Below are 144,179 nucleotides of genomic sequence, written 5' to 3'. Positions count from 1 at the left end.
AAAAAGAAGATGATTGAGGCATCCCCTTTAAAGGGCATGCCCCAGTGATTTAAGATCTCCCACCAGGCTACATACCTCTTAAAGTTTTTACCATCTCCCAACAGCACCGCCCTGAGACAAAGCTTTTAACACTCTGGGTGACAATCCAGATCCAAACTATAGCAATGGTCAATTAATGGTCAACAAAGGCAGTTCAACGGAGAAAGCATAATCTTTTTTTAAGAAATAGCCATATACAAAACAATTTGAGCCTAACCTTTACTTCTCACCATTTCCAAAAATTAACGTGAAATAGGTCACATATGTAAGTTGGAGAACTAAAAGCATAAAACTGCTGGAAGAAGTAAAAAATTCTGGAAGAAAAGATAATAGGGAAACTTAGCAACTGTATGGTCCACAAATTTTAAAGGGACACTCCTCCCTTCAAGAGGTGGAGCTTAGCCAGGCCTGGTGGCACACGCCTGTAAATCCCAGCATTGAGCTCAGGTGGTTGAGGCAGGAGGATAGTGAGTTGAAAGGCAGCCTCAGCAACTTAGCAAGGCGCTAAGCAACTCAGTGAGACTCTGTCTCTAAATAAATACAAAATAGGGCTGGAGATGTAGCTCAGTAGTTGAGTGTCCCCTGAGTTCAATCCCTGGTACCAAATTCTCTTCTAGCAAAGAGAATATAGCAGATGTGGTGGGACATCGGTTTTGAGATTAGTGTATAAAAAGACTGCAGTTTTCACTGTGGGTTCTCTGTCTGTCTCTGTTTGTTATTTACTTTGCAGGGGACACCGATTGCCATAGCATGAAACTCCCACAGAAGAGAGCAATCAGCTGCTTTGCTATTGGAAGAGGCCCTTGTGGTGAGGAGCAGGAGGGTTACCATCGATCTCACACATGAGCTTGGCAGCAGATAGTCCCCTCACCAACCTGAAGATGACCACTACCCCCACAAACAAGGGACAGCTGATTGCAACCTCATGAAAGATTGGGTGGCCAGAACTACCTAGCTAAGCTGCTCCCACATTCCTGATGCATGGAAACTGTGAAGTAATAAAAGCGTTTATTGTTTAAAGATGCTAATCTTGCGCATAATTTATTATATGGTAACTAACTCAGTGACAATGAGTTTGGCAAAAAGTTCTTAAAATATGACACAAAATATGACATAAAGTATAATAGAAAAAATTCATAAATCAGATTTTTAAAATACTTTTATTTATTTATTTTTTATGTGGTGCTGAGGATTGAACCCAGGGCCTCACATAAATCAGATTTTTAATCAAAATTTAAAAATTAATTTTTTGATAAAAACCACAGCAGAAGCCAGGTGCAGCGGCACTGCCACACCTACTTGGGAGGCTGAGGCAAGTAGATCACAATTTGAGGCCAGCCTCAGCAATTTCATGAGACCCTCTGTCAAAATAAAAAGATCTGTGGCTAAGTGGTAGTCTGCCTCTGGGTTTAATCCCCAGAACTAGAAAAAAAAAAAGAGAAGAAGAAGGAGAAGGAGAAGGAGAAGAAGAAGAGGTGGAGGAGGAGAAGGAGGAGGAGTTAACTGCATCGGAGTTTCAGAGAAGATGCTACAGACCCATTTCTCCCTGCTCCTTCCACGAAGGACAACAAAGACCCTCAAAACGGACTATGAAAGATGCAAAGAGGAAAGCAGGCTGACTCTAGACAATAGCAGGCAGCACAAGCAGCCTAGAGACAGCACTTTATTGCCCTGGCAACATGCCATTCATAGAAAATGAGTCGGGAGACTTCCCTCCAGCCAGCAGAGGCAATCAGCAAAGGATGTGATATATTCCTCTCCCACAGGCCTGGTGCCCCCAGATACCAGGTGGGCATTCAGGATTGCAGCCACCCCACCCAGTGGAAGCAGATGGGCTATGGCAGGACAGGGACAGCAGATGATACAGGTGGCACTTTCTCCCCTACCTCTACCAGCTGCATTAGCCAGGTGAGGAGTCTGCACTTCCATCCACCGCCCAGCAGCATCATAGTGTCCAAAGTAGTGCTTCCTTCCCAAGGACGGCACCAGTGGAAACCAAGTGGGAAGCCTGTGCTTGTACTTCCCACCCAACCATGGCAGGCAGAGCTACTTGTCACCCCCCCCCCAACGAGGGAATGACAGGAGGATTATAGAAACAAGAAAATTTGGGAAAGGGATTCTCTAAATCTGCACAGGATATCCTGAGCTGATGGCTGACCAATGCACACAAGAAACTGACCACAGTGAATTTGCTGAGAGATTGGAGATACAGGTTTTCAGAGCAACCGTTAGCTATCACACCAAGAAAGCAGACTAGAAGAGCATGCAAGGACATGGAAACCAAACTGTCACTGGAACTGGGTGTCATGGTGCACACCTGTAATTCCAATGACTTGGGAGGCTGAGGCAGAAGTATTGCAAATTCAAGACCAGCCTCAGCAACCTAGCCAGACCCTCAGAAACTGAGCAAGAACCTGGCTCAAAAAATAAAAAGGGGGACTGGGGTTGTAGCTCCGTGGTAGAGCATTGGCCTGGCAGGTGTGAGGCACTGGGCTTGATCCTCAGCACCACATAAAAATAAATAAATAAAGGTATTGGGACCGTCTAAAATATAAAATAAATAAATAAATAATACAGGGCTGGGAATGTAACTCAGTGTTAAAGCACCCCTGGGTTCAATCCCCAGTACCAAAAATCAGTAACAACAAAAAATTGTAACAGGAAGCTACAGCCTTCAAAAAGTAGACCAGAATCAACATACTAACCTGTGGGTGGATCACTGCTTGCTAAAATAAAATGTTGAATAAATATAGCATATAAATATACATAAATAGTATAAAATAAAGTATTTCTAAAATAAATATTTAAATAAACCCCAGGGTCACAGAGTATAGTAGCTATAATGTCTGGAATACAATTTTTAAAATTACTTGCAATACCAAAGGCCAAGGAAATTGCGACTGAAAGGAGAAAAGACAAACAAATCCCATCCCTGAGATGTCTCAGATGTTGAAATTATGTGACAAGGATTTTGAAACAGATCCCATAACAATGCTTCAGTGAACAATTTCAATACTCTTGAAACAAATCAAAAGAAAATAGAAAATCTCAGTAAAGCAATGGAAAATATAAGAAGAACCAAGTGGATACTATAAAAAATTCAATAAAAAATTCAATAACCAAAATTTAAAACACACTGATTGGACCTGACAATTAATTAGTTGAAACATAGGCTGGGGTTGTGGCTCAGCAGTAGAGCTCTCACCTAGCATGTGTGAGGCCCTGGGTTCGATCCTCAGCACCACATGAAATAAAGATATTGTGTCCATCTACAACTAAAAAATAAATATTAAAAAAAAATTCTGAAAACAAACCAATAGGATTTACCTCATCTGACCAAGATAGAGAAAATAAATGAGAAAGAAATGTACAGAGCCTCAGAAATCTGTGGGAAAATAAAACAAGATCTAATATTTTTGTCATTGAAGGAGAGCATAAAGTGTAGGACAGGAAAAATATCTGAAAAAAGTAATGGCTGAAAATTCCCCAAATTTGATAAAAGGCATAAACCTAGTAAGAAGATGAATGAATCCCAAACAGGAGAAACATAAAGAAACCCACTCAAGACATATCATAATTAAACTTCTGAAAACTAAAAGCTAAGAAAAATTTCTGAGACAGGTAGAAAAAATAATGCATTACCCATAAAAGAACAATTCAAGTGATAGCAGATTTCTTATCTGAAACCATGGAGGATGGAAGAAAATAGCTCAATATTTCCCAAATGTTGAAAAGAATTGTCAATGCCAAACTCTGCACTGAATGAAAATATCATTTGAAAAATGAAGAAAAATGAAGTCATTCCCAGACAGAGGAACGCTGGGAGAACTTGTTAGCAGCTGACCTGCTCTGAAAGAAGGCTTTACAGACATTCTCTGTACTGAAAGGAAACAATAACGGAAGGAATCTTGGAACTTCAAAAAGAAAAGCAAGAAAAATGTTAAAGAAAGAAGAGTGGGGGTGGTGCTGGGTTTGTGGCTCAGTGATAGAGCGCTCACCTCGCACATGCGAGACCCTGGGTTCAATCCTCAGCACCACATAAAAATAAATAAATAAAATAAAGCATTGTGTCCAACTACAACTAAAAAATTTTACAACTAATTTTTTTTTAAATTTTAAAAAAATAATAATAAGCGAAATAAGGGTGTTGTGTTCGAATACAACTAAAAAATAATTTTTTTTAAAAAAAAAGAAGAAGAATGGAATGGGCAGATGTAACAAACCATATTCCTTATAGTTTTTTTTTAAAAATCATATTTGGTATCTGAAACAAAAATTAAAACATGATCTGATGTTTAATATATGTAAAAGAAATACTTTAGACAATTATATTTTAAAGTAAGGAGGGTAAAATAACTAAATGAGAGGACTATTTCTACATTTTATGTAGTAAAACATAAGTACTAGTAGTCTGTGAGAAGTTCTATATGTATATTTTCATACCTAGAGTAACCACACACACAAATAAAAGTATACATAGAGATAAGTTTCACAAAAATCTATAGAGAAATAGTAATGGAAGCCCCCCTGCAAGATCTAAGTAATCCAGAGGCAAAAAACAGAGGAACAAGAAACATAAAGAACAACAGAGCAATATTAGAAATATTTGAAATACTGATGAACTCTAATACTCTTATTTGGATACGTACACCTCTTTGGGGCCATGTCCCTGGAGCACTTAGGTTTAGATGGACTATTCTACCTGTGTTAGTCTGTTTTCTACTGATGATAATAAAATACTAGAGAGTGGGTAGGTTCCAAAGAAACTGATGACTCCTTTGGCTTACAAATCTGACCCACGGTCAGTGGGCTGCATCTGGTGCTGGCTTTCTTTCTGGCAGATTTCCAAGGTGACATAGGACTTCACCTGGTGAGAGACAGGGTGGGTCATGGTTTGAACAAGAGGTGTCTTCCAAAAGCCCCTGCTAATGCAGGAATATTCAGAGGTAAAATGATCAGACTGTGAGAGCTGAAACCTAATCAGGCCATCCTGGTATGAATGGGCTCACTGGGTGGTAACAGAGGGTTGTTCTTCCTGTGTCCCCTCCTCTCCCTCTTTCTCTCTGCTTCCTGACTCCACCACAAGCTGAGAAGTTTTCCTCTGCTGGACCATTCCACAATGACTGTGCTGTCTCACCTGGGGCCCAGAACAATAGAATTGGCCAGCTATGGACTGAAACCTCTGAAACCATGAGCCTCAAATAAACTTTTCCTCCTATAAGTTGTTCTTGTTGGGTATTTTGGTCATAGGATTGCAAATGCTAACTGAAACAAATTGGTACTGAGAAGTGGGATCATGGCTGTGGCTAACCTGACCCTGTGGTTCAGAAGCCATTGGAGCTGGCTGGCAGCCTAAGTTCTGGAAATTTATGAGATGCAAACTGGAAAAGCTTTAGAATGTGGTTAGCAAAACTTAATGGGCCATTCTGATGGAAGCTCAGAAGACCAGAATGCCAATGAGAAAGTGAACCACGCTCGCGAGGTTTCAGAAAGAATCAAGGACCCTATTAGGAATTGGACTAGAAACCATTCATTTATATTCCAGAAAAGACCTTGGCTGTGTTTTGCCCATGTCTGGAGACTTTGTGTGAGGTTGAATTTAAAGGTGATGGGTTGATTAATCTGGCAGAGGAAATTTCAAGGCAGCACAGCATTTAGTTAGTGGCCTGGATATTGCTGGCTGCTTTTAGCTAGGTTTACTATGAGCATCAGGAGCAAGAAACAGAATTAAAAGTTTTTTGTTTTTGTTTTTGTTTTTTTGTCTTTTGGGGTTTTTTTAGGGCTGGGGATATAGCTCAGTGGGTAGAAGGTCCTGGGTTCAATCCCCAGCAACAATTAAAAAAAAAAAAGATTTTCTAAAATTGTAGTTTGACCAAAAAAGTTCATTTAAAGCTGGGACCAAGTAAGGCACAGTTGTTAAAGAGATTATAACCCCTAAAGAGACACTTAGTATTTTGCACATAGACAGTAGGAAAAATGGTTTAAGGGCATCTCCAGAATTTATATGACCACATCCATTGTGGACTCAAGAGTCTAAAAGGGAAAATTCCTTTGAGATTAGATCATGGGGGCACTCTGTTTGCATGAGGGGAGAGGCTAGGAAGTTGTTTTACCATGCTGAGCCATAGGATCCCTCAGAGACCACTGTAGCCATGATTCCAGGGTGCCCAGTATTGCAAGAGCTGGTAGCAGACCATGGTGTCATCCACATGGTGCTGGTTATGGAGGAAGGCAGGATGGGAAAGTTAAGGGGTCATGGAGGCTTCCACCCGAGATTTCAAAGGAAGGCCTGGGAGGTCAGGCAAAGAGTAGCAGGGCCAGAGTCCCTGGGCTGCTCCCCCCCCCCCCCCAGGGCAATGCATGAAGCTGTAAAAGTGAGCAAAAGCAAGAATGGAGACCCCAGGAATTATGGGGTCTGCTGCTGGGAAAAGCTGCTGACAGTGTTTTTGGAAAAGCCAGGCTAAAAGAAAGCCCATCTGCACTGCAACAGGCATAGCCAAAGGGGGTCTGTTCGACCCCTTTGGAGAATAGATCTCACAGCTGTAGTAGAGTTGTACGCAGAGTTCCTGTACCTGTTTGCCTAGCTGGGTTTGATCTTGCTTTGGCCCTTCCCTTCTTTCTTTGCCCACATTCCTCTCTTTTGGAATGGGAATGCCACTCTGTTCCACTGTGTATTGGATTTATGTAACGTCCTTTTGATTTTTACAGAGACTCACAGCAAAGAGTTTGCCTTAAATCTCAGAAGAAACTTTAAACTTGGACTATGGGACTCTCGATGGGTATGTTGCTACACACCTGTAATCCCAGGGACACAGGAGTCTGAGGCAGGAGGATTGCAAGTTTGAGTATAGCCTCAGAAACTTAGTGAGACCCTCAGCAACTTAACAAGACCCTGTCTCAAAACAAAAATAAAAAGGCCTGGGGATGTGGCTCAGTGGAGGAGGGCTGGGTTTAATCCCTTTCCTCCACCCCCCCACCCCACGTCCCAACAGCAAAAAGTACTCTGGGACTCCTGGAGACAGGTTAAATGCATTTTGGATTATGAGATGGACATACTTTGGAAGGCTAGAGGTGGGATGTTATGGTTTGGATATGAAGTGTTCCCTCTTACCTCTTGTGTTAATGCAGGCATATTCAGAAGTGAAGTGATTAGATTCTGTAACCCAATCAGTCATCCTAGTTTGGATGGACTAACTATAAGAAGATTGGCATGGCTAGAAGTGGGTCACAGTGGGTATGCCAAGGAGAAGATGTTCTTCCCCTCCCCCGCCTTCCTGGCCCCATAATGAACTGAGCACTTTTCCTTAGCTGGGCCCTTCCCCAGTGATGTGCTACCTCACTTTGGACCCAGAGTAATGGAGTCAGGATCTATAGACTGAGACCTCACAAGCCCCAAATAAACTTATCCTCCTCTGAGTTGCTCTTGTTGGATATTTTGGTCACAGCAATGCAAAACCTGACTAAAACAGGGTGCATATGTCTCTTCAGAGAGTCTCTCTCTTATTATAAAGCCACTAGGATTCAATTTCAGGAATCCCATCCTGACAATCCTATCTAATCCGAATTACCTCCCCCAAACCCCACCTCTAAATAATATAATTGAATTTAGTTTCTACCTTCCTAATACCTTACAATAGATTTAATATGCATTTCAGAGGAGACAAATTGTACTCAAACCACAGCATTAACTGAGCTTTAAAACTATATTTATATAAATAAGTCAAGATGAATTTCTAAAAAAAAAAAAAAAAAACAAAAAAAAAAACAAGAAGTTCAGTTAATCCACAGGAAGGGGGGAAAAAAGAAACAGAAGAATGAGAAATAGGAAACAAAAACAACACCTCTAATAACATGGTAGCTTAAACCCTAACATATCAGTGATTAAGTCTACAGTATTTAAATTACCACTTAACACAGAAATGGGCCAGGCTCAGTAACACATGCTTGTAATCCCAGCAGCTTGGGAGGTTGAGGCAGGAGGATCATTAGTTTAAAGGCAGCCTTAGCAACTGAGTGAGGCCCTAAGCAACTCAATGAGACCCTGTCTCTAAATCAAATCCATGAAAGGGCTGGGGATGTGGCTCAGTGATTAAGTGCCCCTGGGTTCAATCACTGGTACCAAAAAAAAAAAAAAAAAGACAGAAATAGGCAGAGTAAATAGAAAAGCTACAATCTAACTGCATACTATCTACAAATCTACAAGACACCTATTTTAAACAACAACATAGGTAAGTTGAAAGTTAAAGGATGGAAAACGATAAACAACGAAAGCATTTTTTTTTAAAGTCAGGTTAGTTCTATTCATATTATGTAAAGTAGATTACAGGGAGAACATTACTGGAGACAAATTATAATTTTACACAAGGATAAAAAGATCAACCTCAACAATCAACAATAAAAATTAAAAAAAAAAAAAAGATCAACCTACCAGGAAGACATGACAATCCTAATATGTAAACACCCAACAAAGGAGCCTGAAAACACATGAAACAAAAAATGAAAGAAGTAGACAAACCTATGGTCATAGCTGAGGGCTTCAACATCTCACTTTCAGAAGCTGATAGAACAATCCTACAGAAAACCTGTAAGGACATGCAAGAACAGAGCAAAACTGTCAAACAAGGTTAGACTGGCATTTATGAAATATCCCAGCCAATAACAGAACATTCTTTTGTTCTTATGATGTGCCCATGAAATATTCACCAAGACAGATCATATTCTAGGTCATAAAGCAAGTTATTACAAAGTAAGTAATGTAATTAAACTAAAAAGATCACTTATAAAAAGAGGGAAAATCTCCACACAGTTGGGAACTAAACAATACATTTCTAAGTGATATTTGAGTAAAAAAAATGAAAACTTCAAATAAAATAAAAAATATATAGAATGAAACCTAAAATACAAAATATCAAAATTGTTGAGATAAATCAGAAGCAATGTTGAGAGAGAAATGTACAGCAATAAAAGCTTACATCACAAAGGAGAAAGGATTTTATGTCCTTAATATAAGTTCCCATTTCAAGAAATTAGGAAAAGAATAGCAAAACCAATTCAAGGTTAGAAGAAAGAAGGGATATAAATAAGAGCATGGCACACACCTGTAATCCCAGAGGCTCAGGAGGCTGACGCAGGAGGATCATGAGTTCAAAGCCAGCCTCAGCAAAAGCGAGGTACTAAGCAACTCAGTGAGACCCTGTCTCTAAATAAAATACAAAATAGGGCTGGGGATGTGGCTCAGTGGTTGAGTGTCGTTGAGTTCAATCCCTGGTACCAAAAATAAATAAATACATAAATAAAAGCAGATTTCAATGAAATTGAAAATGAGAAAAAAGTGGAGAAAATCAATAAAACAAATACTGGTTCTTGAAATGATCAAGCACTTGATAAATTTTGAACAAACCTGACAAACAGCAAAAGAGAAACGATATAGTTTCCAATATCACAAATGGAAAAGGGGTTATCAGTACAAACCCTGTAGCTATTAAGAAGATTATCAAGGGAACATTATTAAAATACTATATATGACAGAAATCCAATCACTTAGATTAATTGTACCAAATCCCAGGAAACCAGAAACTATCAAAATATTCCCAAGATGAAATAGATAACCTGAATACATCCTATAATTATTAAATAAGTTGAATCTATAATTTAAAAGCCTCCATAAATCTCCATGCCCAGATAGTTTCACTAGAGAGTTCTACCAAACATTTAAAGAATTAACACCAAATCTATATAATCTCTTCCAGAAAAATAGAAGAGTAAGGAACACTTCCCATCTCATTTTATGAGACCCTGAAACCAAAACCAGAGAAAGGTCATACTTAAAATTATAGACCAATATTCATGAACTTAGACATAAATATCCTCAGAAGGGCTTGAGGTTGTTCTACGGGACCTTTGGGTTATTCTCCCAAGAAAGTTGCTTTGGAAGGAGCAAGTATGGCCCTTACCTCTCTCTCAGGCTTCCTGTCTAGTCCTGTGATCTTTTTCTTCTACACACACCCCTGCCCATGCTCCATTGTGACACCATCTGTCACTCCAGAACTGTGAGCTAAATAAACCTCTTTACTTTTTAAAGTTAGCCTATCTCAGGTATTCCATTATGGAAACAAAACAGATTAATATAGACCATAACAGGATATCACTACACATTTTTAGCATAGTTAAAATAAAAAGTCATAACAATACCAAATGTTGGTAAGGGAATAAATAAATGGGATGTCTCATGTTTCTGATTAGAATGGAAAATGGTACAGTTGGATGGAAAACAGTTGGATGGTTTCTTATAACCTAACCATGTACTTGTAAAACAACTGGAAATCACACTCTTGGACCTTTATCCCAAAGAAATGAAAACTTATTTTTACCCCAAAACCTGTACACAAATGTTCATCCAATTTTATTAATAGTATTAAAAGCTGAAAATAACTAAAACTTCCCTCAATAAGCAAATGGCTTAAAAAATCTTTATTATATCCACACAGTGGAATACTACACAGCATTAATAAGCAACAAAATATTGATACACACCATTTAAATGGATCTAAGGGGAATTATGCTTAGTGAGAAAAAAGTCAATATCAAAAGTCACATATTCTATGATTCCATTTTCTGTCTGATAGTGTTTGGGAAATGACCACACTATAGAAATTAAGTACAGATTTGCCATAGGGGTAGAGATGTGGGAGCTGAGAGCAGCTGTAAAGGGTGTCCCAACGGAATTTCTTCTTGGTGAGGGAACATTTCTATGTCTTTACTGTGGTGGTGGCAACATAAATCTGTACACGAGGTCAAATTGCAAACTAGGCTCATGTATTAGATGTAAGTACGTATCAAAATTGATTAACCAGGTGTGTTGGCACATGCTTTTAATCCCAGCTACTGGGCAGGCTAAGGCAGAAGGATTGTGCGTTTCGGGCCAGCCTCAACAATTTAGCAAGACTCTGCTGAAGATAATCAATCCATAAAACAGCTGGGACATAGCTCAGTAGTAGAACAGCCGTGTGTTTAATCCCCAGTACTACAAAAACAGACTGACTAAAGCTGACTGGGTCTGTATTCTAATTACCAAGATTGTACCATATCATATTCCTGATTTCAATGTTACACTTTAGTTGTATGAGGTGTCACCATTGGGAGAAAATGAAACAAGGTAAATGGGACTCATAGGTTTTTCAATTTTGAGTCCATAGTTATTTTAAAATAAAAATTTCCATGAGGACTGAACCCAGGACCTTGTGTATGCTAAGCAAGTGCTCTACCACTGAGCTACAGCGGTCAGCCCCAAATTAAAGTTATTTAAATGCATATATGGAGACTTGGGTTCAATCCCCAGCACCACACACACACACACATACACACACGTTACAAAAATGAAAAAGCAAGTCATAAGTTGGGAGAAAATATTTCAAAAAAATATATTTAACAGAGGGATTGTATCTAGAATACATAAATAATTCTTACAACAGAAGAAGACAAAAAGCTCTAAAAAAAGAATAGAACAAAATATTTGAACAGATGCCTCATCAGAGGTAGTATACAGACAGCCAACAAGCCCACATGAAAAACATTCACTATCACCAGTATTAGGGAAATGCAGATTAAAACCTTAATCACTGTGGACTAGTTGTATAACTTCCTAGGGCAGCTACGATTTTAAAAGACTGGTCACTCCAGGTACTGGCAAAGATGTGGTGAAACTGGAAATCTTTTGGTGGTACTAGGGATTGAAATCAGGGCCTCAAACATACTAGGAAACTGTTCTACCACTGAGCTACATCCCCAGCCCTTTTTAAAAATTTTACTTTGAGACAATATCCCTCTAATTTGCCATGTCTGGCCTTGAACTTGTGATTCTCTGGCCCACCATGCCTGGCTAAACGGGAAATCTTATCCTCTGCTGGTAGAAATGAAAAATGGTAAAAAATTATTTGGGCAGTCTCTTCCAAAAGCGAAACACACACCTTCCTGAGAATAAAATCAACCTAGTCATGAAGGAAGAAAATTACATTTATCTGGGGGCTAATTAGGGTTGCAATCTGGGAAAACACCAACAGTCCTGAAAATGTATTTGCGCTTCTGCAAAATGGTGGCTCTATTTCTGCTTTAAGCTGTAAGGGGGCCGGAAGTTACATTCCTTGTTATATTTGTGCTCTAAGAATTAAGCTGTTGGCAAGAAAGGAATTCTGTGTGGTCTCAGGCTCTGAATAGTTTGGGAGAAGGGGTCCCTTAGTACAGAAGGTCAGCAGATGTAAATAAACAGTGCTTCAGGAATCTGTAGCTTGACCTAGACCTCGAGTCAGCTGGCATAGGGGGTGGAGTGCATATCTGTAGTCCAGTTCAAAGGTTCAGATGCACCATGTCTAAAATGGGATTAACAATGGCTTCTGGCTCCATTTTAAGTGCTTCCTAACCAATGCTACTCCATTGGTTTTGCTTTGTTTTGTTGTTGTTTTTTTTCTTTCCTTCTCATAATCTCAACTCTCCATTCCTTGATATGTACCCTGAAGAAATTAAAACATGTCCCCCCAAAGGCTTATACATCAATGTTCACAGCATCTTCATTTATAAGAGCCAGCTACCATGACCCATCCAGGATCCCACAGGCAAGGACGGGTTAGAGGGTACATTAAAACACTGGAACTCCCTTTTAAGTCATGTTTAGAGCTCAATTAGATTCTCGTTTTTTTAATATTTATTTTTTAGTTGTAGTTGGACATAATACCTTTATTTTACTTATTTATTTTTATGTGGTGCTGAGGATCGAACCCAGGGTCTCACACGTGCTAGGCGAGTGCTCTACTGCTGAGCCAAAACCCCAGCCTCAGATTCTCATATTTATATGGATATTTATAGCTGCACAAATGGTTGTGAACAGGAAGGGTTAGGGACAGACCTGGGAAAAAGAGTTTGCCTCTTGTCAGCCCCAAACAAGTCCAGGGAGTGCTACAGACTCGACTGGTCCACGCCCTTGGACTGGAAAAGCTCATGCAACCTTACCCAGCAACTTCAGCCTTCACAGGCTATAACTGGTTCCCATGTGGGCAAAGAAGGTGGAAGGAGGCCCAGCATCTTGCATGGGCATGTCTGTCTGTCTGTCTGTCTGTCTGTGTGTATATCTGTCTGTCTCTCTCACACATACACACTCCCATCCCTACTCCTACCCACTCTACAGGCACCAGAGGCAGCTCTCTAATACATCATTTTCTTAATTAAACTAGAAAAACGTTTTTTTTTTTTTTTTTAGAATGTTGACATCCATGGCTGATGAAAATACAAAAAATAGGCATATACCGCTGGTTCTCTAAGCATTTTGCAACCGATGTTATTCTTAAACCTTAAAATGTGTAAATACTTTGGCCATTTTAGAAATGTATCCTAGAGAAATAGGTTAGCTCCTTTATAAAAAAAAATTAGCACTCAATGCAGTATTCATAATATAAAAAAAAATGGAAACAATTGAAAGTGTTGAAAGATAATGTAGGAAAATTATTCCCAATCTTAAATTCCATTTTCAACCAATGCTATCATATGTCAGGATAGAATTAAAATATCTTCAGGCTGGGTACGGTGATGTACGGCCGTAATTCCAGAGACTTAGGAGGCTGAGGCAGGAAGATGGCAAGTTTGAGGACAGCCTTGACTACCTGGTGATTCCCTGTCTCAAAGTATAAAGTGAAAAGGGCTGGGAGTGGAGCTCAATGGCAGAGCACCCGAGTTTAATCCCCAGGATGGCAAACAGACAAAACCTTCAGGCATGAGTGGCTTCAAGTCTACTCACATGCACTCTCGCTTAGGAATAACGTCATTCATCCAAACAGGTGTGAATTCCAGAGACAGGAAGTCAAGGAATCCCAAACACAGGCCTTTGGGAGGAGAGAGGCAAAGGGAGGCCCCTGTGGTGTAGACTAGTGGGAGAACCTGTGGCCTGGAGCCCACTCAGACAGGGCAGAGGCAGACTCCAAGATAGCTCCCAGGAGGGCAAATACACACCTCCGGATGCTTGGGGTGTGCACATTCAGGAAGATGTGACCCATTCTTTTTTAATGGGTCACTTGGGGAAAAATATAGATGTATAGAGAACTACATAAGTCTGGCCTATACCTGCCTCTGTAACTGGGTGATAAAGATTAGTCCAAAGCACATGGATGGATGTGTGAACAACTTGCAGTCTAACATCAGAGTAAATCATTGTAACTAAGGAGCTGAGTCGCAGCCAATCGTAGCAAGTTCAGCTGAACTTCCAGCCAATCTGACACTGGAAGCTGCCAAAACCTGATTAAATACGGCAAGTGCTGACTACCACCAATCTGGTCCTGTGTGTAACTTTTCTTTCTATAAATATAACCTGTACCTGTGGTGGTGAGGAGCATCCTGGACCATCTTTGGTTCAGAGTGATGCCAGGTTCCTTGCTCAAGGAAACTTTGTTACATTGAACTGGCTTCAGCTTTTCTTTTAATAAACAGACGGATGGATAAGAAAGAAAAAAAAAAAAAACAGGTGGGCAGACTCTGTGGTTAAAACAAGATCATATATTCCAGAAAGTAAAAAAGTTATCATACAAAGCATGTTTCCCCGGCATTTACATTATTACAACAATTAAATCACTACTGATCTGGTACCCTGTTAGTCTGGTACTCTATTAGTCTTCTAATTAGTAATCACCAATACTGTGTTGTCTACACAGCAAAATAGCACAGACTGAGTGGGCTGAAGCAGCAGAAATGTGGTTCTTTCCCCCTACATTTCTTGAGGCTGGAAGTCCAACATTAGGGAGCTGCAGGGTCAGTTCCTTCTGAGGCCTCTCTCATTGAGCACAGCTGCCCTTTCATGTGTCCTCACGTGGTCTTTCTCCTGAGCATGCACATCTGTGACATCTCTTTCTCTTCTTGTGAGGACACCAGTCCTGTTGGACTAGGGCCCCACCTTTGCGAATGCTTTGAACATTAATTACCTCTTTAAAGGCCTTATCTCTGCATACAGTCATTTTAGGAGATTAGGACTTCAACATATTTGGGGGAAACACAGTTACAGTCCATGATAGCTACTTCGCTTAATGACATAGGAGGAGAAAGGGGAAGGCAAAAGATGTTGCTGTAGGGGAGCAAAATCCTCAGTTTTCATACTAGATATGTTGACAATGACAATATAGAAGTATGTTCTTGAAAATTTTGAGAATACTGGAAAAAATTGGCATAAAGAGTTGAAAAAGAACAGGATGTGGTGGTGCACACCGATAGTTTCAGCTACTTAAGAGGCTGAGCTGAGAGGATTGCTTGAGCCCATGAATTTTGCAGCCTACCTGGGAAACACTGGAAGAGCCCACCGCAAACAAACAAACAAACAAACAAAAAGTCGAAATATATTTGCCTTTGGATGAAGCAGAGTTGAATTGTCAACCCTCTGATTTATTTTATTTTTTCTTTCTTTCTTTTTTTTTTTTTTTTTTTGTACTGGGGACTTAACAAGAGGCACTCTACCACTAAGCCACACTTTCAATCCTTATTTATTTATTTGTTCGTTTGTTTGTTTTGGTAATGGGGATTGAACCCAGAGGCACTCAACCACTGAGCCTCATCCCCAGCCCTTTTTGTATTTTATTTAGAGACAGGGTCTCACTGAGTTGCTTAGGGTCTTGTGAAGTTGCTAAGGCTGTCTCTGAACTCGAGATCCTCCTGCCTCAGCCTCCCAAGCCCCCAGGATTGCCACTGGGATTACAAAGTCCGCCACCACGTCTGACCTTTATTTTTATTTTGAGTCAGGGTCTCACTAAGTTGCCAAGGCTGGCCTCAAACTCAAAGTCCTCCTGCCTCAGCCTCCTGAGTCACTGGAATCACAGATGTGTACAGTGATCTCAGCAATCTGCTGGTTTTCATGTTTTTTAAGCACTGTTTGGTTTTTTTAAGTTTTCACGGTGGACATTGTGATGGACTTGCTAATAATCCACTCCTCTCTACCTGGGCTCCTGTGACACAGCAGCAAAGACACTGAGGGAATTGATCTCAGATCCAGAGGTGAGCTGGACTGGTACCTAGTGACTGGCTGAAGAATAGAAGACGCTTGCCCAGTCTTCTGGAAAGACCCCTCCTAACACTGAATAGCAAGTGGTCTCTGTGGGAAGCCAGGTTCTCCCACCATGTGGCAAGGAAACCTGTATGGTCACATGCTTTGGGCAGCCACCCTAGTACAAAGCTGATGGTATGAATGGGCAGATGGCAGGAAGAGCCTGGGACCTTCATGACATCTGTGAACACCTGAGTCACTCATCCAGGAGACTGTCTCTACTCTAGCTTCTGCTGTGGAAGCATCATCGTATTTTCTGATTAGGTATGCCAGCCTGCAGGGGGTTTCCTCCCCTCTGCCACTGAAAGCATCCAACCCCATTCATGCATAAAATTGCTAAAAGTAAAACTGTATTTTTAAAAATGGTACACACAACAGGGTCCTACTTCTGAAATGCATATGCATATGTGAATGTATGTGAAAATGTTGATCTCTCCAAGTGGAATCTTTATTTTTATTTTCTGTATGTAAATATAGTCGATTTCCTGCATATCAAATTTAGTCGTGGGATCAGATCATTTTATCATTTTCTTCCCCTGTTTTGCTGATTGTCAACCTTTTCAAATTTTATTTAAAAAGTGGAGAGGCCGGGGATGAAGCTCACAGGGAGGGCTTGTGTTTAGTATATTCAAGACCCTGGATTAAATCTCCAGAACATTATTTAAATACAATAGTATAGTATAGTATATTTTCTAGTATTGGTTAAGGGTGTTGATAACATCCTTACAAATAAATTCGTATTTATAATGTGGATATATTTACTCAAATATTACTAAGTCCCATTCAATATGAAGCTAAAAGCAAACAAAATTAAACAGAGACATCACAAGACAAAACTAAGACCAATCTCTTCTGCATGTAGATGAAAAATTCCTCAATGAAATTCTAGCAAGCAAAATACAGCAACATATTAAAAGGATGGTAGGGGCTAGGCTGGGGCTCAGAAGTAGCGCACTTGCCTGGCATGTGTGAGGCACTGGGTTCGATTCTCAGCACCACATAGAAATAAATAAAATAAAGGTCTATCAACAACTAAAAAATATTTTTAAAAAAAGGATTGTATTTCATGACCAATTGGATTTATCTCAGAAATACAAGTTTGGTTGAATGTTGAAAGAGCAATTAATGCAACTCACCATATCAAGAGTATAGAGAAATAGCATCATTTTTATGTCTCAATAGGCATAGAAAAAAGCATATGACAAATTCAAGAGCTTTCATGATTAAAAAAAAAATAAACTAGGAATATAAGGGATCTTCCTCAATAGGAATAGTTAACATCATCCCTTTTTTGGGGGGGCAGGGTACTGAGCATTGGACCCAGGAATTCTCTACCACTGAACTATATCCCAGTTCCCCCACCTTTTTTTAAAAGGAGGACACAATGTCTTTATTTTATTTTTATGTGGTGCTGAGGATCAAACCCAGTGCCTCATGCATGCTAGGCAAGTGCTCTACCACTGAGCCACAACCCCAGCCCCCCTTTTTGTTTTTTAAACTGAGACACAATCTCACTAGGCCTGAGCCTGGCCTGGATCCTGTGATCCTCCTATTGTTGGGATTCCAGGTATGCACCACTTCCCCTGGCAAGGGTTAACATCATTGTTAATGGTTCAAGAGTATTTTCCCAGGCAGAAGACAAGGATATCTGCTCCAATTCCTTCTTTTCAAAATTGTATTGGACATTCTAGCCAGAAAAATTACAAAATAAAAATAAATAAAAAGCATTTAGATTGGAAGGAGAAAGTCACCCTGTGTTTATTCACAAATGATATTATCCTGTGCAAAGAAAATCCAAAAGGAATCCACCAAAAAAAGAAATTAGGCCAGCAAAGTTACACAATGCAAAGCTCAATATACAAAAATCAATTGTAGCCAGGCATGATGGTGCATGCCTGTAATCCCAGTGGCTGGGGAGGCTGAGGCAGGAGGATCACAGGATAAAGCCAGCCTCATCAACATAGCAAGGCCCTAAGTAATTCAGTGAGACCCTGTCTAAATAAAAATATACAAAAGGGCTGGGGATGTGGCTCAGTGGTAAAGCATCCCTGGGTTCAATCCCTGTTACCAAAAAAAAAAAATCAATAGTATTCATACATAATTACAATGAATGATCTGCACATGAAATTAAGAAAACAATTTGATTTACAACAGCAACTAGAGGATAAAACATTTACAATAAATGTAACAAAATAAATGTTAAATTTACACTTAAAGACTATAACACATTGTTCAAATAAATTAAAGATCTAAATAAATAAGTAGAAAAATAGTCCATGTTCACGGACTGGAAGAATTGGAATTATTAAGATGGCACTCTCACCCTGTTATGGTTTGGATGAGAGGTGTCCCCCAAAGCTCTCGTGTGCAACAATGCAAGAAGACTCAGAGCAGAAATGATTGGGTCATGAGACCCTTAACCCAATCAGTGAATTAATCACCTGATGGGACTGAGTGTTAACTGAAGGCAGGTGGGGTGTGGCTAGAGGAGGTGAGGCTTTGGGGTGTGGCTTTGAGGTATCTGTATCTGGCAAGTGGAATCAATCTTTCTCCCTCTCCCTCTCCCTCTCTCCTTCTCTCCCTCTCTCCCTCTCCCTCTCCCTCTCTCCTTCTCTCCCTCTCTCCCTCTCCCTCTCTCCTTCTCTCCCTCTCTCCCTCTCCCTCTCTCCTTCTCTCCCTCTCCCTCTCCCTCTCTCTCTCCCTCTCTCCCTTTCTCCCTCTCTCCCTCTCTCCCTCATTCTGCTTCCTGATCATCATGTGAGCTGCTTCCCTCTGCCACACTCTGCTGGCCATGATGATCTCCCTTGCCTTGAGCCCTGAGGAATGGAGCCTGCTGTCCATGGATTAAAACTGTGAGCCCCAAAATAAACTTTTCCTTCTCTGCAGTTGTTCTGGTCAGGTCTTTAAATCACAGCAGTGAAAAAACTGACTAAAACACACCCAAATTGATGTACAGGTTCAACCACAATTCCTATCAGAATCTCAGATCTATTTTTGCAGAAATTGAAGGGCTAATCCTAAAATTAAAATAGAATATCAGAAGATACAGAGTATTCAAAGCCAACTGAAAAAGAACAAAGTAGAAACACTAACACCTCCCAGTTGCAAATCTTAATAAAGCAATAGGGTTTTAGTCAACTCTTTCTTGCTGTAACCAAAATACCTGACATGAACCACTTAGAGAAGGGAAAGTTTATTGGCTCACAGTTTTTAGAGGTGTAGTCCATGGTGGGCCAATGCCATTACTTTGAGCCCAGGGTGAGGCACAACATTATGGTGGAAGTTCATGGTGGCAGAATACTTCTCCATATTTGGTGGCCAGGAAACAGGAAGAGAAAGGGTAAGGGGCTGTAGGGAAGATGAATACTTCTAGGGCATGCCCCAAGTGACCCACCTCCTCCAGCCACGCCCCACTTGCCTACAGTTACCATCAAGTTCATTTAAACGAGGACGCACTGATTAGGCTACATATCTCACAATTTAAACATTCACCTCCTGCACTAATCATGTCCATCTCACAATACAAAGTTCATCTCCAAGAGTCCTGAACAGTTCCAGCATTACACAAAAGTCCAAGTCCAAAGTCTCATCTGAGACTGAAGGTAGAATCTTGACAGGGATCTCCTGTCAAAATCAAAAGCAAGTTGCATATATTCCATATACAATGAATGGCACAGAGTAAACATTCCCATTCCAAAAGGGAGGAAGAGAACACACAAAGAAGGAATGGGATCCATGCATGGCTGAAACCCAGACAGGCAAACCGTTCCTATGAGTCTGTGTATAGCATCTAGGACTTAGGGTGTTGAGATGTGCTCTCCAAAGGGCTCAAGCAGTACTGTTTAGCCTTGTCTGTGGCAGCTTTCATGGTATATTTCAATCTGGATTTATCTGAAGTCAGCAGTTTCAGCAGACTGTCCATGTATCTCCTAATTCCTGGAATCTTCATTTCAGCTTCACATATCGCCCTCTCAGGGGCAGTCCACAGGGATGTGGACCCTGCTACACTTTCTACAGGCCTTCTTTTAAAATCTTAGTGGAAGCCTCCATGAGCCTTTAACTCCAGCATCCTGCATTCCTGCAGAATCAGCACTATGTGGATGGCACCAGGATCAACCACCAACTCAGGTAGTAGCTGGACCCCCCTTGGATCATAGCTGCAGTGGCCTCTGAGGGCTCGGGTGATTGAGCATGATGAAACTTCCTAGACCCCTAATGAATAACTCCATGATCTCTTCTCAAATGAATTTTCCATTCTGCATCCTTGAACCTGCAGTGGGTGTGGTCCTTACAAATTCCTGATATGCTTTTAAGCCATTTTTTTTCTATCTGTGCAAAATACTTAGCATCTTTTTTGGGGCTGTAATCTCTTCAACAACCACATCTTTTTGGTCCCAGTTTTACCCAGACTTTTCTGGTCAAATTGCAAGTTTTCAAACCCTATTTCAGTTCTGTTTTTCAATTCCTGATTGTCACAGTAAACCTGGCTGAAAGATGCCAGAAATATTCATGTCACTGCCTGAATGCTGGGCTGCCTTGAAATTGATTCTGCCAGATTAGTTAGTTCATCATCTCTAGATTCAGCCTTACACAAAGTTTCAGTACATGGACAAAACGTAGAGAAGTTCTTTGGCCGAATATGAGTGGCTTCTAGTCCAATTCTCCATAGAATCCTCATTCCACTCTGAAACTCCATGAGCACAGTCTTTACTGTCTGCATTCTGGTCTTTTGAGCTCTTACCAGAACCATCCATGGAGTTCCACTTACAACATTCTAAGGCTTATGCAACCTTCATCTCCAGACTTTTCCAAATCCTTCCTGCTAATCAGCTCCCAAGGATTCTGAACCATATGGTTAGACTAGTCACAACAATGCACCCACTTCTTGGTACCAATTCCTGTGCTAGGCAGCTTTTTGTCACTGTGACCAAAATACCTGACACAAACAATGGTAAAGAACGAAAAGTATTTGGGCTCCTGGTTTTCAGAGGTTTAGTCCAAGGTGGGCCAACTCCATTGCTTTGTGCCTGAGGTGAGGCAGAATATCATGGCAGTAGAACTGTTTCTGGTGGTAGAGGAGCACGGCTCCATTCATGGTGGCTAAGAAACAGAAGTATCACAAAAAAAGATAAATTCTTTCAGGGCATGGCCCAAGGTCATGCTCCTCCAGCTGTGTCCAAGCTGTGGACTGATTAGGTTACATATCTCAAAAGCTAATAATTTAATCTCTGAATATTCCTGTACTGACACAGGAACTTTGGGGGAACCCCTCATACCCAAACAATAACATTGGCTGAGTTTATTTCTAAGTATTTTATGCTCTTTCATGCAATATAAGTGGAATTTCTTTGGGGATTATTCACCAGTAACATACAACAATACAATTGACTTATGTTGACTTTATATCCAATAACATTACTGAATTCATTATTTTGTTGTAATATTTTTTGGATTCATTGTGATTTTTCTACATATAACATGATCTGTGAAAAGAGATTACTTTTTTAAAAATTTTTCCATTTGGACACTTTTTATTTCTTTTTTCTGCCTCATTTTCCTGGCCAGAACTCCCAGTACCACGTTGAATAGAGGTGATAAAGTGGACATCCTTGTCTTGTTCCTAATCTTAAGCTTTTAGGTTTTTATTATAGAGTATGAAGTCAGCTGTGGATTTTCACATATGGCCTTTATCATGTAGAGAACATTCCTTTCTATTCCCTGTGTGAATATTTTCATCATAGATTTTATCAATTACTTTAATTCAATCGAGATGAGCACATAATATTTTTCCTTCATCCTACTAATGTGAAATGTTTATTAAAATGAATTATTTTTGTATGTTAAACTTCCCTGGTTCTGGAAAGAAACAGCTCTTGCTCATGGTATATAATAGGAGTTCGTATGCTTCAGAATTTGGCTTGATAGTGTTTTGTTGAGAATTTTTCATCTTCCAAGGTACATTGGCCTCCAGTTTTCTAGTAGAAGTCTTGTCCAGCTTTGGTATCAGTGCAACGTCAGCCTCATTGGTATAGGTGGAAGTTAAATGTCACCCAGAGGCCCATGTGTTACACACTTTTCCCCCAGAGTGGTACTATTGGAGGTAGAACATTCCAGAAGTGGGGCCTATTTAAAGGTTTTTTAGGTCATTGGGGGAATGCCCTTGAGAGGGATCCAGGTCCCTTCCTCTTCCTCTTTTTTACTTTCTGGTTGTGAAGTAATTTTCTCCATCATGTGCAATCTGTCATTGCCATCCAGAGAGAAACACCAGAGACCTAAAACTATGAACCAAAATAACCTTTTATCAGGCATTTGTCATAGTAACAGAAAGCTGACCAACACTCATAGATGAATTAGAAAGTGTTCCCTCCTCTTTTTTAGGTATTTAAGGATTGGTGTAGGTTCATCTTTAAATATTTGGTATAGTTTACCAGTGAAGCCATCTAGTCTTGGGATTTTCTTTGTTGATAAGATTTTTTAAATTATTTTATTTTATGGTATAGGGGATTGAACTAAGAAGCACTCTACTACTGAACTATATACCCAACCCTTTAATTTTTTATTTTGAGACATGGTTTTGCTAAGTTACCAAGACTGGCCTTGAACTTGTGATCCTCCTTCCTCATCCTTCTGAGTTGCTGGGATTGAGCTGCTGCCAGATTATGTGTCACCATGACTGGCCAGGAGGCTTTTAGTTACTAGTTTAACCTCCTTACTTATTATAGGTCTGGTCTGATTTTTCTATTCCTTCTAGTGTCAATTTTAGTGACTAGTATAATTATAGGAATTTCTCTTTCAATGCTGATTACCCAACTTAATGGCATAAATTGTTCATAGCATTCTCTTATAATACAGTTTATTTCTACAAAACAGGTGGTAATGTTCCATTACCACTTCCATTTTTTCATTTTGATTATTTGAGTTCTGTTTGGCAACCTTCTCAATATTGTTGATGTTTTCAAAGAACCAACTTTTGGTTTCACTGATGGTCTCTGTTGTCTTTATTATTCTCTATTTAATTTATCTCTGCTCTAATAAGCATGATTCCTTTCAATTTTCTAGTTGTATTTAATGTACTCTTCTTTTTCTAGTTCTTTAAAATGTACAGTTAGATTATTAGAATGTTAATTTTCACTTTTTTGGTGAAAGTTCCAGTTCTCCTTCTAATAGTGATTGAAAGATACTTTGCATGATTTCAATTTTTAAATGTATCAAGATTTATTTTAGAGCCTAACACATGGTGTGCCCTGGAAAATGTTCTATATGAGCTTGAAAAAGAACACATGTATTCTGCTGCTGTGTTGGGTGCTCTGTAGGTATCTTTTAGGTCTAATTGGTTTAAATGGTTGTTCAATTCTTCTATTACACCTTTATTGATTTTCTGTCTGGATATCCTATCAATTTTGAAAATGGGATATTGAAGTATCCAACTATTATTGTACAACTGTTTCTCCCATCAATTCTGTATATTTTGGGGTCACATGTTTTAGGTCTCTGTTGTTAGATGTGTGCATAATTTTTCCTAGATTGACCTCTTTTTTTTTAGAGTTTTATGTTTAGTATATAATATTCTTTTTTTGGTTGAGAGGATTTTTTTTCTTTCAGGACACAAATATATGATTGCACTGCCTTCAGATCTCCAAGATTTCTGATGAATATTCAGTTGTTAAATTATTTGTATGTGAGGAGTGTCTCTCAACACTTTCAAACTTCTTTGAGTCTCAACAGTTTGGCCATGTGTCTTAATGTAGATCTCTTTCAATTTGTGTTTTGAATTCATTGAGCTTCTTGGATATATAGATTCACGTCCCCCATCAGATTTGGAGAGTTTTGGGCTATTATTTCTTCAAATAGTTTTTCTGTTCTTCTGTCACTGTCTCCTCTTTTACAACTCCTATGATGCACGTGACTTGGTGGTGTCCCATAAGTCCCTCAGACTCTGCTCATTTTTCTTTATTCATCTTCTGTTCTGCTTTCCAGACTGGATAATTTCAATTATCTTGTTTTCAGGTTCTCTGATCCTTTTTGTTCTGCTTGCCCAAATCTGCTGTTGGAATAAATATTTCATGTCAGTTATTATACTTTTCAGTTCTGGATTTTCTGTTTGGTTCCTTGTTGTAACTTCTTTTATATCTTCACTTGTTCATACATCATTATTCTGCTTTATGTTAATTCTTTGTGTTTTCTTTTATTTCACTGAATACATTTAATGCAGTTGATTTAATTTCTTTTTCTAATAATTTCCATGTCTGGACTTTTTCAGAAATGGCTCAAATTATTTTTTTTCCTGTAATGGTGCCATACTCTTCTGTTTTCTAGTATGTTTTGTAATTTTTTATTGAAAAAATGGACATCCGGGTATTATTGTATGTCAACTCCGGAAACCTGATTCTCCCAGAATTTTTTGCTTATTGAGGGTAGAGCCAAATAAGCATAACTTTTCCAAACTACTTTTTTTTTTTTTGCAAAGTATGTATTTCTTGTTATGTGTGGTAGTCTTGAAGTTTCTGTTTTGTTAGCTCTATAGTCAGTCAGCAACCTGAGGACAATTTCCCCAAATGCCTGGCTCCAACATGAAAAAAAAAAAAATGGTGTAGAGGGTGGGGGTCATACCTCTTTAAAATCTTATGATAGATAGCACCAAGTAGCCCATTGCCACCACTGCCAAGAGGAAACAAACAAATGTCCATGTCAGTTTCTCAGGGTAGCCAAAATGCACAAACCTAAAATTTTGGAGATCACCACTGCCTACCCTGGTATCAGACAGGTGCTCCAAGAATGCAGGCTGCTATCCCTGTACAAGGAGGCACCCAGGAAAGGGGGTGGTAGTTAATTCATGCCTCTTCCTTCATGAAGCACCCCCTACAGGTTCTAAGTGTCTGAAGAGGTTCCAGTGTTCCCAAACAGTTGATTCCAATTGATCTTGCCAGATCAGTAGATGATTCAGAGCAGTGATCACCGTAGACTTTTGTGGAATTTTGCAAGCCATCATTCCTGCTTCATATATTCTTAAGTTATATAACTAGGTACATACCCACAAGCACATCATAAAGGCATTTTAGTCCATGACAGACTGCATGTGATGGAGGTTGCATATTCTACTACCCAGGGATGTCTGTCTGTCTTAGATGTGTAAGTATGCTTTCTGATGTTCACACAATGATGAAATTACCTAATGACACATTTCTCACAATGCATCCTTAATGTAAAGCAACACAGAACTGCTTAGGTTATGATTTATTGATTAATTGACTTTTATCATTAAAGGATGCCCTTCTTTTTCCTCTCGTAATATTGTCTTGAAGTTCATTTCATCTGATATTTAACACAGTTACACCAACTTTCTTATTGATAGTATTAGAGTCATGTATTTCTTGATTTCAACCTATTTCCACTTAATATGCATCTCTGGTAAACTGCTTCTTGAATGTCAATCTGAAAATCTTAGTCTTTTATTTAATTTATGATGTAATCATTGATATCTTTCAATCTAATGGCTACTAGTTAGCTATTTGTTTTTTCTATTTATCTTCTCTAAACTTCTTTGTTCTTTTTCTCTTTCTGCCTTGAGTTGATTGAGCTTTATGTTTTGGGTTTATTGTTGTTGTTACTTTAAAATTAGCATTGCATTCTACCTTTTCTGCTTTGGGGTAACTATTGTGTGTGTGTGCATTATGATTTAAACGTTCACACATAATTTAAGTATCTTACAATTCAAATTCCTTTATGCAATTGTCATATATTTGTTATAAACCCCACAATATACATATCATTTTTGCTTTATGTAATCAATGGTCTCTTTAAGAACTGAAGAAAAGAATAGCATATTTACCCATATATCTACTATTTCTTTCCCTCCTGTAGATCTGAATTTAATTTTGGCATCAATTTCTTTTTATCCTAAAGAACATTTTGCATTTTTTTGTAGTGTCCATCTCCTGCAATGAATTCTGTAAGTATTTACTTGCCCCTGAAACAGTTTTATTTCACCTTCATATTTGAAGAATACTTTTCCTGCATATGGAAAATGATTAGCTTTTCTTTTTTCAGCATTTTAAAGATGCTATTACACTGTCATCTGTTCTTCATTTTTCTTAATGAAATGTCAATTATCGTTCTCATTGTTGTATCAGGTATTTTTTGTTTCCCCAGCTCCCACTTTTTAAGGCTGCCCGCCAGCACACCCCGCCACCTGCTGTACTGGGGATTGAACCCAGGGGCCCTCTACCACTGAGTTATGTCCCCAGTCCTTTTTTTATTTTGAGGCAGGGTCTAGCTAAGTTGCTTGCTTTCTTCTTGGTTTTGTGTCATACTGGTCTCAAACTTGCAATCCTCCTGCCTCAGGTTCATGAAGAGCTGGGGTCACAGGTGTGTGCCACCATGCCCAACCTTTTAAAGATGTTCTTTCTCTTTCAGCGTTTGGCTACAATGTGACTAGGTGTTTCTTCTTTATACTCATGCATATCCTGCTTTAAGTAGAAGGGGATGCTGGAGGTGTAATTCAGTGGTAGAAAAGATGGTTACATGGTTGAGGCCCTAATTTAATCCTAGTGCCCGCAACAAGGCCTGCGCACGCGTGCACGCACGCATACACACACACACACACACACACACACACACACACACACACACACACAAAGAGGTGTTAATAAAGGCGAAGCGAAACAATTTTACAACTTTGTTATGCTCACAGTCCTCCGGGGAGAAACAGCATGCCAATGCAGGGCCACTCAGGGGAAGTGAGGGAATTGGCTGGGCATAGAGGAAATGTGTGCAGGATCCTTTTTTCCCCAGGAGGGAACGGTCTCTGATCGTCTACACCTGGCCATGTGGATGGCAGGGTGAGCACCCAGTATAGGAGATGGCTGGGTGTGAACTTAACTGGTCCTCTGGCCTCTAGCCAGGGCCTCAAAACTGGGTCAAGACAGCATTAAAAAATACAAACTATTACAGGGAGTTACCGAGATGCTTGGATTCCTAAGTTTGATATTTTAAATCTTAACTTTAAAAAAAAATGGCCATATTTCTCTAAATACATTTTTTTCTTCTGCCACATTTTCCCTCCTTTCCTGGGACTCTAGTTACATATTTGTTATATTTTCTCACAAGTTATTGAATCCCTGCTCATTAATTATTTTTAATCTTTTTAAAAAATTCTTTGCTCTTCAATTTGGATAATTTCTATTAAACTGCCATCAAGTTTATCCATCTTTTTTTCTGTAGTATTTTTTTTTTGTTGTTGTTGTTGTTTTGAGTTAGAGTGGGTCTATTTATTTTGTCTCCAGTCCTAGGGCCTTAGAACCCAAGTTCTAAGATACGGTATTTAAGAATAAGTACACAGGAATAAAACAGAATATGCTGAAGGTTCACATCTGAGTTTTCAGTAAAAAGCCTGCCTGAAATATTTATCAAGTCCCTCTAACTTAATGGGATACAAATTCCCAACTTTTCCTCCCCAGTGCCCAGCACTTACTGGAATCTTGACTTGGTTGTTCCAGCCTTCCCAGTATTGCTTTCCACTGGACCTTTTAGAATCCTGCTGTTTATGCCCAGTGAAGGCAGCTGAGGGCTCCAGGGGAACATGTAAGGCAAATTCTGGGAGTCTGGGGCTTCTCCTTCTGGGATTTCCCCCTTCAGCTTCTAGCTACTCAGCCAGCCCTGACCTACCTTGGTCCCTCATTTTATGTCCTATTTCCTGTGGGCCACAGGAGGTACATTACTTTAAACGGAAATTTTGCCCAATGTATTTCTCTTCTTTTGATAGTTGAAAATTCAAATGTTGTCTTTAGGATAGCCAGGCACAGTGGCACATGCCTGTAATCCTAGCAGCTTGGGAGGCTGAGGCAGGAGAATGGCGAGTTTAAAGCCAGTCCCAGCAAAAGTGAGACACTAAGCAACTAAATAAAATACAAAAAAAAAGGGCTAGGGGCTGGGAATCAGTGGTCAAGTGCCCCTGAATTCAATCCCTGGTACACTGCCGCCCCCACCTCCGAAAATTTTTCTTTTAAATTTTTTTCTTAGTTGTAGTTGGATAAAATACCTTTTTTTTTTTTTTTTTAAATGTGGAACTGAGGATCGAACCCTGCGCCTTGCCCGTGCTATGCGCTCTACCGCTAAGCCATAACCCCAGCCCCAAATATTCTTGTGGACCTATACAAAGTAGGAGCTCAGAGAACTGGTAGAATAAACAAAGACCATGCCACCCTCTGAAGAACTCAGCAAGAAGGCAAGGCCCAGCTATTTCTGATGCCACCTTGTCTTAAGGTTTGGCTCCCTCTCTACCAAAGTTGGAGCTGTCAGGGCTGCCTGCCTGCTAGATTCTGCCTGGGGCAGCTCCTAGAGGTTTGGGGCCTGGAGGGGACCTAGGTGCTACCCAGAGAATCCATAGCATTGGCTGCAACCAGAACCCAGCTCCGAAGTGAGACAAGACTTCAGGTAGAGTCCTCCATCCCGTCACTTCCTGTGCAACTTCTGAAGCAGTTTGACTTTATAGATTTGCCCTTCCTGGACATAAAAACTGAATGACTGGCCAAACAGTTTGAAAGAAGAGAGGAAAAAGTTTATTGTGTTGAGCAGACCTTATTTTCATTACAGTATCAGGAAATTCTTTCTCAATTCCCTTTGGATGCAGAGATTCTGCAGACATTTAAAACCCCAATGCTGTTCCCAAGCAAGGGGCAGGCAGCACCTGAGCATGATGTTGCATTTAAAGGAACAGGATTACAGCAAAGTAGCATGATTTATAAAGATTTTTAAAAACTACATGATTTCTTTAAAAATTCTAAGCTTTACCTCCATTTTCCCTGTTTACCTTATTTCCATGGATAATTGGTGGGAAAACATGGTAGTTGATACTCTTTTGTTCCAAATTGTCAACCTTGGTAATTTGCCTTTTTGTTTTTGTTAAGAGGAATTGTGCCCATTTCTTTGGAAAATCTAAATTGTGACAAGTAAGGCAATGCATAAATACAGTTAAACCTTCCCCCATCTGGCCTCAGCACTGCTAAGGAATGGGAAAGGCTCAGGAGAGGGCCTCTTGCTTGCAAAACATCACTGCAGAGTTTAAACTTTATGGACTTCTTCTGGGAAACATGCAACTGCTTGAAGCTAATTTTGTGGTTTGTTCTGGCAAGTTCTTAGCATTCAGTGACACCACGGGGGAGAGAAATCCTGTACTCAACTCACTGACTCACTACCACTATATGATACACAAGTGCTGTTTCTGTACTATGTGGAGGAATCACAAACCAAATAATGAGAAATGTGTATCCACCAGATACTTTGAAATACCAGTAACAGCCTGAGCTAATGATGTCTAATTCGCCTGAATTAAATCAGATAATTACCAAAGTCCTCATTAAGATCTTTTTCTCACTACATTAAGGCAGAAAAATATGAATTTAAATAAAAAACCATTACCCTACCAAAGTAGGCATATGACAAGCTATATTTCAGTTGATTACCTCAGATTGTCCCCAAAATTCCCTCTAAAATCAAGTACTGAAAACACTAATTATTAAAATTACATAACAATGGAATATATATTTAAATAACTTTGCACATAATACAGCCTCCATTTTTTGTTATCAAGACAAAGTTCATCAGGTGGCTGGACATTTCCACTTCTATTTCCATGAAATTCTATCTAGAAAAATGGACCAGCTCTCATAACTCCTAAATTGAACTATTTTTTAACTTACGTCAAATTAGGAAGAGCAATGAACAGCAATCTTAGAAAAGGACTGCTTTCATGTAAGTAAAAATTTATTCATGGGGGAGATGGGAGTTAGGGAGTCACTTTTTTTGTGGGTAGAATTCAGGTAGTGTCCAAATTAAGGTGTCAGAGAAGTATACTTCTTACCTAAATTAGGAATTCTTTCCTCCCTATCACCTGGGCCAGTCTTTCAATAACTGATTTCCATCCCCAGCCCTCAGCCTTCATTCAGGAGCCCAGTCCCCCAAACCAGGTAAAAGTTATTCAAGCAGAGTTTTAACAAAACTCAGAACAGGACAGGATGTAAGAACAGAAGAGATTAAGCTCCATTTATGCAAATTGTTTCTTAATATACATAATTCATGTAATCTGCGTCTCCCAGGAATCAAACACAATGCATAGGCCTATCAGATAGCTTAGATATGCACACATCAGTATGTTCAACTTGAAATGCAACATTCTGACAGACTCACAGTCAATCTTATAGAAAACCAACATGCTATCACTGTCCATGTGGGTAAGTATTCAGCATATTTTTAACCAAACCCAGGAGTCCAGAGACTCTGATGGTGGCATGCCCCCCAGCCCAGAAGTAGGCAGTGATGTCAATCACATATCACTGTTCACAGAACATAAAAACAGGCTCACAGTCCTGCATGTCACATTATTTCATATTACTCTGCCAACTGATTCATAAAGGAAACTCTCTACTATGGCATGATGAAAAAGAAAGAAAGAAAAAAAACATTACATACAAATGTTTTCTAAGAACAATGTGCTGTGATCAGTTCCCTGAAGCTAGAACATTCTGCACAATCAGCTCTTGCTTCTTGGAAAATAAAATTTCTTATCTGTTTTTTTAGTCACAGGATGCTTTCTCACAGTAGAGACAACAGCAAAGCTGATTAGGATCCCATTTTAGTGGCAACATCCTTTCCTGGAGCATTTGTTTAATTTGGAGAAGTGATTATGCCACATGCAGCCAGGAAAGAAACTGGCAGAAGGAAGGTCTAGACCACTCTAGAAGCTGGGCCTCACATAATCAGCATCAGCTATTAATAAGACAGATGTCAGGATGGTGACAAAAGAGAGGCAATGAATGACATTAGGACACACACCCTACAAAGAATACATTTTACTCTGTATATCTTTCTTCCATGCAGAATAAGCATAAGACCAGAGAGCCGGGAGAAGGATGGCTGGTGGGAACAGCATTTAAAAGCATGTCCTAGTGACTCAAGCATTTCCTGCTCGACCTCCCAGACGACACAATGGGAAAATGCACATTTCTTCCCACAGTTGTAGACAGCAGCTGCAGCAGTCTCTCTGAAAGCTTAACTAAATGTGAAGATGAAGCCTCGACAAATGTTTCTTGATTCCACTGATCCTATTCCTTCAGCTGCTTGGACCAGGCAAGAGGTGGGGTGGGGCAGGGTGAAATCATGCCACAGCCTTCGTCACAGCAGCCACTCTGAGTGACCTTTCCAGTCTCAGACAAACTTATCTATTGAATTCTCTTCTGAGTTTTCCCCTACCCAACTTTTAATGAAATAATGAAACCAGAGTCAAAAAAGCTCCTCCAGACTGACTAGGAGGCTCCTAAGCTAACTTCTGCATTTGAAAACAGAAAAAATCAAGTTACTTGTATTTGTGATAAGATTGTGATTTTTTAAAAAGACTGCCCGTCAGCGTGTTACCTGGCTCAGAAGGGTGAGGATGTGGCTATGCACTTGTGCCAGCTCATTTTTAAAATTTCTTGGTGATGCTGGGGCCTTGCTCATGTTAGGCCAACACTCTACCACTGAGTTCCTTAGCCTTTTTCATATTTTAAAAAAGCAGGCAAAAGAGGAAAGAATAAGCCTGTGTGAACGGGTAGGCAGATGTGGTGCCCATCAGTGCACAAACTGCTGAACTCCATGCGCCTGGGCAGAGATGGCATCTCACACCTGCACAGGCCAACACCACATCCAGGAACCTAACAGCCCATCGGTTAGGAAAGGCTGCTCCCATGGGGCGACACTGAGCCACTGCAGTGAAGACACACAAAATAGACTAAAGGGCTGACAGTGCTTTGTGATGCAGTCAAATTGTGTCAGAACTAGTGTGGACTCAGTCATTTTCTGGAAGTTGAAGGTAACCAACAGATCTAAAGTAAAAGGGATATGGGACAGTATAGAGAAAAATACAAGTTCTGAAGTCAGAATCCTTCCTGGACTTAGAAGCAGGAGCATTTTGGTAAGAAAAGTCCAAGCCAAATGTCCCCTGGGTCTGAGAGAAGAGTAAGCAGGAAAGGGCAAACAATACGGTGATCATCCTGAGGGAGCCCAAGCCCTCAGAGATGGATCACTAGAGGGACTTACTATGGCTGTGTCCAGTCAGGAAACTGATAACAGATGTTCTTTTAAGAAAGTGGGAGGAAAAAGTAAGGATTTTCAAAAGTACAAAAACTGTTTACAAAATAATTACCTAGAAAGTTCACTGGGACTGGGTAGAGAACAGGAATAATGTTTTCATTTCAAATTAGCCACAATACTACTGATGGTTTATAAAAGAGGATGGCCAATTTCTAGTCTTCCTCCCCCAACACACAGAGCCCTTCTACTGTGCTATCTTCCGTACCATCTCCCCAACCCACACCCATCCAGCTCCCAGATTAATTTGCTTAGCCACTGCACCAAGCCAACCTTAAAGATACATGATTGTTGGATGGGTTTCAATTAAACAACGATGCTAACACTTGGGAAAACAATGTGGGGTTGGTAAGGGGTGGGGAGAAGGGGGCTAGGAAGAAACATGTTGGCATAAACCTCCAGGTGTGTAGACCTTGGATAAGGCTTCTGCTGGCCTGAACCAGAACAGGTGGGCATCTGCAGTGCAGCCTGAGCTACAGGTAAGCTGAGGTAAGGAAGAACATGGCATCTCTGCTGGTCTCCTTCCCATGACAGTACAGCATGTATGTGATCATTTTGGTAAAAAAAGGACTTGTTTTCTTCCAGTTGCTGCTGCCATTTCTTCTTCTAGTAAGAAGACTGCTCTTTACAGAGTCCCAAAAGATCAGCCACTTGTCTTCCTCTGAGGTACATATCCAATAGAGCCTTAACCCCCCAAATCCAGCATCCACTGGAAGTCAAAGTCAAATGCTCAGAATCAAAAGGTGTGGCACACCTGCCCAGTCAATTACCAGCAGTTGTATAGACAGATCAGAAAAAACTAGCATTTAGTATAAAACTGTTTTTCAAATGGTGTCATTTCTTATCTTCTCCAGAGATCATAATTCTTCATGTTTCTGATATTCTATAGAGAAGGAAAACAATGGAAAATAAAACAAATTATCCTCTAGTTATAAAAGAGTGGGCATCTTTTATAACCTATGATTTGTACCCCCACCTCCACTGTATCACTTTTTCTTTAATTTTAGGAGCTTTAGTTTGATGTTTTTGAAAGCAAAAATAAAATAAAGGACACTTTTATTTTTAAAAACATTGAAACTACCTGCAAACCCCATTCCAAATGAATTGTCTTCACCGTGCAGCGTTAACTTTCACTACATGAGCAGTGTTTTCAGTCAGCGATCTTCTTTTCCCACTTATTATCATATAAATATTTCTCTACATATCAGCGTAGCTCACTTTTGGACGTTTAAACAGTTTTTATTGCTTTTGGTTTACAAATAATAATAAATTTCTTTATGTACATAATTTTTTTCTTGTGCTGAATTATTTCTTTAAGATAGATTCTCAATCAAGAATCTGAGGGCATAGCACTTTAAAGCCTGGTGATAAATACACTGCTTTTTAACAAGGGTGTCCTAATACACAAAGCCTCGGGAAAGCACACACACAGTTCATCACCATCTTCCCCAACAAATGTGTCAATATGTCTACTTTTACTAATGACAGACTACTTTAACTTGATTACTGTTTGCTAAAATCCACTTAGTATTTGTGTTCTTCTCTTATTGGAACAGTGTATTCACATTCTTTTTCCATTTGTCTTATGGAAATCCTTCAGGTTTTATAAATGAATTTGAATTATTTTTATAATGACTATGTAACATTTCAGCATCATAGTACAGTCTTCAGGATGTACAGGCAAATCATTCAGGTCCATGTTCTGCATTTGCTTTTATATATTAGTTTAAAGCAGAATAAATCTTAACTTCCCAAGCCTGGTTTATTAATAGTTTTTTTTTTAAGTCACTTTTGTATTCAAATGAATATTTTTCAAGTGACTACCATTCAATATAACAGGGAGAACATAGTATAAAGACTTAAGTCCTTTTTATCCTTAGCTTGAATTAAATAGAAACATTTCATCCCCACCTCCGAGAACTATTTTAAAAAATCCATTTCCATATGCCTATTTTAAATAAATAATATATTTTTCAAATCAATACAATATTTTGTCTTGACCTAAGTTTGTTCATTCACTAGTGCCTAAACTAAAAAAATTGGGAATCTGAGAAGAGCTTCCCAAAATATCAGGCTTGGCTTCAATGGCACAAAACTCCTAAAGCTAAATAATAATCATGATTAAAGCATCCTTTTCCCCTCTCAACCAAAAGAAAGGAAAGAAAGGAGGAAGGAAGACAGGCAGGGAGGTGAGCAAATGAATTAATAAACATTGCTTAGAAGGCAAAATGAAAAATAGACATTGATTGATGGAAGGATTAAAGGGAGATTTATCTTTTCCTTTCATTCATCATTCTGTCATTTTTGCATCAAATCAGAAACACAGAAGAGCACTTACCCAAAGCCAAATGTCTGCACTTACCTTCTTGGCTCTGATTTTTTGTCTTCCCCTTATATAGTATTCCTATTTCTTTCTCTTTCTGAAAACGGTTCTGTAGCTGTTTGATCTCTTGATCATAGTCCTGCCACTCTGGGACAATCCGCACAGCAGCCTCCAGCTTGGGCTCTTTGGTCATTGGATTATTACACTGTAAAAACCAATAAACACAATTCAGCTGAGTTGAAGAAAGGGTGCATTAATATACAGAATCCAAATAAGTCTCTATTCTTGGGTTAAAAGTCCTAACTGGACAAAATGAACAATACTGAGAATCTCAATGATATAGTCAGAAGAAGCAATATGGGAGTGGGCTATATAAAGCTGTAGTTACTTCTTCTATGAAGAAGTTGTGGAGAGCTGCCAGAAGGCAACAAAAGCAAAAGTCCAATAGGAAAATTAAAAGGCACAGAAATAAGCCAGAAGACAAGAGTGACTCAGCAGTAGGTAAGTCCCGAAAACAGTCCCATCTGATGCTAGGGGAGTTAGCTTCCTGGGCGGGTGAAGAAGAACATCATAGACAGCTCACCAGATCAATGGTTTTTGCCCTTTTCTTAGAAGCATCATCACACCATGTTTCACACCAAAGCCATTCTTGAGGGAGGGATTTGATTGGCACCTGATGGATCATGTTATTGGGCAAATCCTGTTTGGTAAAGAAAATAAAACACAAGAATCTAAAGTTCTGGAGGAAATTTAAATAAATGCATTGCAAAGCAGTGATGTTAGATGTTCACTATGCATCACATACCAAACATAAATGTTTAGAACTAAAGGGGTCCTCACCAAAAGACTAAGAGAAATTAAGGAATTTATTTATGGCATTTTTGAAATTTCAAAATCTAGAGAATCCATGAGCAACTGAAAACTCTACCCATAATAAACAAGAGAAAAATGCTGGCTTATAACCACACTTCCTTCTAAGGTGATAATAAGAAAAATATTCCTGCTTACTTTTGAAAGTGAGTATAGAGAGGTGGTTCTTAAAATTTATAGTTTTCAAAAAAGAGAAGCTCTGAATCCTTCATGTGTTGAGCTCAGCTCCCAAAAAGACGAGGTCCACATTTTTCAAGTTTGTCACAATAAAAATGTTCCATTGCCCTAAGACTTACACAGAACAAAACACTGATGGAATAAAGTAAGGCTCTGGGTTCAATCTTTAGCAGAAATGAAAAGAAAGGAAGAAGAAGGCACTTGAAGGCATGGGAGAGCTAAAGGGACACTAAGAATTATGGGGACACAGGAGAAAAGAGACCCACAGAGATTACTCTAGAACCTGGGGTTTTCAGGGCTACATAGTTTAATAAGGTTCCCTGAGGCTTTTAATAGCAACTCAGGCCTAAGGTAACAAATATTTGTATATAAGGCCTGTGGTGGCTGAGGGGAGTTCTGGTGAGACCAGCTTTGGACTGGTGTACTAAAGGAACACACCCTATGATTAGAGACAGAATCAGCTCCACTAGAGACTGTCTAACTTCAAATCATCAAAATCCTAAACCTGGATTAAAATCATTCTGGACAACTATGCCCCCAAGTTTCTGACAGAATAAAACATAAATTCTGTTGAATGATACCATTAATCTAGACCTCAAATTATCTCCATAAATAATTGGGCAAAAACAATGACTGACACACTAAAAAAAAGAAAAGATATATGAGAAATGAGAACAGGAATGGCAGACAAGAAAATAAGATCCATGGTAACTCCATAATTGATACACACCAGATATCACACAAAGACTTTAAAGATATTCACTATTTAAAAATTTAAATTTAAAAATTTTTAAATGAGAATTTCAGCACAGAACTGAAAACAAAGATATCTAAATGAGAACACACAGCCAAAATATCATAACCAAAATAACAAAAAACAAAGACAAAGTTAAATAAAGTAGACAGCAAATAACAAAAATGAAGCACAGAAAGAAAATAAGGGAATAGAAAAAAGGATGTTAGAGAAATTCAGAGTTCAATAACAGAAGTTTAGCTTACGTGTAACTAGAATGTTAGAAAGTAGAGAACAGGACAGGAGCATTACAAGGATATCACAGGGAATTTTCCAAATCCACTCAAGAGACTTAAGAAACCCTAAGACCATGTAAGAAAAATCAAAGTGAAAAAGTAGGTATATATTGTAAGGAAATCTGCTGAAAGCCAATACAAATGTTAAACAGAGCCAGAAGAAAAACAAATAATCTCCAAAGGAAAAACAATTAGAGCAGTAAATAATACAGAAACATTTGAAAAAGATAATAGAAAGGTAAATTGTATTTAAAGTTCTGAAATACTAAATAACTGCCAAGCTGCAATTTTAAAGTCAGTGAAAATGTTCTTCAAGAATAATTGCAGGGCTGGGGATTTAACTCAGTTGGTAGAGTGCTTGCCTTGCATGCACAAGACTTGGGTTCAATCCCCAGCACCACAAAAAAAAAAAAAAAAAAAAAAAGAAAAGAAAGAAAGAAAGAATAAGTGAAAAAGAATGAAGCTGGATGGACCCTTACCTTGTATGATATATAAAATTAACCAAAAGATGTTTAAAAGACCTAACTGTAAGAACTAAAACCAAAAAAATCTTAGAAGAAAACACAGGGGAAATCTTCACGACACTGGATTTGGCAAGATTTTTTTAGATGTGACAACAAAAGAACAGTGGGGTTGGAGGTGGTAGGGATTAAACTAGGACTTAGCGTATACTAAGCACTACCACTGAGCTACTCCCCTAGCCATGCAACTCACAATTGATAATGGGTTAATATACAGAACATAAAGAACTCCAACTCAACAATAGCAAAATCAAGTAAAAATGGGCAAGATACTTCAACAGATATTTCTCCAAAGATCATAAACAAATGGCTAACATAAATGGCACATAAAAAGACACCCAATATTTTTACCTCTGGAGAAATAAAAATCAAAACTACAGTAAGATCTCATTTTAGGATGATTTTGTTCACTGAAAACTTTAAAGAAAAAAATGCTTTCAAAGACAATTAAATTCATTCAATGAATGAAAACAGACTTTGGGTGTTCAGGTAAAGTAAGCATTTTTCTACAGAAATTTTTATAATTTTAAAAGAAAAAGGTAATTGGATCATCAGAGTACAGCTTTGGCCCAAATATTTGATATTTGGGTGAAAAATCAGTGAATATTCCTTTGAAAGTTTGAATACTTCTCAGGAAAAGATAAAATACCTTTCTCTAAATTATTATAAACTGCTCTTATTACAGAAAAGTCAGTAATGTAATAGAAAATAATTTGTTTTTTATTTGTTTGTTTGGTTTTGGTTCTGTTCCTAGCAAAACAATATAAGGCCTCTCACTAGACCCTGGACATGTATGGCTTGTTGTATAAGAAAATCAAACAAACAAACAAACAAACAAAGATCTCATTTTATACCCAATAGGATGGCAATTATTTTTTAAAAAAAACTGGGTGGGGAAAGGGGTGGAGAATAAGAAGTTTTGGCAACTGTATGGAGAAAATGGAACATTTATTTGTACATTTCTGGTAAGAATGTAAAATAATGCGGCTACTGTAGAAAACATTTTGGCAGTTCCTCAAGAATTTAAACAGAGAACTACCAAATGATTCAGCAATTACACTTCTTGGTATATTCCCCAAATTGAAAGCAGAAATTCAAATAGATATTTGCATACCAATGTTCATATAGCCTTGTAGACAATATTCAGAGGTAGAAATAAGTCAATTATCTATGAATAGATGAATAAATAAACAAAATGTATACACATATACCAAAGAATATTATTCAGACTAAATAGAAAGGAAATTCTGACATGCTACACAACACGGATGGACCTTGAGGACATTTTGCTAAGCAAAATAATCCAGACAAAAAAAGACAAATGTTACATGATTCCACTCATATGAGGGACACAGAAGTAAGCAAATTCATAGAGACATAAAGTAGAAAAGAATTTACAGTGGCAGAGGGTTACAGACAAGAGGATTATTTAATGGCCACAGAATTTTAGTTTGGGAATATGAAAAAGTTCTAAAGATGAATGATAGTGATGGTTGCATTACTATGAATGTACCTGATGTTACTGAATTGTACTTCCAAAAGTGGAAAAGATGGCATTTTATGTATATTTTCCCATGATTAAAAATAATATTAGGGCTGGGGTTGTGGCTCAGCGATAGAGTCCTCACCTCGCATGTGCGAGACCCAGGTTTCAATCCTCAGCACCACATAAAAATATATGAATAAAATAAAGGTATTGTGTCCAACTATAACTAAAAAATAAACATCAAAAGATAATAATAATATTAAAGGTAAAATAAAGACACATAGACAACAAAACTAAAAAAAAATTGATACTAGTTGAACAGACACAAAGAAAAATTTAAAAATATTTTTCATCAAGTCTACTGGCATACAAATAATGGGAGTCCTAGAAGAAGGAGGAACTAGAGGGAGGAAGGAAGAAGGAAGAAGGGAAGAGGAGAAGAAGAACAAGGTGTAAAAAGAATAGAAGAAATAATGAAAACTTCCCAGATGTAATGAAAAAAAATCTACACATATCCAAGAAGTTCAACATACTCCAAGTAGGACAGATTGAAATAGACTCACACCTCAACATATTAAACGATCAATAGAGAGACATAGAGAGAGGGTATCTTGAAACCATCATTAGAAATGCAACATGTCATGTACAAGGGATCTCACTAAGACTACATCTAATTTCTTATCAAAACCCACGGAGGCCAGAAGTCTTTAGAGGCCAAGATATTCAAGGGGTTCAAAGAAATAAAAACTGTCAAGCAAAAATTCTATTCCCAGCAAAACTCATCAAAAATAAAGGAGAAACTTCCACGCCCTATGAAAGTTTGCAAATAGTGAATTCACGCTGTCAGAAATACTAAAGAGGGTCCTTAAGGATGAAATGGAATGACACTCGAGAGTAACTGGGATCCACATGAAGAAATAAAAAGAGCACACCAGTAAATATTAGAGATAGTACCAATGCATTTCTTATTTGGAACTTTTCCCCCTCCTATCTGGTTTAAAAAACAACTATGAAAAGAAATAATTATAAATCTGTTGATGGGCGCATAATACATATAGACTATATAAAAATACAAAGGGTTAGCTCCCCCTGCCCCCAGTGGGTTGGGGGTGGGTACAGGGATTAAACCCAGAGGCACTTTATCACTGAGCAAGATTGCCAGTCTTTTTTATTTTTTAAAGTTGCTTAGGGCCTCACTAAATTGCTGAGACTAACCTCAAACTTGCGATCCTCCTGCCTCAGTCTCCCAAATCACTGGGATTACTAAATGAGGTTGTTGTTTATGCTTTGAAATAATTCTTTGGTGTATTTGAATATGCATATTTTTGTTTTGTACACTCCATGGACACTGCATAGCACAATAAAGGTTAGAATTTTTTTTTTCTTTTTTTATACTGGGGATTGAACCAGAGGTACTTAACCACTGAACAATATTCTAGCCTTTTTAAATATTTTGTTTAGAGACAGGGTCTTGCTCCATTGTTTAGGGACTCACTAAGATGCTGAGGCTGGCTTTGAACCCATGATCCTCCTGCCTCAGCCTCCCAAGCCTCTGGGATTATAGGCATGTTCCACAGTGCCCAGCCAAGGTTAAAAAAAAAAAATGGGAGGGTTGGTAGGGGGTGGTTACTGAGAATTGAACTCAGGGGCACTCAACCACTGAGCCACATCCCAGCCCTGTTTTATATTTTATTTAGAGATAGGGTCTCACTGAGTTGCTTAGCACCACACTTTTGCTGAGGATGGCTTTAAACTAGAGATCCTTCTGCCTCAGGTGTGTGCCACCATACCTGGCAAAATTTTTAAGGCAACTTAAGCAAAACAAGTATATGAAACTATGTATTTAAAACACAGCTTTTGGGACTGGGGTTGTGGCTCAGCGGCACAGCACTCGCTTCTCACGTGTGAGACCCTGGGTTTGATCCTCAGCACCACATAAAAATAAGTAAACAAAATAAAGATATTGTGCCCATGTATGTATAAATAAATAAATAAGTCACAGCTTTTTAAAACTCCAATATCAACTCTGAAAAATGCTTAGCATTAATAAACAATAATTCAGCTAACTTTCTTGCAACATATCATGGTTTCTAACAGAAAAAAGGGAAACTGCAATACTACACTTAATTATGTGAATCCTGAGCTATTTAGTTCCTAAACTGGGGCGGGAGGGTGGATTGACCCTACAGGAAGAGAAACAAATTTATCAGATGAGGTTAAATACAAAATTAAAAGATAAGGTAATGGTTCCGAAAGACAACTCCCTCCTTCCATGTCATCGACATCAGGTCTGTGACATTTTTTACTCTTGCTATGCCTTCTCTTGAGGTCAGATGTAAATGTCATACACACACATACACACACCTTTTCACGAAGAAATAAGACACAGCTCTGAGAGTAGAGATTTGAGACACAAATAATACTTTGTTTTTCTGACACAACACACTATACCCATCACTGAAACTATTAACCATAAAAAAATGGCCACTTACTTGGTCAAGATTTGAAAGGCTGTTAGGATCTTGACTCAGACCTTGGTACTGTCCCCTGAGTCTGTCACCAGCTGCTATTTTCCTAAATTTCTTCAGATCCACAACATAGAGTGCACTAAACAGAGAAGACCTCTTTTGTTAAAACCAACCATGGATTTATGGCAGAAAAAGAAACCCCACTGAATAATGGAATAGCCAAACATTCTGGTTTCTCTGTGAAAAGGTGGATTACAGCCCTATAGTAGAGTTAAATGTCAGTATATGATAACATGAAGATGAATAAGAAAGTCACTGCAAAGTTCCTACTCTGTCCCAGTAGCTCATCTTGGTCACTCTTCCTTATTTTTCTTCCAAGGAAATAATCTCTGGCAAAAGACTTCTACAAATACAGCATATTTGGAATAAAGCTACAACAACTGATAAAGAACCTTTAGTCAAAGATATCCTAATGATTCCCATATGTACAAAGGAAAATACCTACAGTATTATAGTGTTTTTGGACCAGGACCTAAAGACTGAAACTAGTCACCACATTGCATCAATCACCTGTAGGTGCCACTTCCTACAGGTAGGTCCCCTGCCCTCCAAATAGTCTAAATCACACTTTTCCCAGAGAAAACAATGAAGAATTTATTAGAAATGCAATGAATGTATACAATGATTAAATTAAGAAGTCTCCTTCTAGCAATCTATCCTATAAATATATCTGAAATATGCAAAATAATATATTTAAGAGATTATTCATTGCATTATGGTATGTCATAGGAAGAGACTACAAATAACACACATATGCGAATAATATACAGCTTAAAAAGGGGGAAAAAGGTCCCTCCCTATATAGTGACACAGGATCTACAGGTAAGGTATTTAGTTTTTTTAAAAAAAGTAACAAAATAGTATTAAAAAAGACGGTATATTTTGTATAAAAAAAGGACATACATTCATAGCTATTCATATAAAAATTAGCCTCCAGAAGAACAGATAGTAAATTTAGGGGAGGTTATCTGTTGTGGGGGTGGGAACTCGGTAAAAGAGAGAAATAGGAAGGTTTTTTCCATTGGTTTTTCCCCCCACAATTTTCATTTTTTAACCATATTAATGTATCACCTATTTGCAATTTTAAATACACATAATTAAGTTTAAAGAACAAAAACTACAAAACATTATTAGGCATTTTCTTTTTTCAGTACCTGATATGATACTTTCGCCCAGCTAAGTGACTAGCCCAGTACCCTGACTTCCAGAATCTGTAGCCATCCATTTCTCTTCGGCTATCACAGAAAGGAGTATAACCATAAGGGGCACCATCCAAATTGAAATCTCTTAACTCTTTCAGATCTGTTCGTACAATCTGGAGAAAAAAGTATCAAAAGTCATTTGTTAAGCCACCATGCAGACACCTCTAATGCAGTTTCCTTAGAATACAGAGTGCCTCACATAGGCGACAGGGAGGGCAGTTAGGTGAGTGATGGCACAGGCTCTAACAGACACACTTCAAGCCTAGATTCCTCCACTTCGTAGCAGGATGCTCTCACTAACATGGAAGACACTTAGCCTAGTATGTGGCAAATAATATTTTAACTATTCAAAAGAAGTAGAATAAACTTAAAATGCTTAGGTTTACTGTGTGTCCGTTTCCTCATCTATAAACTGGAGATGATGACAGTCCCAATCTCACAGTGTTGTTGGGGGAATGACATGAGTTAACATACGGAAAGCTATGGAACAATGCCTTCTCCAATGTAAGTGCTCACAAGGACAGAATACGGCCATATTACAATCAGGAAAACATATTTCAGGTTGAGCCACCTGAGACAAGAGGTGCCAAAGAGGTAGTGAAACTTTTTTGTCCACATGACTTTTGCACACATTATATCACTTTCATTCAGGTAACTTGGGTTTCAAGCTGAGGGTAAGACAGAAGGCTGGAGGGCATAAGTACATTTATGCAATTTGAGTTTGTATGCTTTAAAATGTGTTCCTTGTGATTAAGTAAAATCCTGAAAACTGGAAGAATATCTGTAGCAGTCCTAATTATCAAGGCCAAGCATCCACTTGAGCTTTTTCTATCACCCAGACCAATAACACCTTATCTTTGGGGCAGAATAATGAAGATGGGGCAAATACTGTTAAAACTTTATTTCCTAATTTTTCATTTTTTTTTGTTAAATGAATTACAATATAAGACTGCATTCATGATGTTATCACAATTACTGTTAAAAAGACACAGAAAAATTAAAAGGACATATAATAAATGCAAATTAAAGTTAAAAATTGATCACACCTGGGTGATACCTTCTATATTTTCTTAATAGTGTAAACATAAGCAGGCACTTTTTCATACCTGGAAAATAACATTTTAAAAACAGAAAGAAGTCTGTTGCCTTTAAGACAAATTATTACAATCTGGACTTTCAGAGCTTACCTGATCAGCATCCACAAACAGAAATTTGTCAACAACTAATGGGAAAAGTACATCCAGGAAAAGAATCTTGTAGCCCCAGATGATACGCTGTTTTTCAGTCTGTTGATGAAGCCACCGAGGCCATTTGTACTGAACAAGTTCATACTGGAAATTGTATTCATTTGCCATGTAAGGTATAAACTCCTTTTTTTAGACAAAGGGAACAACAATCATTCATTATGATTAAGAAAATTGACTTCATAATATAAGTCAACCACTGTGATTATGGTACAAGTAAAACACATTTACCAAAACAGCAGTCTAACAAAAAAATTGGAAACCAACTGACTTGAGATTACGTTAAAGAATATATGTAAACCTCCTGTCAAAACCCTTTCTTTTTGACTTTTAGTTACCCCATGAAATGACAGAATCTTCAGGTGAAGGCTTTAGATCTAAAACCACGCAGGCGCGCGCATGCATACATACATGCACACACTTAAAGACATATGAACTTCAAGTTCATTTGTCTAAATCTGATTTCAGTAAAAATATTTTTTTAAAATAAAAATATTTGTTTTTTGATGATGCTAGGGATTGAACCCAGGCCCTTGGGCATTCCAGGCAAGCATTCTGCCTCTGAGCTATACTCCCAGCTCCCAGTTAAATATTTTTTGAGCTTGATTATGAGCTTTTCTCAAGGTTAGTTCTAACCAGGGAATAAGATGGCAAAGCCAAAACCACACATAAATTTATTGTCATTAATAAATAAAACTTTTAGATTCTAAATACAAATACGTTTAGGGGACCAGAATTATTTCTTTATAAGTGATGTTACTGAATATATTAAAAGATGCTTAGTGTGATAAAGGGGGAAAAATTAATTTAGGTGACAAATCCTAACTGATACAAATAAAGCAGAAAACTTCCCAGGTGTGTTTTTGTTTTGCATAGATGAAGCATCACTCCACACATCATCTGGCAGTGGTTCAGGAGAAAACTAATCCTTCTCCTCCACATAAACCATCACTGACTTTTCTAATTAAAGTCAGACATGCATGTTTCAGAGGAAGGGAATGCTATTTCATTAAAACACTGCTTCTTAAAAAGATTAGACTCTCCTATATTATCTAAGTTTCAAACAGGTCATAGTTTTATAACACATGTTCATCCCACAGAACAATCTGTAAGGAAAATCAACATAGACATGCACAACTAAATTAGGGTAGTCAAATAAAAGGGAAAATTTTAAAATATAAAGATAAAACAAAAGCAGTAAAAAAAAATATTGTAAATATCTCCCTAATAAGAATAGTTTTCTTTTCCCTATGAAACAAACCTTAAATGTGGGGGACAAATAATTCTTCAAGAACCAGAACTTCACAGGAGTCTTAGTATTCTTTAGCACTGATAGCATCATTATGCTGCCAAACAAAAACAAATAATAATAATAATGATGATGTTTCAATGCTTTTTAACTCAATAACATTAAGCAAAATCAATAACAAGGCAGCACAGCAAACAGAGACCCTTAGTAATGGAAAATGTACTTATTCTTATTTATAAAGTTATCACTGAATGGGAGAGAAGGGGCATTTCTCTATAAAAATATACCTAGCTAACTGAGGAAAATGTCAATTCTGCTGTACCTTTAAGTAAACTGCTTCATGAATTGATATATCAATTATAGTACAAGTAAACACTAGAGGTTATGGTAACTGAATATATCATTCCTCAACACCCCTGTCAAGGCACAGCAGCATTGGTCCTGAGAACATGTACATACATGCATTGCCTCCCTCAGACTGGACAGAGAGCCCTGCCAAGGAGAACAAGGAAGATCAAGGGGAGGACAGTGGGTACAGACTCAAGATTCCTCAATCAAGGCATTTAATTAAATAAATCATTACCATTGTCATTATTTTAGGTCAGAGGTTTTTTAGAAACTAAAGGATAAAAATGACATTTTGATTATTTTCTATATTAGATTTGCAGTGAAAATAAGAAAAAAGAGACCTGATTATCAGGCAAAGGGATATCTTCAGAACCGAGTCTCTCAAGTGCCTTCCTCTCTGGTGGCCTCAATGTCAACAAGTCAAAACCTATAGTCCCTCTTGTCTCTGGTTATGTGACCTAGGCAAGTCCTTTCCAGCTCTAGGTCTTAGTTTGTATAAAACAGAAGTTTTCTTACCTATGAACTAAGATTTCTCTTGACTCTGTAGAAGGTGAAGTGTTCATGGTCCTGTTCTATTCTCTATGTCCATCTCCTAACATTTAGTAGCCAAGTAAACAATACTATCTATAAAGTGTGCACATGATATTCAAAATCCATAGTCTTACAATATCCATAGAGGTGTTCACTACTAGGCTTCATGGAGCTGACCAGATCAAAAAAAGAGGACTGCATATAGTAAGCTACTCAAAGTCCTCAGAGTGCTCTAAATACACTTAAATACAACAGGCAGAATCCCAAAAAACCTCTAAATAGGAATACCATGATAAATTCACTTACAGACACCAAAATAATCAACAAGACTAACCGAAGAAATCTTTCATAGAGATGACCAGATGCAACAGAGAAAATGTTAATTATGTCATCTTTATCTTGTTTCACTTCTTCTGCCTTCTGGCCTCCTGAAAAGCCCCTGTAACAAGAGATAAAAACAGGATTCCATTATTCTACTGTTATGTATATCTAAAAAGAACAAATAAAATAATTATTAAAAACAGAACAACAACAACAAAACAAGACTCCATGAGATGCTGGAAAGACAGTGCCTTCCCATTCCTATTCTTGCCCAAGAGGGTAAGAAGGGGCAGAGGTGTCACAAAGCACCCAGCACTCTGGGAACAGGAACAAGGCTGAGAAGTCCACCCACAGGCTAACAAGGAGGATGCTCATGTTAACAAGGCATTATGTTGCTTTAGGAATAAGTGGCACACGGGCTCCACAGACACAGTCTGTACAATCAGAAGTAAACTAAGCAATTATCAATCACTTCTCCAAAGAGCAGGCACAGCCCAACAAAAGTTAAGAAGCATGGAACAGAAGTAAGTCCATCAGGAGACACTAACCTCCTTTGGTTAATTAACTGGAAAATACTCATCTATTCCAAAGTAAGAATACTCACCTATTCCAAATCTGGCTACGAGAAGCAGAATGGAAAGTCCCAGATACTAACTCAAAAGGAGGGATGGATGGTGCTTATATCTGTTTTTCCTTAAAAACATTATTTTATGATGCCAATTTACCATTTGAATGAGTCCCAAAATCCAGATTCATTCTCATTTGTCCCGTCACTCAGCAAGTCTTCGTTCACCATGTCTGCCTTCTTCTGAACCTGCAATTTACATGGCAGATTATATTCCTCCTAGTATGTCCAAGAGACGTAAAACTAACTTACACTGGATGTATGCTGTGAATTCTCTCATAAGCAGTTACAGCCCCAGATGGAGCCTATCAGAATTCAACATAAATGCCTTCATCTGATGTTCACATTAGAGCCTTAAGTGAGAAGACAGTCATCTCTTTTAATGAAATAACCATTTTTAATTTGTATAATGAGCAAAGAACCTCAAATTCAGATGCATTGAAAATGTAGTCTAAATAAAACTAGAGGCACAAGTCACCAAGCTAACAGTGGATTCTAGGAAAGAGACATTTAGGTCATGACCTGTTTTCAGGTTTTACTAACACAAACACAGGGTGAATTTTCTCAATAGCATGCTTTTCTGCTCAACCATGCAGGCTGACTCTATGTTTTCCTGTGTGTAATGATTATTTATTCCAAAATACATTTTACTTTAATTGAAGGCACAAAGAACTTCAAAATGTTGAGGAAGAACTACCATTTCATTGTTCAATTTTCACTGTCATTTTCCCCGAATATTCTGAGAATGAAAACATGAATAATACTATAAATTGTGACTACATAGCAACACTTCTCTACTGAAAACATTTTATATAACATGGGAATGATTGCTCACTGAGACTACCCAAAAGGTACGATCTCTTGGTAAAAGAAAATCACCAGTTCACATTTACAAAGACATTGTGGCTTAAAGCAACATTCCTAATATTGCTACAGTAAATTCCAAAGAGAATCCTTGGGCTGGTTTCAGCACTCATTCCTCCCCCACATCTATGGGAGACATATTCAATGACTCAAGTCTCTCTGTGGAGCCTGAAACCTCAAGCCCTGTATATACTATCTTTTTCCCTATACACACCCACCTGTGATAAAGTTTAATTTATAAGTAAGGCACAGTAAGAGATTCACAATTAAAAAAAAAGAACAATTACAGAGATACATTATAATGAAACTAAAGTGAATGTGGTCTCAGTCGGTCGGTCTCTCTCTCTCTCTCTCTCTCTCTCTCTCTCTCTCGAAAATCAAGAAAAACAGTAGTATTTTCAGACCATGGCTGACCATGGGTGACTGAATCCTAGCGTAAAGGAGGAACTGCTGTCCGTATTTTTACATGTTATCATCTGAACACAGAGTACTACTACTTTGACCAACTATAAAGAGGGCTGTCTTTCATACAGCAAACTCACCTTCACTTTAATAATTTTGCTTTTGAAGTTGTTGAGGACGACAACCACCTCATCAGCATCAGGAGGAGAATCTGTACCGTCGTGGCTTAGAGAGAAAAGCAATACAGACATTACAAACCATAATTCTCAAAATGCAGTAGATGGTCAGCCAACAATATGCCCTATTTTTTCATCACCTTTATCATAAAGGAGTTTTTCAGAACCAGTAATTTCCTCACAACCTGAAGGAAACCCCTTCAAGCTGCATAGAAGCACCTGTTGAGCTCTCTATATGGTGAGTACCCAAACTTCCTTCAAAAGTTCTCCTCCGAATCACTTGTCATAGACTGAGAGGTTCCCAGGCATGGAACACGCACGTGGTGAGCACTGAACAAGAGCATGTGCTCACAGGTCTGACCCACGCAAGGCACTCTGAGTAAAGAACCACAAAGGGGTTGGCTACTTTGAACCATCATGAGAACTACCTCACTTCTACTTTTTAATTGGAACAGCTTTATAAAGAATTCTACTCTCCCTCTGTCTGGAGGTATATAAACTGCCAAGTCAAGGCCCTGAACTCAATTTGGTGCCTCCAGTAAAAAGAACTATGATCAGGAAGAACTACAATTAATTTGTAGGCAGACACAACAGTGGAAGAAAAAATTTACATAAGGTTTTCCTACCAACCAATTGTAATGCTTAAAACTTCGAAACACCAAATTTCAAGGTGCAGAGGTCACAATAATAATGTGAATGCACTACATTTGCTGCCATACAGCACAGAACAGAGTTATCTGACAAAAATAAGGTTTTGACAGGGAAAAACCTGAAGTATGAAACACTCCAGCATCAGAGAATATCTACCCAGAGGCAAATGCTAGACAGCCAGGAAGAAAGGGGACCCCATAACCCTAAGGAAGAGGGAAGACAGGAAAGTCACACACAGAAGGGAGAGAATTTAGAAACACAATTAAAATTCTCTAAGACCATTATCTGGAGAAAACATTATTTGGAGAAAAACCCACTATTTAAAATAAAATGTTATTATAATACAAATTTCTATTTCCCGGGTAAGAAATATGAACTAATCTACATTGCTTTCATGTGTGTTAGTAATGCTATGGAGCCAAGGCAACACACAAGGGAGTATTTCAAATAAACTCTAATGAAAACCATTCTCTAAATAAATCGGTAGGAAATTTTTTCATAATCTAAAACTAATTTAAATCATTTTAAGCTGAATTTAGACCAAACTTATTTAAAGGCAGTATAATATTTTTTAACTAATAGATATGAGACATAAACCTTAAAGGCAAAAACCCAGCTACTGACAAAATGTTCTAGAACAGTTACTTCTTCCACACCACCACAGGGAAAAAATGGAGCAGACAGAATGGGCTGAGGTCATATGGCCTATGTATTTGCAAATCTCTCAGGTCGGATATACTCTCCAGGTAGAAAAGTTTGAATTTCTTTTTTTCTCCCTTCTTCAAATGACTAAATTTCTCATCTGCCTATAGAGTGCATCATAGTGATAAAATGATTTGATCCTGAGATAGTGCTGGCACAAAGGAATCACTGAAGCATAATACCTGACTATTACTCTCTACACCTCTTATTATTCAATTCTCTCTTAATAATTATAGCACATTTACTTTCCTGGAAAAGTATCACACATATGACTATAGATTAAATTGGTGATGCCTGGCAAAATGCCAGGGTAGTATCCAATTAGAGCTGATTCTCATTTCAAAATGCTTAGGAAAAATGTACCTGCATCACATAATCCTACCTGTAGATTCTATAAATATCTTCGGACCGTCCCTTTCTAAGTCTGAGAAGCCAAGCTCCTGGGTTGGCTTTTAGCTGAAAGTAGCCCTAGGAGAAGAAAAACAAAAGCCAAATTTTAGTTCCTTTTTAAAAACATCAAAATGCTGTTTCTTAGGAACAGTTACTCCTTTGGGTGTCTAAAATATGATATTTATCTTATAAATAAGATAGTTAACAAATTGGGCAATGCAAAAAAACAAAAACAAACCAAATAATTCAACTACACATTAGAAACTCTAGAAAATAGAGTTCAGTCAAGCCAAGAAGTCTGCCCTTAGCTGTGCTTCAGGGAAGAGTCAATGTTCGATGACTAAATAAGCTGTAAACTTCCTAAAGAAAAGAACAAGGTTGACAGCTCATGAATAATGCATTTCCAGGATCCAAATCAGCTAGAGCTTTGTATTGCAGCATGTTGATTTTTTGCTTTATTTTAAAAACTTGACATGTAATTCTATTTTCCAAATTTAACCAAACTAATGATATTTATGTTGCTTGTTTTGTTTTGTTTTCCTTTCAGTGCTGGGGATTAAGCCCAGGAAGGCCTTACACGTGCTAGATAAACATTCTACCACTGAGCTACCTCCCATCTCCAACCCTTAGCAATGTTGTATTTTAATATTTTATTTTTAAATTTCTATTTATTTATTTTTGCAATGGGGGATTGAACCCAAGACTTTGTGGCAAACTAATGATTTTTATATTAACCAAATTCTGTCAATTATGAATCGCATTCTCACTTTATGGTTCAGAATGCTGATTGTTCCATCGTAAATGACAGTACCCAACTCAATGTGACTGCTATCTCACCACCTGATTCTCTGATTATTTACCAGATTGGCCATAACAATGGTGTCCACAATAACTGGGTCAGCTGAAGTTCCCAATGTAAACTGCAGGCCTCGTGGGGGTTGGCCTGTGGTGATGTCATAGCAGTGGCCTTCTAGTAACAGATACTCCAGCTCATACTCAGCAGCCACTATGCTGTCCACCTGCAATATCAAAATCAAATTACCTGAGTCTATTCAGCAACAACACGGATGAGTCCAAAATGCATTTTTACAAAGTAATGAAGAAGTCAAAAAGACTTACATATTACATGATCATATTGAATGAAATTCAAGAAAAGGCAAAACTGCAGTGACAGAAAGCAAATCAGTATTGCCTGAGGCCAAGGTGGGGGACTGCCTGCAAAGGGGAATAAGGCCCTTTTGGCAATGAAGAAAGGTTCTGTATCTTGATCGTGGTGATTACTGATTGTGTATAATTATAAAAATTGGGTTGAAAGGAGAAAAAATAACATGGAAGTCATTCCAAAAATAGAATAATACTCCTAACATTATAGAAAAAATTTAAAAACCTAAATAAATGGAAAGGCATCCTACAGCCATGGATTAGTAAAAAACTTGTACATAACATTCACAGCAACATTACCCATAATAGCTCAAAGTAGAAACAACCCAAATGCCCATCTGTGAATGAATAGAGTGTGGTATACATATACAAAAGAATATTATCTGGTAATATAAAAGAATGAAGTACCAACACATGTGATAACATGGATGAATCTTTGAAGCCATTTTTTAGAGAAAGAAGCCAGTCACAAAAAGCCCTGTGTTACATGACTCTATATAGACAAAATGTCAGAATAGGCACATGCACAGTAATAGAAAATAGATTAATAGTTGCCTGGACCAAGGGAACAGGGATTGACTGCTAATGAGTATGGAGCTTCTTCTGTGGGTGATAAAACATATCTGGAATTAGTGGTAACGGCTGCACAGTTGTGTGAAACCTTTGGCCTGTACTCTTCAAAGGGTAAATTTGAGGGCATAAGAATACATCTGAATAAAGCTATGACTTTTTTTGTTTTTTTAATACTTATTTTTTAGTTTTAGGTGGACACAATATCTTTATTTTACATTTATGTGGTTCTGAGGATCAAACCCAGTGCCCTGTGAATGCTAGGCGAGCACTCTACCACTGAGCCACAATCCCCAGCCAAGCTATGGCTTTTTAAAAAATACATTTTACTCAGATACTAATTTCTCAAAGGTCCCTTGATTCATTTTATTCAGTCAACCACCACTAGTAACATCATAAATGGGTTTCATACATAATTAAATATTTGGAAGCAATGACATTCTTACCTCTTCTAAGTAAATGTTATCAAGGTCATATGGTGTTCTGACAGATTCTACCATCCAACTCTCAGGTGTGTTCAAGTTCAGAGTGAACAGTGGAGACTGTGGCATATCCAAAAACTTTGCTATTGGACCCTTAGCAAAGCTATTATCTGAAGTGAAAGAAATCTCTGGTTCTAAGACATAACGGTAAAAGCTGAAATTGAAAAAAAGAGTGTTAGATTTTTTTTCTAGGCAACCATAGTCCTTGAGTCTGCAAGCATCAATACAAGTAAACACAGCTTAAAACAAAGTAGATTTGGAGGAATATCCTTCCAGATTGGGAGAAGTACTTCCCAAACTATCGTTTAAGTTAATGATGCTTCCAGTTATAGATGCAGAAGAAGGGAAGGAGAAGTAGGATTGAGGAAGGAGCCATTCCTTCATATGGGTGACTGCAGTCAAGGTCACAAGCATTTCCTGAGCACTTTTTTTCCCTTGGGAAGAATCCAGTTTCCCCTTAAAAACTAAGTTCTGAACTAGGTGTGGTGGCACACATGCCTATAATCCCAGCAGCTTAGGAGACTGAGGCAGAGGATTGTGAGTTCAAAGCCAGCCTCAGAAACTCAGTGAAATCCTGTCTCTAAATAAAATACAAAAAAAGGGCTGTGCATGTGGCTCAGTGGTTGGGAGTCCCTGAGTTCAATCCCTGGTACACAAAGAAACAAACAAGTTCTAAATGGTGATTGAGTTCTCAGGCTAGTCCTAAAAAAACACTACCTATAATAATTTAAACATTTCTTTATGGGAGGACAATGGTGAAAGCTGGGAACCCTTTGGTCACTTGCTAAGACTCTTTCAAAAGGCTCAGAATTTAACCTATAGAACATAGCACATTTGCAATTGAGGAATGTATGCTACACTATTAACTTCTTTTTATATTACTTTTTCCATAAATAACCGTTCCAAAGCCTTTGACAATAGAGAGCTAAGCCTGTTCTCTTTTTCAAGATACATGTAAACTAACCTAAGCAAGTTTTCTCTAATATATCCATTGCAACCCGAAGTGACCACTCCTTCAAGATGAAAAGCAAGTACAAGTAACCTGGTTTTTCACTAGCACCTAAATACTCCCAAGCCCACACTATGTTCTTAGAAGTTCAGATTAGAGCTAAGATTTGGCACAACTGAACATTTATTAAATGACCCTTTCAAGCATGAAGTCTACCTAAAATCCACTAAACTTCTTATTATTTAATCCTCCTATTGGATTTGGTTCCATTTTTCCAATTGTTGCCTTAAACAGTATGTTTTACCTTTTTAAAGGCATGTCCGAAAGTTTCGATTGGCAGTTCATAAATATCCTTAGGTTCATGTTTATAAGCTGAGTTAAAACCTAAAAGACCAAATCAAATGACAAAATGTTAAAATTTTCTCTTCAGAGATTTTGTTCTTCAAGAACATTTCTTAATATCTCAAGAAAAAATATAAAGCTGGGTGCAGTGGTGCATGCCTGTAATCCTAGCAACTTGAGAGGCTGAGACAGGAGGATTGTGAGTTCAAAGCCAGCCTCAGCAAGTTAACGAGGACCTAAGCAATTCAGCAAGATTCTGTCTCAAAATAAAAAGTAAAAAGGGTTGGGAATATGGCTCAGCTGTTAAGTGACCCTGAGTTCAATCCCTCATACCAAAGGGGGAAAAAAAAAAAAAAGATAACTGACATAATGTGTGTAGTGAGGAAATTTCTGGAAATCACAACTCCTGCACAAAATTTACATCACATATACATATGACTTGGGTAGGGGGGGAAATAAGCTATCACATATCACTGCTCCTTTTATAAAGAAGTTTAACACAAAGTCATAGGGAAGCAACAGATACATGACAAATATCTATCTACACAAGGAAAACGTAAGGGCTAGGTGATAGCTGGGCACAGTGACACACACCTATAATCCCAATGGCTCAGGAGGCTGAGGCAAGAGGATTGTGAGTTCAAAGCCAGCCTCAGCAACTTAGCAAGGCTAAGTTTTATTCATCTCTAAATAAAATACTAAAAAGGCTGGGGATATGATTCAGTAGTTAAGTATCCCTGGGTTCAATCCCCAACATCCCCGACACACACACACACACACACACACACACACACACACACACACACACACGGTTAGGTAATTATACTTCAAAAAAATTATTACCTTAAAAAAATCCAAACAAATAAAATGTTGAAGTGTTTTGGTTAGCGCCTTCAAAACGTATTTAAAATTATAACATCTTTATAATAAAAGCTAAAAGATAGCTACAACAAAAATTCCATGGTAATAATAAAAAAGGACAGTGAAAAGCAAAATTCTTTTACCTTATTTATGATTTTGCTACTAGAAATTAAAATATAGCATAAATTAATTTAAAAATAGTTTGCTCTGAATGAGGATGCTACTAATTTTTTTAATTATATGAAATAGCCAACAAAACTTGTACCAACTTCCTAAAGTTATAAAGTTGTTTTCCAAGCCATTACAAACTTTATGATGAATACTCTGCTGAAGATGCCTGTAGCATTTTCCAATTCCCCTTGAAGATGACAAAGGGATAAAGGAAGTTTTCAGACAATTCAAGAGTACAAGACTACTTCAGATAAAAATGATATGAACTGATGAAAGTGGTCCTTACCAAGAGCAATGGGGCAAGCCTCTGTGCTTCTCTGGTGACAGGGTCAACGACAGCCATAACATCAAAGTACGTCTCCCCTTCCTTTGGCCTCAGTTTAATTGCACTATGAAACATACAAATGATAAAACATTAACATGGAGGAAACAGGAAACAACTTTAAGTTATTGTGATGTTTTTGTTTTGGTTCAACATAACCTATTACCCTTCCAACATTTCAAAAAACTTTAGATCTGGAACAACTATACTACGATGCTGGCCAACCATAAGATTAATCTATTACTAAAGTTTATAAAACCCTGATAACTCAGGCTTACTCAAAATATTTTAAAGATGTATATGAAGAGAAGAAAACCAGCTTGAAACAGTATTTTTCCCCAAACTGCTAAAAGCTACTTTTGTTAGGTTCTACAACTATTGGAACATCACGCTGATTTTTACTTCCTGGCAAAAAGAGTATGAGGAAAGAAGAAATAAATCATTTTTAAAAGTAATAGAACTGGGGATGCAGTTCAGTGGTAAAGTACTTGCCTAACATATGTGAGGCCCTGGGTTCCATCCCTACTATCACAAAAATAAATTAACTAAAAAGAACATAAGAAGATTCCAAAAATCTGCAAAACCGAGAAAAAGAAAAAAATGCAATCACAAAAACCTCATTATCCCAATGACTAGCTGCATTTCTATGTAATCCTTTTTAGATACTTATATGAAAATTAGTTCTAAGTATAGACTTAGGAAATTTAAAATAATTTCCTCCAACCCCAACCACTTCAACATAAATATTTCCACATATTGTTACACACCAAGCATCCTGAATAAGAAATGATATTTTATTTACCAAGTGAAACTGCCACAGTTTATTACTCTTCAATGCTGAAAATTTAGACAGCTTTCAACCTATAAACAGTCTGTATAGACAGCTTCTCCATATCTGCAAAGTTCTTTAGAATCAAAGAAGATCTAGACAGAAGATTATGGGGTCATGGGATACAAATATCTTTGTGACTAGTGTTAAACTGCTTTTCCTGAAGATCTATAGTAATATGCAAGGCAAAACAATGAATCACACCACATCTTTGTTAGAATTAAGTTATACATATTTTGTCTGTTCTTATAGCTGGTCACTCTTTGGTTTTCTAGAAAGAATATACATTTATTCACATAAAGCTTCCTGTTACAACGTTTCCCTCTGAAGTCACACTGACTTAGGTGACTCAAGAGAAGCAGGGCCCTCTAATGAAGTTTAAAAATTTGAATAGATTTAAACTTCACCCAATTTTTCAAAATGACTGGTTTGGTTTTGTTTAACCTGGTAAGTATATTCTTGTGGTTCAATGCTGATCTCTACTCTTATATGCAAGAGCATTTACTCAGTGGGATGAAAACAAAAGTATAACACAAAGCAGAACATAATTATTACAATTGGGTAATAATTAGATGCTGATGAAGTTATTTCAAATTTTAAGTGATTTGGAAATAATAATCACTTTAGAATAGCTTGTCATGCAGCAGACGCTTGCAATCTCATAATATTAACAACTTCAGATTCAATCACTTACAATGATTATTCCAATACAACAAAACATTTTTACCTTAATGTAGTTATTCTCAAAATGTGGCTCCAAACCAGTCGCATCAGCCCCACCTGGACATTTGCTAGAATCAAACTTTCTGGCTCCCACCCAGATTTATTCAGTTAGAAACTCTGGGGGCAGGTCTAACAATCAGCATTTTTAAAAGCTTCTGAATAAAAGCCAAAATTTGAGTGCTACTGCACTAATATAATTTGCAATTCTGTGCTACTTTGTAATCCTAGCAGAAAAGCTCATTAGAAAATAGCATTATAAGGCTGAGATTGTGGCTCAGTGGCAGAGTGCTTGCCTCGAATGTGTGAGGCATTGGATTCAGGGTCTCACCAGCACAATGATCTGCAACAGGCATGCCCAGCCAATGATCCTGTGAGGGCCTTTAGGCACCCCCACACTATACAACAAGAAAAGGGCAAGAGAAAACGAAAGAAGAGAGGAATGTTGGTGTGCAAATGGGAACAATATAAACTAATAATATTAAATTTAAATATACTTGCAGTATTAGTAAGAGAAAAGCCAGGAAAAAAGCCAAACATGATAGAGGAACAAGATTTCGAGATTTTATATATATATTTACTTAGAGTGAGTAAAGCAAATATCCAAGAATACTGTGTTTCACTAATGATGATATTCACAAGCATGGACCACACTGTGACAGTAAGGGTATACAAACTTATGGTCCAGACCTTTTCATTCTAGCATAAATGAGAAATTTCTGATTTAAATATGAAAAACATTCATTTAGCTAAGACAACCCCAATAAGAATTTCTCTATTATAATTTGTATTGTAATAAAATTTGTAATTAGGGCACTTTAATTATATAAAACTCATGGAGAAAAGGATATAGATAATATATTATTATCAAGAAGTATGCAGTGTTGAAAAGATGGGTGCAAAGTGGGTGCAATCTGGCTGCTAGTGGCAAAATTCCATGAGGGTTAGATGGGAGGTGCAGAAGTCTCCACCCACAATTAGGAGGCACATCCAATGCAAGCAGAGAGGGGATCAGTCCCAACCTGCCATCATCAGACAATCTAATCCCCACCAGAATTGGCTGTGAGAAATCACAAGTGACTACACCAACCAATCCATGCCAGGTAAATCAGGTCAGAATCACACAAGAGAAGCACACATAGAGTCATATTTAAAGCCTTCCTGGGATTCTAAGATGCAACCACATTACATACTTTCCAGGCAATTGTACAGTTCTCCCCAAAAACAATTTAGTCTAAGTGGAATCACAAGGGAACAACCAGACTCTAGAACATTCCACAAAACAAAAGACTTGGATTCTTAAAAAATGTCAATGTTGGGGCTGGGGTTGCGGGTCAGCAGAAGAGTGCTCATCTAGCACACGTGGGACACTGGGTTCGATCCTCAGCATCACATATAATAAAATGAAGGTACTATGTCCACTTATAACTAATATGAAAAAAAAAAAGCCAATGTCATAAAAGACAATAGTCCCCCCTCCCCCCCCAAAAAAAGGGGGAGGGGGACTCTTCTGGACTAAAAGAGACTAAAAGGAGAACTAACTGCAACGTGTGTAATTAAGATCAAAACAACAACAAAAGCACTTGTGAAAGGTCATTACTGAGACACTATAGAAATGTAAATAAGGATTGTGTATTAACATTACTGCATCAAAGTTAAATTTCTGAGGTAGCTATCAGTACTGTGGAAGACATTCCTGTATTCAGGAGATTCATGCACACACACATATGCCTATATGTACAAAAAAATAACATGGTCACAAATATATATATATAGGTGTTCACATGAATTTGTTTATATGAAAACTGTACACCAAATCTTCCATTTTTATAACAACTTTTACACAAACCTGATATAGAAAAATAAAGGTAAAGGTAAGCCTAAGAGTTTAATATGCAAGAACATGTACAAATTCAACATTAATTCTATACCTGTGTCTGTCTTCAAAAAACCGGTACTCAATTCTTGCATCTCCTTTGGGTTGAGCTGACAGGAGAGCATCCACCTTCATTACCAAGTCACTTGCCCTGAAAGAAGAGATTAAGGAAATCTTACCATTAGTTTAACCATAGGTTTTCTAATCATTGTTAAACACATCACCAGCCCAAATACTGAATGCTGACCAGGATGGTTTAAAGAAGACATGAGGGGCTGGGGTTGTGGCTCAGAGGTAGAGCACTCGCCTAGCATGCGTGAGGCACTGGGTTCAATCCTCAGCACCACATAAAAATAAAATAAAGGTATTGTGTCCATCTACAACAAAAAATTAAGAAGGCATGAACTCACACCAACATGCATTAAAAAACAGTACTGATTTTGTAAGTGATTAGGTGGATGGCCTTGAGGACATTACTTATTTTTTGCATATATGAAGTACAGAGCCCAACTCTGCAGGACTCTTGTAAATACTGTGCTGACTAAACATATCAAGCACTTTGCACAGTGCCTGATTCATGACAGGTTGTCAATATTATTTACAAAACAAAAAAAAAGTTCCTTCACTGGCTTTTAAATGATGTTATTACTTTCTGTGAATATTAGAGTAATAATTCACTAGAAAAACATTGAGAGAAATACAAAGGAGAACATGAGATTACACATAATAATCACCATCAAAAAATTAGTTATGATACTGTAACTCATAATTCTTTTTAAATATATATGAACAAAAGTGGGATTATATTTGATAACCTAACTTTTCCTTAAAAATACATCATAAAACCTTTTTATTAGTTAATAAATACAAGGATATATTTTTATTTCAAAAACTGTATTATAATATACTATACATATATCATAATCTATTAAACCAAGCAGCTATTAAACATGTATGTTGTTGCAATCAACACTATAGTGAACAATTTAGAAAAGTATTTGTTTTCCCTACTTCTTCTAAAGTTGACTTCTTTATTTTTGTGGTACTGGTGGATGAACCCACGGCCTTCAGTATGCTAGGCAAGCACTCTACTACTGAGCTACACCTCCATCCCTAAACTTGATTTCTAACCAAGAAAGATCTTGAACTACATCAGGAGCCTAAATAATCTTTTATTTAAGACTTTCTTTTTTTTTTTTTAAAAAAAAAAAAGCACTTGTGACTATATTTCTACTGTAAACAAGTTTATATATTTTTATTTGAACAAAAGAACTATATCAGATTAGCTTTTTTGGTTTAATTTTTCAATACTAATTCTGAATACAGATAGAACAGGCTATTTTCTGCCTGTGATACTTTAACATGGTCACAAAACAGGGCAAGGGACACCCAGTTATGTGGGATGGTGTGAGAAGGTTAACAAGTAATTCCCTAAAGGTTCACAAAGTACCACAGATAAAGAGTACACAGTCAAGCTTCAGAAGGCTCAGAATAGCCTTATGGCTTTAGGTTTGGGTTATGAATGCAAGCTGTGGCTGTAACAGAGCAGCCACTCCAAAATGAAACTGCTTTGGTGCTAATAAAAACCCTACACCGGCAAGGGAATTCTGAGACTCTGAGTTTTAGTATCAATTTCCTAGAAGCTCCATGACTACCTTATTTCTCTAAATAGGGATGACCAGACCCAGGGTCATTTCCTTTTGGCAAAAGGTGAGTCTTATAGGAAGAGTCTGGCAATGATACAGTCTACAAAGACATAAGGAGCTCCCCAGAAAGCAGCCACAGAGAGAGGGATTGCTCCAAAGGCATGCCAAACCAAGTCTAGGTGTGACACGGTTGCTTTAATGCATGAGGTATCTCCTGGTTTGCATAAGGGAAGCATTTCATAGCCTGGGACAAGAGGCATCACTCAAGAGCCACTGAGGTAGGAGGCAGGAGGGAACTTCTTTCTCTATAGCCCTGGTATTGGTCAAGATGAAAAAAACATTTATTTCCAGGGTTGGGGATGCGGCTCAGTGGAACAGCAATTTGTCCGGCATGCATTAGGCCCTGTGTTTGATCCTAGGTATCATTTTTAAAAAAGATATCTAGAAGATATCATGTAATCTAGAAGATTACATGAGACTTGAAAAATAGACTACTCTGGCAGTTATCAAAGTCAAATGTCACTAAAATGTGAATCTTGAACTCTGCAGCAAGATGGTACATGAAAAAGATGAAGGAAAAATAAGACAACTTTAAAATCTTATATCATCCAACTATGATTCAAAGAATACTACCAAAAGAGTGAAAAAGCAACCCATAAAATGGAGAGAAGGGCTGGAGATGTGGCTCAAGCGGTAGCGCTTTCACCTGGCATGCCTGCGGCCCGGGTTCAATCCTCAGCACCACATACAAAGATGTTGTGTCCGCCGAAAACTAAAAAAATAAATATTATTAAAAAAAATAAAAGGGCTGGGGGTGTGGCTCAGTGGTCGAATGCCCCTGAATTCACTCCCTGGTACAAAAAAAAATAAATTAAAATCGAGAGAAAATATCTGCAATACATGTACCTAATAAGGAACTGACATCAGAATATATCAAGAATTCCTACAACTAAACAATAACAAAAAACCAAACAGCCCAATTAAATATAAGCAAAGAATTTAAGTGACACTTTCCCAAAGATATTCAAATGATCAATCTGCATGTGAAAAGACATCAAACATCATTAAAGATTACAGAAATGCAACTCAAACTGCTAGGAAATACCACTTCAAACCTATTAAGATGGCTATTAAAACCACACACATACACACACACATTTAAAAAAAAAAAAGGGACTAACAAGTGTTGATGAGGATTCGGAGAAACCCTTATGTGTAGGAATATAAAATGGTGCAGCCACTGAGGAAAAAGGTAGCTGAGGATATAGCTCAGTTGGTTGAGTGCTTGCCTTGCATGCATAAGGCCCTGGGTTCAATCCCAAGCAATACACACACAGACACACACACACACAGACACACACAAATAATAATAATAATAAATATAAAACTTATATTAAAACAATTAAATATAGAGCTACATCCTCAAAATACACATACATGTGATATTTAGTGTAGAAATCAGGTTTGTATGACAACAAGCTCCAGTTATATAGCAGGAACATGGTCCTTTCAAATACTTTTTTTCTTTCATTAAGAGAAATAACTCACTAAAATACATTAGTTAATAAGCATTAAAATAATTAAAATAAAAAGCCAACAATAACCAACATCACTTTTGGAGAATGCAAGAGCAACAACTCTGTATTCTGTACTGGGGGTGGGGGGAGGAGAGGAAAAGAAGTATTTAACCTGCCTTTCCTCACCTGAACAAAATAAAACTGAAGGAAAATAAAATAAGATTAAATAAGAAAGTCTCTCTTTCTGTAGATATTCCAAGAATAAATAAGCTATGTCTACATATCAAAAGTTTGACAACATACCAGAATCAAAAATAAATAAAACTGGGAGAATTCAGTTCTTTAAATAGCAGCCTGTGAAATAAATTAGCTGTTTTAACAGAAAGATAAATTAAAACATGAGGATTATTACAATTTAAAGCCAGAAATAAAACATCTTGGACTAGGTAGTGAACAATATATAGTGAGAAAAGTCTAATTAATATAAACTCTATATCATGAACTAATTTCTCTATGACTAAACTTACACATCTTCTTCTACTCGAAGCTGCTGAATATGAGATTTTATTTTCTGCCCAGAAGTTTTCAAAATGATATTTTCTAGGAGGTGGAAATCATCTTGGTTAAAAAGCTCATTGTCCTCCAGAGGCCCAATGATCTATGAGGAAAAGAAGAGTAGGTGGTCAGAGCAGACAAGCCATTCATCATCAGCAGCTAAGAAGCCCCTCTACTGTCCTCAGGCTATCTCATACACCAAATGCCTTAGACCCAAGGCAGGTACAAACCAAAAAAAACTGAAAAAATAAAAAGAAAAGCATGAATCATGAATCAACTCATAGTTTTGTGTTTACTTATTAATGTCTCAGGCACATAGATTATACATGGATGTGTTTCACATTATTTTACAGTAAGCAAATTCCAGAGTAAAGTAGTAATGTAATGTAGTCTTCACCCATTCTCACCAAATATCAGTAATAAAGCCTACTTCTGTGTATCAAAGTTGTACTGAGTTGGGTTCTGAGAGCCACCACACTCTCACTACTTCCCACAGTCAAGACACAAACAGCAGAAGGTTCTATATCCAAAAGCACACTTCCCTGAAAACAGGAGCAAAAATATCACTGGCACCTCAGAAGCCCTAATCACCTTTGGAAAGAAGGTGGCTCTGTTGGAAGAGTTTACTAGGTCAGAGGAGCATGCTGCAAAGAGTGTTCGTGGACCTAATGTGAAGTCAAGCTTGTCTCAGCTTGACAGATCCTCACCCTTCCATTGCTGATCACTGCCCTCTGTCCTTTCTTCAGCTTCAGAACATCCCTGCAGTACACGGCGTGAGATAAAATGAAATCCATTTTGGAAGACTCAAAGACCTCTTTAAAAAGACTGAAATCCATGCCCTAGGGAAGTAATCATTTTTAAGGAAAAGTCATTGTTACTAAGCAAGCCATGATGAGTAATCAATGAATAAACCATAAAATGCTCTTTTATGACAAGTGAATTTCAAAATTAACATTATGTCTCAATTCTCCACTCCCCCCCCCAATAAAATACCCATTCCTTTCTCCTATTCTATCATGTAATTTGTTCAATTGGCAGTCTGTTTTCCATACCTTTACTTTGCATTTTTAAATCTTGTTAATTTCAAGAGAGAGCTATTTTCTCTAACTGAAACTCAGTATATCTAGCATCTTATAAGAAATTTTAAAACCACAAACACTGTCAAAAATAAGTATCATTAACTAAATGAATAAATGCTGGCTTTTATTAGAAATATATCAAGAACAGAGAAGCCTGTAACTCATAAGTGGCTCAAATCTCCATTTCTTTTACTTTATAAACAAATCAAATATTGTCTGTCTTTCAAACTGAATAAAAGGCATTGTCTCTGAAACGTAGGCAAGTTTAAAAGCTAAAGGGAGGAGATGTAGCTCAGTGGCAGAGTGCTTGCCTAGCCTATTCAAGTCCCTGGGATTGATCCTCAGAACAGGGGGTGGGGAACAACAGTAGGGTTGCATCAGAATCATTTCTTAGAAAGATTCTTCTAAATTAAAGAAAAAAAAAGTCCTTTGAGACACGAGCTAATCACAAATCCTGATATTGAATAGGACACATAAGCCCAAGGGAGTGAACAGCTATGGCAGAACAGGGAATGCATGGAGCCTTACCCCAACAGAGAACTCCCCAATGTCAGCTCCTATGGCTAGGGCCTCTGCTGTCTCCTCCTTGGCCATTTTGGTGATGAAGTTCTTAGCAGAGTTGGAGGTCTGAGTCTGGAGAGCTGCCCAGATTGCTCTGGAGATCTGAGTGTTCTCATAATTTATCTCTTCACTTGGATTATTGATCATGCTTATCCTAACATTGTTACTAGATTTCTATTCACAAAATGGAATAAAGAAGTATGAGGCAGATGCTTCAGACTTAAAAAGCAGCATTAACACCAATCATAAGTTCTCTAAGAGCGAAATAACTGCTCCCTTAAAAGTCCTCAGTAGTTCTCCTCCGTGTTCAGAATGAGATTCGGATGCTAGACACATCTTCAAAATCCTACATTAACTGGCCCAAATCTTCCTTTCAAACCTAATTTCTTACCACCCCTGTAATACAGCAGACATTACAGACCATCAGAACCTGATTTTCCCCAACACATTTTACATTCTTCTAACAAACATCATGCCTCAGGCTGGCCTGTGGACCTCAACTTCATTCCATCTTTTCTCCCATAAGTTCCAATCACTCTTCAGGGCCTTGCTAAAATCTGTCTTCATGCATATGGTCTTTCTACCTGCCTACTAAAAACTAATCTTGCCTTGAGTAAAAAGATAGGAATCAACGTGGAAGAAGATATCTGGAACCCATAAAACCTAAAATGGGCTTGTATCAAGAATATACGCAACATAAATTCTTATGTATCAAAAGACACACATAAGAATATTCATAGCTTCATTCTTCACAATGGCCCCAACTAAAAACTTAGTTGCCCCTTAAACCGTTTACACAAAGAACAAAATTTTGTGGTACAGCCATTAAGATATAATACTACACAGAGAAAAAGAACTAAATATCACCGAGCAAAGAAACCAATTATAAACAAATCCATATACTAAGATTCCAGTTAAATAAAGAAAAACACAGATAGATGTTCTGTGATGTGAGAAGAGGGAACAGAGCGGGTAGTGACTGGGGAATTGGTGGGGGAGGGATTTCAGGAATTCAAGAATTCTCTATTTCTTGATCTGAGTAGCAGTCACATGGGTGACACAGTATCCTATGATTTGAGCACTTATTAATCTTTATTTTACCTCAATAAAAATATGTTTTGAAACGGTATTCTCCTTCCCAGTTCTCCTACTCAAATACCATCTGAGTGGTTCATCAGCTTGTTAGAGTGCCTCATACATAAATCACCTTTCACTAGAACTGCCTCTGACTTAACCTTGCACAATAGACGTACTTGGCACCATAATAAAATTGAAATCATCTATGTACTTCCTTATTTCAGTAAGCCTTTCTGAGGGCACGGGAAGGAAAGGAGACACAAAGAGGGTAGTGAAGTCTGAATGAAGCTGCAAATTCAAATAGTTCAGGTAAAATAATTTTGACCCCTCATCCTCTGACAACAGTACTCTCTAGAAGAAAGCTTCTTGTCAACCACTCAGCATTGTCATTCACTCAAGTCCTTCTTCTCATATGCAACATCTTTCAGAGCATCTCTGTGAATATTCCTCTGTGTAACTTGATCTACTTTTCTGAAAAGTTGGCCTCTCTTGAATCTCTCTCTGTGATACACAAAATCTCCGTAGCATCTCTGGAGCAAGAACACAGTCACCCAAGAGAAACTTGTCTGATATGGTCTCACTAATTTTTTTTTTCCCTAAAAGAATGTATTCCTTTAAATAAAGCCAGGACGCTATAGTCTTTGATCTCATTTCTTAGGAGCTGACAGACCTCTGAAGACCTAACACTCTTTCCCCTCAAGCACTAAGCAAGCAGGGCTCCCAATACCCATCAGAATGATCACATCAGCACAGAGACACCTAGGAGCACAACTGCAGTCTCAAACAAAATTACAAAATGAAGTCATAGGTACTTGCCTGATGTTTGATAGCATCATACAATAACTGCCTTCCAGAAGGAGTATCAAAATCTCCAACAATCCAGAAAGTTACTGGCCTGATAAAAGAATCATCTGTAAAAACAAACAAACAAACAAACAAAAAATAGCAAACTGAATTGAAAGAAAAAAAGCACATCTTAGCATATTGTTACGAAGCCAAATAATTTCTAAAAACCATGCAAAAGTAAGAAAATGACCAGTTTAATAAAGATACAAAGCAAAAATAGTGAAACTTCTCTACTAAAATGAAAGCAGAGTAAACTTTCAAGTGGCTTAATTAGAAATGAAGAACATGCACTGATTAATTAGGAGGTCTGGGGATTTGTTAACATATAGAATGAAACATGTGAGTAACACAGAATAGACTCTAATCACATCAACTGATAACTAGAAACTATTATGCTCTGCAAAAAATTTTGCAAAATTTCTCTGCATTAATATAGCCTATTGTTACCACAGGTTCCAGCAACATCATATAAAGTGTCAATAAATTTTGAATAACAATAGTCTCTGAAGATAATTAAGAAAAAGAATAGAACATTCTGAAGTTTTGAGTTACCATAGATTTCCTTGGAGGACATTCCTGGACAAAGGTGAAGGAAAAAAGTAGAAGAAAAACAAAATGTCATTTCTATAATTAATGCCCACTATAAGAGTCAAAAGATTAAATGATGGATAACACGATCTCTGCTTCTTTCAGTTCTTTAATCTCTTCAGTGCTACAGCACTGTCCCAGGACCACTGAAACAATTTCTTGGAGGAACCTAGTAGGGTGGTTGCCTGTACTCATATATACTGAGGAACCAGAAATCCTCCCTAGGAGAAGATCATCACAGGGATAAATATGGAGCTATGTTAAATGATAGGCATTGCTTTTTTGAAAGGATAGTAAATATGAACAGAGAGGGAAAGAATCTCCCTGCTAGTGAAAAAGCATTATTTTACACAGTCTTAGCTTAATTAAGCAACTCTACATTTTTAAAAAAATCAGTTTAAAAAATTTACACCAGTCTTTCTAGAACCTAGTTTATCTTATAAACTCTAAAATAAAATTACTCTATGGTGTCACTGAAGAGGCAAGTAAAAACCTATTTTCAATCCATTAACCCATTTTTATATCATATTTTCCCATTTTGAACCTTAAAGGATTTTTCCCTTTTAACTTTAATAGCTAATATAAAATTTATAAAGACAACATTTGAATTTTTAAACATATATAAAGAATTAAATTTTAAATAGGCATTTTCTATAGACTCAAAAAGTTAAAAGAAATTGTGAAATCTCTTTCCCCAGATATTAAGATTAAATTATGTTTGTAAATACCAAAACAACAAGAAAAAATATTAAATCCAAGATAAGCCCCAAATAAATTACCTTTCTTTGTCAGATAGTTCATACTATTAGCTAGAGCAGCAGTCTTGCCTTGGGAATCCAAGGCAGAAAATCTAGCATAATCATCTACAAAGAAGTTATCTGGGAAAAGAAAAAATGAAATAGATGTATAATTAATATACTTCAGTTCAATATACTGCTAATATTCAACTTATTACCTGCTTTGATCATAATAAGATGTATAAAAATACACGAGTAAAACATATTAAGTTCCAGGTGTACTGAACAAGTTCACAGCATGATCCCTACCCCATTGATCAAACTTTAAGACACAAAGTTAATGAGTCATGAACATGCCTCACAAATCTATCATGTATGCATATGCATCAGTTTAATGGTTTAAATGCATCCTGTTTCCACTGTCACTTTGCAACTCTTAGAGATCTCTTAGAGATCCTCTCAATTCATCTCTCCTTATTCTAGTTCATCACTAGAGTATACTCCTCTCTAGATCACAGAGGGAAGATATAAAGAAGAATCTGATTTTTACTTTCCATGTCTAAGAAAATAACATTTTTTCTCTAACCTTAACGGAAACAAAAAGTCATTTTCACTATTTTTAAGTAAGTATTTTCTTCAATTACTTCCCAAAGGTAGCATTCTTATTATCATGGTTAATGAGATCACTCCTGCTAAGACCTCAGTTTCATCAAGTCATTCCCTTGCTGTAAACTACCGAGTAATTTCTTCCCATAAAATAGTCTGTTGTCTACTATGATAAAAAGACTGCCTCAAGCAATCTACCCCACCTTAATTCCTATTACAACATAATACACACACCTTTCCCCATTACTGTTCTCCAAGAACACCTGCTTGCCCACTTACCTATCTACTTGTCTGTGCACCCACTAACCCATCTATTTTTTCACTCAAGAAAGTACTCTGAAATGAGATGGACATCATAACTCTAGGTACATTTTTGATGGCACATATAGTACAACTTTACATCATATACTACTAGAGAAATGAGAAGCTATGCTCTGTTTGTGTACAATGAACCAAAATGCATTCTCCTATCATGTATAAATAATTAAAACAAGTTAAAAAAAAGAAAAAAAGAAAGAAAAGAAAGTACCTTGATAGTCACTTTCACCACTTCTATTCAACATAGTTCTGGGAACTGTAGTCAGAGCAATAGAAGAAAGAAATTAAAGGGATACGAATAGGAAAAGAAGAATTCAAACCATCACTATTTGGGGGTGACATAATTCTATATTTAGAAGACCCAAAAAACTCCACCAGAAAACTTCTAGAACTCATAAATGAATTCAGCAAAGTAGCAGGATATAAAATTAACACCCATCAATCAATTATGTTCCTATACATCAGTGATAAATCAACTAAAAGAGAAATTAGGAAGACTATTCCCATTCACAGTAGCCTTAAAAAATAAAATATTTGGGAATCGATCTAACAAAAGAGATGAAGGGCCTTTACAATGAAAACAAGAGAACACTAAAGTAATTGAAGAGGACCTTAGAATATGGAAAGATCTCCCATGTTCTTGGATAAGCAGAATTAATATTGTCAAAATGGCCATAGTACCAAAAGTACTATACAGATTTAAAGCAATTCTAATTAAGGTTCCAATGACATTCTTCATAGAAATAGAAAAAAACAGTCATAAAATTCATTTGGAAAATAAGAGGCCCAGAATACCCAAAGCACTCCTCAGCAAGAAAAGTGAGGCAGGAGGCATCACAATACCAGACCTTAAATTATACTACAGAGCTACCGTAACAAAAACAGCATGGTATTGGCACCAAAACAGACATGAAGACAAATGGTACAGAATAGAAGACACAGAGACAAACCCACATAAATACAGTTATCTCATACTAGACACAGGAGCCACAAACATACATTGAAGGAAAGATAGCCTCTTCAACAAATGGTGCTAGGAAAGCTGGAATATTCATATGAAACAAAATGAAACTAGAACCCTATCTCTCACCCTACACAAAACAACTCAAAGTGGATCAAGGACCTAAGCATTAGACCAAAGATCCTGCACCTATTAGAAGAAAAAAGTAAGCCCAAATCTCACCATATTGGATTAGGTACTGAATTTTTCAACAAGACTCCTAAAGCACAAGAAGAAAATCAAGAATCAATAAACAGGATTTTATCAAACTAAAAAGCTTCTTCATAGCAAAGGAAACAATCAAGAACGTGAAGAGAGAGCCTCCAGAATGGGAAAAAAAAAATTTTGCCACTTGCACCTCAGATAGAGCATTAATCTCCAGGATATATAAAGAACTCAAAAAACTTAACCCCCTGCACCCCAAGACAAATAATGCCCAATCAATAAATGGGCAAAGAAACTTAACAGGCACTTCACAAAAGAAGAAATATGACTGGTCAACAAATATATGAAAATAATGTTCAACATCAGTAGCAATTAGAGAAATACAAATTAAAACTACACTGAAATTTCATCTCACTCCAGTCAGAATGACAACTATCAAGAATACGAGTAACAACAACTATGGTGAGGATGGGGAAATAGTTACACTCCTACATTGCTGGTGGAACTGCAAATTGCTGCAGCCACTATGGAAAGCAGTATAGAGATTCCTCAGAAAACTTGGAATGGAAACATCATCTGACCCAGTTATCCCACTCCTGATCATATACCCAAAGGACTTAAAATCAGCATACTACTGTAACACAGCCACATCAATGTTTTACAGCAGCTCAATTGACAATAGCTAAGCTATGGAAATAACCTAGGTGCCTTTCAACAGATGAATGGATAAAGAAGATGCAGCACATATACACAATGGAATATTATTCCACCATAAAGAAGAATGAAATGCTGACATTTGCCTGTAAATGGATAGAACTGGAGAACATCATGCTAAGTGAAATAAACCAATCCCAAACAACAAAGGCCAAATATTCTTTCTCATATTTGGATGCTAACACAATAAGTGGGCAGTGGAGTGTGGGTGGGATAGAAGTTCACTGGATTAGATAAAAGGGAATGAAGGGAAGGGAGGATGGAAAAAACAGTAGAATGAATCAGACATAACTTTTCTATGTTCATATATAAATACACAACAATGTAACTCCACATTATGTAGAACCACATAAATGGGAAGTTGTACTATATGTTTGTATGATGTCAAAATACATTCTACTGTAATGTAAAACTAAGAGGAACAAATTTAAAAATTTTTTTGAAGCATCCTGATTGTCTTATACTGGCAAACATGTCGCATGACATCACACATCAGGGTAGAGAAAGAACACCACAGTCTTAAAGCAAGGATCCTTTTTGTTATGGTTTGAATCTTAAAAATGTACTCCAAAGGCTTCTATCTTAAAGACTTGGTTGTCAACCTGCGGTGCAACTGGGAGGTGGTGGAACCTTTAGGAGATGGGGCCAAGTGAAAGGAAGTTAGATGATTGGGACACTTGAAGGTGATATTGGGACCCCAGGCCTTTCCCATCTTGTTTTGCTTCCTGCCACTAGGAAATGAGCAGTGTTGCTCCACCATTCACTTCCCAATAGAGTGTTCTGCTTGCTACAGGTCCAAGAACAACAGAGCTAACTGACCACGGAATACAACTTTTGAAACCATGAGCCAAAATAAACCATTCCTCCTTTTTAATTTGGTTTTCTTAGGTATTTGGTCACAGGTGACAGAAATCTGACTAATACTCTTCTTAAAAGGTCCCAATCAGTAAAGACCAGAGAAGATTAGGTGAAGGTCAGGAGGATGCCAGTGCCTGCTCACTAATATCTGCACTTGCTTCAAAGTGCAAATTGCAGCTATGCCATTGCAGACCAGCACTCTTCCACAGCTCATCACTACACCCTTTGGTGGAAAAGGAAATCCCCAAACCCCCAACTGCTACCATGCTCCTTATGCATAGATACTCCAAACACTGCCCTTCAAATCTAATTAAAAATGATAAAACAACAAAGCTCAGAACAAAGAATGGTAGGTAATACTGCTTGCCTTGCTCTACTAAAACTTGTGCTAAAACCCAGACACAGTGGCACATGCTTGTATTCCCAGGGGCTTGGGATATCCTGAGTTCAAAGCCAGCCTCTGCCAAAGCAAGGCGCTAAGCAACTCAGTGAGGCCCTGTCTATAAATAAAATACAAAATAGGGCTGGGGATGTGGCTCAGTGGTCAAGTGCCCTGAGTTCAATCCCTGGTACCACACACAACAACCCCCCCCAAAAAAAACTTCTAGTAAGAAGCTAACACAGTTCACTTTTTGAGCAGTTTCTTTTTAACATATAAGCATATGTTTATTTTTCCTCTGTGTGTTATGTTTATGCATATAAATACATTATATTTTTCAAATAAGCATAAATTTACATTTTTTTCTACCTAAAAGGAAAGAAATTCAGTCTCAAGTAGATTAGTCATAAGAACTATAAATAGATTTGCATTTTAATTATACCCAAATACACCAACAAATACACTTGGTTATGATTTCACCTATCTTTCCTTCCCCAGCGATGATGACAGCTTCACCTTATTTATAGGTGTTTGCTGAAGTGGCCTGCAGAGTCCCAGTGGAAAGAATAAGAAACAAACTGCATGACGGCATAATCAAGTTCTTAAAAGGTATTGCTATGGAAAACATCTAATATCTATCAACTGAGGAAAGGGTGGAATAGTCCACAAAATGGAATATTTAAGCCACTAAAAAGGAATGAAATATTTACTGATATGCTACAACATAGAAGAGCTACAGAAATATGCTAAAGGAAAAATGCCAAGCACAAAAGGCTTCCAATAATAAAATGTCCAGAATAGGAAAAACAGGAACTGGGCTGCCGGGGGACAGGAAGAGTGGGGGGTGGACAGTGGCCCATGGGTTCTTCTCGGGCGATGATAATGTTCCAAAGTTAGATAGTGGTGATGACCGCACAGCTTTGAGAATGAACTAAAAACCATAAAGTTGTGCACTCCAAAAGGCTAAACTGTGGGATGGGGATATAGCTCAACGGTAAGGAATAGCCTAGCAAGTGTTAGAACCTGGGTTCCATCTTTAGGAAGACCAAAAAAAAGGTTGAGTTTTACAGCATATACATTATACCTCAATGAAGCTGCTATATTTTTTAAAGGTATTCTTATGTTCTCAGAGTAAAATCTTTGGAGATATTTGTTGACATTACAAATGACTAAATCTAGAGAATTAAGAAACCTCAACTGCTATTTGACTGTAAGAATGCCAATAAGTTGGTATTTAAGTGGCACTGAATGTTTTCCAAAGATAAACTTTCTGGTTTTACCTAGGAAGAATTCATCTTCTTTAGATGAGAATTCTTATGAATTTGAAAGCTCATATTATGAACTCAAGGTGCAATGAGTTTAAAAAATCAAATTGTGTTATAACCTTGGGTTATCTTATTAACATTACAGTCTAATAAATGAAAAGAATTTGAAGCACAAATCAAAAATCCAAAAGTTGTTCCTGAAATGCTCCTTACTATTTGCTGTTAAATCCAGGTACTCTCGCTCAGCTGTCAAAATCCTGGAATTGATTCGTGGAACAACATTCGGCTGATTCATGATATACTCTACCACATCTTGATCGTGGGACAGTTCACCCTATAGTAAAAAAATAAACAGAGGGGACAGGGGTGTTATGCAAATATCTCCGATAATAATTCACTAGGAAGTAAAAAACTATCAGCTTGATAATAACTTCTTTGTGTTGATAACAGCTAAAGACAGAAGTTACATGTCATTGCCAAGCATAGATAGATAGGTGTTTTATGTGCAGAATCTCTAACTACATCACCAATGTGAGGTAGATGTTATTAACATTCATTTTAAAGATCAGAAGACTAAGGCACAGAAAAGTTAAGCAACTTACTAAAAGTTACAGAGCTAATAAGAAGAGAGTATGAAATGCAAACGTTCTCTCTACATACTACTGTGCTTCCTCAGAGAAAAAGCAAGCACTTCAAATCAGTTAAGAGTTAACATAAGCAGGCCCAGTGCAGTGGCTCACACCTGTAATTCCAGCAACTTAGGAGGCTGGGGGAAAGGGATCATAAGTTTGAGGCCAGCCTCAGCAATTTATTAAGACCCTGTCTCAAAATAAAAAATAAAAAAGACTGGGAACATAGTTAAGTGGTAGAGCATCCCTAGGTTCAACCCATAGCACCAAGTAGACACACAATAGAATGAACACAAGCAGAAATTCACTGAGATCTACTAATAGCTCCCTTTTTTCTAAAGGGAAAGTCAAAGCACTATTATCAATCAAATAATATGCTTTGTAATAAAATCGCTCGTAGCTTTTTTCAATCTCAGGAATTCAAGTAACCCTGCATCTCTTAAGTCATGATTACACAGGGAGGAGAAATCATCAGTCATTTAGTCAACTCTTTTGTGCATCTCATATTATAGAAATAATTGTATTTCTTAAAAGTGATCTTAGAGTTAGTAACTGGAAATCTGCAAAATTCATCATACTTAAAATATTCAATATAAAAGCACTTTTTAAAAAATTATTAATTGAATATAAACAAATCTAAAAACTCCCAATTAGATGTTGTTTGTGACTATATATCCTTACATTTATTTATGTATTTTGACGTTCATACCATCTATACTGCATATCTTTTTGAACAGTGAGTTTAGACCAAAATTTAAAATGTGCACTACTGTGACACACAGTTCTAATTCTTGGTATTCATTTTTAAAAGTGTACAAAGATATACATTTAGAATATTCACTGTAGCACTGTGAAAATCTAGAAGCACTGTTCAATATTAGGAGACAAAATAGATGATTATTCTTAAAATTGGGATGTACATGGCTAAAATGAATTGAAGGATGATATAAGAGAGAAAATACAGGCAGCAAAAGATCATTTCAAGAAAGAGCTAAATAAGGAAATACAGGAAGCAAAAGATGACTTCAACAAGAAACAGAAATCCTTGAAATGAAAGAAACAATAAACCAAATTAAAAGCTTAACAGAAGCATCACCAACAGATTAGATCACTTGGAAGACAGGCCCTCAGACAAAGAAGACAAAATATATAATCTTGAAAAGAATGTTGACCACACAGCGAAGATGGTAAGAAACCATGAGCAGAACATTCAAGAATTATGGAATAGCATAAAAAGACCAAATTTAAGAATTACTGGGATAGAGGAAGGCACAGATTTACAAACCAAAGAAATGAACAACCTATTCAATGAATTACTACCAGGAAATTTTCCAAACATGAAAAATGAAATGGAAAAATCAAATACGTAGAGGCTTACAGGATACCAAATGTACAAAATCAAAACAGATACACGCCAAGGCACATTATAATGAAAATACCTAGCATACAGAATAAGGAGAGAATTTTAAAAGTCACAAGAGAAAGGAGTCAGATTACATACAGGGGAAAACCAATTAAGATATCTACAGATTGTTCAACCCAGACCCTGAAAGCTAGAAGATCCTGGAACAACATATACCAAGCTCTGGAAGAAAATGGATGCCAATCAAGAATCTTATATACAGCAAAATTAAGCCTTGGATTTGATGAAATAAAAACCTTCCATGATTAAAAATTAAAAGAATTTACAACAAGAAAGCCTGCACTACAGAACATCCTTGGCAAAATATTCTGTGAGGAGAAAATGAAAAACAACAATGAAAATTAGCAAAGGGAGGTATTACACTAAAGTAAATACTAAACAAAGTCAAGTTAAATACCAAAAATAAATATGACCAGGAATACAAATCATTTCTCAATAATAATCCTGAATAATGGCCTAAACTCACCAATCAAAAGACACAGACTGGCAGATTAGATTTGAAAAAAGAAAAAAGACCCAACAATATGCTGCCTTCAAGAGACTCATCTCATAAGACAAAACACAGACTAAAGGTGAAAGGTTGGGAAAAATCATACCACTCACAGGGACTGCAAAAACAAGCAGGGATTTCCATCCTCATATCAAATAAAGTAGATTTCAAAATAAAGTTAAGCAAAAAGGATAAAGAAGGATACTTTGTACTGCTCAAGGCAACCATACATCAAGAAGACATAACAATTATAAATATATATGCCCCAAACAATGGAGCATCTATACCTTCATCAAACAAACTCTTTTCAAGTTCAAGAGTCAAACAGACCACAACACAATAATTCTGAGTGACTTTAACACACCTCTTTCATCACTAGATAGATCTTCCAAATAAAAGCTAAACTAAGAAACTATAGAACTTAATAATACAATCAGTAACTCAGACTTAACTAACATGTATAGATTATTTTATCCATCAATGAGTCAATACATTTTTTTCTCAGCAGCACATGGATCCTTCTCTAAAATAGACCACATATTATGCCACAAAGCAACTCTAAATAAATACAAAAAAATAGAGATACTAACCTGCATTACATCAAATCATAATGGAATGATATTAGAAATCAATGATAAAATAAAAAAATAGAAGCTTCTTGACACCTGGAGACTAAATAATATGCTATTAAATGAATAATGGGTTGCAAAAGATAACAAAGAGGATATTAAAAAGTTCTTAGAGGTAAATGAGAACATTGATACAACATATCAAAATCTCTAGGACACTATGAAGACAGTACTAAGAGGAAAGTTCATTCCACTGGCTCATTCCTTAGAAGAAAAAAAGTCAACAAATAAATGACCCAACATTCCACCTCAAAGTCCTAGAAAAAGAAGAACAAATCAACACCAAAAGCAGTAAAAGATAGGAAATAACTAAAATCAGAGCCAAAATCAATAATATTGAAACAAAAGAAACAACTGAAAAAATTGACAAAACCAGAAAGTTGGTTCTTTGAAAAAATAAATAAAATTGATAACCCCTTAGCCATGCTAACGAAGAGGAGACACAAAACTCAAGTTACAAACATCCATGATAAGAAGGAAATATGATAGACACTAAAGAAATATAGAAAACAATTAGAAATTATTTGGAAAATTTGTACTCCAATAAAATAGAAAATATCGAAGCATCGCCAAATTTCTAGAGTCATATGATTTGACCAAACTGAATCAGGATGATATATACAAATTAAACAGATCAATTTCAAGCACTGAAATAGAAGACACCATCAGATTCCTACCAACCAAGAAAAGCCCAGGACCAGAAGGATGCACAACTGAGTTCCAGAACACCTTCAAAGAAGAATACCAATAAAGAGAGACTTCCAAACTCATTCTATGAGACCAATATCACCCTGATTCCAAAACCAGGCAAAGACATATCAAAGAAAAAAAACTTAAGAGAATATCTCTAATGAACATAGATGTAAAAATCCTCAATAAAATTCTGACAAATCAAATACAAAAACATATCAAAAAGATAGTGCACCACGATCAAGTGGGGCTCATCCAAAGGATAAAAGGTTGGTTCAACATACAGAAATCAATAAATGTAATTCATCACATCAATAGACTCAAAGATAAGAATCATATGATCATCTCAATAGATGCAGAAAAAGCATTCGACAAAATACAGCACCGCTTCATGTCCAAAACACTAGAAAAACTAGGGATATTAGGAACATATCTCAACATCCTAAAGGCTATCTATGCTAAGCCCCAGGCCAGTATCATTCTAAATGGAGAAAATTGAAAGCATTCCCTCTAAAAACTGGAACAAGACAAGGATGCCCTCTTTCATCATTTCTATTTAACATAGATAGGTCTTGAAACACTGGCCAGAGCAATTAGACAGATGAAAGAAATTAAAGGGACACAGATAGGAAAAGAAGAATTCAAATTAGTACTATTTGCCAACCATATGGTCTATACCTATAAGACCCATAAAATTCTACCAGAAAACTTCTAGAACTACTAGATGAATTCAGCAGAGTAGCAGGATACAAAATCAACACCCATAAATAAAAGGCATTCCTGTATACCAGTTACAAATCCTCTAAAACGGAAACTAGGAAAACTACCCTATTTATAATAGCATCAAAAAAATAAATAAATAAAATACTTGGGAATCACCCTAACAAAATTAAAACTACAGAATGATTAAGAAAGAAATTAAAGAAGACCTTAGAAGATGGAAAGATCATCCTTGTTCTTAGACAGAATTAATATTGTCAAAATGACCATACTACCAAAAGCACTATAAAGATTTAATGCAATTCCAATCAAAATCCCAATGACATTCCTCATAGAAACAGAAAGAGCAGTCATGAAATTCATCTGGAAAAATAAGAGATCCAGAATAGCTAAAGCCATCTTTAGCAAGAAGAGTGAAGCAGGTGGCATAGGAAAAGTAACAAAAATGGCATGGTACTGGCACCAAAATAGATTTGTAGACCAAAAATACAGAATAGAGGACACGGAGACAAACCCACATAATTACAGTTATCTCATATTAGACAAAGGCGCTAAAAACATATATTGCAGAAAGGATAGATAGGAAAACTCAAAATCCATATGCAACAAAATGAAATTAAGGCCCTATCTCTCACCATGCACAAAACTCAACTCAAAGTGGATCAAGGATCTACAAATTAAACCAGAGACACTGCATCTAATACAAGAAAAAGTAGGCCCAAAACTCATCATGTCGGATTAGGCCCTGACATAGCACAAGAAATAAAATCAAGAATCAATAAATGGAAGGGATTCAAACTAACAAGCTTCTTTTCAGCAAAAGAAACAATCAGTGAGGTGAACAGAAAGCCTACAGAATGGGAGCAAATTTTTACCACATACACATCAGATAGATCACTAATCTCTAGGATATATAAAGAACTCAAAAAACTTTAGCACCAAAAGAAATAATAATCCAGTCAATAAATGGACCAAGGAACTGAACAGACACTTCTCAGAAGATGACATACAATCAATCAACAAACATATGAAAAAAATGTTCAACATCTCTAGCAATTAAAGAAATGCAAATCAAATCTACTCTGAGATTTCATGTCACACCAGTCAGAATGGCAGCTATTAAGAATACAAACAACAGGGGCTGGGGTTGTGGCTCAGGGATAGTGCTTACTTCGCCCCTGTGAGGCACTGGGTTCGATCCTCAGCACCACATAAAAATAAACAAAATAGACTCGGCTCTGGCTTCAGTGCCCTCCGCCCGCTCCAGGAGCAGGTACTTAATTTGTACTTAATTTGTAGGAAGAAAATGCTCTGTTTCATGGACCTGAGTATTCCGGGGACTGAAATGTAAGACTTTATGTTGGATAACAGGAAGAGGTGTAGAGTTTGCAGGTATCAACTGTTTGCAGGTATCAACTGTGGTCTTACTAAGCATGTCAATAGCATCAATGCCAGATAGACGCATCATTGTCAAAATTCCATTCTTCATCCCAGTGCCGGTGAAGACAAAGATAAAACCAAATTACAGTTTCTTCAATAGTTATCACAACAAACTGTATAAACTGTATAAACTGATGCATCAATGAATAATCAACAAGTAATGCTCATTCAAGGAGTCGGTTTATTTTGGGAGAATACGGACATATTGATAGATTCCTCCACTTTGAACTGCTTACAGTACCTGCCTGGACTATGTATCACTTGTATGCATTGTGATCTATCTGTTGATGCATCGAATTATGGTAGTGCTGGCGTATCTTTGCTGATGTGTCGCCAGTGTTGCAATTTTTCCTAAAGAGCCGTCAATTGACTTGGTGTTGTGGCATTTCTGTATCTTGCTCCCTTCTACTAGTGATGGTCTAATTTTGGGGGCCAACAGAGGTGAGGCAAAGAACCTCACCCCCCCACCGGCACCAAAGCCAAATTTGGGGGCCAACAGAGGTGAAGCAAAGAACCTCACCCCCCCACTGGTACATACGCCTATCCACAAGTATGGCTATATGCTGGAACGGTAGTCAGTGATGGGTATGATCCAATTGCAGTGGTATCAACCTAAGACAGGAGGCTGACGCCTAGAGGTCAGTTATCCAATGACGGGTAAGAACCATATGTTGAATTGGACAAACCTAACAGGCAAGGTCCCTAGCCACATTGCTTGTTGCTTAATTAAACAGAAGGGGGGAGAAGCTAAGAGCCACAGCCAAGTAATATGATGCATGGCATTTTTGGTTGAAAGGTGACGCCAGCTAGCCATTGAGATGATATGATTATGTTAAGATTTGCATTCATATGGATATTGGACTCCTGCTGTCCACCTTGGCCTGCTACGGGACTCCTGGAGAGTTCCCATTGGTTGGGGAAGTGCGGTAGGAGGGAATTCCGGAGGAGGAACTTCCTCTTGGGAGCCGGGAGAACGCTGCGTGTGTTGATTGGCGAGCTTCCCGGGAACGTACAGGGCATTGGTGGCAGTTTCAAAAAATAAAGTTTGTTCCTACTTGAGTGGCTCGTGATTTTGTGCCCAGCCAGACTGTGGCACCCAGCATATTTGGACAAACTTTGCAAGAACTTGTCTCAAAATTTTAAAAGGACTGGAAGTGTAGCTTGGTGATAGAGTACTTGTTTAACATATACAAGCTCCTGGGTTTAATCCCTTGTACTACAAACAAACAAACAACACTAGAATTGATAAGACCTCTGCTTACTGTGCTGGAATGCTATGATGATTATCAGGGAATAAATATTTATCAGTTATTTTCTCTATCAGTTTAAAATTGACTATTAGAAGTAGAAGGGTTTGGAGAAAGTGTATATATGGAATTTATGTTCATAGTATTGTTATTAATAATTATCTGCTTTTAGGTTCTTTATATGAGCCATTTTCTAATATGAGTATATTTCTAAAATATATTAAACCTTACTCATTCTTATTTTACATATCCTTTTAGGATACTCAATTAAGGTCAGGTTTATATGTGAAGAAACTGTATATGCTTTTTTAAACTTTTGTCTTAATATTAGACTCTCCTGGAAAAGTGATGATATGTAAGATCAGATTGTATAAGAGTTAAACATGAACATCACTTATAGTGGAATAAGTGGGACTTAAATAAATTGGATATATAGAGTAAAAATGGTGTTTGGGAGGTAGTGCCAGCTTTGTATGTTTTATATCTCATATTTTTTTCTCTATACAAAACATTAGTTGGATACTCAGATTACCTATGTATTTAGATTTTTTTTTTTAATACCAACAGACAAAATGAAAGAAAAGAGTGTTAGGAGATATATAATTTGTACACTGGTGAAAGTAAGCATAAAGGAAAGTCCAAAACTCATCTTTAGTTTATGATAGTGATTGTTTTTTCCGTGATATGAAAAACGTATATGTTATAGATTACTTGAAAAATCCAAAAGTAGTATGTAAAAAATAAAATCATCTATAATTTAAAAAAAAATAAAAATAAACAAAAGTATTTAAAAAAAGAATACAAACAACAATAAGTGTTAGCAAGGATGTAGGGAGAAAGGCACACTCACACATTGCTGGTGGGATTGCAAATTAGTGCAACCAATATGGAAAGCAGTATGGAGACTCCTTGGAATGGAATCACCATTTGACCCAGTTATCCCATTCCTCAATTTATACCCAGCAGACTATAGGGACACAGCCACATCAATGTTTATAGCAGCACAATTCACAATAGCTAAATTATGGAACCAACCTAGATGCCCTTTAGTAGATGAATGGATAAAGAAACTTTGGAATATATACACAATGGAATATTACTCAGCATTAAAAGAGAATAAAATCATGGCATTTGCAGGCAAATGGATGGAGTTGGAGAATATTATGATAAGTAAGCCAATCCCAAGAAACCAAATGCTGATCCATAATGCAAATGGGGCAGAAAGCATGGGAGGAATGAAGGAACTTTAGGTAGGGAGGGGAAGGGAAGGGCAGGGGAATAGAAAGGATGGTGGAATGAGATGGACATTATTACCCCAAGTACATGTATGAAGACATGAATGGTGTGACTCTACTTTGTGTACAACCAGACACATGAAAATTTGTGCTGAATATGTGTACTATGAATTGTAATTCATTCTGCTGTCATATAATACAAATTAGAATGAATAATGTAAAACAATTTTAAAAAAAAGAGTAGATCTTTGTTGTTGTAGAGAATCAGATGTGACTGCGTTACTATTACTGTCCTTGATGGAGTTTGCCTGCAAACAGGATATTCTGTCAAGATATAGAAAGGCAACAGTGGACATGCTTGAAAATGAGGTGTCTGCTGTCCTTGGGAGGGCTTACTCGAAAACGAGGGGCTCCTTCAAGGTTTAGATAAAGTAACAACGGACATGCTTGAAAACGAGATGTTTGCTGTCCCTGGGAGAGTCTACTCGCAAACGAGAGGCTTCTTCAAGGTTTAGATAGGTAACAACAGACATGCTTGAAAACGAGGTGTCTGCTGACCTTGGGAGAACTTGCCTGCAAACGGGATGTTCTGCCAAGTGGGCTAGGAGGGCGCTAAGAAAAATTTTTTATCTGTTCTAAACAAAGAGCAGAGCTCAGCATACTCCAGGCCGAGAGTAGATTAGCCATGAGAAGCGGGTCACTTCTGATTAGAAAGTAAAACTTCTGTGTGCTATGTTTAATTAGCTGAAAGACCTGATTTATTGAAGTTGGAAGGCTGCCTTTTTTGTTCACAATACTATAAAAAGATTGCTTGTACACAATAAAGGACTTTTTTTTCTGCTGCTGCTTTGCTTGCTCTGCTTCTTCTTCGTCTTTGTTTTCCCATGCTGACCTGCAAGTGAATTACTGCAACAGTTGTTGTGTTAAGGAATTGCTCTTCATGGAGCTACTGGAATGGGTATATGAAAACAAGTTTTCATTTGAATGAATTTGACATAGTTGCTTAAAGTTATGAACCTCTAGGAGAAATGGTAATTATTTTTCTTTATTTAAGTGATATAAACAGATAAAACATTTTCCAGCCTCCTTTTTAGAAATTTAAATTTTTTCTTCAGTGTTAGTTATAAAAATTCAGAAGAGTATTGGGGACATAGCGCAGTGGTAGAATGCTTACCCAGCATGGGTAAGGTCTTGGGATTAAACCACAGCACCACAAAAAGAAAAAAAGAAAAAAAAAAAATCAGAAGAGCTTTTGTTTTCTGTTTTTCAGATACCAATATATCTTTTGTTTATAAGAGTAACCATGTAAAAATATCCCCTTGGTGATTACTGATTTTCCTCTGCTCCCACTTGTTTGGTTGGTGAGAAGCTTGCTTGGGCAAATAGGAAAATTTTTCCTTTATTATGACAAAAGCCATATATGCTTATATACATATTTTTAAAATGGCTAAATTTAGGAAAAATAAAGTATATAAAGTAAAAAGTAGAAATTCTTCCCTTCATCAGTCCCTTGAAACATGTATGTGTATCTGCATGTATACTGGAATGATTCTATATACGTGTGTGTGAAGTGTGTGTGTGTATGTATGTGTGTATGTGTGTATGTGTGTGTATATATATATATATATATATATATATATAAAATCCAGCAACTCCATTTCTAGGTATATGACCAAAATAACTGAAAGCAGAATTTAAACAGACATTTGCACACCAATATCTCCTTTTTTCTGAGAATCAAACTCAGGACCTGTGCATCCTAGAAAAGTGCTCCACAACTGAGATATATCTCCAGCCTGAATTTACTTCTTTAAAAGTTTATTTCTTGAGGGGGGGCTGGGGTTGTGGCTCAGCGGTAGAACAATTGCCTAGCATGTGTGAGGCACTGGGTTCAATTCTCAGCACCACCTAAAAATAAAGTATCTATTACAAGTAAAATTTTTTTTTAAACTGTATTTCTGTTCTTTTTACACAAGGTGCTAGAAAAATCCTACACCAACATGCAAAAAGAGTGAAGTTGGACCTTTAACTTACAAAAATTAACTAAAAAAATCAAATACCTAAACTAAAAAGCTAAAAGTATAAAGCTCTTAGAAGAAATACTAGGAAAGAAATCTTTACAACAATGGATTTAGCAATGATTTCTTATATAAAACACCACAAGCACAGATAATGAAAGTCACAGAATGGAAGACTACATTTGCAGATCATATAGTTGATAAGGGATTAAAATCCAAAATAAATTAAAAGTCCTATAACTTAATTACAATTAAAAAACTCTATTCAAAAATGGATAATAATTTGAATAGACATTTCTCCAAAGAAGATATACAAATGGCAAATGATTATATGAAAAGATACTCAACATCAGCAGTCATTAGGAAATGCAAATAAATCAAGATCACAATGGAATACTACTTCACATCCATTAGAATGGCTATTGTTAAAAACAACAACAACAATAACAAGTATTAGCAAGGATATGAGAATTGCAACACTTTCACATTTCAGGTGGGAATATACAACAGCTGTGGAAAATAGTATGGCAGTTTCTGTAAATGTTTAACAGAATGATCATATAATTCAGCAACTCCACTTCTAGGTATATGACCAAAATAACTGAAAGCAGAATTTAAACAGACATTTGTACACTAATGTTGATAGCAGGATTAGTCAGAATAGCCAGCCAAAGGAAGGTAATGATCCACATATCTACCAACAGATGAATGAATAATCAAAATATGGTATGCTACACACAAAATATGGTACACATACACCCACACACTCACAGGAATTCTGATATATGCTACAATGTAGATAAACACTGAAACAGACTAGACACAAAAGGACATACATTATATAATTTCACTTGTATGAGAAATAGGCAAATTCATAAAGATAGAAAGTAGAACACTGGTTACCAGTGGCTGGGAGAAGAGAATGTAGGTATTGATTGTTTAATGGGTAGATGGTTTCCACTTGGAATGATAAAAAGTTCTGGAGATAAACAGAGGGGAAAGTTGCACAGGATTGTGACTATACTAAATGCCATTGACTTGAACACTTAAAGTGGTAAATTTTGTAACTTTTACTTCAATAACAAATTTAAATACATTTATTTTTACTTAGGGTTACTGTTATATCAACATCATTTGATATTTAAAATATTTGAGGGAATTTGCAGAAATGACAAAGTAAAGGCCTCTGACAAGTCTCTCTTCCAAAAAAAATTCTTTTGACAATGCTAGAAAACCTAGTCAAGCTAGGCATGGTGGCACAGATCTATAATCCCAGCAACTCAGCAGGTTGAGGCATGAGGATTGCAAGTTTGAGGACAACAGCAACCCTGTCTCAAAATAAAAAGGGCTGGGGTGTAGCTCAATGTTAAAACACTGTGGGTTCACTCTCCAGTACCAAAAAATGTCAACTACCTTTCCCCAAACTGGAAATTAACTGAAGGCTTGCAAAACTCAAAGGAACTTTTTTTGAAGAAAACTGACTCTCGGTAGGAAAGTGACCTTTGTGACCCCACCGCCCCCAACACACTCAATCCTGGGTATAGAACTCGGCGCCTCACACATGCTAGGCAAGCACTCAGCTACATCTAAGCCCTTTTAATTTCTTATTTTGGGACAGGGTCTCACTAAATTGCCCAGACTGGCCTCAAGCTTGTGATACTCTTGTCTCGGTATCCATAGTAGCCTGGGATTACAGGTGTATGCCACCATGCTTGGCTGCCTTTGTGACATTTTATCTTACCCTATTACTTGAACACCAACAGCCCAATAATAAAGGCAACAACAACTAAAATATGTGAATTTGCAGGAGGTTCTCTTTATATATTACTTTACTCAGTACCAACAACCTTTGCCCAGGGGATATTTATCCAAAAGAATCAGGAGCAATTGTTTAACATCTCAGCTGCCTAGGTGATAATAGATGGGGTAATATTAAGCTGGAAAAAAATTAAAAGCTGAAAAATGACATATCCATAAGTGGATATGAAAAATTCTGACATATTATTCCCTATAATCTAAAAGACCCCATACATGATACCTGGAAGTATGTGAATACCGAAGAAAAATTACAAAAAGCCCTAAACTCTCATAATCTTAAAAATGTGCAAGCAAGAACTGAAGGCTAACAACAATGTTGTCTATAGCCTAAGTCGTGAAAGAATACTTGACACAAAAACAAACTCTTGGGGAAAACAGGGACTTTTAGATCTATGCATCCTATTTAAGAAAATCTCCGTTGCTTCATTAGCTGATCAATAAACCAAACAAGCAAAAACTTCAGAGGCCACACATGACAAAGAATTTATTCAGATAAGTCACTAGACAAAAAACAGCCACTCCAACAAACAATAGCAAACAGCACAACAAAATTAGTGAGCTTGAAGATAAATCAAATAAGGTTGTCTAAGAAACATAAGCAAAATGACATATAGGACACAACAGAATATTAATATCCACACATCTTCAGAAGGAGAGAAAACTGACAGTACATAGCAAATAATTTAGATAGTCTATATTCCTGATTCCAGGTAAGAACCTCTTAATCCAATGATAGAAGTGTCTTTGTTGTTCATAGATGGCCCCTCAGATCACATCTGATACTCTGTATATATACCCAAAACCATTGACTTACACGTGTTAGAAAGTTGAGTTTTTATAATATGTGAATTATATCAACAACTAGAATCAATAATTATGTATAAGTAATAATGTTTGAGTCTTTCCAAAGTCAAAATTTCTTACAAATAGAATAAAAAGTCCCTTAGGAATTCTTACAATTTAAATATTTAATGCCAGAGATATAGCTCAGTGATAGAATGCTTGCCCAGCATGCGTGAGGTACTAGGTTCAACTCCCAGCATTGTAAATAAATAATAATAAAATAAATATTTAATCCTGAAACCAATAAAAGTTGTTATTTCAATTATACTATACAGAAGTTTTATGAATATTTTTCTTTATAGCAAGAGTTTCTAGGAGTCTGCAAACCAATTAGTGGCACACAGAAAACAGTGCTGCTTAAAGAGTTTTACTGCATACTACAGAAGCTACAAAAATGAAAGCTAACTTTTCTCTTGCAAGAGAGTTTTACTGCCAACTACAGAAGCAACAAAAACATAAGCAAACTCTTTTCTTTCAAAGTCAGCCCTGAAATGCTACTCACCAAGTACACAGCTCTTTGGAAGAAGGTAGTGGTCTCCAGGATTTTGTGCATTGTGATGGTTTCCAGCTCATCAGGATCTAGCTGTTCCTTTTCAAAGGGCATTCCATTGAACAGAACGACAGGCAGCGGACCGACACCAGTCTGCTCATAGTAGCCTCTTCCTTCCTAGAACACAAGGGAACACAAAACCGTACATTTTTTGCCCCTCATGACACAAATGGAACAAAGCTTATTTTTCTTACATACCTCTTCTAATAGGAATAAATGAGTTTGAAGAATAAAACCCCAAAAAATCAAATTAGAAATGTTATGTGTGTATTGCAGGCTACATATTGCATATACTATGGTTAACATTATAAGTACAACAGAACTTCCTGTAATGATGTAAATACTCTGTGCTGTCCAGTGTAGTAGTTACTAACTGCCTGTGGCTACTGAGCACTTCAAATATTGCTACAATGACTAAGTAACTAAATCTTCAATTTTAGTTAATTTCCATTTAAAAGACCACATATAGCTGGGGGGTTACCATAACCACTGAGCACAGCTAGCTTCTACCATAAATTAATAATGCTCTTGGGCAGAATGCCCTGAAATATTTACACCTAATTCAAAATAAATAAGGGTCCATATCATGATCAAAAAATTATACCTGTAGAAATCAAAATAAGGTTTGTGGGAAAACAGGGTTCAAAAATTGCTCTAAGAAATACTAAGTCAAATCTTTCACCTTTTCTAGTACAAAAGAAGTTTCTTTATAAGAAAATACCAAGGCAACAAAATGGTAAATAGATCTGAAATGAACACTTCTCCTATCAACAAGGGTACTGTTCCCTCAAACTAACTTTTCTGACTAAAAACTACATTACTACCTAAGATGTAACAAATACCTTTTAAGTGGATCTTTTCTGAAAGTTGCACAATTTATTTATAACTTTTTCTTAGATAGGCCAAACAAAAAACCAATAATTAATATTAGTCATCAATAATAGATTTGACTCTAGTCAGATCTAGCCCAGTAATAAGTAACCGATGGAGTATAATACAGTACAGTCAAAAAGGCTTTCTAGGTTGATTTCAGTGTGTATGTATGTATTTATTTAGTGCAGTACTGGGGATTGAACCAACAGGCACTCCACCACTGGGCTACTGATGTAGGGATCCAACCCTAAGTTGCCCAAGCTGGCCTTATACTTGCGATATTCCTGCCTCAGCCTCTAGAATCGATGGAATTACTTACAGGCATGAGCCACCATTCATTGTTTAAAATAACAAATTTAAATTTAAATTAACACTTCCAAACTCATACCATATTAATTCTATTTTAAAACCTCAACTATATCACAGAAGTCCTTAAAAACTCAATTTTAATATAACTTGAGCTTTGATACCATCCTCCTCTACCAATTAAAACAAAAAAGTTAGGTAAAGTGGTGCACACCTATAGTCCCAGCACTCAGAAGGCTGAGGTGGGAAGATCACTTGAGCCCACGTTAGAAACCAGCAGGCACAACACAACAAGATCCCATCTCAAATTCTGAAAATAAAGCAAAACTAAAAACCTCACATTATAATTCCAAGAGATAATAATAAATAAGTAACATGGATCTTATATATAGAAAGGTATTGGAGTCACAGTCAGGAATGGAAGGAGGCAATTTAACTAATTTGCTTTCCTTTTTCACCACTTGTATATAGTTTATAATACAAATAACAAAACAACCCAGTTAGCAAAGTAGGATTTAAGCATGACAAGTGAGATTTTTCTATAAACAAATCACTGGAAATGTTAATGATAAATTACTAACAACCATTAATTACTGTCAAAGTCTTCTAATGAGCCACTCACAAATGACAAATGAGATTAATACTCATGGTTATATATGTCAAAAGTAAAATGTTTGCATGTACAAGTTAAAACTTCTCCTAATGGCTTTGAAAGATATAAATATACACCTAATCAGAAAAAAAAAAAATCTGTTCAGCTAAAAAGTTCTACTTAAATTGCATTGTCTACTTATCACACACAAAAGATATTATTACTTCAGATTTGTTAACAAAAGGCACAGATATATTCATAAGTACAATTATATAGGCTAAAAGCAGTCATTTTTTCCTAAAACTAATTATTTCAGAAGAACCTGTTCGTGTGTGTGTGTGTGTGTGTGTGTGTGTATGTGTAGGTAAAGCTCTTGCAGTTTAAAAATTCTTATTAATCATTAGATTCTTAGGACTTCTGAGATCTTCTCAACATCCTTGCTTTGAGAGAACTTTACCTAAATAGTTAGGAAACTAAGCAGTTTAAATCTGTTGATACAGATGAGGAAAATGGTCAAGTCTGGGAAAGTACTTAAGAGCCTGGTCTGTGATATTCTCTTCAGATCTTTAGCAGAAGCAAGATTTAAACACAAGTAAAAATAACCTTTCTCCCAATTTGTCTCCTCTATTCAAAAATTTTCAAGCAAATACTTTTTTCTCTTTTTAATGTAATGTTAGAGATTAAATACAGGACCTCATATACTCGACATGTACACCCCAACCCCAAAGCAGATACTTTTGATAAAGCAGTCATCGGAAATTAAAAAAAATAAATAAAAAGCCACTTGTACTTTTTCTTCAATAGGTGAAGAGAAAATGAAAGTTAAACATTTCTAAGTGTTATGAATGAGAAAATTCCATAAATTCTCTCAAATTTTTGATATTCCCAAAGTGATCCCACTTTTCCTTTACTTCACTTACTCATTTTCTACAGAATATTATTCCTGCTGTTTTTGTATCAATATGGAAAAAAAATTACTAGGTTTTATTGTTTCATTTTGAAAAAAAAAAAAAAAAAAAAACAGAAAAGGGGCTGGAGGTGTAGTTCAGCAGCAGAATGCTTGCCTAGCACGCTGGATGCACTGGGTTCAATCCTCAGTACCCAAGGGAGGAAAAAAAAAAAAAAAAAAAAGACAGAAAAGTAAGTGACTGAACACAAGGTAGCCATCCTCAGGCTATTCTGAGACCTCATTTACCAGTGTTCCCAAGAGACCTTCAGGCTTCCTCTTGCCCCAAAGTGACAGAACTGCCCTTTTCTGCACTGGGCCTTCACAAATAAGGAGCGAACACTCAGAACATCACAATCATCAAAACAATACTGTTCTCATCTCTTTGTCTCTTCCAATGAAGCTGTGTGAATTCCCACAAAGTAGGATTATCAGGGCTGATAGCAGGAGGTTGCCCAGTATTATAACTGTTTTAGAATTCAAACTTTATTCCTTACTCCAAAACAGTTCTGAAATTCTCTAGTTATGATCTTGTGTCTTGTTCTTACTAAATAGTATTTTGTGCAATCCCTCTAAAACTTGAATCACCTTAGAGTAGCATATCTCCTAACAAATCTCAATTAACTAAATTACCTGATTAATAAACACTTGCTACTATAGTATGGTGAGGTGGTCCTCTTAGAGCCTTGGATCCCCAGCAGCTTTGCAGAACACTTAAGTATTAACTTCATTTAAGGAAACCCACAGACCATTAATGGACAGAATATGAATCAATTTGATTTTGGCATTCAAATTCTAGCACTTTGGGAGAGCACAAAGTTTTTGAAGATCATGGTCTACCATAATAATGCACTTTAAAATTTGAGTTTAAATTACCTCATCAAGGTTTACATTCTCTCCAAAAGTTTCAAGTCTCAGCTACATTAAAGTTCTGCACTGAACTCTCTCACCAAAGAAAAAAATTAAAGAACTAAAGTTCACTAATATTTTATGTCCCTTCCTCTGACTTCTCTTCAAGTTCCTTGGCCTTTAAAGTCTCTTTTTTAAAAACGTTTTTTGAATTTTTCTTAGTTATTTTGTTTATTTATTTTTATGTGGTGCTGAAAATTAAACCCAGTGCCTCACATATGCAAGGCAAGCGCTCTGCCAGAGAGCCACAACTCCAGCCCTATGGTCTTTAATATCACCAATGTTCCTTTAGACTAAAGCCAGAGAAAGAGTGTCTCCCCAAAAAAATATATGATTTGTGGCCTTGAGTATTCATTGGTAGAGAAGCATAAATTTGAGATCTAAATTTAGAATTAGGTCTTTGGTTATACCCTGCAAAAAGTTGAATAAATAATAAGAAAATGAGGGTGCGGTACTAAAAAAAATGAGTTTAGATTATACCCAAGATGCTTAAATCACTTACCTTCTCGGACCAGGAGTTGAGGAATAACATACAACTATGTAATTGGAACCTATGTCTATACTGCACATTTTACCAAAACTCTTTTTATGCATATTATTTCATTTGATCCTCAAATAATCCCATGAAGTAAGTAGGGAAAATATCAGATTCACTTCAGAGATTATAAAATTACAATTCAGAGAGGTATAGTGATTTACCTAGTTATAACATTCCCACTAAGAGACAGAAAACGTTAAGGTTCAGGGATCTTTTCTCTAAGTCATTCCCTCAATTCTTGGGTCCAGAAGATAAGTGATAAAAACACATCAAAACTAAGTACTGGGGCTAGGGTTGTGGCTCAGTGGTAGAGCACTCACCTAGCACATGCGAGGTGCTGGGTTTGATCCTCAGCACCACATAAAAATAAACAAATAAAATAAAGGTATTGTGTCCAACTACAACTATTAAGAAAAAAAAAAAAGTAAGTACCATGTGCAGGCTGAATACGTAGTAATAAAGCTGTATTATGGGATTTTTTTTTTTTTGGTGTGTGTGTGTGTGTGTGTGTGTGTGTGTGTCTGAATAGATAGAACACTGTCATGAGATAATTCTAAGAAGACGGAAGACTACATGTTCTCTAAAATTACATATCACCATTGATAATGCTCTGAAGCACTTATGGGTTGTAACATTAGTGATTTGCAAAATTTACTTACTAAGTTGTGACAAGCACTTATTTTAAATCAAAGAACATCAAGTAGAATACATCACAATGCACCCCATACAGTAACAGTAAATACTGTCTTACTCAAAACACTAACACTAGTGAAGAACTCTCTAGAAGGCTCATGCTTAGTAACCATTAGTTGTTTCTGTTCCCAAATCAACTATTTCTTTAGTGAAATAACACAATTTAATGATACATAAACCAATAAATGAGTACAGAAAGAAAAGGTTGTTCTACCTACAAACTGAATGACTGGAAAACTCAAAAAGATAAGGATAAAACTAACTGAGGCTAAACTGAGTATGGGTCAGACAATTTAAAATGCTTGGAAAGAAGATTATAAAAATCTAGAAGGATTCTGTGCTCAAATGAAAAAAATTATAAATAATTCATTGAGTGTGGTTCATAAAGGAATGATAGCTCAAAGAAATCAAAGGCTTTGTTCTTCATTGAAAAAAAGGAAAAAAGTTGGTAAAATTTTTTTCTTTTATTTATTTATTTTTTTATTAGTTCTAATCAGTTATACATGACAATAGAAAGCTATGGAGCAGAATTTTTCATTTCTCAGCCATACAGGACATAAAGTCACACCATTCATGCAATCATACATGTACCTAGGGTAATGATGTCCATTTCATTCCACCATCTTTCCTACCCTCTTGCTTCCTCCCCACCTCATATATTTTAAATTAAAATGTTTCAGAAATGTATTTTGATTTCTTGCCTTAACATACATTTTCAATAAGCTGACCAAATTGTTCCTGCTTATAATAGGTAAAGGTCGTTTATTGTATTTAATGTCTCATAAGAAAAATAATTATCTTTAAATTTAAAAATTTTAAATTCCCTTATTATATCCTTACTACCACTTTGTCACTCCTGTTTATCACATTTCTTAATATATTACCATCTCCAGCCCAAACAATTAAAGCCAATATGATATATATTATAAGCTATATATCATCTCCCAGCTGGACATTTCAAAGATTTTGTCTAGAACATACTTCATACAAGCACTACTACTAAATTATAAAAAGTATTTATTCTGCAATTTAATAGTTAATATGCAAGTTAAAATCAATGATAGCTTCACAAAACTGAAATATAAACTACTTTTTCAAACACTAAAAAGTGATCTGGTTTCTAAGGGTTTTTTATTTTAAATTTTTTGCACATTTTTAATTGGTGCATTATAGTTGTACATATTAATGGATTTGTTGTTACATATTCCTACATGCACACAATATAATGACATAATTTGGCCAATATCACTCCCCAGCATTACCACCCTTCCTACCCGTCTCCCACACCATTGTCCCTTCCTTCTACAGATCTCCCTTTGAATTTTTTTGAGATCCAACCCCATTTTTGTTTTTCTTTTTCCTCTCTAGCTTCTGCATATATGAAAGGAAAACATACAACACTTAACCTTCCGAGTTTGACTTATTTCACTTAACATGATGGTCTCTAATTCCATCCATTTTCCTGCAAATGCCATCATTTCAATTTTATTTATAACTGAATAAAATTCCACTGTATATATATACCACATTTCTAATTTTCTAAAAGCTAGACAGTCAAGTGTTGTGTGCCTGCAGTATCTGACTTAGGAGGATCTTGAGTTTGAGGCCAACCAGGACAACATGGTGAGGCCATGGCTCAAAAAAAAAAAAAAACCCAAAAGCTATTAAATTTTTAAATGTTAAGTACTGAACACTTCAACTACACTCCCACCATTAACAACCCTCCCCAAAAGAAGAAAGTACAATATTGCAGTTAAATGAGATGTATCCAAGAATTTATTACCTTCCGATTCTGATCGTAAGCAGAATCAATTCCCAAAATGCTATTCACTTCCACATATGGATATTTCTTCTCCAGGACACTGACCACATGTTCAACTTTCACTTTTTCTCCAGTTCTCACCTTGTTATAGATCTGAACAAAGAAACCAACAGGTAACCACACTTTTAAACCCAAATTTCAAAATGTTCATTATGAAAGATTTCTGAATGTAGGAAAAAAAAACATTTTTCTTAAGAGGTCAAACTGGAACACAGCAGGAATTCTCCCTTTTCTAAATACTTCATTAAAATGCCTTCCTAGGTGAGAAACTAAATAATTTTGAAATGGCACAAAAAAAGTTTAAATTAAAAAAGTTAAGTGCTCCAATCAATTCATAATCACATTAAGTTCCAAATGCAAAATTCATTAAGGAAAATCCGAACACTTATAAGTAATCACTGAGATGAGGATGCATTTCCATGATGTTTAGGGTAAAAAAAGGTAGAAATTATATATGGCTAAATCCCTGTGTTTAAAAAGCAGATAAAGCTGGGCGATATGGAGCACGCCTATACCCCAGGGGGCTGAGGCAGGAATATGGTGAGTTCAAAGCCAGCCTCAGACAAGACAAGCAAGTCAGTGAGACCCTGTCTCTAAATAAAATACAAAATAGGGCTGGGACTATAGCTCAGTGGTCCAGTGCCCTGAGTTTAATCCCCAGTACCGGAAAAAAAAAAAAAAAAGCAGATAAAAAATAAATAGCAAATTGTGTCTATATGTGTACAGTTCAACATCTAAAAAGCTGCAAGGCAACCCTTTAATGATACCTACTTTTAAAGAGGATCAGGGAAGGGAAAGGGGTGAGACTGAGAAATTTTAAGCTGATACAAATATTATTTGAAATTTTTAATAATAAACATGTATTATTTTTATAATAAAAATTAAACAAAAAAAATAAAATTTGTATTATCCTTTCCTTAACATGCCTATCCAGGAAGGTGGGGGAGAGGGGCTTTCAAAAGCAGACTTTTAAAACATTTGTTATTCTGAGTGGCCTCTTTTTCTATTTCATTCTCCACAACCCCACTGCTAACTATCTTCCTCATAATTTCTCATGGAGATAACAGAGCAGCTTATCAACTAGAATCCCAGTTACTCCCTTTGCCCTGCATGAGATCAATCTCCACATTGCAGCAGAATTGAGTTTTTAAATCTGCCTGCCATGTTCCACACACCCCAGCTGCCTACACTACACAGGCCCTGAGGAATAGCTTCCCCTTCCACTTTGCTCTCATAATCCCCAGCTCACACTAACAACTTGGAATCACCATGTCTGACTTGCAACTGCTTAACTGATTACCACTTTTCCTCCTAGACTCTGCTGGGACAACTTCCCACTCCACAAAAACACCCAAGACCTTCCCAGCTGGAACAAAGGCCCTGTGCCACATAGCCAGCTATGTTCTCCACACTGTAGAACACTCTCTCTCTATATCTGTCCTCCAGGAAGTTGTAATGTCATTGAAGACAAGGGTGAAGTCTTATGTCTTTGTATTCGCCACAGCTAGTACCAGGCCTGGCACATGCTGGGTCTTCAATAAATGTTTGCCAAAAAAGTAAGTGAACATTCTAATGAACAAAAAATGTCTCAAATGAAATTCAAAACAATAAACATAATAACATGCAGACTAACATCATGTATTTGGATAGAAGTGGTGAGATTAAATGCTTTAATGTATTATTTAAGGTTATCATTAATCTGAAAACAAAACAACTGTTACTTACAAAGTTGTTTATATTCAAAAATTTTAAAAAAAGAAATAACAAGAAAACAGAGAATTCTGATTGAACTTGTATAAGTAAATCCTTTGACTATACATACAAGTCAGAGCATTTCAGATTTTCTAACAAACAGAAAAACAAGACTAGGATCAATAAGAATTTTATGAGTTATATGTTACGCTAAATCCTAATTTTTAAAAATCATGACAGTCTTAAAGAAAAAAAGTAAACATTTTTTTAAACAAGTAGAGACTATCATATTTGATAGAAGATATTAACCAGTGATTTCAAAGCACCAAATGGCAGATGACTAAGATGCTCTGGCAGGGCTCCTAAAGAATCTCATCTTGGATGAAATCTTAGCAATCTAATATTGATGTTAGCAAATCAATATAGTAAAAGCAATCCCTGAAATACAAAACACATAGTTTATGTGAATAATTTACAGAAAAACAAAATCCTTCTTACCACATTTTATGCTTTACACCAAGTTAAATCTTAAAAATCTATATGTCATTTTGAACAAAAACATACATGTGTCAGAGTTTGAAAGGCATGATAATCATCCACTTCTTGGACAACGTAATTATATGCTCTAAGAACAGCCACTCCGGCATCTTGCATCCCATCAACATCTTCAGAGTCATTAACCACAAATACAAAACCAATTCTAGAGGGGAAAGAAGAAGAAACATCTCAAAGAATGAAAACCAGCTGAAAAGAACAGCATCCCATCCTGAGGTACTACAGATAACATAAGGATACAATTAGTAAGTGAAAAGCACAGTTCAAACCCCACTCTAACCCAGTTGACAGAGGCAGTCACACTTCACATACAAAATAAGAGTAGGTTCTTGTAGGCTTTTCCAATGCAAAAGCAAGCTGTTTCTAATCATACAGAGATTCTGTTACTGACATGAAGGGAATTACTTACTTAGTTCTAGATGGAAATTTTATTCTGCTTTTAAACAAAAAATTGGAGAAATGAAAGCTTTTGGACACTAAAAATAAACAAGGATAGCTTCTGAGATTTAACACAAGCAACATCAGAAATATAGATAAAAGGAAAATATGGATAAAAATTTATAATTGTCCTATACCAAAAAGCCACAACCAAGGTTAAGTTTATTACATTTTAAAATAAAGACATAAACCACAAGAAAAATGCTATTATGCATCTACAGATGGGATTAGGAAAGATACTAGAATGAATCAGATGTAACTTTCCTATGTTCATACATGAATACACGACCAGTGTAACTCCGTATCATGTACAATCACAAGAATGGGAAGTTATACACCATTGCATATATAATATGTCAAAATACATTCTATTTGTCATATATAACTAAAAAGAACAAATAAAAATAAAATTATATTTTAAAACTTTTGCTCTATAAAAAGCAGAAGAAAAAGCCACAGACTGGCAGAAAATCTTAGCAAAATACCCATGTGATAAAGGACTGGTAGCTAAAATATAAAAACAACTCTGAAAACAACATTGGGAAAACAACCAAATTTTATAATGGGCAAATGATCTATACAGACACTTTACCAAAAAAGATATGCAGAACATCCTATGTCATTGCAGAATTATAAGTTAGAACAATAATGATATATTACTACACATCTATTAGAATGGCCAAACACAAAAACACTGACAATACGAAATACTGGCATGAAGTGGAACAACAGGAACTCTCATTCACTGCCAGTAGAAATGCAAAATAGTGCAGCTACTTTGTAAGACAACTAAGCATACACTTTTGTTTTATTTGTTGTTGCTGTTTTTATTTCCTCACTCTTGTCCTTTTCTTCTCTCCTTGGCCCCATCCTAAAGTAATATCCATGAAGGGAGCCTCTAGCATAGCAATCCCTACATTTCCCATCAAATATCTCTTTAATTCTAATGAAGCATTTTAATGGAGGAACACTGGTGCCTCGTTGGGAGCAAAATAAATGTTAACAGTGGCCACAATATTGTTTCTGTGATCTCTGTATAAGTTTCAGAGCAGAGAGTCAACTGGGGGCTAGTTTTAGAACCCTTGAGAGTGAGGTTGGCAATAAAAGAGAAAAAAGATTGGAGGTGGGATAAAGCATCCCAGCAGAGTTTTATGTGACTGGAGACCAACAGAGACACCAGCCCTTTGATTTGAGTTGTACAGGCACTTGAATAAATAGTGAATTCTGGCTAACTGTTTTTAGTCATCTCAGGCACTAAATGGAAGATTTGAAACAAGAAACACTAATATTTATCTGCATATTAACAAATTAAAATGAGCCAAAAATGTTCTCTTCCTCTGGAAAATATACAATACATTCATACAAACTAAGTACCTGCCCACAGGAATGATTTTGCCAGATGTCCTTTTAATATTAAGGTTAATAACATCAGTGTTCTTTAGTACTCATGTGGAATTAAATCATGATTTGCCTTGGATAAGTGGATTTGTGCTCATTTCCCAATCAAATAAGATAGAAGACTTGAATACCAAGATAAAAGCTACATATACCAAAAAACCCACTTGGATTTGGTGCATGAGGGATGTTGCATAGGGAAAAATGGCCACAAGTTGTAACTCTGCTGGTGTACAAAATGGTGATGGGTCAGCCTTGATGATAAACAATGAGAGGGCACAAAATTAAGCATAGGCTTATCACACAATCCAGAAATTTTGCTTGGTATTTAGCCAATGTTAGCAATGTTATCTGTGTCCACACAAATACCTGCATACAGACATTTTCAGAAGCTTTATTCATAATTGCCCAAATTTGGAAGCACAAAGATGTCCTTCAATAGGTGAAGAGATAAACTGTGATATATCCATAAAAGGGATTAAAAGACATGAAATTATCAACCCACAAAGAAATGGAGGCCAGGCACAGTGGAGCATGCCTGTAATGGCTCAGGAGGCTGAGGCAGGAGGATGGCAAGTTCAAAGCCAGCCTCAGCAACTCAGCGAGACCCCTGTCTCTAAATAAAATATATAAAAAAGGGCTGGAGATGTAGCTCAGTGGGTTCAAACCTAGGCACTAAAAAAAAGCTACAGAAGAATCTTCAATGCAAGGAAGCTCATTCAAAAAAGACTATATACTATATACTGCATGACTGGAACTATGTGCCATTCTATAAAAGGCGAAACTATGAAGACTGTTAAAAGATAAATAGTTGCCAAGGCTCTGGGGATAATGGAGGAAGAAACAAACAGGTGGAGCACAGTAGATTTTTAGGGCAGTGACTTGAACTCATATGATACTACAATACAGATACTTGACATTCCAAATTTGTCCTTTATCAAAACCCCTTACCATGTGCCACACAAACAGTAAATCTTAATAGAAGCTTTGAAGTTTAGTTAATATTAGTGTACCAATATTAATTAATTAATCAACATAGTTCTGGAAAAGCAATCTATTAATTTTAGAATAGAGGGGTTACAGCTTAAAAACAGAGGAAAATATAAAGTTATATATCAAATTGTTAAAATTGATTAGCTCTGCTGAGGTGGATGTTTATGTGGACAGAGATAGAAAGATTTTTTTAGTTGAAAACTGTCTTTTTTTTTTAATCCCACTTCTGATTGAAATCATGAAAAGCAGTCTAATATTCTTATGTAAGCAAACATATGAGCTAACACCAAGTTAGGGCAGCAGAACCTTACTATCTCCTTATAACTAATTCCTCATTCCCGAGTTTCCAATTTGGAGTACAGGATTCAAAGGTTTTTTTGTTAGCTTGGCCAGATATCAGGAGGTAGTCTGAAAACCTGTAGGCACCTCTCCCCTGCCAAAACCTTAGTGCAGGACCACATTCACCCACACCAAGAGCAAAAGTAAAGCCTGCCTGCTCACGTCTCCCCCAAAACTGTTCACATCACACTTTTCGTTGCCTCAGAGTCTGGGTGCCTTATTCTTATCTACCTTTGTCAGCTGAAGATCACAATCCTTTTTCCTGTCCCTCAGTACAATCAATAAATATTTCATCAGTGCCCACTGTGTACCATGAGTCCACTCCCATATTTTTAGATGTCCCTTTTAATCAAAATATAGCTCTGGTTGTGATTCAGTAATTTATTCCTCCATCTTACCAAGTACATTCGCGTTTTATATGAAATGTTTTACTGAACTAAAAATCTCTGCTTTCTTAGCATTTGAAATTCTGTTTTCTTCAAAGTCTCTCTGAAAAACAACTTCTTCCACAGATTGAGATATCTGAGCATGCCAAACTTCTCAGTCTATTGTTTGTTTCCCTGAATTCTAAAGCACTTATAGCTAGTATGATATAATCTAGCACGTGATCTTCTAGAAGTCTTAAGTGTTTGAAAATACACTTGAAGATTTCTTCCAAGAAGGTAGGAATATAGCTTTTAAAACATCCACAACAGTTTGGTGTTGGACACGAAACACATGCTAATACTTGCTGGCTAAACAGTGCTTTCCATCTTTTGTGGGAGGCCAACCTTACGGGTGACTGAGTTACACTCCCCAGCTGGGTGCTGAGGCGCTCAGTCACAAAAATGGGTGTGTCTTGTTACAGCCCCATGGGTGAAGCTATGCTCACCTGTTCCTTTGTAATATAACCCCTTGCCCTGTTTAGGATAGAATCTTCCATGGAAGTGCCTTGTGTGTGTCCCCTTATCTTACTGTGCTCTTGGGTGTGGCCTACCCAGGTGTCAGTCAACCTGCTGACAGTGGACATCATGAAGACAGACTCAGCCCCCTGAAACCTGACCCCTTGCCTCATTTGAATAGCTTCTCCTCAATAAAAGGGGTCAGCGCATGCTCTCGCTCTCTCTCTTTCTGCAGACCCTTAAGGTCAGAGGAGCCTCACAGCGACCCCCCCAAAAAAGGTATTTGTGTCTCTTGTGTGGTTATTTCGTGCAGCCCAGTTAGCCCAGTTTAACTAGAGTGACCCCTGAGCCTTTTAGTCGCTAGAACAGAAACCCGGCAATCTTTATTTTCTTGATTTTCAAAGAATACAAATTTCATCAACATGTAAAATTATCAGAAGCATTCAGAATAAAAGTAAAAATATCTTAACACTTAAATGTAAAACTTTAAACATTTTTTGTTCTTGAAAAAAAACTAGAAATTTGGAAAATTTGGCAATGTGACTGAAAAAATTTGTCTGCACTATAAAAGGCTGTGTTACATTTTATAACATTTAGTCCCTGATGGTCTGACAGCAACTATGGCATAGCTCTATATGTTTGCTGAAAGTGGAAATTGGCTTTGTGATGTGGTCATTCAACCTAGGAAAACTCTCCTGCACTGGAAAGCAAGCTGGAACCACGAACTATTTTTAAATAGGTATTTATTAATAATTCAATGGTGGTAAGCTCCTATTCATTGAGAATCAAATTCTGAGCCCCAAAAGATACTGGCTTCAATTCCAAGTAGAAGGTAAAATTGCCATTAATGATCCTCACTATTAATTACCCTACAATTCAGTAGCACCCAGATTTATACTTTGGAATGACAAACAAAACCTCAGCTAAATTAGAGAGATTATCAAATCAATACTAGTGTTACCTTAATGGTATATGATTACTGAGGAACATTTCAGCTGTGTTAATCAACTCTGCTGTGGCTTCATGTGCAGGATCAACTATGATAACCTGTAGGGAGAGGGTAAGGAAAAGAACCCATGAAATGACATTTATTCAAATGTTCCTGGGCCAATAGAAATTAGTCATCTTACATGAAGCCAAGATTTTTGTATCTACTACTGAACTACATAAAAGAGGAATTAAGACAACCAGCAGCTATATACATCTTTGTCAAAGAATGTGGTTAGTAAAGAGCGAAGATTTCCTCATGGATTTTCTGGTAACATGGGAACAGTATTCTAGACAGGTGACAGCTATTCTTCTACTACATCAAACCAAAAATGTTGTATCAATGCTCTCACCCTAGAAAATGGAGAGTCCTTCTTTGTATGTTTATTTCTAAAGATCTCTCTCGATATCTCTCTCGATATCTCTCTCTCTCTCTCTCTCTCTCTCTCTCTCTCTCTCTCTCTCTCTCTCTCTCTCTCTCTCTCTCCCCTTGTTGTTTGGTTGTTTTTTGTTGTTTGTGATGGAGTCTTTCTATGCCGCCCAAGCTGATCTCAAGTGATGCTCTTGCCTAAATTTCCCCAGCAGCTGGGCATGCCCCACCACATCAGCTTAGGATCTCTGAATTAAGAATTTGTTTAGAACTCAAGTCTTAGACCACAATAACAGCTATTGCATAAACATTGAGCACTTAGGTGCTAAGCAACTTACACATACTCTATTATTTAGTAAAGTTCTTTCTCCATAAAAAAGGAAGAACAAAATTTTGGAAGGAAAAATATAGTTTAAAGAGTGAGAAAAATACAACAGGCAGGTTCCCCAAAGGCTCTAAAGAAGCCCACTCTAGCACCAACTGGCCCCACTTTCAAAGAAAAAAATGAAAGGGAAAAAGAGGACCAGCTAAGTACCCTCTAGCTCAATTTCTCTAAAGCAGTGAAATGAGGAACAATAAGTAGAAGCTGATGAAAGGACCTATTTAAGGGATTACACTGAATCACTAAATTTAAGAAATTAATATACTTTAAAAAAAAAAAAAAAACAGTAGGGTGTGATGGCACACACCTGTAATCCTGGTGCACTCAGGACGCTGAGGCAGAAGGATTGTAAGTTCAAGGCCAGCCTGGTCAACTTAACAAGTTCCTGTTTCAAAATAAAATAAAAGGGGCTGGGTGTGTAGCTCAGTTATTGAGCAACCCTGGGTTCAATCGAAAGTACTGCCAGAAAAAAAAAAAAAGATATTAAAGAAAACCAGTAGTAATATGCATCTTCTAAGTCAAAAGGAGAACTGTCTTAAAACTTAAATTGCTATGAACATAAAACTGCTCTTAAAAAATAGTGTTAACTAAACCAGAGGCTGGAGCTGGAGCTCCATGGCAGAATGTATGACTCATATATGTGAGGTCTGGTTCAATCCCCAAGCACTGCAAAAACAAATACAAACAAAAAACTAAAATGATGTAGCCTAAATCTAAAGCTTTGTGTTACACATGCGGAGCATTTCCTCACACACTGATACAGGCTGCAATGCTGATGTAGCATCTCAGCACAATAAAAGATCCATACATTCCAAAGCCCTTTCTGTTTGAACAAGAAGTTGAACTGGTGATGGTAGTAGTTGTGGGGAAGCAACTAGTAAAGGACAAAAAGATAGGAAGAGGGGAAGGGAGAAACAAAGTTCACAGGCAAACAATAAGTAGAAGTTTCATTTACCATGTTATGCAAGTTTTTCCTAATCTGCCGAATAACACCAGGAAAGGTAGGTCGAAGTAACTCCTGTAGACTAGAAGGCCATGAATTATATCTGCTATCAGCCTCCAGGTTATTGACCCACTAGAAAAAAATAACACAACATGGCACATATACTTTAGTCACTAGTTACTAAAATTGCAGTTAAGACTTTATTTTGAGAAGAATTACACGGAACAAGACCCTTTTCAAAGACATAAGAATCAAGTAGAAAAATAAGTGCCTAAAAGACAAGCCACAGAATAAATAAAATTATTTCAGCCAATAAAAACAATAAAGGGCTAGAGTCATGAAATACCAGTAAAAAAAAAAAAAAAAAAAAAAAAGAGGCAAGCAATTCAAAGGAAATGTGTCAAGAATATGAAAGTAATTTACAGAAGAAATCCAAATGGGCAATAAATACAAGGAAAGCATATACCCTCAATTGTAATCTGGGAAATATAAACTAAAACAACAATGAAAGTTCATTCATTAAACTGAAAACAAATTCAAACTTTGTCAATATCCAAGAACAGGCAAAAATGTACAGCAATATGAACTCTCACCCAATGCTGACGTCTGGAACATTCACTTTAGAGAAACAGACCTAATAAAGCTGAAAACTTGATTCATACCCTACCCCTAATTACTCCAGATCTAGGTTATCTACCCCAAAGACATTTCACATGCACATGCTCAAGGGAAGATGTACAAAAAGAGCCATTAAAGCACTGTTTCAATAGTAAAATTAGAAATAACTTAATATCCATAGAGAAAACAATGAACAAACAGTATGTATCTATGTACCTATCATTTCTTTAAAAAGAGTAGGGGTGAAGGAATTATGTGTTATTTCCTTGTTCATGGATGCATAGAGTATTTCTGGAAGGATGTAAGTTAAATGCTGATCCTTGCTGACTCTGAGAAGAAAACTGATGGCTGGATAGCGATTTACACTACATAAAGCTTTTACATTTTAAAACTAAAAATGTATAAAAGATTTTCTTTAAAAAAGTAAAACATAAAATATGATATAAAAAACTATGTATCAACATCAACCTACAAGTCTTGAAAAAACTTGCTTAAAAAAGGAAGCTGATGAAGGACAACGATAGGGGAACAGACTATCCAAATATTTAAAATATTTAGTAAGAAATAACATAATAAAATAAGGGACAGGGGAATGCATATCAACTACAGAGAATAATTACTTTCATAGAGGAAACAAGTGAAACTGGGAAGGGAAATAACTGAAATATTTTTTCCCAGAGATTTGACACAAAATGATTATTTAGAAAGTATATAGATGGCTCATATAGTTGTTAACCCCTTTATTAACAAATATGTCATATTTATGTTATTTTCTTTACTCATAATACAAGTAAAACATTTAAATCATAAAAACAAATGCCATAACAGAATTCATGAAAATACGTAACAGTTTTTTCTATCAAAATTCCTAGGGTGCTAAGATGTACTAGCCATATGAGGTCTACTCCAATCTTATTATTACCATGACCACCTACGATGACACTACTCCCCACATTCTTTCTTAAAGGTGACAAAGGCTCAGAGAGATCACATAAATAAAGTACCAGAAAGGAAGGTTATTAACTAAACAACATACTTTTTTAAGTTTTTTTCATTTGTTCTAATTACACATGACAGTAGAGTGCACTTTGATACATCATACATAAATGGAGTATAATTTCTCATTCTTCTGGTTGTACATGATGTAGAATTACACCAGTCATATAGTCATATATGTACATAGGGAAATAATGCCTGATTCATTCTACTATCCTTCATACTCCCATACTCCATCCCCTCCCTTCACTCCCTTCTACCTAATCTAAAGTAACTCTATTCTTCCCTAGCCCTCCCACCCTCCAAAATTGTGAATTATTTAGCAGTTTTAAATCACACACATTGCCACAAAATCTCATAGGACTGTATGTAGCTGATAAAACACAAACTAGACTCTCCTTCCTGAGAGGTGCTCAGCTGAATCCTAGGGATACAATGTAGACAGAGATCATTATCAACCAAAGCAGTGACAATAACTCAACTTTTAGGAGCATTTAAGAGCTACTTTGTAGTATATGCATAGTTCCACATAAACAGTTGCAAATCCATGATGGCAACACAAAAGATGGTGGGAATAGCTGAACTCTCAAAAAAGACAAATTAGATAATTAAGATGCCTGACTAGAATGCCCCTTGATACCTTAAAGGAATACTCACTGAAATAGCAGAACTCCTGATGTCTACAGCATAGTCGGCCTCAGAAGGCTGGATGTTCAGCTTCAAAATATTATGCAGAGCGATGCCTTCTATTCCCAGTCTGTGCAGACCCTCCATTACCCGGGCTTCATTCCTCAATACATCAAACAAACTAGGGGGGAAAATAAATTTAAAAAGCAAACTTAGGTATTTAGTAAGAAAAATTTAGATCCTTGCTGTGGGGGGGGGGGGGAAGAAAAGAAGATTCATCAGGTCAAACTCAGTGCCAAATTAAACTGAGAAACTCAACAAGGGAACTTTTCCCCTTGTTTTATCCCATCAAAGTGTGCAGACAGGAGGAGTAGAACATGTTTCTTGGCTCCTATTTATTTACACTTCTCAGTGTATATATAGATTATCTCTAAGTATAAATACAATTTGAGGATGAAATAACTCTAAATCTACACTACACTGCATGTTTTTAAAAACAGTACACTAGCCTCCCTGCATTATTTCTAACAACTGCATGTGAGTCTACAATTATCTCAAAATAAAGTTTAAAAAAAACACTACAAAGATACTAAATTATATATCTTTAATGTTTATATCAATATTAATTGACACAGGCATGTATACACATACACACACACACACACATGACCACAGAAAAAAGTCTGGAGAATTGCTGGGGAAGAAGAAAGGGAGTTGGATGAAATAAGATGGGATGAAATTTTACTTCTTAGTTCCCTTATCTCTGTATTATTTTGCATTGGTTTTAATGAGCAAGTACACCATTTTAATATACTAAAAAGGACTGTATATGTTTTTAATAAACCATTCAATGAAAACAATTTTTTAAAGTATTCATATCCATTTAACTGACTTATCACTAGCTCCATAATGCAATAAATAGGCATAAATGTTTAATTAAAATAATTAATATGAAAATATTTTATTGTGTAAACTACTTCTGAAGTATTAACAATTACTTTTATTTTTGCAATTAGAAAGCCAGTGACAACTGTCTTGATTTTAATTCCAAGGAAAAAATCTGAATTCTACCTGACTACCCCCTCCAACCAAAATCATAAAGATAATTTGGGGCTAAATAGTTTTAAACTACATTTTAAGAATAACAAAAAAGTAGGTTTTCAAATAATAATGCCTTCAGAGACAGCATTTTGAATAAACCCCTTCGCACTATTCCAAAAGCAAGAGGTCTTTTCTGATGCTATCCTTAACAGGTAAACTTTAGCTCTAAAAGGGCATCCTTGAAAAACAGAATCCTTGAACATGCATTATGTTACAAGATGGCACTAGATCACAATGTCCACCCCAGGGACAGCATGGGCCCACCTCCACACCCTTGGGGTTGGGGAGTACAGCCTGGTAAATTGTCTTTGCCTCATGCCACAGTAAGAAGGGACAACAATCTGAACACATCACAAGGAGCTACATAGACATTATAAAAACTTACAAAATGAGAAAAAGAATATCATCTGTACCTGAATATATCCTGTGTATCTAAATCAATATGAAGCCCATTGATGAAGAGAGCAGAGTCTCCAGGCTGTAATCCTAAAGTTCCCTTAAAATACTGAAAAAGAAAAAGGAAATTATTAGAGAATGGTGAGAGAGTGTTGAACAAACCCTTCTGCATTGCTGGGGTTTACTGTCTGTACAAATCTTGATATTCTAAGGCAGGGTTAAGATTTCCTTCCATATACTCTCACACATCTTCTTTGAATTCAATATAATAAAATGAAAGTGCTGATACATAGGACATACACCTTTCTTCCATTTCCTCCTTCCTTCATTCTAATGATGATAAGGGAAATTCTAAAACCTGTCTGAAAAAAAAGTCAACAAGAAACCCAAGTTACTCAGTGGAGCACCCAAAGACTCTTACTTTTGTTCACCAGTGCCAAACAATAGTGGGCAAGCTTTCTACCCTTATCTTTTTTACATTTCTGCTGTTTTCCCCATCTGTGATATCAATTAAGGCTGTGACAGCAGTCAATAATAACAGCTGAACCCTCTTGATGAAGTTCAGGGATCACACCAAAAAGGGTTTCCTTCAAACCAAGGCACACCAAAAAACTAAGCTGCTGTGCTGGGGACAACAATGCCTCCTGCTGCCTAGATCTGGCATCCATGCTGTCTTTCACCTGCCAGTCCCCAGATGCTGATGGCCCTGCACTCAGGTGGCTATGCAGTCCCTGATTTGCCTGAGCCAATGGAAATTGCTCTGATTTCATGTTGAAGTATCTGTTAATAATGACTCTTCCATTCAATTCTTCTTTCTCTCAAAAGAAACTATTATTGGTATATTCTATACCACAGGAAACTGAGTCACATAGTGGAAACCAGAAGAAACTAGATACCAGAAGCAAAACTTAATCCCTTAGGAACCTACAGCTGGACAGGGAACCACTGAGCTCCCTTCCACTAACTGTCAGCAGACTAAGAAAAAATATACTTTTTTTTTTTTAATATTTATTTATTTATTTTTAGTTCTCGGCGGACACAACATCTTTGTTGGTATGTGGTGCTGAGGATCGAACCCGGGCCGCACGCATGCCAGGCGAGCGCGCTACCGCTTGAGCCACATCCCCAGCCCGAAAAAATATACTTTTAAGATCTAGTGTCACATGGGAAAAGAACAAAACAATGAGGAAGCCATAGCTGTTGCTTCATGGCCATCAGGATTAAGCAGTAAGCAAGATAAGGGGATAATATTAAAATACACATATATTTCAAAATATTGGGTTGTATACCACGAATACATACTTGCCAATTTAAAAAAAAAGGGGGGTAAGGGGACAATGCAGAGTTGCATCAATTGAGAATTGGCATTTCGGGGCTGGGGATGTGGCTCAAGCGGTAGCGCGGCCGTCTAGCATGCACGCGGCCCGGGTTCGATCCTCAGCACCACATACAAACAAAGATGTTGTGTCTGCCGAAAATTAAGAAATAAAATGTTAAAATTCTCTCTCTCTCTCTCTTTAAAAAAAAAAAAAAAAGAGAGAGAGAATTGGCATTTCTTCCATGGGAGAGAAGAACTACACATGTCCACTTATTCCGGAGTCAGAAAAACTGATTCTCAGCTGGTAAATACAGTTTATATCTGTTTCTAGATCTGGACACTAGTAACACAGGTGAGTTTACTTTGGGAAAATTAATCAAACTGAAGATTCGGGATCTGGGCACATTTTTGTATGTTTTATACTTTGGGATGCATTTTTTATGTACTTTATGTTTTAATAAAATGTTTTACTCAAAAGCAATAAGAACCCAGGAAACACCAATATATCTTGCACAATTTAATGTTCTGTCTTCTTGGTGGGGGAAAGCCTAAGTAATATTTGATATTATTATTCTGGAAATTTGAATTAAATAGTTTTGTCAATTCAGTCAATATTTGAGAAATACTTGGTTTGCTTATTTCTCAGAACTATTTAATTAATTAGTATCCTACACATAAAAGTTAAGGAAATTTGGTGTAAAGGCAGTGAATTGAACACAAGTATTTTTTTCCCTCCTGAAACTGTACTGAAAAGACAGGAAAAGAACCTTTTTTAGTTATGAGTTCACAGGGCAAAAAGAACAGAAAAGAAAAAGGCCAACAAATTTTGGAAGCCGAAGGGAAAGGGGTAAGTAATAACTGGACTAGCAATTCCAAGAAAGCTTATTGCTAGGTAGAAGGTAGGAAAAGTCAATAAGAAACCCAAGTTACTCTGTGGAGCACCCAAAGACTCAAGAATTCACAGCCCAAAGGACAGATGTATAAAAGAGGTCGGCAGAAAGCCTCTTTAAGATATGGCCCTGGGCTGGGGATGTGGCTCAAGCGGTAGCACGCTCGCCTGGCATGCGTGCGGCCCGGGTTCAATCCTCAGCACCACATACAAACAAAGATGTTGTGTCCGCTGAAAACTAAAAAATAAATACTAAAAATTCTCTCTCTCTCTCTCTCTCTCTCTCTCTCTCTCTCTCTCCAAAAAAAAAGACATGGCCCTCCTGTTGATCCCACACAGCCAGGTGACTATTGTCACTGAACCCTATACTCCAGAAAAATGGAGGCTCATGGCCTGGAAAGAGCAAAACAGAGAATCCGTGGGCTGTGGGAAATTAGATAAGCACAGGGGTCCCTGTTGAAAATGGGAGATTGAAGATGTTTCCAAATGCTCTTCCCTACCAGGTTTCTATAACCCTGGCAGCCAGACTATACCCTCCAGGCAGAAAATTCACAAATCTTCTGGAGACTGATCAGTCTCTTTGATGAGAGTTTTCCTACAGCTGTCAAATTTTTAAATTCCAGGAGTTTTTCATGCTCTTGAATTCTTCTTTGCTGGTATTCTCATGGCTCTCTGAGAATGAAAAGAGTGCCTTTGTTTTCTTCTCTTTGCGATGCCTACTTCCTCTTCTTTTTGTTGTTTTTGTTTCCACCCCCACTTCTTCTAGACAGGGCCTTGCTATGTTGTCTAGTCTCACCTTGAATTTCTGGGCTCAAATGAACTTCCTGCCTCAGCCTCTCTAGTGGCTGGACTACGGTGCCCAGCTCACTTCCTCTAAAGCAGCCTGTTTGGGATGTCAGTCTCTTGTCTTTGGTATTGGAGGCTTTCCTCAGGTGTCTAGTGATAAGTGGCTAACTGCTCATATTGAAGTGCAAAGCACTAAGAATCTGATAGGCCTGGGCAGTCTCTACAAATCAGGGTACCCTAGGAAATGGCCACACCAGAACACCCTATAGTAAAAAAGTCTCATCCTTAAGGCTTCCAATCAGTTTATTCAAATTACTAGGGTCAAAAAAAAAGTTCCAAATAATTCCAGGAAGCATAAAGAGGTCTCAAATAAAGGCTTCAAACTTCTCGACGACCACAATGGACATTAAAATTTCAAGAAGTAATCCTTCAAACTTCTAAATTGACTCCCAATCTAAAGCCACATACCTAGCATCCGATCAATAAAAACGAGTGAAAAATTTATGTTACAAAGGTTAAAATTGACCTCCCTTGCAACTTTCTCATATAGAAGGATATACTGTATCAAAATAAGAGAGGAAAAACAAAGAAGACATGGAACCCAAGAAGAGCGGTTAAAGGAAAGCCCCAGGATGCCTTGTACACATTTGACATAAAAAGCAACTTATCCAAATTTGAGTGATCAAAACTGGATAAAATTGCAATAGGGAAGGCTGACGAAATGGGACAAGTACCAATATGGAGAAGTAATGGCACATTAAGGGGTTGACAGTGGAAGAAAGATAAATATCATCCTTGAAATAGAAAGCTAAAAAATAAAATACCAACTTAGGCATACTAGAAATCTGAAGATAAAAGTTGAAAGTGGATGCTCTAAGAAGAGGTAAACATAGTATGAAATGCTGTTAGGGAACATGTTAGGAACTCAACAGGGTGAAACATCAGATAATGCTGTTTTTTAAATAATGTGGTAGAACCACTTGATCTTTTTTATTTTTTTTTTTATTTTTATTTTTTGAACCACTTGATCTTTCAAGTACATTCATATTCAATTTTGGTCAAAAACTAAAAACATAAGATAGAAATGAACAAAATATCACCATCCTTGATAAATGAAAAGTAGCAGTATTAAATGCTACTGATTAAACTCAGACTTCTTGAAAGGTACAATACAAAACAGTCAATGTTTTCCAATGGTTAATACCTTCTGATTCTCTTCCACTTCAGTTCGAAGCTCCGAACTCACAGCTGTTTTCGTTATTGCTCTAAGGAACAAAATCATTATCAGTGCTCACAATAGACAAATCTTCAGTTTCTATTTTTCTAATTATAAAACACATTGTTCAATAAATTACAAAAAATGAACAAAATTTTAAACCTATACAATTGATAAACATACTTCTACTCTCATACATGTCCAATTTTAAATCACTATATATCACCTGCCTAGCATGCACAAAGCCCTGGGTTCAATCTCCAGTACTGAAAAACAAATAAAATATAAATAAACAGAACAAAACAAACAAAAAAAAGAAGCAAATAGCAGTATTTTAAAACAAGTGTGGGCTGGGGATGTGGCTCAAGCGGTAGCGCGCTCGCCTAGCATGCGTGCGGCCCGGGTTCGATCCTCAGCACCACATACCAACAAGAATGTTGTGTCTGCCGAGAACTAAAAAATAAATATTGAAAAATCTCAAAAAAAAATAAATAAATAAAACAAGTGGAGTTGTTTCCAAGTTCTTAAATGTGTACCATGCTCCTATATATGATTTCTACTGCTCACAGACTAAAAGATAATATTAAATAACTAAGGCAGCAGATTGTGCATCCTTTTTAAGCACTTATGGTGAAGGTGGAATTCTCCATCTTTATCTTCAAGTAGGATGCCAGACCAACAACACTTAAGTAAAAAACAAATTTATTTATAAAACATCTCACATCAAAAGTCAAAACACTGCAGTGACTCAAGAAAGAAGCAGGCAACCATTTATCTCAATGCTTTCTAAAAATTTGGCTTTTAAAACAATTTTAAATAATCTTAATAATAGAAAGCAATGTTAACAAAAAATCAAAATGTTATTCTTGGGCGATAGCTCAGTGTTAGAGCACCTGGTTCGCATGCATAAGGCTCTGGGTTTGATCCTCAGCACAATCTAAAAAAAAAAAAAAAAAAAAACTTATTCTGTCACCATTAACAAGTCACTTCATCTCCCTGACTCAGTTTCTTCTTCAAGATTCGATGAGATGACACACGTACAACCCCTGAGAAAGCCATGGTCTGTGGCACACTCTAGATTAGTAACATCAGCATATGCTATACTCTGTGACTCACTCAATTCTAAAAGGCAGGTATTGTTATTCCCACTCTATCATTGAGATAGTGATGTAAATAGAAATTGTTCATTTGCAAAGTCACTTCAACTAGTAAATAGCCAAGAATGTTGCCTACATCTGTCAACCACACCATGCATGATCTTGTTCTCTTCTCACAAAGAGGGTTCCACTCACAATAGTGATGATGAATAAAATTTTATATTTTCTAAGCATTTTCAAAGTTTACTTATGTCATTTAGCATGTAAATATGAAGATAATTGGTATATCACTAAGAATAAGAAGAACATATCAAAGTCTTACTCGATGTTACCTGGCTTTGGTAGGAAAATTCTGACTAAGATCTTTCATCACCACTAAAGCCAACTCCACAGGAGCAGACAAGATTCGGGCAGCAGCCTGGAAACTGAGGTCTGCAACAATGCCAGATACAAGTTAGAAGGTATTAGCCTAACACAATGAGAAGCACATAAAAACCACCTTTTCTTCCCACTATTTTCTTGATAATAAAGAATGTCATAGAATGCAACCAATCCAAAAAGTGCCCATGGTGCAATTTCAGGTTTCCCACCTCATGGATCCCCAGAGTGTTCACTGAGCCAATCCTTATCTTTCTGTAATAAAACACTAGGACACATACTAACACCTTTAGAAGAGGCTAAATTAAGCCCAAATTCTTTTCCTTCTTCTGAATTTACAATATAGCACACAATATAACATTAAGACATTTAGTAAATTACATTGGGGGGGGGGGGCTTGGTAACTTGCTCTTCAGAACAGAAAAGTACACACACATGTTCTACCCCCTACATTCCTTCACATTATATAGGTATATATTTTAAGAAATGAATGGGGAATGAGAGTTGTAGTTGAATGATAGAGTCCTTGCGTAGCAACTACCAGATTCAATCCTCTGTATTACCAAAAACAAAAAACTACACATATAAGAACATAAAGACAAGATACATATTTCTGACATTCAAGCTTATACGTCTGGTCACTGAAAGATCTGACATTCATTTATGTTGTACTTAAGGCCTAATGTTCTCTGTCTACAAAAGGACTTGCTTTCTTGTCAATTAATCATACCTGCTTGGTCTTTAAAATCTTAAAATTATGTGAATACATTCAATCAAATTCTGCATTTAATACAACAAAATTTATAAAATAAGGACAGAAACGATCTCTCTAAATTTTCATCACCTTGCAACTGCCAAACTTTCAAAGGTGCCATTTCATTGGTACTCTCTACAAGATGCTTTCTGAGTTCTTTCAACTGTTCCTTCAGGTCAGGGTGTAAGTCTCTGAAAGAAATATAAAATCAGTCCTTTCCTCTCAATTGTTTTTTCTCTCTCAAAGTACACTTGTACAAGGACTCCAACTTCACAATTTCCCCCTCTCAACTCTAAAAAACCTTCTTGGATACAGGTAAAAAAAATTACAGTACAATTATATTCCTCTAAAAATAAGATAGGAAATCAGTTAGTTCAACCACCGTAAAATTTACACATTGAAATATAAAGCACTATAATAGGGATTCCCAACTATAGCAGAAGTTAGTGAAACTAGGAGTTTCTTTTTTGAAGAAAAAAATGGAGCCTTCAACTTTACCTGTAGTTTTTTACTGGAACTGTTTTATTTTTAAGTAAAAGAAGTCTTATATTAGGATTTGGAAAAAAAGAAAACTTTACAAAGTAGTTCTCTGGAATACAAAAACAAGCATACCAACAATCAATTCTGGGCGGTGAGTTGTATGGGTATATATTATTCTCTATACTTTTCTAGATCTTTTTAATTTCTCAAAGAAAATTGGGTAAAAATTTCTTCCAGTCCCAAGATGAATTTCCTCCAGCCTATATATAGTGATAAATTGTCTAATCAATTATGAATTCTTATACTGAAATACAGTACAATCCATTTAAAGCTACTGAAATAGTTATCAGAGACAGAGATGTAACATTTATGTCAGACAGACTTATGGCTGGGAGATTATGTTCTGTTAAGTGCTAAAAACTCAATTCCCCTAACCAAGAGGTACTCTAGCCTTCTCTAATCACCAAGATACAAGCTCAACTCTTTTTTTAAATTTTTTTATTTTGAGAGAGGGTCTTCCTAAATCCCCAAGGTAGAACTTGAACTTGTGATCCTCCTGACTCAGCTCTCCTAAAGAGCTGGAATTATATGAGTGAGTCCAGCTAGAAACTTAAAATTTCTTAAATGCAAAATGAAGAAATTAAAATATTCTCTCAGATCCCTCACCTTCCAAACAACCCAAGGGATCCTCCTGACCCAGCCTCTGTAGTGCTGGGATTATTGGTATACACCACAATATCCAGTTTTGTTTTTTTTTAAGATATTTATATTTTAGTTGTAGTTGGACACATTACCTTTATTTTATTTATTTTCACGTGGTGCTAAGGATCAAACCCAGGGCCTCACAAGTGCTAGGCTAGTTCTACTGCTGAGCCACAATTCCAGCCCCACCATATCCAGTTTTGATATGCCGTTTTTTTTTTTTTTTTTGGGGGGGAGGGTATTTTCTTCCCTTTTTTCTGTAGCGAAATTTTTTTTTTATTAATTGCTCAAGACAATACAATGATCTTGACATATCATACATTTGATTCAAATAGGGTATGAATTCTCATTTTTCCACATGTACAGATTGCAAGATCACATTGGTTATACATCCATGTGTATTCATACAGTAATCCTAGTGTCAGTTGTATTCTGCTGCCCTCCCTATCCCCCGCCTCCCCTCCCCTCCCCTCCCCTCCCATCACCTCTCTCTACCCATTCTACTGTGACACTTATCTCTCTTTTTTCTTCAAAAAAGAGAGAGATAATTGATTATGCCTTTTTAATCTTGAATCTATAGATGATGCATACAGACTGATGGACTGTTCCCACCATACCCTTAGTTCATGTTGAAATCTTAACCCCTAATGTGACAGTATTAGCAGATGGGCCGTTGGAAGGTGATTGAATCATGAGGGCAGAACTAACTTTCTTTCTTTTTTTTTTTTTAGAGAGAATTTTAACATTTATTTTTTAGTTTTCGGGGGACACAACATCTTTGTTTGTATGTGGTGCTGAGGATCAAACCCAGGCCGCACGCATGTCAGGCACGCACTGGAGCCACATCCCAGCCCGAGGGCAGAACTTTCATAAATGGGATTTATTCCCTTGAAAGAGGTTCTAGAAGATGTGCACAGTGGCACATGGGTGAAATCCCAATGACTTGGGAAACTAAAGGAGGATCCCAAGTTCAAGGCCTGCCTGGGCAACTCAGTGAGAGCCTGTCTTAAAATAAAAAGTTTAAAAAAAGAGGCGGGGGATGTAGTTGAGTAGTAGAATGCCCTTGGATTCAATTCCCAGAACCAAAATAAATAAATAGTAGGATAAAATAATGTCTAAGAAGACATTATTTTATTTTCTTTATAAAATACTACGATGTTTTCATAAAAATGGTTTGGAATTGTGAAACTTTAAATACTATCATTAAGAATATTTTCTAGGGGCTGGGGTTGTGGCTCAGTGGTAGAGCATTTGCCTAGCACATGCAAGGCCCTGGGTTTGATCCTCAGCACCACATAAAAAAATAATAATAATTAAGTAAATAAATAAAGGTATTATGTCCAATTACAACTAAAAAAATAAACACAAAAAATTTTTTTGTTTGTTTTAAAGAATATTTTCTAGGAGGGGCTAAAGCTGTAGCTCAGTGGTAGAGGGCTTGCCTCCCACACGTGAGGCACTGGGTTCGATCCTCAGCACCAAATAAAAATAAAGATACTCTGTCTGTCTACAACTTAAAAAAAAAAAAAAAAAGAAGAAGAAGAAGAATGTTTTCTAGGAGCTGGGGCTGTGGCTCAGTGGTAGAGCGTTTGCCTAGCACATGTGAGGCACTGGGTTCAATACTCAGAACCACATAAAAAATAAACAACAGGGCTAGGGTTGTGGCTCAGCAGTAGAGTGCTTGCCTCAGACATGTGAGACCCTGGGTTCGATCCTCAACACCACATAAAAATAAATAAATAAAATAAAGGTATATTTTTTAAAAAGCTTACATTTATTTAAAAAATAAATAAACAATAAAATAAAGATATGTGTCCATCTACAACTAAAAAAATGTTTTAAAAAATTGCTTACATTTCTTTTTTTTTTTTTTTTAAAGAGAGAGTGAGAGACAGGGATAGAGAGAATTTTTTTTTTAATCTTTTATTTTTTTTTAGTTTTTGGCGGGCACAACATCTTTCTTTGTTTGTACGTAGTGCTGAGGATCGAACCCAGGCCGCTAGCATGCCAGGCGAGCACGCTACCACTTGAGCCACATCCCCTGCCCTGCTTACATTTCTTTAAAAAAAAAAAAAAAAAGGCGGGGGGGGGGGGGGATATTTTCTTGCCGGGCACATGCCTGTAAAACTCAGTGGCTTGGGAGGCTGAGGCAGTAGGATCACAAGTTCAAAGCCAGCCTCAACAAAAGTGAGGTGCTAAGCAAATAAAATACAAAATAGGGCTGGGGATGTGGCTCAGTGGTTGAGTGACCCTGAGTTCAATCCCCAGTATGAAAAAAAAGAGAATATTTTCTAGCTGAAAATGGTGGTGCAAGCCTTATCCCAAACACTCTGGAGACAGAGACGGGAAGATAGCAAGTTCCAGGACAGCCTCAGCAACTTACCAAGTTCCTAAGAACTCAGTGAGACCTTGTCTCAAAATAAAAAATAAAAAAAAGGGCTAAGGATGTGCCTCAATGAATAAGCACCCCTGGGTTCAATCCTCAGTACAAAAAAATAAAATAAATAAAAAATTTCTCTCCCCTTTCATAAAGCCTAGTCTAATAAAATGTATTTTAATTGAGCAAGTACAAAATCTATTATACATCTTTTACTTTTTTTCAGATTATGTTTAGGATAAGCAAATAACTACAATCACTCCAAGTTAAACACCCATCTATGAGAAAAAATTAAATAAAACAATTTGGTTCACCCTATTATTCAATCAAAAACTGGTATTTAACTTTATTCCATTAACTGAGAGGGAAAGAAAATTAACTGAAGCTATAGGCAGGTCATTTAAGAAAAAAGAGATTTAGTCAGGTGTGATGGGACACACCTGTCATTCCAGCTACTCAGGAGGCTGAGGCAGGAAGATTTCCAGTTCAAGGCCAGCCTCAGAAACTTGCTGAGACATATCTCAAAATAAAACAAATAGGTAGCTCAATAGTAGGGCACTTCTGGGTTCAATCCCCAGTAATGCAAAATAAATAAATAAATAAAATTAACAAATTTCACAATAACTGATAATTGCTCACTTTTAATTAGAAGCAAAGTGGGCATTTCTCCAGTTTAGACTACAAATATAAAGTGCTATTAGATCTATACTTAAATAATCATGAAAGAGATGACACCAGGAATGCAAGGAACTCTGAAGATTTAAAGAGAATAAAGGACATTTTAGAAATAAATAGAATATACATACATACCTTAATTTTCCAAAGAGGAATCCCTGAACTTCATCAATAGGATCATTTTCACCAATTACTGTAGTGTTTACCTCAGTTCCTATAAAAACAGTAAATATATGTCTAATGGTTCAGATTAGAAATACAAATGTTATAATTTGATAAAATTTGAGTAATGTAAAAATAAAAGTCAGAAACACCTGAAATAAAACCATTTAAAATGTAAATACCCCAATTAACATTTTGCAATGTCTTTAAAAAAATGTGTTTAACATTTCCTGTGATTTTTGTTTTAATTACTTTTTCTAGTCAATTATAAATGGGTTTTAAATATTTTCTAATAGTAAACATGTCCACAATCCATTTTTGTGACAGAACATTCTTTTTTGATAGGGCAAGACATGTCTTTCAGGTTTGAAAAGCAGTTTTTGAGTAGCATATTTTGAAGTAACCAGTCTGTAGGAAATTGCTATTTTTATCTTTTGTTTATGTGTATTAAACTTCCTTTACATTACACTAACATATGCATTATTTTCTTAAACAAGTATCCCATCTTCATTAGGAAGTTTAACATTAAAGCAATCTGTTGAAATGTTAGTATCTATTCTCATAATTCTATAAAGGTTGTCTAAGATAGCTATTACATAACTTGCATTTCTATGCATTGTTCTTTAAATATTAAATAAAGATTTTTTTAGGGAAAAAAAAAAAACATTTCCTGTGATCAAAAAGAATATTTTTCCCATAAACTGTAAAAAATTTCAGATGCCAGAATTTCAAAATTAACAGCTTTTTAATATTATGAACAAAGGGTTCTTCAAAATCAAAATTCTGAAGAACCTGCAATTAGGCAACTTAATCCTAAATATAATTATTGAAAAGCCAAAATGAGTACGAGGCTATTTTCTACTTGCTTCACTACCCAAACTGGTAACTTTTATGCTTAAAAAGAAAAAAAGACAGCATGTAAAACTTGTGGTTGAAATAATGATTTCAAAATCCCACAAAATTAGAACAAGAAAAATTCAGAGTAAACCATTTGAGAAAATAATAAGGAACATAAAACTGTTCATTAAAGTATATTTAAAATTTCACATTGTAATCACAAATTAACGGTTATTTGCAAATCATAACATCAAAAAAACAGCTACTACTAATATTTATTAAACTTTCTGTGCAAAAAACTATGCTAAATTCTTTACTTATTTATTCATCCAAAATACTTAAAGAAGAATACTGTCATCACCTGCATTTACAGTGAGAGAAAATTAGGACCTAGAGAAGCTGTTTTAAGGTCAACCTCCAAAGAATTATTGGACAAAGAAAACAGCAGTAATGACTCCTAAATCTGTTCTTTTTCATATGGAAACAAATTCCCTTTTAGTTCATATTTAAAGAAAACACATTGGTCTTAATTTTACAAATTCACCTTTCACCTGAGTATCATCCTTGGCCTTGTACTCAGTGCTCTTAATGGCCAATTCCACACCATAACCAGAGAGATGAACTGGCTCCCTTCTGGGATTCTGTAGATAAAGCAAGTATTCCATCATTACTACCTAGCTTGTTATAAGCCAGGTGCAGTGGCACACGCCTGTAATTCTAGCAACTCGGGAAGCTAAAGCTGGAAGATAGTAAATTGGAGAGCAGCCTCAGCAAATTAGCAAGACCATTCTCAAATAAAAATTTAAAAGGCTGGTGATATAGCTCAGTGGTAGAGTGGTAGAGTTCAACCCCCAGTACAGCCCAAAAAAAAAAAAAAAAAGTTTGTTATGGGTCACAGCACACTTGACTGTACATCATTAACATTGCATCTATTAGACATCACTTAAGATCATGTACTTAAAATATCTTTAGCTTGGGGCTGGGGATGTGGCTCAAGCGGTGGCGCGCTCGCCTGGCATGCGTGCGGCCCGGGTAGGATCCTCAGCACCACATACAAACAAAGATGTTGTGTCTGCCGAGAACTGAAAAATAAATATTTTAAAAAATTCTCTCTCTCTCTCTCTCTCTCTCTCTCTCTCTCTCTCTCTCTCTCTCTCCTTTCTTAAAAAAAAAAAAATCTTTAGCTTATTTTTTTAAGGATATTAACTGTGTGTTCAAGAGAGTTTGCTACATACCAACAGTAATAAAAGCACTTATCTACCATTAAAATATTCATTCTATTTTTGGAAAAATAAATCAATTACAACTTTATGTTTCTCTCTCCAGAAAATCCTAGCCTCCTTTACATATTGCATCTCCAGGACTGTGAGAATTAAAATTCCAATGTAGAAGCAAAAATCAGATGAATGGACAGTTGAAAGGGCAAAGATTCTAAACCATGTGAGAAAATGGAGAATGAGAACAAGTAGCTCTAGAACCTACATACAGAGCAGGGTTGAAAACTGGTGAGGTCTCAAACCCAGAAGGGCTTTGTTAGTACCATATGTGTATATGTATGTTTTTTACTGAATTTTTTTTTCTTTTTGGTAATGGGAATGAATTCAAGGGCACGCAACCACTGAGCCACATCCTTAGCCCTATTTTGTATTTTATCTAGAGACAGCATCTCACTGAGTTTAGTTTAGCGCCTTGCTTTTTGCTGAGGCTGGCTTTGAAGAGGAGATCCTCCTGCCTCAGCCTCCTGAGCCGCTGGGATTACAGGAATGCACCACCACACTCGCCCTTTTTTTTTTTACTAAATTTAAGTGCTTCTGGCAGGGCATGAGCTAACAAAATGCCACAGGCTCACCACCATCCTAATAAATGATGGTCCTTTTAAACTTGTTTTGTTTTGTTTTGTACTAAGGTTTGAACATAGGACATTGCACAGGGCTATGTAAGCCCTGAGTTACATCCCCAGCTCTTTTTATTTCATTTTGAAACAAGGTCTTACTAAGTTGCACAAGCTAGCCTCAAACTTGAAATCCTCCTGCCCAACCTCCACATAAGCTAGGATTATAGGCTTGCAGAACCATGCGTGGCCCCTTCAGACGTTTAAATTTCAAAACCAACATGGGTCTAGCAAGAAGAAAGAGGGAGAAAAGTTGTTAAAAACTCGACTTTGATAAATTTGTTTCTGCTCATTTAAATTTTCATTTAAAATTTTATTTTACTTGTACAGATTTAGCACCCAATGTTCACCAAACTCATCATTACACACACACCTTGAAGGCTAACAATCTTAACATAAAAATATTTTAAATGCTAAATGTCACAAAAAGCTTAATTTTAAATCAATTCTGCCTGATTTCACCTCTTTAGAAATCTTCCTTTTCCTACAAATGAAAAGGTGCCAAAAAGGGAAATAAAAAAGGTATGTAAAGGAACTGAATTCAAGAATCAATTTCAGGGCTGGGGATGTGGCTCAAGCTGTAGCGCGCTCGCCTGGCACGCGTGCGGCCCGGGTTTGATCCTCAGCACCACATACAAACAAAGATGTTGAGTTTGCCGAAAACTAAAAAATAAATATTAAAATTCTCTCTCTCTCTCTCTCTCTCTCTCTCTCTCTCTCAAAAATAAAAAATAAAAAATAAAAATAAATAAATTAAAAAAAAAAAGAATCAATTTCATAGTATGACAGCCATATTAAATTTAACAAAGATCATTTACATGATTAATTGTGAAATAAAATGCACACTTTATTAAGCTACTTTTTTAGTAAAATTGTTTTATATTTCTTCAAAAAGGTAAGCCAGGCAATGTCTATGCACAAATAATAGATCTGATAAAATCTATTTGATTTTTCAAAAAGAAGTTCAAATAACTAAATTATTTTTAAAATATTTTTTTAGTTGCAGATGAACACAAAACCTTTATTTTGTTTATTTATTTTTATGTGGTGCTGAGGATTGAACCCAGTGCCTCACATGTGTTAAGCAAGCAAGCACTCTACCTGTGAGCCACAACCCCAGCTCCTAAGTTATTTCATAAAAAGGGAAATTATGAGCTTATGTTCTAAGGTCATGGAAGGCAAATTAATATACAAAAATTAAAAAATAATTCAATACTTACAGATAAATAATGTCTGAATACATAATTGATTTTGCCTAAATTGCTTTTTGATATAAGTTGGTGGTGGAAATTAGAAAAGTTCTCATAGCCAATTTCAGAGTAGAAAATCACCACTGGGCTTTCAGGATTGGATGAGGGATATCTGTGATCTCCTTTGAACAACAAAGGTTTGGGTCTGGAAATAAATATTGAAAGCTCAAAATTATCAAGTTAAAAAAGATTTTAAACATTAAAAAAGGTACAAAATGTAAAGTATAGCTAAATGACTTAAGTAAAGATTATAAGAATCTTTATATAAATGGTATCACAGTTCTTAGTCTTCACTTGGTAAGAATATTGTCAGGTGCAAGCCTGACTTGTTCATGATTACAAAAAATAAAAATACATTATATAAATACTAACTATAAATACAAACACAGATTAATAATTGTACCAATTCCTAGAGAAGGGGTAAAGGCAAGAAAAATAATACATATCCAAATCTCAGTACTAACTCTGCAGGATATTTTTTACCATATAAAAATGATCATTCTTTTGTCTAAAAACCAAAGTACAAATACTGCAAAAAGCTTCAAAGTTGATGCCAATTATAGCAAGTCTCTCCTGTACCATTGCAACTATTACAGTCTTTCCACTAATGGATCTAACATTTCTGTTTCCTCACGTTTTAAAATTTCTAAAAAAAAAAAATCCCTAAGGGTGATCATGATACTAATAGATCTTAATGTACTACCTACTAATCCCTACTATGATGCATTCAACAGAATGAAAAGACATATAAATGAAGTTGTTCATTGTAGCCTTTTTAGAAGAGCAGAAAGAAATAAAAACAAAAAATGGAAAAACCATCAGTAAGACATTTTTATAAAAGTTTTATGCCTGTGTTTAAAACACTGAGGTACACCTAAATGTACCAAATGGAAAGATGCCTCTTACCATGAAAAAAATCTAATAGGATAAATGCCAAATTATGAAAAGTACTTATAGCCTCTCAGAAGAGGAGACACCATTGCTCTCTTTATAAAGGTCTGCATTATGGTTATAACAGATTAAAGTTTTTTAAAGAATTTTAAGTTATTAATTTTGTTTGCTCAAGAGAGCACCATTTTACTATGCAGCCATTCTTGAATGTTCTTGACTTGACCCTGAGCTACCTAGAACATACACTTAATACAGTGGTTGTCACCTCACTAAGAGCACTAATGTCATTTGGTGGGCAGACACAGCTGGGCACACAATGTCCATAAGGAGATTCACACCACCAAAAATGCCATTAGCATTTCTGATAGAGCAGACCTCCACTATATTATATTTACAGCAGCATTAGAGGAGGTACTGAGGGTTTGCTGCTACCGCCAGACAGCAAAGTAGGTACTTATTATTGCTGTTTATTACAGAAACCTAAATCTTTTTAGGCAAAGAAGCCTAATTTAGTGGGGTGGAGGTTGGTTTTGATTTTTTTTTTTTTACAGTACCAGGGATCAAACCTATAGCCTTGTGCATAATAAACAAGAGCTCTACCACTGAGCTGTGCTATACCTCCAGACCAATTTCATTTTAAAATCAGGTTGCAATTATCTTTTACTTTGTCTTAAGCTAATAATATCATGAGAGATCATTATCATTAATATTATTACTTTAGGCACTGGATTTTATACACACAGTATTCCTGCTAAGCTAATGACAAAGCCTAGTTAATATAGCTCAGACAGTAGTACTAAATCAACAGGAATATTTATACTGTTATTATCTCCATTTTGAAGCGAGAATAGGAAAGATAGTACTTTGCTTCATTTTGCAAAATTATTTTAAGTGATGGAAACAAGATTCACATCCAGTAACTCTGGTTTCAGAATCCACACTATAAACTCTTACACCTATAGACTATAAAATAGAAAAGAAAAATCAGAAGGAAGACTTAGTACAGGGAAAAAAAACACACACAGACACAAAAAATGCATGACACTTAAATTAAAAAACACAAAATCTACCTCTCAGATGCTGTAAGTAGAAGAGTCTCCAAAGTATGAAAATCACAGGTCTTCTTTCCATGAACTGAAAAAAATGAATCACATCCTTCTGGTGGAGGCTCATTAGCTGCTATCTGTTGTAGAAGACAATATCGATAATTTTTTACAGCTTCTTACCAAAGTCAAGTTAAAAACATGTATGTTCTAAATATGTGATTAAATTATAAAAAGATATCACCAATAAAGGCAAAACTAACATCTACTCAACACCCACTCTGAGCCAGGCAAGTAAGAGCTTTCCAGTCCAGTGCTCTTCGTATATCACTCAGTTCCTCCCACATCAGGAGGTAGGTGCTAGTAGTTCTCTAAAATAAATGTTAAAATTACATCTTGGAAGACATTGAAAGATATCTATGGAATGAATATAGAATGTAGCATGTAAAAAATGAAGCTCAAAATGTCAATTTTAAGTGCCAAGGTATAACTATGCTGTTCTAATTAAAGATAATATGTAAATTAACATTGAGCCCCTCACTGAATAGGTAGAATTACAGACTCTAAAAATTAATTGAGTAAAAAAAAAAAAAAAAAAAAGCCCTTCAGATGGAAAGGAAAATTATATGCACTGCACAAAGATATTCAAGAACAAGGCTGAATGAGACATGAGTTTTTGTGTGGAGTGGGTGAAACACATTTAACACCAAAGGAATAAAAGAGACAATGAACTGCAACTTTAAGGAGAAGAACTCTGAAGAGGAGTATGACAGATAGGAAAAGGAAAAGATATAATGACAAGCCCTGGTGTGTACACTCGTATCATCTATGTAACATACTAAGGTTAAGATGTCCTTTTCTATATATGTAATACAAATAATTGAGAAAGACGGGGAGAAATGGAAAGTCTGTTATAAAAAACTGAAAATATTAACGTTTTCATTACATTCTTCTATTTTTATTAATTATTTTTTTTTAAAAAGTACGAACCAAAAAAAGAATAATATAACAAATCCTCACATTCCCATCACCCAAATTCAGTAAATATCAACTGGTTGTCAATCTTATTTCATCCACCTTTCCACCATACTCCACTTTGACACAATTCCCAAATAACTTATTTATAATGTTTTATTTATAAAGTCTCTTATTTATATCAATAAGAGAGATCTTTTTAAAAAATATACCACTATCATACTTTTTTTAAAATCTTCTGCAGAGATGACAAATGGCTTCATAGTTGTTCAATCTTCCTAATTTACTCCACAAAAACAGAGTAACTAAACAGCAAAGCTCCATGAGAAGACATTTCTATGACACAAAATACAATAAGACCTGCAAACATGCAGAGGTCATGTAGTGGGAAGTAACAGAGGATGTGAAGATCCTTCGAACAACAAAACTCCAAAACAGACAATAGTTTCTCAATGGAAAGGAAGGTGGCTCAATGATTTCTGTCCAACTAAGCAACAGGTGAGCATGAAGCATCAGTAGTAAAGTTGAAAAGGGCTGGGGAGATATAGCCACTCTGTATAATCTCTCAAAACTCATGAGCCAAGACTCTCTTTCAGGACAGAGCTCCACTGAAAGGAGAAACCGCTGAAAACTTGAGGAGGCCAGATACACAGAAACCATGGAAGAGAAGGTCCAAATAAAGATGCAGGAAGGGGGGCTGGGATTGTGGCTCAGCAGTAGAGCGCAGGCCTAGCATGGGCAGGACCCGGGTTCGATCCTCAGCACCACATAAAAATAAAGGCATGTGTTGTGGCCATCTACAACTAAAAAAATAAATATATATATTAAAAAAAGAAAACACTAAGGTTATAAAAAAAAAGATGCAGGAAGGGAACAATAATGAAATCTCAAACAACAAGCCATTGTATTTTCTTAACACCATATAAAATCAACAGCAGGGGGAGCAATGTTAATTTCTAATAACTAAGAAAAACTAATCTCACAACAAAATGAGCAAAAAAGTCTCTATATCAAATCCCATACAAAACTATTGTAAAGGGCATAAAAAGAAACAGAATTAACATTTATAGATGAGCATTATACAACAGAAATTACAGGGATAGAAATCATCCACATCTGCCCAGAACAGTGGCACAAACTTATAATTCCAGAGACTTGGGAGGCTGAGGCACCAAGATCCTAAATTCAAGCCTCTGCAATTTAATGAGACCCTTACTCAAATTTTTTAAAAAAGGGCTGTGGATGAAGCTCAGTGGTAAAGCATCCCTGGGTTAACTCCTATTACCACAAAAAAGAAGAGAGAGAGATTATCTATATCTGTACTGTCCAAAGTGGTAGCTACTTGCCTTACGCAGCTTCTGAGCACTTGAAATGTGGCAAGTTCAAGTGAAGAGGTAATTTTTTTTAATTTAACTTTAATTGATCTATATTTAAAAGGCCACACATTGCCAGGGCCTACCATATTGGACAATATAGCTAGAGGCAATAAAACCATGTCAGAAATATACAGCCAGAAGATAGATTAAAGATGTAATCTATTACAAACAAGTTAAAATGTATTAAGATGATAATACAACGGATTGTGGCTCAGTAGTAGAATGCTTGCCTGGTACGTGTGAGGCCCTAGGTTTGATCCTTAGCACCATATAAAAATAGATAAATAAAATAAAGGCATTGTGTCGATCTACAACAAAATAATAAAAAAATGGGCTGGGGATGTGGCTCAAGCGGTAGCATGCTCGCCTGGCATGCGTGCGGCCCGGGTTCGATCCTCAGCACCACAAACAACGATGTTGTGTCCGCCAAAAAATGAAAAATAAATATTAAAATTCTCTCTCTCCTCTCTCTCTCTCTCTCTCTCCTCTCTCTCTCTCTAAAAAAATGTGTTCCTTCTTTTCTCTCTTCTCTACTTTCTTCCTTTCTCATTAAAAAATAAATAAATAATAATAAAAAAAGATAATACAAGACATAAAAAATAACTAAGTTAGAAAAACTCACAAATGAGGTGATAAAACTCAGAAAGAATTTTAGAGATTTAAAAAAATCATTTTAGAAATAAAAACTAAGCTAGAAAGAATATGAAAATAAACACAACAAGTAATGATTTAAATTAAAGTAGCTCAGCCAAGCACAGAGGCACATGCCTGTAATCTCAGCAACTTCCAAGGCTAAAGCAGGAGGATCACAAATTTAAGACCAGCCTGGGCTGCTTACTTAGCAAGACCCTGTCTCAAAAATAAAAAGGGCTAGGGATGTAGCTCAGTGGTTGAGTGCCCCTGGGTTCAATCCCCAGTACTGAAAAAAAAAAAAAAAGAAAAGAAATTAAGAGTAGCTCAAGGTTACAGCACTTGGCTAGCATGTGTGAAGCCCTATGTCTGATCCCCTAGATTCAATCCCCAACACCACAAAACAAAACCAATAAAAAAAAAAAAAAAAAAAAAAAAGAAGTTAGAGATAATGGCTGGGAGTATAGCTCAATGCATGCTTAGCATGCATAGGGCCCTGGGTTTGATTCCCAGCACAAGACAGAGAAATAAAGAAACAAAAGCAATTTTCTTAAATTTAAAAAAGAAAAAAAGCTGGGCACACACAGTAATCACAGAGGCTCAAGAGGCTAAGGCAGGAAGATGACAAGTTCAAAGACTCAGCAATTTAGTGAGAATCCAAGCAACTGAGCAAGACCCTGTCTCAAAATAAAATGTAAAAAAAAAGGGCTAGGGTCAGTGGTTAAGCACCCCTAAGTTCAATTGCTGGTACAAAAAAAAAAAAAAAACAAAAAACAAAAAAGACATTCAGGAGAATAGGATGAACAATGAAGATCAGCAAAGAAAAATCAACATATATAATATGAATCACTGGAGAAAATATGTAAACAAAAAAAAAGGGGAAAGAACAAATTATAATGTAAAAAAAAATCTGAAATAAAGAAACTATTTGAAATTCTGTACTAAAAGCACATATTGTATACCAAATAATATTGACCCATAAAAATCACCACTAAGTTATATTCTTTTTTTTTTTAGAGAGAGAAAGAGGGGGGGTAATTTTAATATTTATTGTTTTGTTTTCAACGGACACAACATCTTTATTTGTATGTGGTGCTGAGGTGAGCGCGCTACCACTTGAGCCACATCCCCACATCCCCAGCCCCAATATTCTAGTAAATTATAACTTAAAAGAAAAAATCCTCTGGACTTAATAGACAAAAAGGATTGAGAATATAGCTCAGAGGTAAAGAAGCTGACTCATATGAATAAGGCCCTGGGTTTGATTTCAGCACTACTATGGACAAAAAAATAGCGCAAAAAAACTTTCAAGGGAAAGAAACTGAGATTATTATCACATTATATGTGGAAGACTATGATGAAAGAGAAATGAATGGTTAAGATATCCAAGAAATGAAAATATGAACCAAGGTTTTATATCTAGACTTCAAGTGCAAAGGGCACATAGAAACAATTACCTTAACATACAAAAACTGAGTAAATATTATTCCCATGAGCCATTCTTGAGGAATCTGCCAATAGCAACATCAAAAAAGCTAAATAATTAGAGACATTTGCCTAGACTGGTGGTGAGTAATAAAGATATAAGTAATTATAGAACTAAGATGAAATGAGTTATACTAAAGTAAGCCAAAAAAAAATATCAAAACAAAAAGGAAAAGGACTGGGGATGCAACTCCGTGGCAGGGCAACCCCTGGGTTTAATCTTTAGTATCACAAACACACACACACACACAAAAAAAAAAAAAAAAAACAGTAGAATAGTGGAACATACATACTTCCTGATTTCCAAACTTACTACAAAGGTACAGCAATCAATGTGGTACTGGAAATAAAGATAGAACAAAAGACTAGAAGAGAGAGCCCAGAAATAAATGTTTGCATATAAGGTCAACTGATTTATATATCAAATTATGATATGAACTACTATCCAGAATATATAAAGATTCCTACAACTCAACAAAAATCAAACAATCTGATTCAAAAATGGGCAAAGGAGTTAAAAAGACATTTCCCCAGAGAAGATATGCAGAATGACACTAAATAGATAAAAAGATGTTCTACATCATTGGTCTTAAAGAAACACAAATCAAAACCACAAGAACAAACCACTACAAACTCATTAGAATGGCCAATTTAAAAATCAGGAAATACCAAGTGTTGAGGAAGATGTGGAGATTAGAACCCTCATGCATTATTAATGGCAATGTAAAACGATGTGGCCAACAGTGAAATAACATCTTTTTTTGTGAGGTGAAAAAAGTTTTGAAGATGCATTAATGCACCTAGTATCAATAAATTGTACACTTAAACTTAAGAGCAGCAAAAATCACAAATGTTATATGTATTTTACCAAAATAAAGGAAAAACATAAACAAAAACCTAAATGGTTAAACTAGAAGGATGATATTGAATTCTGGTAAATAAAGGCAAAGAATCAAGTAGGTGTTCTGCCTTTCCTATGTTGAACAATATCACCAAACAATACCAGATTAGGATATATATCACATTCCAGAAACAAATGAATATGAAATGACAGGATGAATCACCACTTTACAACCCCCAAAGAATTAATAGATTTAGCACAGAGCAATAATGACTGCTAAATCAGAAAAAAAGAAACCAATTATTAGGTGTCTCTAAGAACAGAACATTACCTATAGACTGAACAAAGACCCAATTCTGATCAAGCTTCTGGACTCAACTGCCAATTTGTAGGAAACAGACAACAGAGGAAAAAGTTGAACTGTGTCAGAAGTATGTGATCAACAAAATATAGTCCATGAAAAAAAAAAAATCTACAGTGCAAATACTCCAAGTCATACAATGGAAAAAGGATGGAAGAAAACCTATAAATTAAGAAAACCCCTTCCATAGATATCAAATTTTCTAACACTAGGCAAAACTAACTAAATTGAGTCGATGTGCATGCTTACACAGTAAAATGATAGAGAACCATAGGAGAAGATTCCAACAGAACATGACAATGTGGTTCCTTTCAGAAGACAACAGGTGGCTGTGATGGGGTCAGAGCACATGGAGTGCTTATAGGGTGCCTGGTTAAGTCCTATTTCTCTGACTAGGTGAAAATCACAAGAATGCTCACTTTAAAATAATTCATTTGGGGGCTGGGGATGTGGCTCAAGCGGTAGTGCGCTCGCCTGGCATGCGTGCGGCCCGAGTTCGATCCTCAGCACCACATACAAACAAAGATGCTGTGTCCGCCGAAAACAAAAAAATAAATATTAAATAAATAAATAATTCATTTGGGGCTGGGATTGTGGCTCAGTGGCAGAATGCTTGCCTCGTATGTGAGAGGCACTGGGTTCAATCCTCAGCACGGCAAAAAACATTAAATGAATGAATGAATGAATGAATGAATGAATGAAAAGAAAAAGAGGTAAAAAATAAAATAATTCTTTATACTATATATCCATTGTGAGTGGTTCTCTATACCTATTTAATATTACAAAATGGTTTTTAAATGAACTTTTCTTTCATATCAAATGTCCACTTAATGTACACATATTTGTCTCTTCTGCTCCCGTCTTTGTCAAGATTCAAACAAGATTCCTGCACTACATTAAATATTTTTTAAATTCTCTCCTGAAGTTGCTCTGTCCTTTTTCTTTTCCTTTAATCATTTATTCATTGAAATAACCAGATCACTTGACTGCAAAAAGTTTCCCTAATGATAAATTTTCCTTATTACATCCCTGTGATGCTGCTTGACACTTCCTGTCTCCTGTATTTCCTGTGAACTGCTTTCAGATCTAAAGGCTGTGATTAGATTTAGGTTTATTGGTTTAGCAAGATTACACCTCCCAGACAGTGTTACACACAAAAAATCTGGTTCCCCTTTTTGTGCAGATATTTTTTCCTTTCTCATATAAACATAAGTGCAAATTACATTTTTAAGTATCTGTGATTTGAAGACTTAACATCAGTTTTGCTTATTATTTATAAATAAATCACAAATCCCAGAAAAGTCAGGCAAAAAAGTGATAGCTCTGTAATTCAATTCCAGAACAACTGTCATCTATCCAATTATCATGTCATACACCATTCAAAATGCTGTTAGCTAGAAGCACTAGATTTACCTGCTGGAAGGCCTGAATTGTAGCCGAGTAGGAACGAAGAGACAGACAAAATTTCAACAAATTCTGCTGTAGAGGTGACAAAAACTGAAATGCAGCTTCCAAAATCGAATGATAATAGGAATAATCAGTACCTGTTGAGGAAGAAAATTAACCAAAACAGTTGTATTTGACATGAGATATCCAAATAAGATAGTTTTTTGAACTTTTGTCAAATGCTTAAAAATTCCCTAGAATATACAATGCAGTTGGATTATTCTTCTCTTCATCCTTTGGTTCAAACTATTCCCTCTTCCTGGACTATTTTCCCACTTACCTGGATGATTTACTCTTCCCTACTTTCAAAAGGAGAATTTAACTGTGAAATCACCTACTCTAGGAAGTCACCCAGATCTCTACTCCATGCATCAATGAACTAGTTACAGTATTTCTTGGATCCCAGAATATTTCTTTGCTTTCACATCATTTACTAAATTATTTATTCACTGTCTACCTACCACCAAACTAAACTTCAGGCCTCACAGGCAGAGGCCATGACTTATTTATCTGGGTATCCTGGGTACCTAGCATATGTTTTCTACCTAGCATATGCTATTTACTCAAATAACTAAAACAAATTTTTAAAAAAATAGAAACTGAGCAATGTGATGAGAAAATACAAGGCATTAAAAGAAACTGATAAATCCATAAAGTTTGAAAAACATTTAAACAAAAAGTTGAACCAAATTATTTGAATGGGAATAAAAAAATCTATTAGTATGAAAAATTTCCCAGGTAAATAAAAACTACAAGGTACTAAACAATGTACATAGTAAACTATGTTTTTTTACCAAAAGAATGAGAAATAAGGATATATATCTGTCTTGTCTGTGTGTGTATATGTGTGTGTGTGTGTATACATACACACGTGTCTGTATATTGTAAAAAATTTTTAAAAATTATTCAATTTTAAAAGGAAAAGTATTAACATTTTTAAAAGCTGAATATAAAAGGTTCTATACAATATTAGCATCTTTTACACAGAAAAAGAGAACAGAAAGAAATACCTCAAAATGTTGCCAGAATATTAATGGTGTCAATCTTTGGGTGGTAGAAATATGAATATTTCAAATAAACAACATGTTTAACATACTCTATGATCACTTCCAAGAATTCATACTCCTGAAACTTTAACCAAGAACATATATCAAATATATTGAGGAAATTTCCTTTCAAATGTCAAATTTCAAGTCTCATTATAAAATCAACTTTGATAAATTTGTTCCATGAAATCCTGAAGTAAAATGATTTTTGATAACTTAATTCTAGTTGACTCTAAAATATATATAAGAATGCTTATTCAAAACCTTTATATATTTCTATCCCAAAAAAAGATTCAGACAACTATTAAAATGTATATTATTCTAATAAAATTGGTGTTATTTTAATGAAATTAAAAAGTTATACTGGGCATGGTGCCACACGGCTGTAGTTCCAACTACATGGGAGACTAAGGCTTGGGCCCATGAATTCAAGACCAACCTGGACACATAGCAAGACCCACATCTCAGAAAAAAAAAAGTTAAAAATCAATTTTAATAATTAATAGCAGTTACATAGTTTTCAAAATTTCTTCTTTAATAAGGACTTACACCTGTAAATGTAATATTCAAGGTATGAGTTGTTTTTGGGTTGTTTGGGGGTTTTTTTGTTTTGTTTTTGTACTGGGGATTGAAACCAGAGGCACTTTAGCACTGAGCCCCATACCCAGCCCTTTTTAATTTTTATTTCGAGACAGAGTCTTGCTAACTTGTTTAGGGCCTTAGTAAATTGCTGAGGCAGGTCTCAAACTTGTTGTTCCTCCTGCCTCAGCTTCCCAAGTTGCTGGGATCACAGGCATGTACCACCATGCCCAGCTCAAGGTTTGAACTACAGTCAAAGAACTGCATCATCATCAGGCGATTCTGTCACTGTGTAAACATCAGTGTACTTAACACAAACTAAGACAGCCATGATGTCATTAGGCAATATAATCTTATGGGCCCACCATCATATATGTGGTCCATAATTGACCAAAATATGATTATGCAGTGCACGACTATACTTGTACATCAGCATCTTTGACTGTATATCCTATGTCACTTATATCAAATTAGAGAATGTTTGTGAAAGCACATCATAAACAGTAATGAGTGACCCAGGATATATCACTAATTTGATACCTTGACACTCAAGTGGTGGGTGGCTGGCAGGCATAATGGAAAACATTCTGGATGGCAGGAACTTAATGATAAAACTTAATAGATAATAGATCACTTGTGTAATTATTTCATAATAAAAGAGAGTGAATCAGGTCAGATGGATATTAAATTAACACTAAATGGTTTAAAATAAAATGTACTTCCACACTCTAATAAAGAACAATACAAATACTGGGACAAAAAGTCAAGGCTTATACTCAAATTTATAAACTGCATCAAAAATAATTATTTGGGCCAGATGCAGTGGTCCAGGACTATAATCCCAGCAACTGGGAAAGCAAATGCAGGAGGATTGAAAGTTCAAAGCCAGTCTCAGCAACTTAATGAGACTCTCAACAACTTTGTGAGACCCTGTCTCAAAATAAAAAAATAAAAGGGATACAGCTCAGTGCTAAAGTGCCCCTGGATTAAATGCCCAGTCCCAAAAATAATAATAATTATTATTATTATTGTTGATATTATTATTATTTGGGCCAATAGTCCCAGGCACTCAGGAGGCTGAGTCAGAGGACTGCTTGAGCTCAGGGGGGTTCAAAGCCTGGGCAACACAGTAAGAGATCCCATCTCTTAAAAAATAAATAAATAAATAATTGGTATAAGTCTATGGGGATTATGGGTATGGCTAAGTGGTAGAGCATGTACTTAGCATTCACAAGGCCCCAAGTTCAATCCCTAACACCAAAAATAAATAACTATGTGTGCTATGTTGGCTCTTCCTGCCTACCATCACAACTCTAGCCCTTACAGATAAAAATGTTTTCCATTAACTGTCATGTCACACATACTATAAAAGAAACCACTTTTTCTAATATTTTCCCAGACACCAAAGTCAAAGAAGCATTTGCTTCAATTTTACCGTGATGATCTGATGATCCAATATTTTGAGTGGCTTCTACAAAATTCCAAAATTTCTCTTGACTGTCTTCTGCTAAAAACTCACTGGGAGAAAAGGGGGAAATGTCAGAAAAAAAAAAAACTTAATAAAATCTTCTAATATAAAATATATTACTACAGAGAATAAAAAGAGGTTTTGAAGTTTCCAAATGTCCATAGTTTGACTTTTAATTTAAAATACATGATATACATTTTACATACAATGTATATTTTCTTAATGCTAAGCAAGTCTTACTAGCTCATTAGCTCAATTAATAACTTATTAATAACTTTTTCATTTAATAGGTTAACAGCTATTTCTTAAGAAACCTGGAATAATAAAAATGTTGTTAACAGGGAAGTCCCAATATAAAGAAAGCTTATGAAACCTCATTAGTAAAAATGCTACTGGTAATGGAAGCAGAATTAGGAATTGATAATTCTAGTACTAGTTCTGCTGTGATTTTCTGAAAGACCTTACAAAGAATAAAATTTTTGCCCAAGGTTCTCCAACAGAATACATGAACCCTAAAAAAATTTTAGGAGACTAAAATTTTGCTAACATCCAAAAATCCAAATTTTCAAGATCATCAAACTTGAATCTAAAATTAGCACTGATCTAACAAAATCAGATCTCAGAACTTAATGTTATCTTAATATTTTTTTTCTGCCTTAAACTATTACCCTAAAATAATGACCACTCTGAATTTCCCTTTATTAAATAATCTTAAAATCCCTAAGAGAAAATGCATGTAATAACTGAAAGAATGATTCATGTAAACTGGTTATCTTAGCTTCCAAGCCACAGAACTAATGCAGTGGTGATCTTTCAGTGTCTTAAAGCAAACTACAGATCTGTATCTCTGCTTACCTAGCCAAAGGAAGACTTTCCCATTACTTGTCAACACTGGGGTGTACAACTCTCACTCTACTCCACAGCTAGACACAGAAATATGGGAAAAATAAGAAACATTTCCTGGTAATGCACAGCTTCTCTAAAAATAGGTTGCTGAAAACACCTCTTATCATAATGTATTAAATTATTTAGTGCCTCCTGAGGGTACTATTTTTCTCAGCTTTCTAGTAACTGACATAGACAAAAGACCAACCATAGAATACCTTACAGTCTAAGAAAATAGGTACTAACATATGTCATGATTTGCAAATAAACACAAAATTCATGAATTACAGCTGTGTTCATAAGTTAGCAGAGGGATGGTATGTGACATACTCATCAGTTGTGATAAGAACAAAGATTCAGTTAGGCTAAATATGTGCTTTTTATACAATTACAGGAAAAATTCTTGAAATACACATTCTTTTACATCCCACTACATAAATAAGTCTTACAGGTCTAGCTTAGAAGAGTCTTAAGAAAATGAATTACTGGATCTACTGAAATAATCCAGGAAAGAGGTAAATAGAAGACATTATTAAAAAGAACGCTGCCATTTTTCTACAACATAACTAAGTTCACTTTTTCTTTTGTTTCTTATACTCATTTCACTGAGTAAATCTGTGGTCTTATAGATGAAAATTATATAATAGCTGAGATTTTGCTTTAAAAATATGCCAGTGGAGAAGGGGATAAGGTGGTAAGGGTGGTGGTAGCTACTGGACTTCAAATAATAATTGCTAAAAGGTACAGGGAGAACGGATTATACTGTTCTCTCCATTTGTAAGCATTCTGAAGTCTCAAAATAGGGATGGGAATGTAGTTTAGTGATAGAACACTTGTCTAGCATGCAAGAGGCCATGGGTTTGAGCCCTAGCACCACAAAAAAACAAAACAAAAGTCTGGAAAAATAAATGTCCAAGACATGAAAAAAATTACTTACTAAGAAATCTCATAATAAGGGGCTGTGGCATGGCTCAGCGGTAGAGCACTCACCTAGCATGTGTGAGGCTCTGGATTTGATCCTCAGCACCACATATAAAAAAATAAATAAAATAAAGGTATTGTGTCAACTACAACTAAAAAAATATATTAAAAAAAAGAAATCTCATAATAAAAAGCTTTTCACTTATGACAAAAAAAAAAGAAAGAAAGAAAGAAAGAAACAACTGCAAACAACCTAACTATCCATCAGATAGCACAAACTGGTGGTTAACTTGTTTTCTTAGATTTCTAAAGTTATTGTTGGAGATCAGAAGAGGTATTTTCTACACAGGACTAGAAGGAGAAGGGAAAGGACTTAAGTATAAGAAGGGTCTGCTATGCAGCAGTCATTATACTTGGCATATCTATCAATGTCAACAAATCCTTACAGCTATCAGCAGTTATAAGCATTTTCTAAATAAAGAAACTGTGATTTGAAGGCAACAGAAACAGGGCACAGAGTTAGTAAATGAAAAAATCCAGAATATAAATTCATGTCTATTTGATGTCTATCTCTATCATGCTACATTCTTGGGCCATTAAAATACTAAGCACCCAATAAATGAGTATTGATTTCAACTTTATTAAAAATATCTTTTGGGCTGGGGATGTGGCTCAAGCGGTATCGCGCTCGCCAGGCATGCGTGCGGCCTGGGTTCAATCCTCAGCACCACATACAAACAAAGATGTTGTGTCTGTCGAGAACTAAAAAAATAAATAAATATTTTTTAAAAAATTTCTCTCTCTCTCTCTCTCTCTCTCTCTCTCTCTCTCTCTCTAAAAAAAAAACATAAAAATATCTGTTTACTGGGCTGGGGTTGCAGCTCAGTGGTTGAGCGCTTGCCTTGCATACATGAGGCACTGGGTTCAATCCTCAGCCCCACATATATAAATAAATAAAGATATTAAATATATATATATTTTAAAGTAATAACTATTTACATAACATTTCTATTAGTAATTATAGTTGTCAAAACATATTCAGGGGCTGGGGCTAGGGCTCAGTGGTAGAGCACTTGCCAAGTATGTGTGAGGCACTGGGTTCAATTCTCAGCACTACATATATATGAATAAAATAAAGGTCCATCAACATCTAAAAAGAATTTTTTTTTAAAAAAACCATATTCAGGGTTTTACTTCAATCAAATACATATAATTACATTAGTGACCATGAAACTACAACCCCCTTCATTAAACACTGGGCATAATCTAAAATATATGCAGGAATATTTTTAGTCCCAAAGGGCTAAAGGCAAAGAAAGCAAAACGGTCTGTAATACCTACACACCTTGATGTGTAGAAAAAGATTCTGACCATTCATCCTCAACCAAATGGACAAAGTGCCATAACCCATCATTACACACAGGAGGGAAAAATAGTGGCCTCAGATAGCTCTGGAGGTAAACATGGAGTGGTTTCAGATAAGAAGAGTTCCATTCTGAGTTGCCTATAAGTCCCATTACCTTGGACATCTATTTGCAATTAGCCACAGAAAAGGCCTAAAAATAATGACTCAAAAGGCAAACAACCAGGGGTATCATGAAAAGGGGAGATGTTTGTGATGAGGAAGTTGGTGAAGGAAACATCATATTCTACCTATTTCATAGTGATCAAAAACACTAAAAAGAAAAAAATATTATGCAATTAAGGCTGCAATTTTAGCAGGCATTCCCAAAAATCCATAAGTATATGTCATAAAAATCTTCTAGGACAAAGTACAAATACCAAGAAATTAGTTAATATAAAAAAAAAGTGAGATGTAAGTCAGTTAAGAATGTTAAGCAGAATATCACAAAACATCTGTTACGGTTAATTCTTCAAGATTATTCAGAGAATAACAGCGAATCTCAATGACTTAGATTTATACCAGACAAATGATCCAAAATTAAATTAGCAAAAAGGAAACAAAAAAACTTTAGTTACTAGAGTCCTGGCTCAGATAGTCAATAACCTTCAGTTACTTCAATTTTATGACTACTAATAAAGTTCTGACATTTGAGGAGCTCAATACATTTATCAAATTAGTTACTGTAATATCCTATGAAATACAGTGTATGTTTTGGTGGGGCTTTTTGTCTTTTTTGCCATTTCACTGCTGGGAAAGGGGACGCAAAGAAGTAATGGAAAATCTGTTAAGCAAAGTCTACTAGGCCCTGAACATGTCCAACTCAGCTTCTATGTGCCCCACGCCCATGGACCCTCTTAGCAATATCAAATGTTGCTTTGTGCTTAGAAAGGGCAACTACTCATATAAATAATCAATGTAACAAAATTCTGCTTTCATATTTTTTGAGGAATTAAGGAGAAAATATTAGAAGACAAAATTCTAAGTTGAAGATGACAAAGATAAACCACAAAGGTAACTGAAATATGGTATTTACATTATAAACACTAGCTAAAAAAGCACACTGGGAATACAAGATTTCCCAAGAAATTGTTGTCTATATATTTTATTGATTTGAAGACATACTAGAGTTTTGTTGAAAATACTACCAATTTTAATTAAAGATAACTTCCTGATTTGATAAAAACACATCCTGATTTGGGAAATGTTAAAATGTAAACAATGTACATTTTAGAACAAGTAAAGCATGGTCACTTCCTCAGCTCTTCCCCTCTCCCTGCTCTTCTTTGTCCTGGGGTCTTCTTCCAAGTTCTTAGGAAAAATGTGTCTTCGTTTGTTCCCCTACCTTAACAACCTCTCTTCTATTCTATTTATTAAACATTTCTTCAAATAAACAAAGACTTTTTTTTAAGTATAATACTCTCTTCCATTATGCCCACACTTAAAACTTCCCCCCCCCAAAAAAAAAAATCACATGATAATTTAATCACTTCATTATATTTATCTAAGAAAGTTTCTAAATGTCTCTATGGGGGCTGGAGGTGTGGCTCAGCGGTAGCGCGCTCGCCTGGCATGCGTGCGGCCCGGGTTCGATCCTCAGCACCACATACCAACAAAGATGTTGTGTCCGCCAAGAACTAAAAAAAATAAATATTAAAAATTCTCTCTCTCTCTCTCTCTCTCTCTCTCTCTCCTCTCTCACTCTCTCTTTAAAAAATAAAAAAATAAAAAAAAAATAAATGTCTCTATGAATCAATACAGCCCTGTCCTAGGGAAAGACAGGTTCTGTATCCTAACAGGCTTTCTATGGGAGGTATTATAGTCTACATTGAAAGGGGCGGCTCTTAATAAATGCATCTGAGGATCATAATCTCACTCCCTAAAAAACACCTGAACATTCATGGCAGAGCCTACTTTTACACTCCAATATGTGAAAGAGAAGAATGTCTTTTTACCTGGCTTCTAACAACAGTGGGGTGGAAAACCACTTTGTTGTAAGAGAGGTTGTAATGGCTTTTGAATCTGCCTTTACTGAAGAGAACAGCCATAGTCCAGTGAGTGCAATCAGAAGTTCCATTTTATAGCAAAGCCCTAAAAGGGGAAAAAGAAGGTAAAGTTTAAATCTTAATACTTGGAGACACAAAATAACAATCTTAGTACCTAGAGATTAAAAAAAAATAACAATATTAATACTAGGAGCCACAAAATAACATTAAAGTTACAGAAACAAACATTTTTGAAAGGTACACAGCACTTAATAGCTACATAGTCTAATATTTTCTGAGTAACTGATACATAACTAAAGGCAGGTAGAATATTTTATTCTTCCCTACTGAGGGTCCAGTTCACTTTCTCCAGTCTATACTAACAGAAATATAAAAGTCAGTGGGTGGCACAGCAGGTTGCATGTAACCGGATTTTATAAAACATGGCAATAAAGCTGAGACAGACGGAACACAAATGATGGATGGTTGTTATGGGTTGAATTTTATCTTCCAAAAATAGATATGTTGAAGTCCTAACCCCCAGTAACCTAACCTCCAAACTATGAACTTACTTGGAGACAAGGTCTTTACACAGTGATCAATAAAGATGAGGTCTTTAGGATGGGCTAATCCAATATAACCAATGTTATAAAAGAGAAACTTCGACACAGAAACAGAAAACAATATGAAGAGACACAGGAAGAATGCCAGGTGAAGACAGGTAGACATTCAATTATACTGCAAGCCAAGGAATGCCTGCTGCTATCAAAGAAAATATGCAAAAAATAAAATCTTTGGAAAATAGAGCTAACCAAAGCAGATATTTGACAATGAAACCTATAAGGAGTGATTACCAGCTACAGGAATCTAGTAAAGTTATTGACATATCACAAAGAAGAGCGAGCAAGTACCCCAACTTATACATACAACTTTAGATCACTCTCAACTATAAAAAAGGAATAACAATCTATCACACAGAATCACTGTGAAAATGAAAAGACAATATGAAAATCACTTTGTAAAGTGCAAAAACTACTATCCCAGAATCAATCACTGTAGTAAAACATTTTATCATAAGAAAAACAAACTGTAAATTATAGAATGGCATATCATCAAAAATAGGCCCTGGAAATTTATTCTCTGTGGCTAGAAGGAAAAAAAATCCTCCAAAAAAGTCACTTGAATTTCTAAATTGGAGACAAAGCATATCAAAGCATTATTATGATTCTGGCTATGTTTACAATTTGTCCTGAAAGGGCCTAGATGCTTAATACCCACAAAGTGGTGATTCCTGATGACAACTGAACACCACTACGCAGTAACCCCAGGCAGACAGCAAGTAGATTGTGGTTAGGGAACTAGGGGCACAATAAAAGCCCTCTGAGAAACCTCATCCTTTACAGAACAATGACTTTGGGCTAAGCATCATGTTAGATGTTCTAAAGGTAACCGATGTGATTCTGCAATCTGTATACGGGGTAAAAATGGGAGTTCATAACCCACTTGAATCTAAAGTATGAAATATGATACGTCAAGAGCTATGTAATGTTTTGAACAACCAATAAAAAAAAAAAGAACAACAAAACTGGAGGAAAAAAAAAAGATGTTCTAAAGGTACCATGTTACCTAATCTTTACATAATAAACTGGGAACTGAAGTTCCTTGAGGGTAGCAATCTTGTTTGCTTTCTTCAAAATAGTAAACAATACAAGTACCTGGCACATGGTAGGCAGTCCATAAATGTTCCATGAATGGATAATAACATCCCCACTTCAAGAAAATAAAAGCTCAGAGGGGCTTTTACCTTAGGCATACTGGGCAACTAATAAACAGCACCTTGGAACCCATACTACCTGTTTTTAAAGTTCTAAAGTACCATCCTGTCTCCCCTTGTTCTCTGGTTTTAGGAGAAAGAAAAATTCATACCGCACAGACTGAGAATAAGCAAAGGCTTCACTGTGAGAACCAAGGCAAATCCAAGGATTTTTCATGAAACAAGAACCTGGGACACAAGTGGCTGAGAGAGGAACAGTTTCAACCCAAAACCAAGGAAGTAGGCCTGAACCTGGAATGAAAAATTGACAAACAAGCCTGACAAATCCATAGTTAGACTAGCTTCAGGGACTGAATGTGAGCTCCCCAAAAGCAGGAAATTCTGTCATGGTCACCATGCCTAGCATATTGCCTAGAACACAGGAGGTACTCAGCCTGAAATAAACAAGCTTCATTCATTAAAGGAAGAAAAAAAAAAACAATAGAACAGAAAGAAGTATGGAACTGGGTTGTTCCCCAGCACATCCCCCTCCAAATTGCTGTTTGGCAACATCTAAAATTTGCCAGGCACATGGTGATATACACCTATAGCTCCAGCATTTGGGAAGCTGAGGCAGGAGGACTGCTTGAGCCCAAGAAGTTCAAGACCTCTGCTCAAAATAAAAACAAAATAAAAAAAGAAGGGAGTGTGGCCCCAAGAATAAAGCTCATACAAACAGGCTAAGACTATAAGAAAGATGAAAATGAAAATCCTACATATCTATGAGTTACCCAGAGGTCCCCTTGTTCTGTTTAAAGAGAAAGTGTCTGTTTTTGAGAAGGCACAACACCACTAGAGATGAGAACAAGAGAAAAGGTACACATTAAAGAGTTTTGCCTAACCCCACATTGTTTCTACAAGTAACACCACAGGAAAAGGTTGTCCAAAGAAACAGAAGAATCTCACTCAAGTGCTTTTTGTTTGTTTGTGGATGTCTTCATCTTATGAGATCTTTTATTATTCAGATCCTAATGGCTCTTCAATGTTGCTCATAAAGATAAACAGTCTGAGTGATAAAAGTTGTCAAACTGTGCAGTGTGGCACTGCACAATCACAGGCACAATGCTTGTACTATGATGGCTAAATAGAAAACACTCTTAGGTTCTAAGTCCAACTGTACCATCAAATATCTGTAAGATACTACTATGCTTAAATTAAAATGATACCTTTTGCTCATTTATCTACAGTAAGATATAGAAAATATAAAAGAAAAATTAGGGCTGGGGTTGTGGTTGAGTGCTCACCTAGCACAAGCAGGCCCTGGGTTTGATCCTCAGCACCACATAAAAATAAATAAAATAAAGGTATTAAAATATATGTATATAAAACAAAAAATTATGTATGGTTAATACTTCATTTTTTTAGAAAACAACTGGCAGAGTGATGTTAAGTCATCACCAACTTTCTCATCTTCCATTTTTACAGTGGAGAGAACAGCTAACAAACATTTTAAAAATAACCTGCAATCTGCAAGTTTATGTGGTCAACTAAGTCTCACTCAACATAGTTGGTAGTAAAGAGAAAAACTATTAGGAAGCAACTTCTAAGAATTAACTTCTCAACTAATTAGATTTACATTGATACATGCATATCATTTAGCAAAGCCGTTTGCGGTGAACAACATAAATCTAATTTCAGCTAAAAGTATATTGTATTTAACCTGAAAATGATCAGAGAAGTTTAATTGCAGAAGTAATAACTAAATTTTCTCGTAGTTAAACTTATTCCGTTGAAGTTAAACCTGCATTAAGATACCGTGTTGGTGCAGCTGGACACGGTAGCACACGCCTGTAATCCCAGCTGTTCCAGAGGCTGAGGATCACAAGTTCAAAGCCAGCCTCCGCGATTTAGATCAGTGAGACCCCTGTCTCTAAATAAATACAACAAAGGGCTGGGGATATGACTCAGTGGTGTGTGTGTGTGTGTGTGTGTGTGTGTGTGTGTGTATAACGTATTATGTTTACTTCTCTTAATAAAAAGTTTCAAATAAGTTCATCAAAAGCAAACCTAGTGGAAAGGCTACAATCATCTCCACTTTTGTGGTGTTAAACTATTTAAAATGCCTTCAAGTGTTGCCAGGTACAAGGTATTTCAAGAAAAGAGGGCACTTTATACTAAAATTGTTCACCAAGTGCACCAATGAATGATTCCAAAGCATAGTAAGGTATAAGACACCAGGACTAAGAATAAACAAAATGTGTCCCTTCACAAATCTGTAAAAAACGCCAAACAAGATAAGAGATTTCGGCCAAGGAACAAGAACAGTTAACATTCATAACTTATTGGCGATGCACGCAGATATTCTTCTGAAGGTCCCACACTAAAAGTGAAACCGGATCATTCAATTTCCAGCCAAAAGAGCCTAGCATTAAATGAAAACGGCAACCAATATGCCTCCCCCGAACTCATGGTAAGGAAAACAGAAATCTATAAAAAAGACCAAATAGTTCATCAATCAGAATCCTGCAAAGTGCTGGTTCTCGACCTACTTAGGGTCAGGCTTGGTCTAGATTCATGTTAGGGCACTTCCTGAAGGCTTGAAACCGATCAAGAGTCCGCCACCACCCCGGAGCAAGAGCTACCTTGCACCGACGACCACTGCGGACAACCTGGGCTCCTGAGGAGGAGGAAGGCTGAGACGATGGAGGAGAAACTGAGTCAGGGTAAAGGCGGAAGCTCAAGGTGACCTGAGCACAGGGTCGCCTCGCGCCCCAGACCCTCTCCTCATCCACGAGGCCTTCCCACGCCGCCCCTGGGTACCTGTCACTGGTCGCGCAGCCGCGACACACGCGCTGCTAGCGACCCCCTGGCTGCCCACGCACCGGCCGCGTTTAGTCCACTACAGCGCCTGTGACTACGCCGGGGCGGGGCGGCAGCGACAGCGGCAGAGGCTGCGCCAGTGAAAAGCCGACACGCGCCTTTCCCGCGGCTCGGCTCACAAGCCGGTCCCAGAGCAAAAGCCTAGCAGCCAGCCGCCCCTCTACTTCCGCTTCCTAAAGGTGAAGACTGGAGGACTTCCGAATACCGAGTTGTGACCAAGGCGGTCCAGAGCGTCGCGCTGCCGCCATCTTGTCTCCGGGCAGACCCCGCCCCTTTCCTTAGTCCCGCCCCGTCCCCTAGCGTGGTGAAGGCGGCCACGAGTCGGCCAGGTCTTGGGAAGGTTCCTACCCCTGGCGGCCAAGACCTGAAAGCTTTACCCCCTGGGGAAGCGAGAAAGCGAGTTCGGTCTTCAGTATTTCCTATCTGGACTCTGTGGCCTACCCAATCTCTCCTAATTAAAACCACTGTTGTACGATAAAAGACAAATTGTCTTAATGTTTCTGAGCATCTTAGACTTTATTCGAAAACCTAAAATTTGACAGCTTCGGTTCCAGGGGGACTAGGGTGGGACGTAAGGGACGAAGTCTAAATTATTGGAGCCCTTTAGTTTATCTCATAGGGGCAGTGGCAACTTAGTCTACAGGAACGAAAATTTTTGTCCTATGAATTTTTTTTTCAAATATAAGTCAGTGTGGAATTTTTTAGAATATGTGACCAACCACCGAACAGATCGTTTTACGCACGCAGAAGTGAATGCCTCTCTGAAGGGTCTATTTTTAACTATTAAGTCAAAGTGAACTAAAAGCCAAGAACACTTGGAAAACCACATTAAAAAGTGTACAATTTTCACTGACTATTAATTATATGACACAAAGATGACCTTCCCTGCAAATGCCAGAACAAAGACTAAAAAACCTTTGCTCAACATAATTGCTGTTTATCTACTGTTCTTATGAACTTCTGTAGCTAGCTGTTGAATTAGCTTTTCTAGGGGAAAAAAAAAATGGAGTTTAAAAAATTCTTGAATATAAGCGTCTTAAAATTTATTTCCTGCGAGAATTTTTGTGTAAGTAGCTTTCCATAGTGTATTTTCTACCCCCCTTAAAATCAGGTCAAGTGATGCTTTTATAAAAAAGGAATTGTTGCAGGCCAGTGGCACACACCTCTAATCCCTGTGACTCGGTGAGGCTGAGGCAGTAAGAGACCAGCCTGAGCAACTTGGTGAAACCCTGACTCAAAATTTAAAATGGTAATAATAATAAGAGGGGGCTGGGGATGTAGCCTGCTTAGCACACTCTGAAGTCATGGTCTCAATCCCCAATACCCACCCCGCCCCCCCAAAAAAAGAATATTTTAATTGGTTTTGTGGGAGTTTTTTTTTTTTTCTTTTCTTTTGTGTTGACTTGGTCTGTTATATGATACTGAACAAAACCAAAACTAAATGGTATTGCAGAGATTCTTATTGTGTATGGGGGGGGGGGCAGGTAGTAAGAATTCTTTGTTGCAGTGATTTCCACACAAAGGTGGTTACCATAGGCAGAGTAGGAAAGAGGTGGCTACCCTATCATACCCAGAGTAACCCAGAGCTTCTAAGAAAGTTGAACTTCTCTTTTTTTAAACCTTTTCCTTAAAAGTGCTAACTTATCTGAATAGAAACATATATTTTTAACTTCTTATTTGAAAAATAATTACAAATTCACAAATTGTAAAATAGTACAGAGGAGTCTCCATTGTACCCTTTATTTAGCCTGGTCTCCAATGTTTTCATCTCAAATATCTGTAGTACAATAGGAAAACCAGAAATTGATTTTGTATAATGTATATATGAATATTTCTGTCATTTTTATCATATATAGATTTGTGTAACTATCACCAAAACCAAGACACAGAACTATTCCTGCAACACTAGTATCTCTCTTGTGCTACACCAATTATAGTCACAGCTATCTTCCTACCCCCTGGACTCCCTAGCCAATGGCAACAACCAATTTGATAGATAAACCTAAAAGTTTTCATTTCTAGAATGTTGTGTGAATGGAATAACACATGACTTTTTATTTTTTATTTTTTCATTCAGCATAATGTCCTTCAGAGGTATTCAAGTTGTGTGTATCAATAGTTGGTTCTTTTTTTATTGATGTCTGTCTTCTATGATAGACACCTACAAGTTAGTTTAACTATATACCTAGTTAAAGGCCATTGGTTTTTACAATTCT

At 36.5% G+C, this 144,179-nt stretch overlaps 1 protein-coding gene across 4 annotated transcripts; it reads right to left on the bottom strand.

The window, feature by feature from the left end:
• Nucleotides 1-28,645: 28,645 nt before the first annotated feature.
• On the bottom strand, nucleotides 28,646-142,108 carry Uggt1 (UDP-glucose glycoprotein glucosyltransferase 1). Of its 4 annotated transcripts, none has more exons than XM_026388184.2 (42): nucleotides 141,904-142,108; nucleotides 137,301-137,436; nucleotides 132,105-132,187; nucleotides 129,012-129,142; nucleotides 121,958-122,070; nucleotides 119,967-120,141; nucleotides 117,400-117,496; nucleotides 115,992-116,070; nucleotides 111,713-111,813; nucleotides 110,823-110,922; nucleotides 109,382-109,442; nucleotides 105,202-105,293; nucleotides 103,718-103,868; nucleotides 101,459-101,578; nucleotides 99,726-99,811; nucleotides 94,728-94,863; nucleotides 92,433-92,564; nucleotides 85,745-85,909; nucleotides 72,274-72,394; nucleotides 67,891-67,935; nucleotides 66,798-66,896; nucleotides 65,983-66,006; nucleotides 65,401-65,495; nucleotides 63,475-63,681; nucleotides 62,575-62,706; nucleotides 61,840-61,970; nucleotides 58,205-58,300; nucleotides 54,689-54,791; nucleotides 53,333-53,412; nucleotides 52,044-52,233; nucleotides 50,727-50,885; nucleotides 49,859-49,944; nucleotides 48,088-48,172; nucleotides 46,782-46,870; nucleotides 46,070-46,174; nucleotides 44,869-44,953; nucleotides 43,551-43,733; nucleotides 42,316-42,476; nucleotides 41,126-41,240; nucleotides 35,134-35,250; nucleotides 34,590-34,755; nucleotides 28,646-33,110 (listed from the first exon to the last, which is right to left on the bottom strand). In XM_026388184.2, exons 2-42 carry the CDS (start codon nucleotides 137,420-137,422, stop codon nucleotides 33,085-33,087), a joined length of 4,644 nt encoding a protein of 1,547 aa, XP_026243969.1. In that variant the 5' UTR covers nucleotides 137,423-137,436; nucleotides 141,904-142,108; the 3' UTR covers nucleotides 28,646-33,084. The 4 variants fall into 4 exon arrangements, with proteins under 4 accessions (XP_026243969.1, XP_026243977.1, XP_077658512.1 ...); XM_026388192.2 differs by having other exon boundaries at nucleotides 141,966-142,108; XM_077802386.1 differs by lacking the exon at nucleotides 141,904-142,108 and adding an exon at nucleotides 141,726-141,820.
• Nucleotides 142,109-144,179: the final 2,071 nt, after the last annotated feature.

This window comes from Urocitellus parryii, chromosome 1, assembly GCF_045843805.1.
Source record: "Urocitellus parryii isolate mUroPar1 chromosome 1, mUroPar1.hap1, whole genome shotgun sequence".
In the NCBI taxonomy this organism is placed as follows: Eukaryota; Metazoa; Chordata; class Mammalia; order Rodentia; family Sciuridae; genus Urocitellus; species Urocitellus parryii.
This window is presented reverse-complemented; position numbering and strand designations above follow the sequence as displayed.

Excerpts from the sequence above, each read along its gene's own strand:
- Uggt1 (XM_026388184.2), bottom strand. The coding sequence starts at position 137,422 with ATGGAACTTCTGATTGCACTCACTGGACTATGGCTGTTCTCTTCAGTA. Across the intron at positions 129,143-132,104 it reads TGGATCATCAGATCATCACG|GTACTGATTATTCCTATTAT; the intron begins GTAAAATTGAAG and ends CTTCCTCAACAG. Across the intron at positions 54,792-58,204 it reads TTTTTTGAAGACAGACACAG|TGCAATTAAACTGAGGCCAA; the intron begins GTATAGAATTAA and ends TATGTTTCATAG.